Here is a 144,179-nt window from a genome sequence, read left to right on the forward strand (position 1 = left end):
TTTGACCTTTGAAAACAATTGTAGTGCATTTGAACTTTCAATTCTAGGATAAGATTTTTTTCAAAACTTCATAGTAAAAGTGGTACAGTTTTAGCCGTTAAAGGAGTTCCTATGGGAAATTACATTGTCAATATTTACAGAAATGAAACCTATATATGATATTCGTCGGACAAAGCGACATAACTCAGATCTATATTACTTAGCACTGTATGTGTTTAATACAGTAACTATGATTGTTATTTGCTTAAGATATATCAAATAGAAAAAAATATGAAACAAAAATGATAAGTTGGATGTCGATATGCTATTCAAAATATGTATAACTTTTGAATAGTTATTATGTATTTTAGATGCAGAATGCTACGAGTTAATTTCCTTTTGTAATTATTTCTTGTTTAACATTTGAAGAAAATGTAGTTTTACTCCCTAATTAGAAATAGCCGTACAGTTTTATCAATGAGTGAAATCAATGATTGATACCAAAATTTTGCAGTCGGAATCTGGAATTTAAATCTAATTTATGAATAAGTCTTTCGTTATCAAATACATTAACAGGCAGATATGTATATCTAAGAATGTCCTTATATAGAAAATCAACAAAAAGTTTTGCTAGTCTTCTACACTATAGTTTTCACACATTACACATTTTGCAATGGTATCTTCTGATGAGAAAAACTTTATAAGAAAAGACGATTTTATTCTTTAAAACCACTGTATACACATTGGTGCAAAGAATGAAATAATAAAACATAGTATACAAAATAAATTGTGTACATGACAAGATACAACAAATGGAAGTTTTTAACGACCTTGACTGGCTATACAGCCCTTGCACTATGATACCATAGGAATGTTATCATTACTATTTATAAATATCACTGCTGGTGATCTGATGGATAAATCTGTTGTAGAGTTGTCACTGGCTCAGACGTACTTATAAATCCCAGATAGCAAACATGTGTTAGGCCAATATTGGCATTCTGTTGGCAACTATGTTGGGCCAACGTCATTTTGCTCATCGGCCCTCAGTTGGCCCAACATCAGTATGCCAACAAGGTTAACTATTTGCCAACAATCTGCCAACAATGTCAACTATTTGCCAACAGTCTACCAACGTCGTCTAGTTTTAAAATTATGTTGGACCAATGTTGGTCGAACAGCAGTATGCCAACGATGGCTTCAGTCTGTCAAACATGTTTTGCATGCATTTATGTTATGTATTAAGACATATATGTCTCTAGTATATATTGTATATTATATAGGCAGGTCAATCTCGGCCGACATGTGGAGAGTGTGATATTACACTCGTGTCAAATGATCAGCTGAGATCAGTTAATTAACAACTTGCAGAAACTATATTCAAATTTTATTTGTTTTTTTTGGGCTGGTTTTAAATATTTTTTGTTTGTGCATAAAATTATTCAATCATTAAGATAAATACATTTAAATGACTACACAGATTTGAAAATATTAGATAAAGAGAATGAAGAGCACATTTTTTGGTTTGCACTTTGAAATAATATCTAAAAAAGAAATTACAAAATCTGTGGTATAATACGGGGAGATAAGAACTTAATACGTTGGCATATTGTTTGCACAATGTTGGCTCATATTTCAATATTGTCATGAAATATCAATGATATGTTGGTTTTTTTTTTTTTTTTTTTATAAATATAATAAGATCTTCTGACTGAAACTACTGAACCAATTTTATTCGAACTTTATTTGAATGATTCTATGTTATCGTAGAGAATATAGATTGTGTTTGAAGGGCATTGAGGACTTAGTCAAAAATCAAATAATAAAGTCTTCCCAAATAGGACTATTTTAAACCGTCTGTGCCAAGAGCTATAAAATTCTTAGTATTTTGAATAATTCAAAAAAAAGATTATGAAGCCCAGGTGGTCGTGTGGTATAGCGCATCCGTTACAGTGCAGGCGATTTGGTGTCACGATATCTCTGTAGCATGGCTTCGAATCCCGGCGAGGGAAGAACCAAAAATTTGCGAAAGCAAATTTACAGATCTAACATTGTTGGGTTGATGTTTAGACGAGTTGTATATATATATATATATATATATATATGCACACGTATAAACATTGCGATTTTTATCCTACGCAATCATAGGTGTGAACGTAGTTTTCAATTTAGACTCGTTTATATATCTATAATACTAAAATTACGAGGTCCAATTTGTCAGCCGTCATCGGGTAAAAACGACAAATCAAAGAATTCAACTCTATATATAACTAATATAGGACAATGGTGTAGATTAAAAATTACACCACTCCAGACCCTTTTGTTTTCCACATAATTAATATTGCCAATAATTAACAAGTTCCGGGTCTAATCCGATACCGATACCAATAGTTTATTCACCTGTTAGCTATTACCTTATCTGTACGTTCCGCATTTGACAGGCGCACCACCAAACGGTGTATTTAGGATTTTGCTATATACACGGGTCATAATCAAAGGGCTGACACTACTAAATTCAATCATTGTCAAATTGTTCCCTATTGTAGCTTTATTCAGCAATCAGCAAGACTTTCTAAGATAACTAATATAGGACAATGCTGTTGATTGAAAAATACCCCATTCCTGGATAGCCTGGACCTTTTGTTTTCCAAATAATTAATATTTCCAATAATTGATAAGTTCCAGGTCGACGGGTTCAAACAGAAAGATTTGAAAGCAGAGAAAACTGTGTATCTTATAATCGACATGACTTTATCAGATGACAATACCAATTACTAAAATAAGGCTTAGGCATAGTTATATACTTTAATTCAGTCACGGACCTGCGATATCACGGGTGTGTACTTGTATATATATATACAAGAAGTTAATATAATAGAAAAACAAATAGACAAGGGCTAACCAGGAAGACCTGCTACTGAATTTATAACCTTTATAAATTTGCATATATTTTTTAACTTATTTCTATGTGATGTTTGTAATAATTTACAAAATTTAATTATATTTACTCAATAACAATTATCTAAAACAGTTTTCTTGAGTCGTCTAGGGATCTACAAATCAAAAGAAAGTGAAATTATCACCTAATTCTTGACATTGACATACATTACAATATCTCATTTCTCTATCGAAACCTATCCATCTTCCAGTTTCAATTGGTAGGCAATGATTACCAGTTCTAAATCTACAAACTATAACCCTATCTCTATCTGGTAATATATCTAAATATTTTTGGAATTCAAACTTATCCTTATATAATCTATATGATAAACCTTTTCACGAATTACATATATCTGAACGCCAGTTTTGTTGAAATTGGTAAAATAACTTCTGTTTTAAACTAATACTCAGCCATTTTGTGCTAAAGCCAGTTTGTGCTAACCAGATATTACTATAACCACATGTATCAAGAATATATTTTATAAACATAGCCCATTCAGACTTACAATTATTCTGTGAATATTTTAAAAACATAAAGTTATACAAAATGTGTGACAACTTATTTTCTTCGCCGTTGACAATTCTTCACCAATAAATTAATATAGACTACCATGTGATACACACCAAGCTCACCATATACCATAAAGTTTGGAGTTGACTTCTTCAAGTTCAGTAGTAGCTTGCAAAATTTCAAATGTATTCTCTCTATAATATCCATATTACTGAACCCCCAAATTTCACATCCATAAAGTAAAATCGGCTTCACTATCTTATCAAACAAATCAGACTAAAATCCCACCGAAAGATTATGAACTCTCCCCTTCCTAAGTACATCGTACATGGCACGGTATGCCTTAGTAACTTATATCTTTTTAGAACATGCAAACTACATTTGTACCTGTCCTTGAAAAAGTCAATCCCAAATACGGAATTTCTTTGACAACATCTATTTCAATATTATCAACAACAAAAAAATGAGGATTTTGAGATAAACGTCCACCAGAAAAAAAACCAATTTTCGTTTTACTAAAATTTACACTAAGTTTCCAAAGTTTACAATATTCATTATATGTATTAAGTTGAGACTGAAGAGATTAAGCAAATAGAACTGTATCATCTGCATATAATAAAGCAAAAAGTTTAATATAGATATTCATCTCATTCTCAATTTCTTCAGATATACTACTTAGTCCCAAAACATCATGTATTTGTAAAAAAGATTCTTAATCATTCAGATATAAGGAGAATAAGAAAGGAGAGAGATTTTCTCCTTGTCTTACACCAATATTACAAGGACAATAGTCTGATGATTGTTCATTATATACAATTCTTGATTTAACACTATTATATATATTGAATATAACGTTATAAATTTTACCGTTAATTTCGTTTCCAAGCAATTTCCGAAACAATCCATTTCTCCATACACTATCAAATGGTTTTAGCAAAGTCTGTAAAGGCACAATACGTTTTTTTTCTTTTTACTTTTCATTAAACTAAATTACATGTAAATAACAAATAAATTATCTGTAGTACTATATCCACTGCTAAACCCTGACTAATTTTCACAAATAACCTGATTATCATCAGAAAATATGTTTAATCTTTTGTTCATAACAGAGGTAAATAATTTGCCAAAGCAGCTAATAATAGTGATAGGCCTAAAGTTTTTGGAATTCAATTTGTCACCATTGTTTTTATATATTGGTATAATATTTCCCAATAACCAAATCTCGGGAATAATGCCACTGTCAAATAAAATATAAAACAGTTTTACTAATATACTAGATAAAATATGAAATGAATGCTTTAAATACTCATTTATAATAATATCGTCACCAGAGGCTTTATTATTTTTCAGATTTTTAACTGCTTTTTAAATTTCATCTACAGTTATGGGTACATTTAATGACATGTTTAATCTATCCATATCGTTTTGGTTGTTTACATTTTCGCCATCTTCATTTGCGGTACCAGCATTTAATGTTTTAAAATAATCTAACAATATTAGGGCTTTTCTGTTTTTTTCCACTATTCAAAATTTTCCAATATTCTTTTGGGTTAGTGGATTTCAAATTATTTATTTTATTTCTAATTTTTTTCCTATGTTTTCTTATACTTTTATTCATAGTCCGCTTATATTTTAGTTTCGGCCTCCTGAAGTTGAGATCGATTTCTTCTCAATTTTCTGTTGTATGATTTATATTTTTTCCTGGATTCTTTACAATCATCTTCAAACCACGGTTTGGATGCCTTATTTTTGTAAATTTTTATATGAACAGAACAGAGCAGAACTGATATTATGCATTGTAGCTGTCTACATTTCACCAACATGAGCAATAACTCTGAAAACTGAATTTAAAACAGGTAGTTTAACGTTCATGATAACGATTTCAGTGTATTTGTGAATTGACAAATGTGCTGTGTAAAAAATCTAAGCAAAGCAGTCTTTTACCAACGCGTTGTTAAAGAACAACACTTTTTGGCCGGAATGACATTAAACATACTTCGTACCCATCCTAGTGGATGTAATATTAATGATGAATTCTACTAATTTCTGTGATCGTGGTTGTAGGAATTGTAGTAAGCAATTCAAATGTTCACAAAAACATCATTTTTTTTCGTCTTTTGTTTTTTTCGACAAAAGTTCGAATTATAGGCTAGACATTAACACGATTTATTTTGTTGTACGTGCACCCTTACCTAAAAGTGATTGGATATCGATATTTGTATAATTTGCTGTGCCTCGTACTGTTACAAATGTACACACTCTGATTATTACTTTTTTGTACATTATAACCTATGGCTCAAGACCTGCATGCTTGGCTCAGAGGCATTCGTGTCGTGATTATATATCTAGTGTCGTGCTTATATATATAGTTTGTTATTTTTACATCATATTAATACATTTTTAACCATCTTACTTTATTGGATATTTGTGTAATCAACTACTAACAATTCTTGAACCATGACTATCTTAAATTTGAATATTTCTTTTAAAATGATACTACATGTACCTTTGAATTTTTTCTAAAAAGATTTTTGTTTTAAATATTTTAACAGCCTCTAAGTATAGGTTGCACTTTGTAAATACAGCTGTTTCTCAAAACACGCCTCTTTTGGGGAGTAATTGAATATTCATAGAAAATTCATTTTGTTTACATACTGGTTCCCAGTTATGCTCTCTGTGTTCCATATCGCAGACACAGAACTTGGGAATGTTACCAGTAAACAAACACGTGCATATTGTTTACATTGAAATCTGTGGTAACCTTTCATTCGAGGTAGGGGTAGTTAAGAAAATTAGTGTAAGTTTAAACTCTGAGAAGTTCAGGGCATATAACGTTGAAAATATGCCGCACAGCCCTATATTTTGACCTTTGAAAAAAATTGTGGTGCATATGAACTTTCAATTCTAGGATAAGATTTTTTTCAAAACTTCATAGTAAAAGTGGTACAGTTTTAGCCGTAAAAGGAGTTCCTATGGGAAATTGCATTGTCAATATTTACAGAAATGCAACCTATAATTAAATTTTAGATACAAATTTACTTCTCTCCTAATATTCGCACAGTCTATTCAGCTAGACGAGATTGCCGATTCCACAATTGATGGACGGTAAGCAGTTAAGTCAGCAACATTCATAGTTATCCCACTTATGCCGATGTATAATGTTAAATTCACATTTTTCCAAACTTAGTCACCGAGGATGATGGGCATACATATCGAATGCTTCTAGAAATATAGACAACATTGTAATAGATCATATAATGACCGCTCAAAAACCTAATGTTGAAGCAATGATTCTTAAATGTGTACAAAGCTATGCAATTTCCTGCACAAGTTTAGAATTTAAAGCATCCATTCATTTAGAGTGTTGCTGTACCAGAAACTAGATCCATCTACAAACAGACGCAGATCTTAAGAGAGTGTACTACTGATTGATAGTAGTAGTTCATGGTTAGTCCTATTTGTAAATCACAGTCAATTCTGTCTGTAAAGATTATGGCGATATAAACAAAACGAATCTTCCATTGTGTTTTAATATCTTTACTCCAATCTATTCGTTTATTAATATTTATGTTTCAAATTTTGTTTTGAATTAAGCTATCGTACTTTTAAAATGTTTTTGTTTATGTTTTTGATGATGCTGTTTTTATTTTTATTTCTCTTTTCAAATTTTGTTTAACTAATCACTCATATGTGCGTTAAAGCCAGATTCGCTAATTTGAGTTAACTACTTTGGTCTAAAAGCACTGATAACTTCACACAACACATCGTTTAATTGTGTTTACTTATGCAATTTCTATACGAGCACTTTTATTACACAATTTTCATATCAACTTTCTATACAGTATTTTCATTAAACAATAAGGTTTTTTCAGTTATCTACAAGTATACGAGTCGGACCATATAGCCACTCATCAGTATGACGAAGCTTCAAGGCCATACATTGATCTGGTACCTAGAGCGGACGAAATTGCTTTAGGACCATACATTGATCCATTATCATGTCGCTCAGTTAGAGATTATGAAACAGCTGGTAGGCCATACAGTAAACTAGTTCCATATCAGTCATCAAGAGGTTATGACGTCACGTCACCTGAATATTTAGATGTTCAACCGAATACGGACACAAACAGCTCACAGAGTGACCAAATTGAGAAAGTCGACTGATTTATCCTATAATTAAAGAGGACGTACATGTGTAGTCTGTAATATATTATTTTACATGAATATTGATAGCATTGTATATTATTTTTTTTATTTTATCTTTTTCATTGATTTGAGTTTAAGTGAAAAGTATGTTCTATAACAGTGTTTTTATGCAATTCAATCTAAATCAATTCAACGTTTTTGAAACAAACATTGAATATTTACGTAACCCTTTGTTAAAATCTTCTCTGTAGTCACTGATCGATATTTGTGTCATGGGCATGCATATTACTCCTTTTAGATTTATATATAGTTATGCGTTAGTACTTGAATTGCAGTAGGTGAAGTATGTACGGTCGTAGATAGAAAATGTTTTAGAACAGCACAATAATCGTATTAAATTCAATTCAACTTAGAATTCAATGTGGCGGATCTGGAACTGTTTAAAAGGTGGCGTATTTTTTACCAGGCAGTCAAATGTCGAAGCAAATTGTTTACTACAAAAATTTCCCGACTTTTAGATACCTGTATTATGTCTTTATTTTCTATCTTAGAAAGAAGATAAATCAACGAAATAGAAAAAAAAATGAGTTATACGATTCAGGGTTTAGTCGTTCCTGAACCCTTGTGTCTCTCTCTCAAGACTGAATAAAATTTTATAACCATTCATGTCCATGTATATATGTATTCTTGTTAGCTACTGTGCAACTACAAACCCAGCATATAGATACAAAATAATTCTAAAGATCGGTTAGAAAATAAATAATCTCTTTCTACTTGCATTTTGTGAAGAAAATAGCGTTATCCTTTCTCTTTACATTTCTATATTAAGATCTTGTCCTCTCACGTAGTATTTCTCAAAACTTGGTGATTACATGCAAATGATGTATGTTGAACTTATCTACCATATCGGATTTCAAAAGAGTGAAACAGCAGATACAGTCAGTCCCATATCTTGACTTAGAAATTATTGACGAGAATTCGTTGAGAACAAACCTATACGACAAAAGAAATCATGCAACCCTCTAATTCTGAACCTTTTATTCCTATGTTGCAACATTTCAGCAGCGCCTGTATAAGTAAAATTGAGAATGGAAATGGGGAATGTGTCAAAGAGACAACAACCCGACCAAATAAAAAACAACAGCAGAAGGTCACCAACAGGTCTTCAATGTAGCGAGAAATTCCCGCACCCGGAGGCGTCCTTCAGCTGGCCCCTAAACAAATATATACTAGTTCAGTGAAAATGAACGCCATACTAATTTCCAAATTGTACACAAGAAACTAAAATTAAAATAATACAAGACTAACAAAGGCCAGAGGCTCCTGACTTGGGACAGGCGCAAAAATGCGGCGGGGTTAAACATGTTTGTGAGATCTCAACCCTCCCCCTATACCTCTAACCAATGTAGAAAAGTAAACGCATAACAATACGCACATTAAAATTTAGTTCAAGAGAAGTCCGAGTCTGATGTCAGAAGATGTAACCAAAGAAAATAAACAAAATGACAATAATACATAAATAACAACAGACTACTAGCAGTTAACTGACATGCCAGCTCCAGACTTCAATTAAACTGACTGAAAGATTATGATTTCATCATATGAACATCAGGCACAATCCTTCCCGTTAGGGGTTTAGTATCATACCATCATAACATATATGAGAAGAACATAACCCGTGTCATGCCAACAACTGTTTTTAGAATAAATGTGTTTAGTTCCGACGCAAAGACCTTATCAGTGACTCAATATTAACGCCAAAATATGCAATCTTTAATGACTTGACAACAGTATCGTAATTATATCCCTTCTTAATAAGTCTATTCAAAGGTTTTGTAAGTTTCTGAGGTGAATACTGACACCTTTGTGCTTTATAAAGAATATTTCCATAAAAAATTGGATGTGAAATACCTGAACGTATAAGAAGTCTGCATGTTGAGCTATATTTACGAATGATGTTTTTATACCGATGATAAAATTTAGTAAATGTTTTGACTAGTTTGTGATATCGAAAACCCTGGTGTAATAATTTTTCAGTAATACATAAATTTCTCTCGTTAAAATCTAAAACATTGTTACATACACGAGCGAATCGTACAAGTTGAGATATATAAACACCGTAAGATGGTGACAAGGGAACGTCACCATCTAAAAACGGATAATTAATGATAGGAAATGAAAAATCATCCCTTTTATCATAAATTTTAGTATTCAGCTTTCCGTTAGTGATATAGATATCAAGATCGAGGAAAGGGCAGTGGTCATTGTTAGTATTAGCTTTATTTAAAGTAAGTTCAGCAGGATAAATTTCATTAATATACATACTGAAGTCGTCATTATTGAGAGCCAAAATATCATCCAAATATCTAAAAATATTATTAAATTTGTTTATCAGATGTTGTTTTGATGGGTCTTTGCTAATTTTTGTCATAAATTGTAACTCATAACAATACAAAAAGAGGTCCGCAATAAGTGGTGCACAGTTAGTCCCCATTGGAATTCCGATAATCTGACGATATACGGAATCCCCAAAGCGAACAAAAATGTTATCTAGTAAAAATTCAAGGGCATATATAGTATCAAAGCATGTCCAATTAACATAGTTTTTTTGTTTATTGCTACTAAAAAATGACCTAAAAGAGTTTGAACATATATATTCACATTCTGATTTTTTGAATGCCCATTTAATTAGGTGTGTGAATTTTTTCTTAATGAGAATGTGAGGCAATGTGGTATACAGGGTAGAAAAATCAAAACTTTGAACAGATTCAAAATCACCAATATAAGCATGCAATTTATCAAGTACTTCCAACGAGTTCTTGACACTCCAAAAGTAATTTATTCCACTATTTTCGAAGGCCTTATTTGAACAATTTATTATAAGGTTTTTAATTGTACCAAGTGTGCTGGTAAGAAGTATAGACAATTTAGTAGTTGAAGTGTATAGGTTTTTATAAAAACAAAATATATGTTTTGGGTTGTTGTGTGTCTTCTCGTCATCCACTTTGGGTTTTTTTATGCTTGTGTCGGTCTATCTTTGCGTTTTATCGTCTGTTTCAATAATATTGACAGTAATTGGTAGCTCTTTTCAACTTTAAGTTATGTATGTAAATGAAAGGTCTCATGTAAATGTTTATGGATGGATGGCAAGCATAATAAATTAAAAGCTTTTAATGACTTAACGAAATAAAAAACGAAATAAAAAAATATGTATAATATATAATAATAAACAAATGATTTATGCTGACAGAAAAATTTTAGAAGTATTTTTTTTAAATTACTTGATAAAGTCACTTGTAATTGCACTTAGAGTATACTTACCCTAGAATTGATTGTAGGTTCAATTGTCAGTCTGTGTATTTTTCATAAAAATGGAAATGCCAGAAATATAATTGTACAAAAATGTAAATGATAAATGATGAGAAATAAATGTGATAGACATACCAATTCTGATTTATTTTGTCCCAAGTAAGACAATTTGTATTTGCCTTATTCATATAAACTTATTGAGATGTCCAGTGTTGATGTAAGTTCATGATACCGCAACCCTAAAACTTGATAAAACCATAAAGGACAAACAAATGTATCAGGCTTCTAATTATGTACGTCAAAGACAAATCATTGACGCTCGGATACAAATGAGGTACGAGTATGAAGACCATTAAGGACAAAATTACGAAAAAGTTATCGCCAAATACATCTTCACAGTTATCTATTAATGTTATTTGATATCCTTAGTGTATAAATATACCATTCAAACTTTGTCAGTTACTTCATACATTTGACCATATAAAAGACAACCCATGTCAATACAGACGTGCTGACTAATGGGCTGGTGATAACCTCGGAGTAGAGAAGTACACCAGCAGTGGTATTGACCAAGTGGTTGTTAAAAAAGCTCATCAGTGGTACCACATTTTTATTTTGTGTACGCTAGACTCACATTTTGTCAATAACAATTAAAAGATGCACCAAGGACACTTGAAATAATAAAGAACGAAGTCGAGAAGCATTGAGGGCCAAATAAATCGTAAAAGGTTTTGCAAAATACAATAAATTAAGGTAACGGATTTTGTGATATATCGAACAATTCAAAGATTGTAAATAGTTATTTAATAAATATGATCATTTCAATGATAATCCTTGTCAACATGGACGTGCTGACTGGTGGGTTGGTTGTTCAATCAGACAGTAAAGTAAGCATGAATATGTCATAGTGATATGCGGTACTCTAAATCGTTTCTAGCGTAGACGAAAAAAGGTGGAAATTGATATCAAGGATTTTTTTAATGTATTTAATGGCAAAATAATCAGTCTTTTGAATATAACAAAAAAACAAAAACAAGCAGAGACCTATCTTCGCAAAGTAAACTAATACAATGTTTGCGAAATATTTTTTTGTATAATGATTATTAAAATAGGGATCGAAAAACAACATGTTGCCAAAGGATTTTAAAGCATTACTGCCATGCATAATATACTGGTGTTAATTCATTTTCTCTAACAAAATCAATAAAACTTATAAAACACATATTACCCATCGAGTTTATAAATCGAATATACTACAGAAATTACAAGTAAAGGAGTTGCACTGTTATTTTCATTTTTGTCAATTTTTAGACATATAAGTAAAATTGAGAATGGAAATGGGGAATATGGCAAAGAGACATAACCCGACTAAAGAACAGACACCAATCGAAAGCCACCAATTTGTCTTCCACGCAGCGAGAAAATCACGCTTCCAGAGGTGGTCCTCATTAAGCGCCTTTTTGAATAATACGTGTCGGTTAGTGTATAGAAAGGTATATACTATGAAAATAAGAGCGCGGGGCTGTGCCCCAAGCTCTTATTTTCATAGTATATACCTTAGCACATATTAGCACATATTTACAACTTGAGTAATCCTGTAATTAGTCTATTGATATGATTTGGCTGACTAGCTGTAGCTCATTTACATAGTTTTGTAAATCTACTCACTATTATCATTGTAAGATATTGACTTCAGAATGAAAAGATTGTAGTTGCTGGTGTAAGTATGTTTATTGGTATATTTGTATAAAACTGTGTTTTACTATACATGATAAATTTCAAAACATATAGATAGTTTGCAGTGGCAGATCCCAAAAGAGGGTGGTGGAAAACGCTTATTTGGGGGGATGATCAATGCTTTGAATAAGAACATACAGTTGAACCCCTCCCCCTTTATTTTGGGTTGGAACCCCTTTAAAAATGGATGGATCTGCCCTGGTATGTACCCATAGTTAGTCTATTGGATAGTTTACATGCATGAACTATCTGTCACTGGACATTAAGCAATCAATAATCAATCAATTCATGACGAAATAGATCAAATTGCTTTTATTTCCCTTTACAAGGTTTCATGGTTCACTCTATTTGTGTGTAAAAAGTAATTACATGGAAGAAAATATAAATGTTTAAAATTTTAGATGGCATTGTTCTCTAATCAAGTTATAATGAACTACACTGTATATGTGTTACTCTTTATTTAATTGAAAGAAACTTTTAATTGTCAAAAACATTTTTTGATCCAAAGATTGAATAGTGGGATGTTTAAAAATTAATTTGAAAACTAATTACAAACTATTTAGTTTAATTTGGAACACAACATTTTTTTTTTGAAAATAGCCAGTAATAATTTGTATTTCAATATCTTGATTACGATACAATGAAATCTTACCCTTGTGGTCATTCATGCGTAGTTACTTAGTACATGAAAAAGTATGTACTATGAAAGTTAGAAGACAAATTCAAGCAATTTGATTGGACGAAAAGTTGTAAGTATGTGCTAAAGTCACAATCATCATACATTGTCAAACGACTGATAAAGAGAAAGCACGCCCTTGAAAAAATCATAATCAAATCCAATCACGCGTTCTATAATTAATGATACAAAATTTCTAAATGGTTGTGGTCATTTGATATTTGTTCAAATATCAAGTTTGTGATAGTTGAAAGGCTAAAATATCTAACGTGACGGTACCCAAATTGCACCTATTTTGACAGTTTATTCACCTACGTTTTTTTATGATCAAGAAAAAAATTTCCATACTGTGTTTATTTTGTAGCCCTATCCTTCTTTATTGTATAGGTACCCCAATTTGATTTTTAATCCACTTTGAGTCATAAAAAAATGGGTTTGAATCAACCTCCAAACTACCCATGATTCTGTAATGAGGAGTACCCAAATTGCATCCATGCTTAAATTCACATCGTCAAAATTCTTATAACCGAGCTTTTGTTTAATTTTTTCAAATATTTTGAACAATTGGATATTAGTCCATGCTTACTCTTCATATTTTACGAAAAGGATTCTTATAATATATTGTATTTGCTAATTTTAAAAAGATGACGTTTTGATGACGTCGCATGGTGACGTTTTCGTACATTTTGCTTTTTCAGTAAACAGTCCATCTGTTGATAAATACTGTGAACGTTTTGTGTATATCTAAATATGTTTACCTATGTTAAAGGACGTGTATATAGTATCAAATCATAAAAATACAAATTGTTTAGTCTCTAGAAAATCTTGTAAGATTTCCATTGCTATCTTTTCTAAATAGGTGCAATTTGGGTACTCGGTGCAATTTGGGTACCCTTACGTTAACTATTACATGTATACCACAAAGATAAAACTAAATGTTAGAACAAAGGTTTCGTGTCTAAATTAACATGCAATTTAAAATTTAATTTTCCTCGGTAATGATTTACAAAAAAGTATAAATACTAGAATATGATTTATTTCAAACTTCATGCATGTACAACGTCGGTAAAACCAAAACCAGTACAGTAAAGAATACAAGAGTACAGCATGAATGGAACTATGTGTGTGGTGTTTGCCGTCTTGGTAGCATACGTTCACTGTGGGACCCATTATATTCCACCGAAAGGTAATTAAAAGCGGCTTATGCGTTTTTAAAGTGATAATTTATTCATTAATTCAAGTACTCTTACTCGTGTCAGATAAATCGCATGACTGTTCTTGTTTAGACAATAATAGTATTTTTCAATATTGAAAACAAGTTTATTCAAACACATGTGTCAAGTATTTTTTGATTATCCAAAAATTAAAAAAAATAATTGAGAATTTATTTAAATTGATCATAGTTATTTTCTGCTTTATATATGAACACAACTCTCCCACTTAACGATGTCTTCTTTTTCCCTTTTCAAACTACCTTTTCAAACTTGAATTACCACAAACGTTACTTTGACATTGTTACAGATCTTAGAATAAATTATTGTACTTTCAAACATTTCACAATAATTATAGTGATCACCTGTATATGGACTTGGCCAGCGCTCAACATGCAAGTATTAACTAAAATAACTAAAATAGTGGGTATACTTGAGTTACCTAGTACACTGTGTCTAAACCACACCGGCATAATTTGATCGGACTCGATGGTACCTAACATCCGGCACAATGACGGAACATCAATAGACAGAAGAAAGATAGGTTTCTCCTTATTTTCTTATTTTTTTAATGATATCGAAGAATATGTATACACATACAACTATTTTCTATTGTGATATGCAATATTTTCTACAACCGTTCTATATTAACGGAGAAATAAGTCAAAATGCATGTCAAAATGACGAATTGAGTGAACCTTGCCTCGAAATTGTTTAATTTCTCTTTAAATTGTTCACATTGTACGGAAAGAAAGGTACGGGAAGATAGATACTGACACAGAGATTGCAAAACTAGTCATTATAAGCATCTCAATACTTGTATTTATGTGTATGGAACGAAAGAAATGGGTCATGTCAAATTAAAATACACCGGTTTCGTCATTGTTGTTTACTACACAACACCCGGTTTCGTCTTTATATATCACCCGGTTTTTTATATTTTTTTTAAAACCAACAATTTATGAAAAGCAACGTTTACACGGATCTGAACATTGTCTTTCGAAAGAATTTAAATATATATATGTATTATAAAGTAAACTTGGCGTGTTTACATTTATTTACATAGGTAATTATAGTACTACACATTTTCCTAATGAAAGTCGTATCCGTTATTTCACTGATCTTCAAACTAATTTTAAATGGAATATAAAAACTCAATAGCAAACACTGATATCTAATTATTTTTTTAACATTAAGTTAACATCATGATATTTTTTTTTATATAGGTTTTGAGATACATCGCAGTATGTGACCCCCTTTTTTACAAAGAAAACCTAATTAACGCTTAAAAAACAAAATTTAAAACATCACCTTAAAGCATATAGAATTTAAGATTTATATTACTAAGAAGTGTGTAAAGTTTGATGCAATAATGATAAATCATTTTGAGATATGGCGCGACATGTTAAAAAAAACACACTCCTGTTTTACTTACAAAGTTCTGTAACTCAAAAAGATTTAATTTGATTTTCACATAAAGGTTTACAAATCGTTTGACCATTTCAAGAAATAACTTTGTTAAGTTTCATGAAAACTAGATAAACTGTTCTCAAGTTACGGCGCGACATGTTTACGCTGTACAGAAAGATATACGGATAGCTAGACGGACGGACGGACCGAATGACTGATAGATGGAGGAACGGACGGATGGAAGGACGGACGGACAGACGGGTGTTTACAATAATACGTCCTGTCAAAATTGGGACGGGCGTGTAAAAACGCAAAGAAATGAAAAAAAAATCGTAATTAAAGGTCAATAAGTTTTATTAGGATATCGGCCAAGTCGATTTATTTGTATATTTTTCTGCCTTATCATTTTCCTATATAACTTTTATATATATTTGAGAAAAATGTATAGAAATCGATAAAAAGAACTTGATATTCGGCATTTATTATAACAAACATAATCCAACTCACATAATCCGATTTCCCGGGTGTTCCTGTTTTCTCATTTCTTACAATATTTTAATTCGGTATACACTTTATAAGATAAGTGGCGAATCTAGATGACGTATAGGTTGCACGCCCCGACCCCACCTTTGGTTGCCAAAATTATATTAATTCCTGTATTTAACGATTTTGTAAAACAAAAAAATAATCAAAATATTGTTCGACTCGCTACGCTCGGCGGTATGTAAAAGTTGTTCGAAATACGCCCACTTTGAAATTAACTGAATCCGTCTGTCCGTATATATTGTCAAAATATATTGACCAAACGGTCAGTGTACGATCATCATAACACAATGGCGACAGTACAGACTCGGTTTTTGATATACAAAATGATACTAGACTCAAGCTGGCAGCCACTTTTATCGGCCAATCAAGATAGCAGCCACTTTTTTCAAGTAGCCAATTTTGGGGATATGTCTAAAAACCAAAAAACTGAATGAGACTCAAACGTTCCAAAAATCGCTAAATATTAGTTAAATGCTATCTAACACCGGAAATCGACAATTTCACGGCTTGTACTGGTTCTAAAAGCATTTCATTCCGTTTAAAATATGTATGTGAAGCTAGCAGTCCGTTCATTATTTGTTGTTCGATAATTGATATTCAATATCCAATCGACCGCTAGCAGTCGGTTAAATATTCAAATTTAGTTGAAAATCATTAAAAAGCATGAGGGAAGGCTACGCCGGAAATCGTTTTATGACCCCTTCAAGCTGTCGTAATTTTTCGTTGTCCTCGAATATAAACCATTATATAAGTTGCATATTTGTCTTTATTTCATATAGATTTTTATCAATAAATCGACACCAAAGATGTAATTTAATATATTATATAACAAACAAAAACAAAAACCATCACTCCAGAAACATTTAAAAATAAAAATAATAAATATGTATGGAAAGCCAAAAATACAAAAACAGAAATGTATAGTGAAACCTACCGAGGACTGCTTAAATCAGGTTAAACCCAGCCGATTTTGAATCTCTGTGGTGGCTAGACGGGCCCGGATCCCAGAAAAATATTTAAGTGGGGAATAGCCTGGGTCAAGACCTTTAAAATGAGCTAGGTCCGGTTCGGAACTTTGCCGTAGGGATATTCCGAAATGTACCGAGTGTGTGGTTAATAATGAAAATTTGCCATAAGGGCAACTTTGAACCTCTGTGGTGGCTAGACGGGCCCGGATCCCAAAAAAATATTTAAGTGGGGAATAGCCTGGGTCAAGACCTTTAAAATGAGCTAGGTCCGGTTCGGAACTTTGCCGTAGGGATATTCCGAAATGTACCGAGTGTGTGGTTAATAATGAAAATTTGCCATAAGGGCAACTTTGAACCTCTGTGGTGGCTAGACGGGCCCGGATCCCAGAAAAATATTTAAGTGGGGAATAGCCTGGGTCAAGACCTTTAAAATGAGCTAGGTTCGGTTCGGAACTTTGCCGTAGGGATATTCCGAAATGTACCGAGTGTGTGGTTAATAATGAAAATTTGCCATAAGGGCAACTTTGAACCTCTGTGGTGGCTAGACGGGCCCGGATCCCAGAAAAATATTTAAGTGGGGAATAGCCTGGGTCAAGACCTTTAAAATGAGCTAGGTCCGGTTCGGAACTTTGCCGTAGGGATATTCCGAAATGTACCGAGTGTGTGGTTAATAATGAAAATTTGCCATAAGGGCAACTTTGAACCTCTGTGGTGGCTAGACGGGCCCGGATCCCAAAAAAATATTTAAGTGGGGAATAGCCTGGGTCAAGACCTTTAAAATGAGCTAGGTCCGGTTCGGAACTTTGCCGTAGGGATATTCCGAAATGTACCGAGTGTGTGGTTAATAATGAAAATTTGCCATAAGGGCAACTTTGAACCTCTGTGGTGGCTAGACGGGCCCGGATCCCAGAAAAATATTTAAGTGGGGAATAGCCTGGGTCAAGACCTTTAAAATGAGCTAGGTTCGGTTCGGAACTTTGCCGTAGGGATATTCCGAAATGTACCGAGTGTGTGGTTAATAATGAAAATTTGCCATAAGGGCAACTTTGAACCTCTGTGGTGCTTAGACGGGCCCGGATCCCAGAAAAATATTTAAGTGGGGAATAGCCTGGGTCAAGACCTTTAAAATGAGCTAGGTCCGGTTCGGAACTTTGCCGTAGGGATATTCCGAAATGTACCGAGTGTGTGGTTAATAATGAAAATTTGCCATAAGGGCAACTTTGAACCTCTGTGGTGGCTAGACGGGCCCGGATCCCAAAAAAATATTTAAGTGGGGAATAGCCTGGGTCAAGACCTTTAAAATGAGCTAGGTCCGGTTCGGAACTTTGCCGTAGGGATATTCCGAAATGTACCGAGTGTGTGGTTAATAATGAAAATTTGCCATAAGGGCAACTTTGAACCTCTGTGGTGGCTAGACGGGCCCGGATCCCAGAAAAATATTTAAGTGGGGAATAGCCTGGGTCAAGACCTTTAAAATGAGCTAGGTTCGGTTCGGAACTTTGCCGTAGGGATATTCCGAAATGTACCGAGTGTGTGGTTAATAATGAAAATTTGCCATAAGGGCAACTTTGAACCTCTGTGGTGGCTAGACGGGCCCGGATCCCAGAAAAATATTTAAGTGGGGAATAGCCTGGGTCAAGACCTTTAAAATGAGCTAGGTCCGGTTCGGAACTTTGCCGTAGGGATATTCCGAAATGTACCGAGTGTGTGGTTAATAATGAAAATTTGCCATAAGGGCAACTTTGAACCTCTGTGGTGGCTAGACGGGCCCGGATCCCAAAAAAATATTTAAGTGGGGAATAGCCTGGGTCAAGACCTTTAAAATGAGCTAGGTCCGGTTCGGAACTTTGCCGTAGGGATATTCCGAAATGTACCGAGTGTGTGGTTAATAATGAAAATTTGCCATAAGGGCAACTTTGAACCTCTGTGGTGGCTAGACGGGCCCGGATCCCAGAAAAATATTTAAGTGGGGAATAGCCTGGGTCAAGACCTTTAAAATGAGCTAGGTTCGGTTCGGAACTTTGCCGTAGGGATATTCCGAAATGTACCGAGTGTGTGGTTAATAATGAAAATTTGCCATAAGGGCAACTTTGAACCTCTGTGGTGCTTAGACGGGCCCGGATCCCAGAAAAATATTTAAGTGGGGAATAGCCTGGGTCAAGACCTTTAAAATGAGCTAGGTCCGGTTCGGAACTTTGCCGTAGGGATATTCCGAAATGTACCGAGTGTGTGGTTAATAATGAAAATTTGCCATAAGGGCAACTTTGAACCTCTGTGGTGGCTAGACGGGCCCGGATCCCAAAAAAATATTTAAGTGGGGAATAGCCTGGGTCAAGACCTTTAAAATGAGCTAGGTCCGGTTCGGAACTTTGCCGTAGGGATATTCCGAAATGTACCGAGTGTGTGGTTAATAATGAAAATTTGCCATAAGGGCAACTTTGAACCTCTGTGGTGGCTAGACGGGCCCGGATCCCAGTAAAATATTTAAGTGGGGAATAGCCTGGGTCAAGACCTTTAAAATGAGCTAGGTTCGGTTCGGAACTTTGCCGTAGGGATATTCCGAAATGTACCGAATGTGTGTTTGGTATGGGAACAACGTAAATTGGCGACTTGAACCTCTGTGGGGGCTAGACGGGCCCGGATCCCAGAAAAATATTTAAGTGGGGAATAGCCTGGGTCAAGACCTTTGAAATGAGCTAGGTGCAGTTCGGAACTTTGCCGTAGAGATATGCCGAGGAGTACCGAATGTGTAGTAATTATGCATCGGGCCATTATAGACATCCTCGACCATTAATACAGACCTTGGACATATAACAAGGCCATTATAAAAACACATTTCATTAAAACTATAATTCAAAATACGCTTAATATGGGCAACTGTAAACCTCTGTGGTGGCCAGACAGGCACGGATCCCAGAAAAAAATATTTAAGCAGGTAATAGACCGGGTCAATACCTTGATATTGGGATGGGTCTTGATAGAAAATTTTCCGTAGTGATATCCCGTGAAGTACTTAATGTGATGTTGGTAAGGACAGTACTTCTAGGGGAAACATTGGTCAATCATAACAAGAAATGTGTCACGGTCAAATATGCATTACAAACGTTCATCACATCATGGGTTGTTCCAAAGCTATGAACAGATAAAGGTGCTGAACTTTGCAGCAAAGAGGCTGAAGAGTTTCGTCAGAAACACAACATTGAACTGTACTCTGCCGAGAATGAAGAAAAAACAAGTTTCTTTGAATGTTGGATGAGAACAATGAAAATTATCTTTTTTAAATACTTTTGGCTTATTCTACGCGTACAAACATCGATGTGTTGAATAATCTCGTTCATCAGTATAACACCTTCAAACATAGATTCATTAGTATGACTCCTTTTAATGACAGTTAAACTGAACACGAACACAAAGTGTACGGAACTTTTATGGTAATCTTCTTCCATTAAAAAAGGGTAAATTTAAAGTAGTCGATACAGTTTGAAGTACTTTTTAAGAAAAGCGTGTTTAAAAAGGAATACATCCTTAGGTGGACCGAGGAAGTCTTAACTTTGTCCCACGTATAGAACACTCAAACCCAAACGTATCGTACCATGGATTTTAATGAAGTCTACGTAAAAGGGTCCTTTTATGAACCTTAACTTCAGAAAAACGAACCAAGGGTGGTTTGAAATAGATCTTTCTTCAATGGAAAATGTACTTTAAGTCCTTTAATTCTTGTATTTAACAATCAGATTTGCAGTAACAACCTTTTAGCAAGTATAGTCTTTGGCAGTTTGCACAAGATCATAAAGGCTACTTTCCCTATGCGAGCAATATGGTGAAGGCTTAAACATATGGGTTATATCTTTACCAGGTGAAGAACCACCTAGGGTTTTCGATCTCACACCAGCATGTTTCAATAAATCACAGATCATCAGACTCTCTCGATCTTCCTTGTTTTGCTCTTAAGCTTCCATTGACAATGGACGTTCCAAGAGTGCATCAACGTTTTTATGGGTCAAGTTTTTAATCTTATGTACCTAAAGTTTTTGTTGCAGAGTGGTCTTAAAAACTCATCTACCTTTTTCTCAAGTTCTTTAATGGTTGTTATAAAATCTTTCTCTAGTCGTTTTATATCCGTCTCCAATAGGTTACACTGGGATTGTAATGTATTTCTCAATTTCCATAGAATCCAAAATTGTCTGTCATGTGTTGTAGCAGATCTTGATTTCAAGAAATTTACCATTACGTAGGGAGGGAAGGAAGTTTTATGGTCGGGTTGTTGTTTCTTTGACACATTCCCCATTTTCATTCTCAACTTTATTTGCTAGTTGTCGTCCAATGGGTTACATGTCCCATAACGGTAGGATAAAAAGGTTTGGAAAGTAGGATAACCCGCATTAACAAACTTCTCAAATATGAAAAGTTTTAACTGTTCTCTACAATTTACCATTGAGAGTGGCTTTTTTGGAAGTAGAATGTTGTGTACACGTAACACTTATTTTAAGTTTTCGAGCCTCCAAACGGGCGCGAAATTGCAATCATCTTTCAATATCATTCATATTATTTTAACATATGATAAATGTTGTTGTTCCTTATATAACAATATGTTTTAGAGGTTTGATGAATCCAGGCATTGTTACTTCTATCACCATACGTCTCTTAGGTATTCGTTTTCAATTTGAAAATGTCCATGTGCCAGTGTTCTGATTCCATCTTTTAAAATGTAACGTGTGTCATCTTGTGTGTTAGTTTCTTAAGTCATCACGATTTCAAGGTAACTGCGAATGACGTTCATTTTTCTATGTCAACTTTGGTAGGTCATAAAACACGGCTGGTAATGGTTACACGGAATATTCTGTCGATTCACCTGTTTGGTTTTTCCTTAAGCTTTCCTTGTGTTTTAACCATCTTTCATTCGATATTAAAACATCTTGCACGAAGCCCTACACACTCAGCAATCATTAGTTTAAACATATTTATTTATAGTGGATTGGGAAACAAGTTTTGCAACTTATATTAATCCCTTTCCACTTTGCGGGTGCGAGTGCTGCCTTGTAGCGGCATTAGCCTACTCTTTTTCGAAATCTACAAGGGTGTCTTTAACGTGCAAGAGATGTGGCTCTCTCATAACACGGGCCAGCCATTTATCGTCCCCGTCCGACGGACTATCATCGTTTCCCCAAGACCATACTCGCAAATGGTGTCAAGGGAGAGGCGAAAATTGAGTTCCTGAAATTTTCATCCCAAACGGGAATCGAACCAGGAACCTTTGTGTTAGTAGTCCGATGCACTAACCACTACACCACGGCTCTCTTAAATCATTTGACCACCAAATGTATCTTCAAACACACCAATCACTATTTGCTGACGTTATTTGGAATTCAACGATAGGTTGTTCGTACAATAGTTAAGTGTGTCAAACTTGTTTGAATTTGAGATACCATGTCTTTAGAAAGTCGTCAGTTTGAATTTAATAGACTAAATTATCAGTGCCGGTAAACAATAGTCGAACTTTGTTCCCGAAGGTTTCATAATGAATGTCGTACATTAAAATCTTTGAAATGTCTAAGATGCATGCTCCCAAATACACAGGCTTGTCAAATTTGAGTTCGGTTTTCTTCATGTGTACGATTGTTTTTCGGTAGTCACTTATTTTATATTCATCCGTTTGAATATGTGTACCATGGTATTTCCAAACTTTGTTCATCAGTTTGAAAAAAAAAGGTTTTTTTCAGACAGGGTGCGAGTGGTAGTTATGGTTATAAGGTGAATATTCAGGTAAATGCAAATTTCAAGCCTACATGATTGTTTAAATTTGAACACATGATACACTTTTGTTAATACCAACCCATTTGAATAACTCTGTTTCAAATTTCTATCATAAAGAACATACTGTACACATTTGTCGGATTTGAATACGGTACCAACTTATGAAACTTATTAATTTCTGTTTTCATGTGAAAACTATACATCGTTAAGCTTATCGTAAAGGTCGACTGAGTAACCAAATCCCATTCAATTATGTACCCAACCTCATCCTCCTCTTTCCACATGTCAATGACTTCAAAGTCGTCCACTAATTCAAAACCCTTGTTGGCTACGGTTCTGACATGGCCAACACATACTCATAGTTAGTACTACTAGTTAAGTATTCCAAAAAAAGTCATTGGGAAGGTTGTGCAGGGTCGCATACACTCATGTATTTGTTGTTGGCCACCCAATGTCCATGGCTTATTTGAGTAAGTCCCCTCTCGTGTTACTTATTCAAACAGAAGTAACATGTCTGGGTCGTGTAACAATTGTGATCTAACTTAGCTTGTATTTAACGCCGAATCGTAAGCTATCCCTGGTGTGTGTAATAATGAAATACATCAAGGCCCGTAAGCTTTTAAACAAATGACACTAGTTTTCAAATATATCATCCAATCGCACAACGTCTCTTTTCCAGTACACATCACGGTAGTCTTGTAATGTTTGACAATTAAATCTAGTTAACACATGTTTTGCTTGAGCATAGTCAGCCACACTAATGTGTTCATTGTTAAGTCGGTTGTAAAACTGGTCAGCAAATGGTAGTTGTATTGTCTTCTTCTTATGAGGACCCTTCATGAAATCGTAAGGGTACACACTTTGTTTATCATTCATTCATAATGCTCATAAAACAAGACTTCAATACCTTACATTGGTTCAGCTTTAAATGGCTAAATATATGAAATAACATAAACATACACTAATCAATGAATAGAATGTCTTACCCATCAACTTTCTTAGAAAGACTAATGTTCTCTTCATCGGTATTTGGAATGCAGTTCACTTCAAAAACAGTATACCCCAATGCCTTTACGAACAAGTGGACGTCATACATTGTTAAGTTGTGAAATATAATGGAAACATAGGTAAGTAAGTTTAAGTTACATTAATTATCTGTGCTGCATCACGATACTTACGATCAAGTGGTCGCGATCACGCACTTTGCCTTCCCCTAATTCATCATCGTACATGTGACAACGTGAAATCGCTTCAAAACATTGGGGATCTTCTTCAGTCATCACCAGGTCTTTTTATCCATGTACAAGTCTGCAATGTCCTTCATCTCCTCTTCCTTACAAGCCACACATATATAACCATGTCACCCCCTGGGTACACTTTTGTTTCTTTGTATTTTCCACCATCATACCTGACGCGGTAGTAAAAAACCTGAAGGTGTATTTTGTTGGTAAGCATTCGTGTGAGCTTTTGACTTGTCAGGTTGTCATGTGTCTATATGTTATAAGTAACATTAAACGTCACCATAATTAACATAAGGAAATCGCATTTTACTTTTACAGTTGTATATCTTATAAAGGTATCTTCTTCAGGTATCTTGATTTTCACCTCAGCCCTCTAATCCAAATACTAGTACTATGAATTTTCGTCTAAAATGTCTTCTCTCAAACAGTGCTTCTTACACTTTCGATAAAAAATACTTTAACATTGTAGATGACACTTTGGCTCTGAACAAATGTGATAAACTTTTTTTTATCTATCAGTAATGTTGTTTAGTTACATGTCTGCGTGGGTTCTGTCCTTTCCGATGTTCTTTTAAATTTTTCTCGGGTTCTTCATTTTTTCAATCGTTGTTGTTTATTTCAACACCATCATACCCAAACACGTTGATAGAAAAGCTAGTTCAAGTATTTAGCCTTTAAAATTGGTCAATGTGTTTCAAACACATGGGGGAAACTAAACCCTTATGGTTCAACTCATTTTCACGTGTTTTTTTTTATATTGGCGCACTTTGTGTGTACTTTTCTGATTCACCTCTTTATGTGTACTCTTGATAACACAGCTCACGTTAATAATGGCGTTCTTTTGTGCTAGTTTTACTGAAAGGCGAATGTAAGATTTACCCTTTAGGGGTACAATTTATCCATATGAAGGTGTAATTCTACAATATGTCTTAACGGTCACCCCCTTCAATCACGCATGCAATATGCTATACTTTCATAACTTTGCACGTTAGTTAAGTGGCTTAGTTGGTTGATTCAGTAAAAATAACTTCAGTTGACCAAAAAATGGAACAACTCTCACCTGTTACGGGGTTGGTTTTTACCAACTCTACTCGAAGCATCTACTGTACCTTCGATGCCTTCTTCACTTGTGTGCTTCTGACATTTTACTAATCAAGTGTATGCAAAGCACTTCGACTTGCCTAAAAATGGTTCAATGGTCACTGTGGTAAGTTTCTACCATCTTTCGCCTTAATAACAGATTCCTTTGCTATGTCTTGTTGAAGTCGTATTTCCTTAATCTAGATGTATAAGGTATTCCACGTTTTTTTTGCTTGTAGTATAAATTCATTTTTAGGAAACACTTCTGTACGGGTTCACACATGATGCGTTGACATCAATAAGCTTTACCAGCACTTCCTTTGGTTTTCTACTTTATCCTTTTACCCCAAAATGCTTTGCCAAGAGGGTACCCGTTTTAAGAAGTAAACTTATAACCTGTAGGGCATCACTAGCCCTTATGAGACGTTGGGAATGATTTTCTGGTGAGTACCTACTCCGGAAAATATTTGTTCCCTTTATATTATTTTCATGCAAAATGTGACTAGTCTACCCAACTCAAGGTGGTTTTTGAAAAGTTCCTCTTGTACATATTCCTGCAAATATCGAAATGTTTCGAATTGTATTTTTTTAAATGATTGTGCCTTTTTGACTTGGTATTCTGGAAAGTACTCGCTGTCATACCCAATCTAATGCATCATTTTTCTAAAAACTTTGTTTATTTGTTTAACTCAACATACACTTATATATTCTTTACAGAAAAAAAAAATCATTTGTAAATTCTCTTGAAAGGGTTCTATGAAAATATGACTCTGTTTTATTAGCTAGGTATGACATCAGTTTTACTCGGATTTTTTTCATTTTAGGTATTTTTTTATATCCTGTATTAATGCAATAAACTTACAGAACTTAGTGTAAATTAACAGCAGTCAGAATGTAACGTTTAATATTAACCCTGAAGTTTAAAGTAGCATCTCAGCAAACTTCCCATATTAACAACACATTCGGTACTTTTCGGCACATTTCTACGGTAATGTTCCGAACCAGACCTAGCTCATTTCAATGGTATTGACCTGGACTACTCCTTGCTTAAATATTTTTTGGGGATCCGGGCACGTCGGCCATCGTAAGGATTCAAAGGCGTGTTTTAACGTACTTTTCATTTGAACCACACAATCGGTACTTTTCGGCATATACCTACGGCAAAGTTCCGAACTGGACCTAGCTCATTTCAAAGGTATTGCCCCAGCCTATTCCCAACTTAAATAGTTTTCTGGGATCGGGCCCGTCTAGCCACCGCAGAGGTTCAAAGTTGCCTTTATAGCAAATTTTCATTATTAATCACACACTCGGTACATTTCGGCATATATTCCTACGGCAAATGTCCGAACTGGACGTAGCTCATTTCAAAGGCCTTGTACCAGTCTATTCCCCACTTAAATATTTTTCTGGGATTCGAGCCCGTCTGGCCACCACAGAGGTTCAAAGTTGCCCATTTACGTATTTTTCATATCAACTACACATTCGGTACTCTTCGGTATATCCCTACGGCAAAGTTCCGACCCGGACCTAGCTCATTTTAAAGGTATTAACCCAAGCTATTCCCCACTTAAATATTTTTCTGGGATCCGGGCCCGTCTGGCCACCACAGAGGTTCAAAGTTGCCCATTTACGTATTTTTCATATCAACTACACATTCGGTACTCTTCGGTATATCCCTACGGCAAAGTTCCGACCCGGACCTAGCTCATTTTAAAGGTATTAACCCAAGCTATTCCCCACTTAAATATTTTTCTGGGATCCGGGCCCGTCTGGACCCCACAGAGGTTCAAAGTTGCCCATTTACGTATTTTTCATATCAACTACACATTCGGTACTCTTCGGTATATCCCTACGGCAAAGTTCCGAACCGGACCTAGCTCATTTTAAAGGTATTAACCCAAGCTATTCCCCACTTAAATATTTTTCTGGGATCCGGGCCCGTCTGGCCACCACAGAGGTTCAAAGTTGCCCATTTACGTATTTTTCATATCAACTACACATTCGGTACTCTTCGGTATATCCCTACGGCAAAGTTCCGAACCGGACCTAGCTCATTTTAAAGGTATTAACCCAAGCTATTCCCCACTTAAATATTTTTTCTGGGATCCGGGTCCGTCTGGACCCCACAGAGGTTCAAAGTTGCCCATTTACGTATTTTTCATATCAACTACACATTCGGTACTCTTCGGTATATCACTACGGCAAAGTTCCGAACCGGACCTAGCTCATTTTAAAGGTATTAACCCAAGCTATTCCCCACTTAAATATTTTTCTGGGATCCGGGCCCGTCTGGCCACCACAGAGGTTCAAAGTTGCCCATTTACGTATTTTTCATATCAACTACACATTCGGTACTCTTCGGTATATCCCTACGGCAAAGTTCCGAACCGGACCTAGCTCATTTTAAAGGTATTAACCCAAGCTATTCCCCACTTAAATATTTTTCTGGGATCCGGGCCCGTCTGGACCCCACAGAAGTTCAAAGTTGCCCATCTACGTATTTTTCATATCAACTACACATTCGGTACTCTTCGGTATATCACTACGGCAAAGTTCCCAACCGGACCTAGCTCATTTTAAAGGTATTAACCCAAGCTATTCCCCACTTAAATATTTTTCTGGGATCCGGGCCCGTCTGGCCACCACAGAGGTTCAAAGTTGCCCATTTACGTATTTTTCATATCAACTACACATTCGGTACTCTTCGGTATATCCCTACGGCAAAGTTCCGAACCGGACCTAGCTCATTTTAAAGGTATTAACCCAAGCTATTCCCCACTTAAATATTTTTCTGGGATCCGGGCCCGTCTGGACCCCACAGAGGTTCAAAGTTGCCCATTTACGTATTTTTCATATCAACTACACATTCGGTACTCTTCGGTATATCACTACAGCAAAGTTCCGAACCGGACCTAGCTCATTTTAAAGGTATTAACCCAAGCTATTCCCCACTTAAATATTTTTCTGGGATCCGGGCCCGTCTGGCCACCACAGAGGTTCAAAGTTGCCCATTTACGTATTTTTCATATCAACTACACATTCGGTACTCTTCGGTATATCCCTACGGCAAAGTTCCGAACCGGACCTAGCTCATTTTAAAGGTATTAACCCAAGCTATTCCCCACTTAAATATTTTTCTGGGATCCGGGCCCGTCTGGACCCCACAGAGGTTCAAAGTTGCCCATTTACGTATTTTTCATATCAACTACACATTCGGTACTCTTCGGTATATCCCTACGGCAAAGTTCCGAACCGAACCTAGCTCATTTTAAAGGTATTAACCCAAGCTATTCCCCACTTAAATATTTTTCTGGGATCCGGGCCCGTCTGGCCACCACAGAGGTTCAAAGTTGCCTATTTATGTATTTTCAATACCTATAATCCAAGATCCTTATAGTAACGTTAATCTCTACACCCAATTTTATATACTACAGAGTCTATAATATCGTTGCATTTGGTGTATTAAAACACCAGGGGTATAACTGTCATCTGAGCAGTCTCCCGTAGGTTTTCACAGTATATTTATTCTTTTTTTGGCTTTCCATAGATATTTCTTTTTATATTTTGGAATGTTTTTAGAGTGGCCGGCTTTAGTTTTAGTTTTATATATTATATGTTGAATTAAATCTTTGTTGAATCTCTCGTTTTATTGATAAAAATCTTTATTACATAAAGACAAATATGCAACTTATATAAGGGTTTATATTCGAGGACAACGAGAATTTACGACAGCTTGAAGGGGTCATAAAACTATTTGCGACGTAATTTTTCACTCCTGTTAACTATGAAATCATACTTTTGATTTTCAACTAAATTTTGATGTTGAACCGACTGCTAGCAACCGGTTGTATATTGAATATCGAATATCAAATAACAAACCGGCAGCTTACTTCACATACATATTCAAAACGTAATTAAATGCTTTTAGAAGCAGTACAAGCCGCGAAATTGTCGAATTCCGCTGTTAAACTTTATTTAACTAAGATATAGCGATTTTTGGAACGTTTGAGTCTCATGCGGTTTTTTGGTTTTTAGACATATCGTCAAAATTGGCTGCTGGAAAAAAGTGGCTGCTAACTTGATTGGCCGATAAAAGTGGCTGCCAGCTTGAGTCTGGTCAAAATGATAACAAAATAACTATTATTGAATTTTATCGATGACCTGAGACTATGATACTAATTTGTACATAGCAGTATAGTTACAATTAGTGATAAATAAAAAAAAAATTTAATGCATGGTAGTTGTAATCCTACATTCATTTTCTATGTCGATTATGCATGCATATACATTTGTCTTATTATCAACGTTTATCCTTAAGAAGATTTATTTTTAACGATGGTAGAAAAGATTACATACATGGAATGATTATATTACTTATAAAGGTGTCCATTCTTTTGTGCGATAAAATCACATATCAATTGTGTGTTTCGATTTTTAAGACCGTAAACTTTAATTTCAAGTTTAAACATGTTCAACATATTTTTCCATAACTCATAAAGAAAACGCATATTTAGAGAGCTTTAATCTCAATATGCTGTTAAAAAAGTTCGGAATGCAAAGTAAAATTAAATATTTGTGTTCTATAAGAGTAGGAATTTGCTTATTAAGGTAGTTCAGGGGTATAGAAAAAAATCGACAGAATTTTCTTATACTTTGTGAAATTTAACTTTGAAGTATTATAAATAAAAAAATGCAAAAAAAAATGGGGGTCACCGGCCATCTAAGAGATATTTTGACCTCTGAAAATGAGTGCAAATAGGTTATAGGAAATTATAGGGAAAATGGACACAAATACACTTTGATTGAAATTTCAGAGCAAAATAAACGACAAAAGTGGCTATTTTTTTCATACTGTATAGCTTGATGTCTCAATCTTATAAAATTGAAATAAAATTTGGGGGTCACCGGCCATCTAAGAGATTTTTTGACCTCTGAAAATGAGTGCAAATAGGCTAAATATAGGAAAAACAGACATAAAATCTCTTTGATTGAATTTTCAGAGCAAAATAAACGACAGAAGTGGCTCATTTTTTCATACTGTATAGCTTGATGTCTCTGTTTTATAAAATTGAAATAAAATTTGGGGGTCACCAGCCATCCAAGAGTTGTTTGACCTCTGAAAATGAGTGCAAATATGCTAAATATAGGAAAAACAGACATAAAATCTCTTTGATTGAAATTTCAGAGCAAAATAAAGGACAGAAGTGGTTCATTTTTTCATACTGTATAGCTTGATGTCTCTGTTTTATAAAATTGAAATAAAATTTGGGGGTCACCAGCCATCCAAGAGTTTTTTTACCTCTGAAAATGAGTGCAAATATGCTAAATATAGGAAAAACAGACATAAAATCTCTTTGATTGAATTTTCAGAGCAAAATAAATGACAGAAGTGGCTCATTTTTTCATACTGTATAGCTTGATGTCTCTTTTTTTATAAAATTGAAATAAAATTTGGAGGTCACCGGCCATCCAAGAGATTTTTTGACCTCTGAAAATGAGTGCAAATAGGCTAAATATAGGAAAAACAGACATAAAATGTCTTTGATTGAATTTTCAGAGCAAAATAAAGGACAGAAGTGGTTCATTTTTTCATACTGTATAGCTTGATGTCTCTGTTTTATAAAATTGAAATAAAATTTGGGGGTCACCAGCCATCCAAGAGTTTTTTTACCTCTGAAAATGAGTGCAAATATGCTAAATATAGGAAAAACAGACATAAAATCTCTTTGATTGAATTTTCAGAGCAAAATTAATGACAGAAGTGGCTCATTTTTTCATACTGTATAGCTTGATGTCTCTTTTTTTTTTATAAAATTGAAATAAAATTTGGAGGTCACCGGCCATCCAAGAGATTTTTTGACCTCTGAAAATGAGTGCAAATAGGCTAAATATAGGAAAAACAGACATAAAATGTGTTTGATTGAATTTTCAGAGCAAAATAAAGGACAGAAGTGGTTCATTTTTTCATACTGTATAGCTTGATGTCTCTATTTTATAAAATTGAAATAAAATTTGCGGGTCATCTGCCATCCAAGATTTTGTTTAGCAAAATAAATGACAGAAGTTGTTCATTGTTCAAAGAGGGTTGACCTCTGCGGTTGTATAAAGCTGTGTCCTGCGGAGCATCTGGTAATTATTGTGCTTAAACCATATTTGTGACAACATATGAAAACTGTGAGCTGACAGTCTGCTTAGTTTTTATCCATATTCATAAGTCTCAATCTGACTTTCTATCTAAAAGGTTTGTATGTGTCAATATTTGTGTTTCAATACAAAAGGAAGATATGGTATGATAATTGATTGTTTATGAGGCAACTCTCCGCAATAGACAAAATGACACACAAGTTAACAGCTACAGGTCAAAAGCCGTTATCGCATAGTGAGATGTAAAAGGCCCTTCAATGACTAATGAAAAACAATTCAAATGAGAAAACTGAAGGCATATAAATGTACAAAATGATGAACTAAAAAAAATATGTGACACAACAAAAGACAACCACTGTCTGAATTACAGGTTCATGACTTGGGACATGCACATACATAATGAGCCACTTCTGTCACATACATAATGTTGTGAGGTTAATGTTTGAAGCTGACAACCCTTCCCCTTAACCTGGCCATGGGACAGTGGTGTAATTTGGTACAACATAGGGGTTTTATCAATTTGTATTATTCATTTTTGAACTCTAAATCTAGCGAAAAGTAGATTATCACAGATAAATTTGCAGAATGAGTTGTATGAATAGTCAGGACCCTTGTTTTACAAACTTTATGGAGCAAAAAAAATGTGATGAGGTTTGTATGTACATAAAGTCTGTCATAAAATTAAAGGTTTCAGTATATTCACATTTTACAATATTTTTTGTAACTGCTGTATTTCACATGTTATTTTTCTTTTCTACTGTAGGATCGATAGTAAGTGGTTCAAATATACATGTATGCCTCTTGAGACTTAAATTACATGCAATAGAATTCAGCCCCCCCCCCCCCAAAAAAAAGCAAATTTTAATAACTTCAGCTGTAATATGCATTTTTAAATGTAATGTATGTGCTAGGGGCCTAAATTGACCCTGAATTATTTCAAGTGTTTTGGCCTAAGGATTTTTAATACTTAAAGTACTATTAAATTATTACATGTATATTGTAATATACTATGCAATTGGTAATTTCCTTTTTATTTAAAGTACATTTTAAACATATGGGAGGATTCAGAGGCAGCCCTAGGAAAAATTTGGTTAATTATATTGGGAATCACTGGAGCATGACCTGAGTGGGTCCCCTTTAGGGCAGTCAGTGAGCCCCCTCTTATGAAAAATTCTGGATCCGCCACTGGGATTTTTTATACAACAAAAACATTCATGAGGTTTTAAATTGCAGGAAAATATCACCTCTTCATACAAGCCCCTCCTTTTTTTTCATTCATAAACCTACTAAACATGCTAAAAGTCACATACATTTGTACTTATACATTTGTATAATTTTGACTTTTGAATAATTATTAAACATTCTACATATATCAGATACATGTACATCAATTTAGTCTGTAAAAACATTTGTCTATAATATATATCTTATAATTGCCATGAAACTTGGTCCGTAGGCTTTTAATTTAGTTATCTCTGGTCATACAAAGTTGGTTAAGATCAGTTAGTTCCTACTATCCTATTACACTTTAGAAACATCCTTTGATTTTATCTTTATTTACAAAATAAAGACTCGTGTGTGGACATTACCATGCGTTCCACATGAAAATTAATTATATAAACATTTTTGTAAATTTGATTACATATCTTGAAATATTTTTTTCATACACCTTTAATAAATATGCCTTAAAGAGGAAGTATTTTTAAAAGAGTTGAAATTATACTGTAACTTTTGGTCATGAATGGACCACCTAAAAAACCTTAAAAAATGTCTGAAGCCATCATTGAAAAGAAAATGACACCCACTTAGTGCAGGTGTAATTTTTTAAAGTTTGCATTTAATGTCTTTAACATATTAAAGAAATGCACTTCGAAATAACTGTGTAGACCCCTAACAAGATTTTAAATTTAGAAAATATCACTTTATTACAAGACCACTTTTCCTGTTTAGGTAGTAAAAGTTTTGTTTTTCTCTAATGAAGATTCTGTGGGATCAAATATATTATAGGGGGGTAAGGAAAAGTTTTAAAGAATAGAGAATAATGCATGTAATGTTCACAATCAGGGTTTCCCCTGGGTCAATTATTTTTTTCGCCACCTCTTTCGCCAAAACAATATACTTTTCGCCACTTTATGAGTCACAATACATTTGTAAATAAAAGAAAATAGACATACATGTAACAATGAAGAAAATCTGGGTTGTCAAATTATAAGAAGTACAGAAAAATGGGAAAAAATGAATAGAGATAAATGGTATAAAGAATTAGATAGGAATGAAATGAAGGACCCTCAATCCAGACCATTGGTAAGAAAGGTAGTTTTGTGAAATGATTCATTTTTTAAAATAATTTATACGGTCTAGATCCTGCTAACTTGTTTAAACTCGCCACATTATTCATGTATGTGTCTGTCCCATGTCAGGAGCCTGTAATTCAGTGCTTGTCATTTGTTTATGTGTTACATATTTGTTTTTCATTAATTGTTTTATATACAAATAAGGCCGTTGTTCTCTTGTTTGAATTGTTGTACATGTACATCATGTACAATTTACATTGTCAAATCTGGGCCTTTCATTGCTGACTAGTATATATACATGTATGTGGTATGGGCTTTGCTTATTGTTGAAGGCCGTACGGTGACCTATAGCTGTTTATGTAGGTACCGTTTTGGTCTCTTTTCGGATACATTGAAGTTGTCTCATCCAAGCAATCATACCACATCTTTTTTATATAGATGGGTTTAATTTGTTCTAACATGTCTAAATTTTAAGTGTGCATGCTTAACCAAAAATGTTATAACTGGAATCCCGGCAAAATCAACTCCATTCACATTTGAATACTCCAGGTTTACAACAAGAAAATTCTTTTGGCATATGCATGTAATACACCTCATCGCTATTAGCCTACTTGGCCGGCCGACCTGGTCGCTTGACCTTTTGACGCATTCAACAATCACTTTTCCATTGTGACATCAGATATTTTGTTTTATGATGTTAAAATGTACGGGAACCTGTGTGATATCCAGTAATGGTGGACAAATAGCGATAAGGTGTATTACATGTCTTACATGTATATAAACCTTTACTTCCATGAATCATGACCTTTACTCCCAGAAACCTAAATGGTCTGAACCCTATGCAGATGACATATTTCTCAGGTCCACAAATTTCAAATCTATTACATGATAAAAGTACCATGAGCTATGCCTTTGGTTGCATTAATATTGTTTTGTTGTTCGACACGGATATTGTTCTGAAATTATTTACGCTTGCATGATATTTTTCAGTGGTCGTGAATCGCTCTTGAACATTTATATTCAATTCAATAGTACTTACTTGTCAGTTTAAATTTCCCCTTTTTCATGATTTGTTTACATCATCTTTCGCATGTTTGTCGGACCTTTTCTAGTGTAAGACAAGAGTGAAACTGCTTCATAAGCTACCAAAATGAAGATCGTTATCTATAATTTCGATCTGCATTACAGTATTCATGAAAAGCAGTTCACGTGTTCGATAAATGTGAGTTATTCTCTTTTCATTCATCTCCTTCGTCAAAAACATGGCATTTTTTTTTTAGAACGGAAGTCCTATTTCAACAATGACAATTGTAACAATAAATTTTATTAAGTTTTAAAATTGCATTTAAAAGTTATTCAACTCTTTCTCAATGCATTTGAATAAAAAAGATTATTTAAATGATCATATTTTACTGTTACGGAAAATTACGACTATGTACATCACTTACGATATCAATGCGCATTTTTATGCGCAGACGGCGCGAAAATTTAAACCCCCGAACTACCTTAATTATTTGAATCTGAGACTCATATAAATAATATGCCGCTGTCCGGTGAACAAACTTGTTTTCGAACGACCCACAAAACTCCTTTTGAACGCTGAAGTTAAATAATCAATTATAATGTAATGCGATTATGATTTTTTTTTTTTTACCAAACCGGGTTATGCTTTTTGAAATCTATGACGAAACCGGGTTGTATACATTGACGAAACCGGTCAGTTCCATTTTGACATGACCTATTTCTTTCGTTCCATACACAGAGTTACAATTATTGAGATGCTCATAATAACTAAATTTGCAATCTCCGTGTCAATATCTATCTTTCTGTACCTTTCTTTCCGTACAATGTGAACAATTTAACGAGAAATTAAACAATTTCGAGGCAAGGTTCATTCAATTCGTCATTTTGACGTGCATGTTTACTTATTTCTCCATTAATATAGAACGGTTGTAGAAAGTATTGCATATCACAATAGAAAATAGTTGTATATGTATTTATATTCTTCGATATCGGCATAAAAAAAAATAGAAAATAAGGAGAAACCTAGCTTTCTTCTGTCTATTAATGTTCCGTCATTGTGCCGGATGTTAGATACCATCGAGTCCGAACAAATTTTGCCGGTGTGGTTTAGACACAGTGTAGTACAAATGTATGTTTATCATGGGATTAGCCAGCGCTCAGCATGTCACTCGTAGAGAGGTCGAATTTTTATGCAACACATTGTTCTTTGAGTTATGCTTCGCGCTCTTTTAAAAGGCTCACTTTGCTATTACATGTAGGTCCACAACGTTTGCGGTTTCATTCAATACTCTACGAGTTATGTTTATGTGTGATGTATACTACAGTGGCTTGTGACTTTCTCCTTAAGGAATATGGTCAAAGTTATTTAAAGTTGCGGTACTACATCTACACAGTTTTGGATCTACAATTACATGTTTATATGAAGTGTGTGACAATGATATTAAAACCTACATTTTAGTAGCTATGGTTAACAAGAAGAATTTTTGGTCAAGCAGGAATGGGAACTCTTCAAGAGCACAAATGTCATGGGGACATCATTTCCTCTCCGTTTTAGATTGTATCTGATTGCTAAACCTGCGGGTTTTTTAGTGTTGGGTTTTGTTGACAGTTTTTTGTCTGTGAACTTCTTATAACTGAGAGCAGAATAAAAAAGGAAAAAACCAATTTTCCTCTTTTTTCACTCTTAATTCTGACAAGTGCAATTAGAGGCCAAATTCGGACCAGAACGTAATAAATTTATTCTATAACCCATGTATTTGAGAAAAAATCATGAAAAACAAAGCCAATTCTGTTATATTAGTATTTATTTGTTACATTTCAAAATAAATTTATACTGAATTCTACACTTAGCTGTCCATTTTCAGTCAACTCTCTGTAAAGGATACAACATAGAATAAATTTATTCTAAATGCATGGTGCTTACTGTATATGATCATGTATAAAATAAATTTATTATATAGAGCCATAATATCTATTATTAGTTCGAGAAAATCATAGAATAAATTTATTCTTCATTCAATGTCATTTATGATTATGATAATATTTATCTGTATGGTGAGGCTGAGACACAGAATAAATTTATTCTACATTCAATGCGATTTCGGATTATAATAATATATATATATATATATATATATATATATATATATATATATATATATATATATATATATATATATATATATATATATATATATAGAATAAATTTATTTTGAAGTAAAGTTATCTGTATGGTGAGGCTGTGACACAGAATAAATTTATTCTTGTTTCAATGCGATTTCGGATTATAATAAAATATAAATAAATTTATTTTGAAGTAAAGTTATCTGTATGGTGAGGCTGAGACACAGAATAAATTTATTCTACATTCAATACGATTTCGGATTATAAGAATATATAAAATAAATTTATTTTGAAGTAAAGTTATCTGTATGGTGAAGCTGTGACACAGAATAAATTTATTCTAGTTTCAATGCGATTTCGGATTATGATAAAATATAAAATAAATTTATTTTGAAGTAAAGTAATCTGTATGGCTGAGACACAGAATTAATTTATTCTACATTCAATATGAATTTTGTTCTATATAAAAATAATCTTAAAAATATCTCATGATAAAAAATTAAAATAATTTAAAAGAAAATTACATCGGTCTTATTTATTACAGACAAACTGATACAATAAATTGCTTCGCCAAGCGCAGCTGGATACGACCGCAGAGGTCAAATCCTAAACATTTGGGACAAAAATGGACACAATGTTCGTGCATGATACAGGTCGGAATTTGGATTGTAATTAAATACTTGATGCAATATAGGTTTCTGACACAGAATAACGGTAGCCAAAAAACTTAGAATTGGTTATATCATTTGAATTTATATTTAATTTTTGGCTTTTGTGCAATACACTATGCTGTTGCGAATTCCCCCCCCCCCCCCCCCAAAAAAAAAAAAATAAAAATAAATAAATAAATTTACCTTTTTTTATGCTTTTGTGCAATACACTATGCTGTTGCTATTTGAATCCTCACCCCCCCAAAAATATACCCTTGCCCCTCTTTTTTTTTGGCAACATGATATTTGAAATTTTCTTTTTCAATTTCTGAAATCTGTATAATGAGTGAAAATTATCCCCCCCTCCCCCCCCCCCCCAATTTCTGTCCAGTTTATCTTATCACAAATATTCTAGCGGAACAGTTCAGAATGCATGTAAAACAATAGAATTGCGATATGGCCAAAAATCAATTTCCTTATCGTTTCGATTTGTCATGTGATGGCATACAAACAGTTCAAAAATACATCCAAGTCTTTTTTGTTTGCTTATATAATCCTGAAGATTTTTTTTCACACAAGAGACAAGCTTCGATATAATGCAACTGGTACTAATCGTTAAGTAATCTGATCTTTTATTGACATACAGATCTGTAGTTGGAATTATTCATCTTCAAACTCTTCTTAACTTTTCGAACAATTATCTTTGTAAATGTCAACATTTTATCTTCTAATATTCCCAAATACATGTTTCTATTATTCCGTTCAACCAAAGCTATCTGAAAGATCAAATAAAAAATACAGTGCATATATATATATATAAAAAAAAAATTGGAAAATGTGTCTATGGGCTACAAATGCCCCCGCTCGTAAATATACACGTGTCAACTTCCACATTCAGATACATGTACACGATTAAAGTAGTTAAGACTGATTTGTGATTTTAACATTCGGTTGAGGCAAACTAAAGTTAGTGAACGGAAACGAAAAATTCAGCATTTTTTATGTTTATAAATGGCCTTAACTCAAGAAAGGTAGAATTGGTGCCACTCAATTTAAACCTTGATCTGTGTTTTATGGTAATATGCATTGTGTATACGATTTATTACATTTGCTTGAGGCAAACTAAAGTTAGAGAACAGAAGCGAAAAATCCAGCAATTTTTATGTTTATAAATGGGCATAACTCAAGATGGTAAAAGTTATGCCACCCATGCAACATCTTACACTAACCTTGTCAAAAATGAACTGTAACTTGTAAAGTAAGCAAATGTTTCAGAGAGATGTACAAGGACTAAAGGAGCAGCCGGATCTGATCGCCGTATAAATAAGATATGCAAATGATTGTACAACTGCACATCACATATCAGGCCCTCGATCTAAAATTCATAATATATTCCTTTTCATAGAGTAACCGATACATTGCACGCATTCTTAAAATAATGACTTTTAATTCACTAATAACAATTCCGGCCGAACTACAATTGTCAAAATATGAATTATATTAGCACTTTCAAAACCTTTTGCGATGAGATAAGAAAGAACACTTTTTATAAAACAACAATTATGATTCTTAATTTCAGCATTCTAAGATATTTCTTGCAAGCCAGTTAAAAGTTTAATCTTTTAAATTACCTCTGTAGATTTTTCTCAAAATGTATCCTTCACTAATGTTCTCTGTGGTTGTAGTAACTTCTGTCATTTTGTCTGCCTTCTAAACTTTTGTGTTTCTTTATAAATTCCTTTTGATAGAAGTGTCTGGTGACCTATGAAGAACAGCGTATTATATTTTGACTGAAATGGTCATATTATCCATGAAGATGGAGACTTTTTGTCAATTGTTCTGTGTGCCAAACAGATTGCATGAGAGTGTGAGTACAGTTCTTTAGGTACTTGTGAAAATGTTCAAAACTAGTTTTTTACATAAAATAGTCTATTGGTCGTTTATTTGTTTTTCGCAATGGTGTTTTATTGTTTCATAGACTTATGAGTATAAATATCCTTTGGATTCAGTGGCGGAGCCAGTTAGGGTTCCGTGCTTTGAATGCCCCCTTTATTGACGATCAATGGTTTTAAATTGGAACAAATGTTTACAACCCTCTTTTAAAAATGGCTGGTCCCGCCCCTGGGTATCTTTCACTTTTTTCTCAAATAATAGGTACATGTTCCATCTTTCTATGCAACAATTTCATAGCTAGTGTGTCCTAACAGCTGTTCTAAGACTAAGCGTGAAGAAAGTGAACATTTAATTTTTTAAATGTTTAAAGATTACTTCAGCTTTCACCAGTAGTAAATAATAATGAGATTACCAATTAGAAACATTATTACTATCATAATAATTAAAAGATAATAAATAATATTTATCTAATAAATTTACGTTCAAAACTTATGAATTAAAAAGAGAAAACATGTACCCAATCTTTTATATATATTCTTCAATTTAAGCATGGAATCATTTTATTTAAATATACAATTCCTTGCTTTAAGGCATAGTCTTCAGAGTCGGATCCGGGATGTTTAAAAAGGGGGGGGGGGGGGGGTAATTAACAATACAAGAGTGCACACGCTAAAATGTCTCGCCTTCTATACTAATCATTGATATTATGTTGATAGTCCTAAGTATAAAGCTAAGCTTTATTACAACTGTCACATAAACTTAACATTAACCAAGATAACTAAACAAAGACCAATGAACCTTGAAAAAGAGGTCCAGGTCAAATGAACCATGCCAGGCAGACAGGTACAGCTAACAATGCTTGTATACAATATATATAGTTGACACATTACTTATAGTTTAAGAAAAATAGACCAAAACACAAAAACTTAACACTGTGCAATGAACCGTGAAAATGAGGTCACGGTTAAATAAAACCTGCTCGACTGACATAAAGATCATAAAATATTTGCATACACCAAATATAGTTGACCTATGGCATATAGCATTAGATAAAAAGACCAAAACTCAAAAACTTAACTTTGACCACTGAACCAGTAAATGAGGTCAAGGTCACATGACATCTGCCCGCTAGACATGTACACTTAACAATCATTCCATACAACAAATATAGTAGACCTATTGCATATGGTATGAGAAAAACAGACCAAAACACAAAAATTTAACTATAACCACTGAACCATGAAAATGAGGTCAAGGTCAGATGACACCTGCCAGTTGGACATGTACACCTTACAGTCCTTCCATACACCGAATACACTAGCCCTATTGCTTATAGTATCTGAGATATGGACTTGACCACCAAAACTTAACCTTGTTCACTGATCCATGAAATGAGGTCGAGGTCAAGTGAAAACTGTCTGACAGACACGAGGACCTTGCAAGGTACGCCCATATCAAATATAGTTATCCTATTACTTATAATAAGAGAGAATTCAACATTACAAAAAATTTGAACTTTTTTTCAAGTGTTCACTGAACCATGAAAATGAGGTCAAGGACATTGGACATGTGACTGACGGAAACTTCGTAACATGAAGCATCTATATACAAAGTATGAAGCATCCAGGTCTTCCACCTTCTAAAATATAAAGCTTTTAAGAAGTGAGCTAACGCCGCCGCCGTAGACGCCGCTGCCGCCGGATCACTATCCCTATGTCGAGCTTTCTGCAACAAAAGTTGCAGGCTCGACAAAAACTGAGTCTCATCTAGCCCCAAGCATCATGTCAGGCATTGTCATTACTAATGTCTTCTAATCTGAGTAAATTAATTACTAACAACTATTAAATGTCTTCTTATCTGAGAAACAATTTCGACATTTAAACGAAATCTTTTACTTATGATAATGTTGATTCTCCACAAAGTAATATAAATAGAACCATACAAATAGTAAGCAAATTCATGTTTTCAGATACCATCTTCAATATAAAAAAAAATCACACCATGAAAAAATTAACTTGTTATGTGTTCCTCTTCTACTAGCTTCAAAATATACAAAATCAAGAATGTGAAACATACTCTATCTGACCATTGAAGTAATATTTAAATATTACTTCCATGATCTGACATAATCATTTGGTAATTGATGCAATTAGTGTCTCTTGTATGCCTGTCTTGAACATAAAAAACTAAATATAAAATAAACAACTCTCCCAATGCTCAGGTTGGTTGCCATATTATGCAATATAGTTACTAATATAGAAACCAATGGGAAAAACATAGAACTTCTTTTGTCATACAAAACACTGTCAAACATCCAAACATACTATCCACACTGATCTGTGTCCATACTTGTAGTATATTAATTTATCTTAGTGATATAACAAATTGTCAGAGTAGTATAGTCAAATTTAGTTATAGAATGAACATTTAATTTAATTTGCTTCATGATATACCTCTTTCCTTAATGATATGATTATCGTTATCATAGGCAGTTGTAGCGTTCCATAAATGTTATATTCCAAATTGTTCTTGTTTATTATGGAATGATCGATATTCTGATGTATATTTACCAACGTTTTTTTCAACTGATCGGGCGGAGCTTATGTTTTAATTCGCATAAGGACAGTCTATTTGAAGATGTGTGTGATAAGGATGATTGTCGTTATAATTATTATTGAATTCTAATCACTAATCAGTTTCACCAAACGCATATACAAAAGAACTGAGGAACTGAGTGTATGATATGAGACGAATAACTGGACACTTCATTGATGATCTTATCCCAAAACTCCTGTCTATAGATGGACTGGTCTTAAATAAGCGAACTTCTTAAACTCCGCCCAGTCAAGTGAAATAAATCTAGAAATAGTAATATCGTAGAAAAATATGCAAATTGATATTCGCAGATGCAGATCGATCGAGGATTTGAAAAGGGGCATACGCAGAGACTTGTAAAACGTCTAGTATGCATTGAGTATATATGTCGGGGATCTATGAGGGGATCCCAGTATCCTTGACCCCACCCCTAATCCCACCTCTAGTATACTGAGCAAAACTAACCTCCAATTTCTTGAACTGTGATGAATGTTTCATAAACGAAACTGGAAAACTATCCCGTCTATGTTCAACTTGTCTTCCCTCCTTTTAATTTCCACTTGTCTGTCATCTTCATTGCACGTGCATAGAGAGAAATACCAAGTGATCATATCATACAAAATTACAGATCAGTGTCATACGTCTTGTCATTAATTATCTTGTGTTTCCATTTGAAGTCTTCTCGGCATGTGGTAACACTAGGGGCCTACAATCAACGTACGCGTGCATTACATAAAATGATAAGGCTGTTAAGCCGCGTTTGTTATAATAATTAGCAATAATTATTTTAACAACTTCAGATAGATATGCGGCACTTGCTAACATGAATTAAACAAATCGAAGATTGTAAATTATTTGAATCTGTGTCATTTCATAGAGGTTATTAATGTGTGGTCATTTTATATCATTCTAATAAAATGATATGTTAATCAAAAATGGACAACTACAAAAGTATAATGGTCTGGATGGATGGTCCATCGATTTTGTATTCTTTTAATTTTTAAAATATTATTTCTATTCTTTATAATTTTGCTCATTATTCTCTATTTGATCATCCTTTTATTTTCTATTCTTTATATTTTTTTTTGTATATTCTATATGTGTTGTCCTTTATTCTGCGTTTCCCAGTCCCGTGATTCGATATTCTATCAACTCCAACAAGACCCTCAAGTATTATTACCGATAAATAGGCGTTTGAGAATGTGTACCATTTTGTCTTATCCTTTCTTTTATTTGTTTTTAAAGATTTATAAAAAGCTTACCGCACTTCATCCCGGTCTACCCTTATTACAGGTATTCCCCATGGTATGTATTGTTTTAAAATAGATTCTCGTTCCGTGCATGCATGCATGAACTATTTGACACTGCACGTTAAGCAACCAACAATCTGTCAATCAATCGATTTTATAGAAAAGATGTATCATATCTTACATCAAAACAATGTATAAACACCACCCGTTCATCTTTTTCTACAAAATGATAAATGTGCAGATCACACTGCTGACATTACTAGACCACATATATGACACTTCGTCTATACCTGAGGGTGTGGATGGAGGCTTACAGAATAGAGAATAATGAACAAAAAAATAGAAAGAATAGTAAGAGAAAAATGGTTTAAATTTGACCCCATCCTGACCCTCGTACTTGTGAGAACGTATATATAGGTTGAGGCCTTGCCCTCCATGTATTCAAAGTAAAGCATTATTTTGATTATGAAACATTGTGATTAGAAACGGTTGCTTTTTTCCAATCGATCTTCAAACCCTATGCCTTGAGTCTGGGTGCTAAAACCGAAATATCGATTTATTAGTGTTCAACGTAACTTTAAGCACAATATTGTTCATCTCGTGGTCATCAAACTGTAATGGTGGAGAAAGCCGGAATGCCAAGAGAGAATCTAAGATTTTTGTCGTGAAAACTGATAATTATATTCAATCAATATACTAAACCCCTAACGGGAAGAATTTCACTTGAGGCACCCGTCGTATTGGTCATGTTATTACAAACTCGGTAATAATTCGGCGGGTCACATTCCTGAAAAGGGAACGGAATTTTAGTTACGACATAAAGAATCATTACTTAATAAATGATACTAAACCACTAACGGGAATGATTGTGCCTGATATTCATATGATGAAGACATAATCTTTCAATCAGTTTAATTGAAGTCTGGAGCTTGCATGTCAGTTAACTGCTAGTAGTCTGTTGTTATTTGTATATTATTGTCATTTTGTTTATTTTCTTTGTTTACATTTTCTGACATCAGACTCGGACTTCTGTTGACTGAATTTTAATTTGCCTGTTGTTATGCGTTTACTTTTCTACATTGGCTAGAGGTATAGGGGGAGGGTTGAGATCCCATAAACATGTTTAACCCCGCCGTATTTTTGCGCCTGTCCCAAGTCAGGAGCCTCTAGCCTTTGCTAGTCTTGTATTATTTTTAATTTTAGTTTCTTGTGTACAAATTGAAGTTTAGTATGGCGTTCATTATCACTGAACTAGTATATATATTTTTTTGGGGCCAGCTAAAGGACGACTCCGGGTGCGGGAATTTCTCGTTGCATTGAAGACCTGTTGGTGACCTTCTGCTGTTGTTTGTGCTATGGTCGGGTTGTTGTCTTTTTGACACATTCCCCATTTCCATTCTCAACTTTATTTTTTAAGATTGCATTTGAACGCAACTGCCATGTGCGAGGTTTGAACCATCACAACCTCAGGCCCCTAAAAACGAAAAGATCAAGAAACAAAAAATCGCGTGCATGTGTTTTTAAGGTAATATTATATATAATTAATTATATATTGTTTCAACTTATAATCAAAAGTGCATAAATTGTAATAGAAATTTCAACAATTTAAAAATATGTAAAAGAACTTTAAGGCCAAAAAATATATAGGCGAAACAAAAATATGGATATGTTGTTTGGTATCCCATTCTCTTCAAAGCTAATGATAAATCTGTACATTGTACATGCTTCATATCCAGTGGCGGTAACTTGACTAATATACCTCGATTTTTAGTGAGTCGAAGGAGGAAACGGCATCAGTGCGGACAAAGATACTACGGGTGGGGGGGGGGGGGGGGCTTGATTAATTATACAACGAAACCCTCGACTAAATGAGCTTTCATCGTTTTCAGATACAAAAAATTAAGGAGACGATTTTTAAGTTTGCTGAACGTGATGTGGCTAAAATTACGTGCATATTCAGGACTTGAACAAAATAACAATAAATTCAGTAGATAGGTTCGTAATGAAATCTCTTCATTGACTTTGTCTTGTGTAAAAAGCTTTCTTGAAATCCTCGCGGGTTTAATCAACTTTGAAGTACATTTGTAAGTGCTTCGTTCTTTCATAGTTTATATTTTTTTTAGTTAATTCGCCATTTATTATTTTAAAATTTACATATGAAACAATAACCCGGATAAATCATTCCAGAACCATGATAGTGCTTGTATTTTATAAGAGGATAACGAAATTAGAGAATTATATTTATTTAGATTGATAACCATGATGGAGCAAAGTTTTAACCACTTTTTTATGTCCCTTTTTACCATAAGATACTCCGGTCATTATTTATATAAAGAATGATGAGGATGACGATAATAACGATGTCTGATGTCCAGTGGTAGCTTTTACATACATACATACACCCAGAATGACAACATGCTTTATGTTATTTACACGTTTTGTACTATAGACAAACTGCGTCAGATTTTTTGACGCGTTTTTTCAGAAGATACAAATAACTTTGTAAGAAGACATGCCACTCTGCCAAGACACATTATTCTAACTTCAATTGCACCAGTCTTCAAATGCTTTTATTACATATAAACGAATGTTTTCTTAACCTTCATTATTTGTTTGGTAGGAGCAATGTAACATATAATATCATGGAAAAGCCATTTTTTTTACGGAAAGCAGGAACAATAAGCTAATATAAAAAAGATGTGGTATGATTGCCAATGAGACAACTATCTACAAAAGACCAAAATGACACAGACATCAACAACTATAGGTCACCGTACGGCCTTCAACAATGAGCAAAGCCCACACCGCACAGTCAGCTATAATATGCCCCGATAAGACAATGTAAAACAATTCAAACGAGAAAACTAACGGCCTTATTTATGTAAAAAAATGAACGAAAAATATGTAACACATAAACAAACGACAACCACTGAATTACAGGCTCCTGACTTGGGACAGGCACATACATAAATAATGTGGCGGGGTTAAACAGGTTTCTCTCACAAGCAAAAAAACCCTAACTGTAAGTCTACAGTGCAGTATTTCGGACGTCAACACAAAAAAAAAAACAGCATGCAAATATATATATATGGGGGATAAGTATACCATTATTTACACATCAGACAGTACTAATTATATTATAACTTTGGATACACCAAACTAGGTACTTCATATCTGAGTAACAGGCAATATACGCCCTCAATTTTATAAAATTGGTTCATAACTATTTGTATCATTTATATTCATCTGTCAAATGTGTGTGTTCTACAAGGATAAGCAGTCCTTACCCTTTCATTTGATATCTATATAACCAAGGAGGTTATCTAATATAACCTCCTTGATATAACTTACAAAAAATTATTCTGCATATAATAAAGTTTGATTTAAATACGTAAGAACTACTTTGTTTTAAATACGTACTTCTTTCCTTTTTTTGCGTGCCCAAAATGGTGGTGTAACATCTTACGAAGTCTATTCAAATTGTTTTTGCAAACTATTTCGCTCTGGCTGTTGCTAGTGGTCGTCTTACATTTGCAGTGTGGCGAGATCCTTTTTGTTGCATGTTGAAGGTTTAATATGACTTTGAGCAATTAAAGCGCGTTCCTTTGCTTATTTTGTGTACGTGTTTTATAATGTGCTTATATTCATTTTGTGTCACGGATCGATACCCATAATTCTTTTGTTTTTCTATGGAATAAATGTTCCTATACAAAAAAAAAATATTTGTATATTCAAAACTTCGATTTTTTTTAATAACGTAAATAATTTTTAATTTTAAGAACTAAACGAAAAAGATAATTGTAATATAAAATCTTACGATTCTTTCTTCAAACACGATTTGTTATCATATGCTAATTACCCATATCATATTTTAATGACCACATACTGTAGCCATCGTGATCATATAAACCTAATAAATTATAAACATCCGAATGTAATTTTTCGCACGATAGATAATGACAAACAAACGACGGAAATTACATAATAAATTCACAGCGTGTGCATTTGACTCTATCTTAATATATTTGTCAGTACATAGATAACCCGAATAATCCAGTCTTTATATTACGATCACTTCGATCACTCCATGAACCATTTCCTCGAGAAAAGTAGTGGATAGGGGGCGCTGAATTATTCGAGTTAGTACATGGAGGAAAGGTCTGTTTCGAATGTTATTCAAAGATTAGGAGCGACGATTCAATGTCCGTTTGTGTATTGTATTTGTCGTGGTTGAAACGGCACCAGGAACATATCAGGATAGACAACAGAAGTTTGTAAGTATTTATTTTATGTATTTATATATTAACATAGATATTATAAGCCTTTCATGCCTTCTGTTGACAAATTTTCATAACTATGCACTGTTTTAGTAGACCACAGATGTCCTTTTCGAACTAAAAGAACCTCCCTGAAAAAACACACCTCAGTCGAATCTTTCTTCTCAAATGAATGCCCGAATGGTCATCAAATTAATACTTGTTATGGGCAGGCATTTTCGAATAATTTTAAAAACAATGTATTAATTCTAACGGCAAGGAATTTTAAATGGTAAATAATATACATTGTATCTCGAGGGAAATGTACACACTTTAACAACAGTAAATTTTTCAAAAATATTATATAAAATAGTAAAAGTGTAGCATATATATCATGTGTATTAACGATTAAACTCTGGAAGAAATATAGTCCAGCATGAATACAAATTAAAGGGTCCTTTCAGGAAAAAAAATTTTTCAGAAAGGTATCTCTTTCTTCAGAGGTTTATATGAAACGATGATGTCTGTTGTGCAGTGATTTGGGTTTTTTTTTTCGCCTGTATGCGAGACATGGCATGGTAGGTATTGCAACCAAGCAACGGCGGCGACGGTGGTGTACACTATTTGTTTGAAGCATTATATTTTATAAGTTAGACAATCTAAATGCTTCATACCTTATGTTTCGAAATTTCCGTCTGTCATATGTCATTGTCCCGGCAACCTCATTTTCATGGTTCAGTAACTGCTTGATACATTTTGTTTTGTTAAATGAAAAACTCACTTATTATGAGTAATATGATAACTTTGTTTGGTATATGGGTTCCTAGCAACATTTACATGTTCGTCAGCTAGGTACATGTAGGGTTAACCTGACCTCGACCTTATTCCATGGATCAGTTATCAAAAATAAAGTAACTTAAGCAAGACCGTATCTAGATACTATAACTACATTGTAGTAAGTCATCTATATTTGGTGTATGGATTATTGAAATGATTGTAAGGTGTACATATCCACCCGACAGGTTCCGTCTGACCTTGGCCTCAATTTCATGGTTCATTGGCCAATGTATAGTGTTTGTGGTTTGGTCTATTTCCCAGATACTTTAAGCAGTAGGACCACTATATAGGGTGTATCATGTATGGAATCATTGTCAGCTGGAAATGTCCGTCTGACAGGTCTCAATTGACTTCGACTTCATTTTTATGGTTCATTGGACAATTTTTAGTTGTGTCATACATTGTAGTTGTGCATTGATAAAGTTAAGTATACCTGATAATTGTACTAAAGACTTTCAATATGATTTCAATGATAAGTAAGACAAAGACAAGACATTTGCACTCATATTTTGGTAATAAAATGTGTAAAGTGTTGACTAAAGTACATGTACCTAAATTTCAATATATTTTTGTATCAGAGTGCTGAACGCGCATCTTAAACGTTTTGAGAGGAAAATGAATATTTTGTTGAAGGGAGAATGTGTTGGGTACATTACTCACATTTTTACCTGAGGAAGCTGCTGTTCCTTTTGGAACATGTCTTACTTGTTTTCTGGTATGTTAAATGGGATAGATAAAAGTATTGTTAACACCAGTCCTGTGTTTTGTTTAAGACTTAATGAAACCTGATTTTAATTGTTATTTGTGTATTCAGTTCGCTGTCTCCTAGGCATGAACCACTCATCTGTTTTAAGACTCTATGATTGATTGATTGATTGATCATGACTGGCTGAATGTCCAATGGCAAATATTACATGCATATTCAGGAAGTTGGGAATGATACATGCCAATCCTGATAAAAAAAAAAGAAATATGCCTGAAGAAAAACAATAACAGAGTAAGTGTTCCTGCATTTTAAACTTCAAATATTTCTTGTAGAGTGAGAAAACTGTTATGAAACACCAGCAAAAAAGACTAGATTGTTATTCAGTCCTGACTTATTCAGTGTCTCTGAAGATGAAGATTAGGTATGTAATAATGAGGTTTTAATTTGATAGATTGTTGACTTTTAAATTGTAAAAGTTTAATTAGTTACTGTAAGTTAATCCATATATTGTATAAATTAAAATTCAATAATTACTGTTCAAGTGCATAGCATAGCCATCTTTATCTTGCTGTATCCAGAGGCAATAGATATAAGAAGATGTGGTATAGGTGCCAATGAGACAACTCTCCATCCAAGTCACAATTTATAAGAGTAAATCATTATAGGTCAAAGTACGGACTTCAACACAGAGGAAGACTATTATTAATTACAATAAAGAGAGTGAATAATATTATATAAGCAAAATGGACATCATAAGTAAGATTAAAAGAAAGACAGACAATTTCTTTATCAAAGATTATAAATGTTGGTATGGTTACTAAAAATATTTGAAATTGTTTTGAATTTGTCGTTATTTCTTTCAGATCAGGCCTATCCAGAAGCAAGAAAAAAGACAATTTTTAGCACGTGCATCTACAGAGAGAGACATGTTTTAAAAAACAGATACATTTTCAATTTAAGAAAAACCTGTTGAACTTTTACTATTTCTTATATGTTTATTTTACATTTATATATTGATATTTTTTTTTTAAATTGCTGCACAGTATTTCTATTCAGTCCCACATAACAAAATCAGCTGAAGAAATTGATGTTTTCATATTTCAAGGGAGTGTCCTTTTGCATTGTTGATAGCAGATATATGCATTGTCTTAAGTTGGGTTTATAAACAGTCACATCGCAACTTCAAATAAAATACATTTTTATGAATCTTACATGTAAATAGACATGAAAGATAGAAAATTATATAGGAACACATTTTTTTCTGACCTAAATGTATTTTCTAGGTAAAATTATGTGAACATATCAAATATTATCAAAAACACCGCTGGTTTAAAATAAAATTATTCTATGTAGCCTAAACAAATCATACAGATCAGTGTATTTTTTCCTAAACAAATTTTATATATTTTTATAACCAGAATAAATTTATTCTGTGTCTCAACCTTAACATAATTACTGTACTATCAAAATAAATTTATTTTATATATCAAAATACTTTTAATCCACATTGAATGTAGAATAAGTTTATTCTGTGTCTCCACCTTAATATAATAACTGTACTTTCAGAATAAATTTATTTTATATATTATTATACAAGACAAAAATCACATTGAACATAGAATAATTTTATTCTGTGTCTCAACCTCACCATACAGATTACTTTACTTTCAAAATAAATTTATTTTATATATTATTATAATCATAAATCACATTAAATGTAGAATAAATGTATTCTATGATTTTCTAGAACTAATAATAGATATTAAGGCTCTATATAATAAATTTATTTTATAAATGATCATATACATAAAGCACCATGCATTTAGAATAAATTTATTCTATGTTGCATCCTTTACAGAGAGTTGACTAAAAATGGACAGCTAAGTGTAGAATTCAGTATAAATTTATTTTGAAATGTAACAAATAATGTCTAATATAACAGAATTGTCTTTGTTTTTCATGATTTTTTCTCAAATACATGGGTTATAGAATAAATTTATTACGTTCTGGTCCAAATTTAGCCTCTAATTGCACTTGTCAGAAATTAGAGTGAAAAAAGAGGAAAATTGGTTTTTTCCTTTTTTATTCTGCTCTCAGTTTTATATAATATATAGTTCACATCTTTTTCAGTTTTTTCTATGACTGCCAGTGTTTGGATTCATCTTGGTATCTCCGTCCAGTTTTTATAAATATGTTTAATTCCTTCTATTTGTAGACTGTGTTAACAATGGTGCGATCGTCAAAGATGGGGATCAGTTTGATCGTATCGAGAATTGTGAAAGCTGTCATTGCTATAAAGGAGGGATTTCTTGTTATGGGTAAGTGTTCATATACATGTACATGTATATCGTATACATACTTAGCAGTTTGATACGTGTTTTGTAAAGGCTCATATTACAAAACTGTTGGTGTAATTTTTAATTTGTCTTTCGTCTTGCATTTCTACATTACAATAATTGATAAAATAGATCTCACCTCCCGGTGCGGGTATTTCTCGCTACATTGAAGACCTGTTGGTGACCTTCTGCTGTTGTTTTTTCTATGGTCGGGTTGTTGTCTCTTTGACACATTCCCCATTTCCATTCTCAATTTTATCTCATGCGTTTTCTGTTTTTAAAAAGGATTTTAAAGTTCGTTCCGCAGAGAAGCTATACAATGTAGCTTTTAAAAATAGCATGAACAGAAACTACTTGTCGTAAAATGAATATGAAATGATTAAGTCCATTAGCATACGTGGACACCGTAAATTAGAAGAGGCGCTTTTAACATGGATTGTTATTTTTAAGGTAGTTTAACACTTCAAGGTTAATTTAAAAAGTGTTGTCATATCTCGTTTAATTTATAATTATTTGAAATTTTTATATAGTTAAAATGCTACTTCAGACTTTTACCTTGGTGCAGTATCTTAAATATTAATTCATGTCCGCAGTTATTTTTAAATATCGTTTTCAGGTTTGGACAGCATATTGTGGATCACCGATATGATTGCAAAATTGTTAAGGTAGACAACTGCTGGGAGGAAGCAGTCTTAGCCTCAGAAGAAAGTACACCGTGTCCATCCTTTTCTGCTGTACCAATGGGGAGAAAATGATTGGACAGTTAACGTTTCCATTTATGGAGTGATATAATTCATTCATATATGCTTATGGAATTTTGAATCAAAATTAAAATTTTATGTTTTAAAAGTAATGTTATATTTCCTTCCAGGCTAACATAAATAAATGGTCGCGCAATTAAGTAATGTTAATAGAAAACCCGAATCAAATCAGAAAGTAAAAAGTCATATGTTTATGGACATTTTGAATAAATTCCGCGTCTGAAATGTTCATGGTGTACAGAAATCATACGAGGTTCATTTAGGTTCACTTTTATGCATTCACTTTTCCGAGGAGAAAAAAATGATGTTAAAAATTCAACGTGATGATACAGAGAAGTGTGTTCAAATATAACCATAAGAAACAGGTAGCCAGAACATGTACATGCACACTGACTACAATCATCATTTGTAAGACCTTGACATTATAATAACACTTTACTACTGTTAAAGATCATGCACACAGTGATCTGCTTAAGTTAAGTTGTAAGGGTTGTTGACATGATGATGTTTATCTAATCGCCTTCTTTTATGTAATTTTCCCAACATCACTATCGCTAGCTTAAGTAATGACTATCTTCCGTCCTCCCAAATGCTCATGTTACAGTTCAGGGAATCTTGCTTTTTTGTATGAAAATGTTCTATAAGGAAGAACTAGGGTATGTAAATTATTATAATCCGTATTTATATATTGAGGGTTTCTTGAATGCATGCATCTGGCACATAAGAACCCTAAAAAAAATTAGGTATACACGAGAATCTGGATGGAGACGCAGAATATAGAATAATAGATAAGGACAGTAGAGAGTGATGCATTGCTAAAAAATATAGAGAAAAAATATATTTGTTTAAAAATACAGACATTAAACATCCCTTTTCACTATTTAGACCCTCGAAGATGATTGTTAAAACAGTTTTGACATTGATTCCACATCTCCTTATTTTTAGATTAATAGCATAGACAACGATATCTATATAATTATATGCTTTGCAATTTTATTACTGTAGATCACTTTATCGTATTTGAGACTGTAGTCCGATAAACATTGGCCGCCTGTCAACCGCTGAATCTAATACTTCAATAACTATTGTAAAGTGCAAACAAAACAAAATTTCAAGGGAGGGTTCAACTTGATTGAAACAGTAACGGTTTGCGATGTACTCAAATTGGTGACAAATGCTAGAATTTTACGAGCGCACAACTGCAGTTCTCCCCTGAACTTTGGTAGAGAGGAACTCAACGGAATAAAATGAATTAAAACTTAAAATAACCAAACGTAGCTGCATTCGCTCCTTTCTATTTACTTCTTTAGAATGATTTGTAAACAACATATGATTAAGTAATAGAACAAAGGAACCAATTGGATGATGCTGACAAATTAGGGTTTAACTTCTAGTGGCAAATGGCATGTGCATATGAGAACGACAACACGTTGTATGTACCCGTGTTGTATTAGACAGACACTTTCAGTCGGATTTTAGAACGTGCTACTTTGAACAGATACAAAAAATTAAGGCTGACTGAAAACGTAAATAATATAAATTCTTGCATATTCCAGCGACCAATCCATATCACGCTATATTGAAGTGACACACCTTTCAATAAAATGCAAAGAAAGTCAAAATAAAAATGCTCTTACTAGAAGGATACTGTTGCACCGTATTGTCATTTTTTTTACTCAAGTACATCTCATTCTTAACTTTTTCAAAGGGAAATTATAAAGGTAGCAAAACTATTGTCGTGGCTAAATAACTCTTAACTGACACAACCTTAATTGTCCAACCCATTAACAGACTTTATTCCCCTGACATTCACTAAAACGTGGAATTACTCACGTTATATTACAATTATGAAATATTTACTAAAGTATAATGTCAATTTATTTTTTAGAACCAAAGTTCTATTTTGCGTCCTTAAAATGATATCTAAAATTGTTTGTTTCGCCTTTTATTACAAGAAATTGCTATGCGTATAAGCATAAATACCACATACTTGCGCGACGCCTTTTAGTTTTACTGAAACTGGCGCAGACAATGATATGTTTTTACAGGTGGAAAATGTTCTATGATAGATATCATTTTGTCAGACACTTTTCTTTTCTTTTTCTGATTTGATTCTTATAATATGCCAAAAAATCTGTATATTTAACAGAGTTTTGCATTAAATTGCGCTGTACTCTTAACAGACGTTTAACCGACCCGATTAACAGACCAACCGCCCATATAGCCACATACTCAATATAGATTAACCGACCAATCTCTCGGTTAGCCGAGTATCGGCCGTGAAAGTACATTCTTTTACATCTCTATCCCATATCGGGGTTAGGATTGTTCAGCTAGTTTACATGGTTAATCACCTCCGTATTGTGTATGTGCATGTTCTTATGTACGGAAGCGTATTAGCGCCACACATTTTTATTTTTTTTATTTTTCTTCCTATGTTTGCGTTATAACGCAAACCTTTTGCGTTGTAACGCAAACCTTTGCGATATAACGCAAACCTTTGCGTTATAACGCAAACCTTTGCGTTATAACGCAAACCTTTGCGATATAACGCAAACCTTTGCGTTATAACGCAAACATTTGCGATATAACGCAAACCTTTGCGTTATAACGCAAACATTTGTTTTATCTTATTTCTTATTTAAGATTCAAAGGAAACAGTAGTTTTTAATGGAGGAGGCTGGATATAATAAAATTGATCACCTTTGTAGTACTAGTAATTGCAAAGTAAACTGCTTGAATAATTAGATCATATCAATGACTAATAATGAGCAGAATAATATAAGAAGATGTGGTATTAGTGCCAATAAGAAAACTCTCAATCTAAGTCACTATTCGTAAAAGTAAACCATCATAGGCCGAATTACGGTCTCCAACACGGAGCATTGGCTCACACTAAACAACAAACTATAAAGGTCCCCAAAAACGATATCCAAGTTACTACTAGTATATATATTACAAAGAAAATTGAGTAAATTGAGGTTATACCTAAGAAAAAAAATCAACCCTGCTAATATAGCTATAACCGAATATAAATATACTTCCAAAGTAAGCTCTCGTTTGAGAACTGTGTAAAGTAGGTTACATTCAAACAAGCTACCCTTTGGCAATAAATTTATAGAATGAAGATGTTTTATTAATAAAATTATGTTCTCTCTATTCAAATTGCTACCCAAGCATCTTAAAAATACTTCATTATATTGAAATGAAAATTCAATGACTTTCTATCAAAGAATCTTGATCATATTCTGAGTTTTAAAAAAAATGTTTCCTTATTAATAATTCATTTTAAAGCAGAAAGATCATTTTGTCTATTTGACTTGGAGGTTTCACAATTGTATGACATTATTTTTTATCTTTCAATTTTAATATGACTATAAACTATATCTATTTTCTTGTTAAATTATATACTTTTCTGATGCACAAATCAGTCTTAATTTATGTATAATTGCACTTCAATTATTCCATTATTCCTATGCATATTTATTATAATGATTTGGCCTTGTATGTATGTTTCTTTTTTTATCTACTAGTAAATCACATCCGAAATGAATGACAGACGGACATATATACAAAACTTAATGAATAACTGAAATAAAGATGTTTGCGTTATAACGCAAAGGTTTGCGTTATAACGCAAACATAAGAAGAAAAATAAAAAAAAAAAATGTGTGGCGCTAATACGCTTCCGTACTTATGTATGAGTTTCTATTATATATAATTTAGTTGTTAAAGGACTTAGAGTGGCCTACAAGACTTTAGTGCTTACAGTTATGCCATTTCGACTCTAGTTGCCTTATTCCATCACACAACATCATCTTATTTCTATATAAAGGTAAATATTTGTATTGACGCATTAAGTTGTTCGTCTTTCAATATAATTAAAAGGCAGGTTTTAAGATGAAGAAAAGGACGAATCTACGAGGTGCCTAATGCGACTTGAAATTTTTGTAATCAAAATCAATTTTGTGTACACAAAATTCAATTCTGCCGTAACGAAAATAATTTTTGTTTTACAAAACTATGTGATACAGACTTGCATGGGTTATGGGTACTTCAATTTTGTTTTTGAAGTATAATGAAACAAAACTTCATATTCTAGTTTGACCATTAGCCACAACAACAACGTGAACATGATGAAAAAAAAATGTTTTGCAGTAAAATGAGTCTTCAACACAGCGAGAAAATACCGCACCCAGATGTTGGATGACATATTGGAAATTTATAATCATCTATTAGAAAATTCAGTTGTGTCAGCTCACTCGTAGTGTGCTCTGTTCTGATATTGATCACATATAGTTTTTTCTTGAAGAAATTTTCATATTTTTCATCTTAGACCCTTTTATCGCAAACTACACGGCGTGGGTTTTTCTTATTGTTCAAGGCCGTACGGCTGTCTATAATTACTTACATACACTTCATTGTAACTCTCGATGTCTCATTGGTAATCATACAACATCTCCTTATTTCTATATTACATACCCGACTTTCAATTTTATGAAATATTTGCCACTGGACAATTAAACACAACCACCAACAACTAATCTATTTAAACTCATGTAAAATAAGTTGACAGGAATTTGTAATTTTTTGGGGGGGAAAAGGGGGTGTAAATATGAATACGCTCGTCTGGTAAGAGCTGTAAAAAATATATATAAGCATGCACTCTAAAAATTGTGTTTAGAGCCTAAACACATTCCTAAACATATTTGTGAAACCGATTTTTGACATGTTTTAAATCTAAACATGTTTAATATTTTTAAATACTCATTCTCTGTAACCACTTAAACTTTTTCGGCACGCATAGTCACCGATCTTTCTAAAAGTTGGCTGATATGTAGATCCTATTAGACTAGTCAGAAAAATAATGCCAACCGATATTTATATTGGTTGGTAACCATGGTAACAGCGGAGAAAGTACCGATTTTGGAGAAAAATACAATATTTGGTGTAGTGCTGTGAAACCATGCGGCTACATCTATTATAAAGAAACACAAAAACAATTAATTTCATTCTTGTTTTAGTCAAAAATCAAAAAAAGTTATGGGTAATCTACCTAGAAACATGTGAAATTAATTTCTAAAAAATGGTCATCGTGCAGTATTCCTCACAATACGAATTATCTCCCTTTGGTGGGTTACACTAATTACTGGACCAAAATAAAAATGCTAATAACTGTTTTATTTCTCAAAGGTTTTATGTCAAATTTGAATTGTAATAAATTTAGACCATTTAAAACATAAGTATAAGAAAAAATATTTGAAAACTTTTTTAAATATTCATAAAACTTGACCTGACCAACACTGACAATGATAGGACTAAATGAAAATTCTAAGAACTTTTTTCTTTCTTAAAAGATTTATGTTAAACTTGAGATAATAAAAATTTTATCATTTAATATATAAATATAGGAAAAATTATAAAACAATTCCCAAAAAGTGACTTTCTAACGTTGACAATGACCAAACCAATGAAACTTTCTGTGTTAATTCACGGTATATTATTAAAAAAAAAAAAACAGGAAAAATATCTGTTTTTGGGTAAAACACTTGACCTTACCAACGTTGACTGTGTCCTGTTTGTTGTACTTCCAAATACGGTATGGTATGTATATCTTATAGGATTTTCTTAAAATTTATTAAAAAAACCAACAGTAAGATTAAATGGTAAAGTCTTTATCAAATAATGATAAAAACCTTGGGGAAAACAGTTTATGGTTCTGTGACGAGCATGATTGGGTTATCTAAACTTTTTATAATATTGAGTATTATATTGTATTTTACTGTGTTGTAAATTATGTCGTATATTACCGGTTATAATTTGACACGTTTGATCACAAATATAGAGTAACACACACAATGTGTGAAGAAGGCCATAAATACATGTAAGTTGATCAATCCAATATAAGTTTTTCCACGTCCTACTGAAGGCATGCCCGAGCCTTGTGCAGGATATCTTGTTAGTTTAATATTTTCATAACACACAAATAAACATTTTGTGGACTACTTGAGGTATGCCTGACCCCCTTTATGCACAATATCTTGGTAGTTTTGAACGTTTTCATCAAGTAAAAGTAAACATATTCGCGGATTTAACTTGAAGTATGCCAGAGAGGCAGAGCCTTGTGTTAGTTTAAATGTTCCCGAAAGTCGTTAACTATTATGTTTAAATATCATTTGATATTTTCTTTTTATTTATAAATCAATGGTTCTATAAATTTAATGCAATTTGATAGCCTATTACATAAAATTAGGTATAAAGTCATTTTTCCTGATCGTGATAACTGTCAAAATGTAGGTCAGAAAGTCACAGACAAAAATTGACATGTATAATATGTTATAAACATTGAGTCCTGTTTCATAGTAAAAGTTTATTTTTGTTTGTTAAAAGAAAGACAGTATACTTATTTTGAGAAACATCTTTCTGTAATGGGCTTTCAGAGAAAATCAAATTATATGTACATGTTTATAATTCTTTTAACGTTACCCTGTGTAAAGTTATATTGTCAATATCTTTTATTTGCGGCTAAAAATAAATAAAGATAATCGTGATTTTCTCAAATTTCAATAATTCAATACCTATTACTAATGTTAAACTTAAGAGAGTGCTACCTAAGTCAGATCCAGGGGGCCCTGAGGGCCTACCCCCTCTTTTCTTTGGAAACATTTGGTTGCTTACATATGGAATCACTGAAGCATGTATGTAGCGGGCCCTCTCTTGAGGCAGTCAGTGGCACCCCTTATTTGAAAGGAGTAAGTCCGATAAGGACCGATTTTGGCCTCAAATTTCAGGTTCATCTGACGAAAGATTTTGACCACTTTTTAAACACTTAAGTGTCTATTTTATTTGAATCAATTCTTTTCTGTGAAAGATTTTTAACTGATTTAGTCATAAAAAAAGCACTGATTCAGGCTAAAATATGAAAAATCTGTCAAATATGCCGAAAAAATGTCATTTTTTAGATGGGTTTTGTCAAAAATGAAAGTGGCCGCACCCGTGTTCATCCTCAACCTTTATATATGTAATGTATTATCATAAAATACAACTTACATTTCAATATCAAGGATGAACACGAATGCGGCCAATTTCGTTTTACACGAAAACCGTCTATAATTTAACTAAAATGCTAAAATTGTGGAGATTTCAGTAATTAAGCATGACCTAATGGTGCTGGTACCCGATATATGTGCATTGTATTGACAAAAACAGTCCATATTTATATAGCAGAAGCATTTTACTGTCCAGTTAATAACTAAAAGTTTACATTTTAACAATTTTGTAAAACTGCTATATTTTGGGGCCAAAAAGGAGTCTTACTGGACCTACTCCTTTGTCTGGATGTTATACCCCCTGCTGCTCGTCGTAAGACCCGAGGCCACCCGTTGATAGAGTTTCCTTGGGTCCATGTAGGGAAAAGAAACTTTTTGGAAAATCTCGAAAATTCCTCCCCTCCAGAACGGCAAACAAGAAATATGCCAGATGGATAGCAGGGACCATCGGGTCAACGGCTGACTTTACCCACCCTGGATGGTTACGCTATTAGTTTGCTAAAGAACCATTGCGTTGCTTCTTTTATGGGCTCCCTAGTTGACCAGTTGAAACTTCTGTCCTTGTCTAATTGATCCCCATTTTCATAGCAGTGATATTTCAAATATTCCGCCTTTATTCCAGCATAGTACCCCTATTGCAGGATCTTTCTGACTTTTTTTAATTCAACTTCACTACAGCATTTGAATAATTATAGTTTAAGGAACTAACTTGTAAAAACCATTGTCCTTTGACACTGCATTTAATTAAAAAACTTACAGAAGAGAGATTGTGTATGGGAGATTTACTCTATTTTAAAGTGTTTTCCAAGTTTATGCATGTAATTTATTGTTTCTATTGCAACACTATCACTAATCATGCCTGGAATATTATTGATAATTCCCATAAACAAGAAGGCCTGGATAATGTAAACAAAAAAGTATATTTTCATTGATATATATGTATCGAGGATCATTAAAACGAATTTGCAAAAATCAGCACTCATCAATAATTTTGAAAATGGACTGCATGTTCCCTGGCAACGAATTCAATGGCAAATATTGCACAATTGAATATATATAATTTTGTGAATGATTGTATTAAATTTTTTTTAAGAAAGAATAATTGTTTTACTTGTACACTTTTCATGATGATGAAAACATACTGAAATTTGTTCACAATCAGCACTTTTAACCAGATTAGAGAAATTGTGTTTGTTTCCTCCAAGTGGTTACACCATTATGGATATAATATTCTTGCATACTCATTTATATATACACATGTGTGTATACAGTGAAATTAAATAAAAGTTTTAGTTTTCCTACTTTTGTGCAAATTTAAGAAACTGAAACTTTTTTCAAAATTGTTTGAAACTTGTGTATCATTATCAAATTGTTGCAATAGCAACACAGTTAAAACTATAATACCATTATTTATGAATATGTTTAAAATTTAGATGATTACAATAATTTCTACAAATTTGATATTTATTTATTTTTTCTGACTTGCAGAATTAGGTTTTAAAACATTTTTTTTTCAAAAATTTTCAAAATTTTTTTTTTCTGAAAAAATGAAAACTAGGCATTTTGTATCCATGGTAACAAAAAAATGAGATATACTTCCCCATGACTTTTTCACATCATTGATCAGATAAGACTTTGGTTTTTATGAATTGATGGTTGACTCTAACTCAGGTGTCCGCAAATTTTTTTTGTGAGCATTTAAAAATGACCTCAAAAGGGTATTTTTTACCTAATGCAAACCACATAAAAAGGGGGGTGTATGTGATTATGATTGAAAATGAATATGAAAATATCAGTTATTTGATTACATTAATAAAATGCATATATTTAATAAAATCATAAAAAAACATTCTTTCTCTTAATCATTTATCATGAGAAACGATGTTGAAAATAGCCCTTTTGCGCTTAAATTCATAGATATTGAGAAGAGGTAAAACCGGTCATCGGTTGCTATGGCAACCAATGTGCTTAGCAACCAAAATTTTGCCATTTTTTGTTTGTTTCATCAAAACTAGTAAATGTGTGAAGTTTGAAGAAAATCCATGACCATGCGTGCCACACTCCCTATGTAAGAGTTGAAATGGTTACAGAGAACCAGTATTTAAAATGTGCTTACAGCCTAAACGTGTCAAGCTATAACGTGCTTAGATTGTAAACATGTTTAGCTGTAAAGCGTTTAGACTAGAAACATATTTAGCTAAAAAGTGCTTAGGCTGTAAACATGTTTAGTTGTGAAGTGTTGTATCTGGAAACATGTTTAGTTTTGAAGTGTTTTGTCTGGAAACATGTTTAGCTGTGAAGTGTTTTGTCTGGAAACATGTTTAGCTTTGAAGTGTTTTGAATGTAAACATGTTTAGACCATAAAGGGTCGTGAAGAAAGTTACTTCATTATGCCCCAAATAAACTAATATTCCGGAAGACTAGACTGTAAAACGTATGATAGCTTTCAATAAAACAGGTTTTCACAAAAAGAAGCCAAAGCTTCATACTAAGAATCTGGCATTTCCATATCAAATTAATCGTGACCAATACCTTTTCAAACTCAATGAGTTTTTTTCTTTAATTCAATTCACGTCATTCGACTATTGCATTTTTCTATATTTCAAATATTCGTTAAACAGTTTAGAACTTTTAAAATGAAATTTTCATTATACTAATTCTAGCTTTAAAATCAAAATTACAACATATGAAACATTTATATTATCATTTATTTCCAGTTAATCATTGAACACAATCAAACATGAACTCATAAATTCATATCAACGTACATCATGCAAGGCCGTAACTACCCTTGAGGCAAGTGAGGCAATTGCCTCACTAAAATTTCGACACTGATTATTTTTTTTTATACATATTTATGAATATAATAGGTTTTAGCCATTTGTTGGTCTGTCTTAACCTTGATTTCTATAACTTGTCATCATTCCTTATAAACTATTCTTCCTGCATATAACTCAGCATCTCAACGGGTTATGTTTCTCGATAACATTAACTTAGTAACGATAATCATCATGGATCTTTAGTTAAAAACAGGCTCTTGCAGAGAAAGGAAAAGCGATACTGAAGGTAAAGAAGGAATAATTCTAAACTAATTTTTTTTGTGAACAGAGTCTGAGTATTGCATATAACTTCATTAGTACAATCCAAAAACGATAAGTAGACTGACAAATCAAGTACTGGTCTTCGGAAGGTGGCAGTCCTGTCTGCGTATTCATTTCTCCGTTTCACCAACTTTTGACAAATCAAGTACTAGGCATCGCAAGGGGGTAGTCCTGTCTGCGTATTCATTCCACGAACTTTAATCTTTCTCTTTACAGATAAATAAAATATAAATAATATGAAACATGCATGGATTAATTTTTATCCATGTTTCTTTAACCTTAAAAATTGAAAGAATATCCCATACTCCAATTTGATATTATTGAGTAATGGTAGAACACAGGATTTTGTCTTTACTTATTCGGGACTACGGAATTTCATTTGTTTATATTCGGGGTTACGGAATCGAACATCCCAACCCCTAACCCCTAAATTTATAGATTCTGTAACTAAAATACCACCAACTATTTTCAGAAATAATTAGAAATTACGGATCTACATGTAAACGTCAAAAACTCCATTCCAATTTCCCCTGTACCCATATCAGATATACTTACTCTATAGATAGAATCATATACATGTATCTCATCTCATTCTATCCCTAGTTTGTCTACTCTTTGTCAGCAGAAAAGCGAGTTTGATATTTTTGAAACTGCAACTGTATGATGGTGCTTACAGGAAAGCTTAATTACCTTTTGCAAAAAAAACACCCTGTTACTACCGATGCTGCTACCGAATTGCTGATGGAGAAGGAATTGGAAGAAGACATAGATCATTGTGTTGATGATAATATGCTACCCTTAGAAACACAGACTGCCTGAAAACTTGGAAAAGAGCATGCATCAGTGGCGAGAGATTGTGCGGTCTTGCCATGCTCCATGTTCATCGCGATAAGGATATCAGCAGACCAAATTATGATTCTGAAACGATTTGACTGAATCAACAATAGAAAAAACTCTACTGAATCGATGTTTGTTCTATGTTCTGACAGCAGACTCAAATCAGGGATATTTGGATGATTATCTTACATATAAATTTAAATAAAGTTGTTAAATATTTGGTGTTAGTAAAAGTCTTAAAAATATGAAAAATTTATACAAAAAGTGTCCAAATTCAAAACATTATCAAACCTTCTAAAAATGCCTAGAATGCAGGGTTTTGCACCATTCATTTCATACCCTCCAAAAAAAAAATTTCGCCTCGCTTCGCTCGGCTCAATTATTTGGCCTCACTAAAATAACTTGCCTAGTTACGGCCTTGTGACATGTACATAATATTGATCAATCAAAAAAATTTGAAAATGTCCTGTTAGCATCTTTCAAGTCAATAAGAGATTCTCCTTTCTTAGTACCCAAATGCTGGTCTCTGGCCTGAAATATAGAAAAATATTAATAAGCAACTAAGTAGAATTAATCCAAAAATATAAGTATACGAACTACAATACCAAAAAGTAAAAGCATTATTTAAGGATCAAGATAACAACATTAAGAATAAAAACATAAATTTACTGATGAATCAATTAATATTTTTTAATATAAAACTTCTTTTCATGCTTAATATCATGTATTTGATCAAATATATATTGGCATTTTTAAAATCAAATATACACTTCTGATTCTTACCTAGCAACATATTTGCTACTGTTCTTTATCTCCTCTTTTAGCATGTCAAGACAGATGATGATTTCCTTTGCACTTCTCTCATCTAGAATAAAACAATACATATCAATAAAATTATAAGAAAAGCACAACTGCTTATAACTATTGAAAAAAACAAGCATCTTTATATTTATTTTAATAAAATGTTGATTGTGCATCGCGGAAGTGCTTACGAAATCAGAGAACTCGACATGATGCTGGATTTGCGAATGATGCACCTCATCCTGATAAAACTCGACAGAGTCCGCTACCGGCCTTTATGTTCCATTCTAATCTGCCGAGGAGTACCGAACGAAAATTGTCCTCTCAAACCCCTTTCCAAGAACATATATATATATATATATATAACAAGTCTAAAAGAATACAACATCACCAAAAACACAAAAAAACGAACAATATGTTAGATATTTCGGATAACAGATATCCTTCTTCGGTAATTGCACGATGAAAAATGAATCATGTCAATTCAAATTAAGACTCTATCAAAATCTTGATTTATACAATTTAAACGAACGCTGGAACAATTTTAAAATTTTCAAACACACCGCAAAGACTACAAAAATATGCCAAAAATAAAAAAAAGTTATTTACGATGTGAACTGGCACAACTCTAAATTCCCAAAGGTGTTGACAGTTGAGATGTTAAACAACTGCGTTGGAATACAGTTAAATGAAAGTGGCCGCATTCGTGTTCATTCTTGATATTAAAATGAAAGTTGTGTTTAATGATAATACATAACATATTTAAATGTCGTGGATGAACACGGATGCGGCCACTTTGATTTTTGACAAAAACCATATGAAAAGTGACAGTTTTTGGCATATTTGATAGATTTTTTATATTTAAGCTTGAATCGGAGCGTTTTTAATGAGTGAATCAGTTAAAATCTTTCACCAAAAATAATTGAATCAATTGAAATAGACATTTAAGTGTTTAAACAGTGTCCAAAATCTGTCGGCAGATGAACTTGAAATTTGAGGCCAAAACCGGCCCTTACCGGACCTACTCCTTTGTCCATTTTCTTATTTTCAAGGCAGCTAAATTCAAGTGCAATATATACATGGAGCTGCAAAAGTTTCTTATCATTTACATCCGATCTCACCTGGATAGATGCGCGCTTGATAAAACTAGTTGGTCTAGCGAAATATTGCGTTTATTTTCATCATTTTGTAAATATTTTAAACATTCTTATATTTACATACTAAATAGTGTGTTAAAATTACATTGTTACAATCACATTTGTGACAGGACGCAATTATTACCAGACTTACTTAAAGGAAGAATAGACTAAACATATATGAAATATGAAAGAATGTAAAGGTGGTTGATCATAAAGTTTGGAGGTATTCACAGAATATATAGTAGTTACAGCATAAGGTAATGCCTATTGCACACAACAAAGTTTAGCAATGACATATCATACAATTGTTTGACCAAACAATTAATTCATTTGACATAATTAACACAGAGATGCAGTGTCAGAAAATAAAGGCATCTGCACATAACAAAAAGAAAAAATGACAGGACGTAAAGGCAAGGCGACAAAACACATTAAATATTTACACTATAAGACAGTTCCGGCGTTCCATAATAGTACACTGATGCCCCACTCGCACTATCATTTTTCTATGTTCAGTGGACCGTAAAATTGGAGTCGAAACTCTAATTTGGCATCAAAATTAGAAAGATCATATTATAGGGCACATGTGTACTAAGTGTCAGGTTGATTGGACTTCAACTTCATCAAAAACTACCTTAACCAAAAACTTTAACCTGAAGCGACCAAAAACTTTAACACAAAGCGGGACAGACGGACGGACCAACAGACGCACAGAACCAAACACAATTGTGCCCTTATATTCCTGCTGCATTCCTAATTTCTTGTAGACTACCCACTTTAACTGACTCTGCAGTGCCTAACTATTGTATATTTGGTATCGTTTTCTGAATATGAATGGAATACTGGTCACTGGACGTTACACTATCGACAATTAATCACAATATTACATAGATAAACGTCTCATTGACCACAAACAAACAAAAAACAAAAAACAAAAAAAAAACAACAACAAACCTTTTTCTTTGATATCCGCAACTGCAAACGTACGTGTAATAGCAACATAAATAAAAGAGTTATTCAAACGCAACATGAGAATTATTTCCTTTTCATAATACCATGCAATCTGTCATATGTTACATTATGAAATTACCGAAGAAGATATCTATGGTACTACCACATGTACTAAAAAGAGTACATTGTATGTAAAATACTTCATCAAAAAGAATCACACTTTAAATATGTGTTTGATATGTTGCGTATGTTAACCACGATTACATTCATAAGCGAAACTGTTCGAGCACACTGTAAAAATTGTGCTTAGAATTTAAACGTGTTTTAAGACTTATATGCTTAGGAAAGTGTTTAATTTCTAAGCATTAAAACATAAACATGTTTTGGCTCTCAGCACTTTGCAATAAACATGTTGCTGTGCTAAACATGTTTAGATACATCGTCCATATTATGAAGCTAAACGTGTTTAAATTCTAAGCACTTTCAATATTTAGACACTTTCCTAAACACGTTAAGAATTACAATACATTTAGACCGAAGAAGGCATTCATATATCACGTGCTAATTTTTGAGCGGGAAGAAGAAACAAAGAACCCGAAGTCAAAGGCCACGCTGTTTACTTTTGACCATAACTGACCGTAACTTGACTGTTTCAGAAAGGTAAGGAGTATTATCATACTGATTTTTATTTTGTTCTGCCAATTTTAGATGATTATTGACAGTTATAAGCATTATTTACAAGTACACTACCGTATAGTCAATGCGGGAGAAAAAAGGGGGTACCATCCCTCGAAACAAGCTTGTACGAGCTTTAAGTGGTTAAAACAACTTTCTTGTGTAAAGATAAGAGTTGTGTAATGTTCTATCATGCAAGTTAGCACTTATTTTGTATATATATAATGTTCACAGCCATGTATCACCATCATTGATGGCGATCCGATGGATACATCTGTTGTAGAGTTGTCACTGACTCAGACGTACTTATAAATTTAATTATTTTCTGTGACTGTATCTTACATTAATTTGTAGGATCCTTTACTATAGATAATTTAGCTGGTCTGTTACAATAACATCTTCATGCCTTATATATCATGTACTGTAGAACGCCGCTAGATTAAAACTGACGAGGAAAGGTAACACACGGCCAGCGAAAGCTTTATTATTGTGAAGCCCAGGTGGTCGTGTGGTCTAGCGGGACGGCTGCAGTGCAGGCGATTTGGTGTCACGATATCTCAGTAGCATGGGTTCGAATCCCGGCGAGGGAAGAACAAAAAATTTGACAACTCTACATTGTTAGGCAATCTATATATATAACTCGTCTAAACATCAACCCAACAATGTTAGATCTGTAAATTTGCTTTCGCAAATTTTTTGTTCGTTCCTCAATTTGCGAAAGCAAATTTACAGATCTAACATTGTTGGGTTGATGTTTAGACGAGTTGTATATACATTATGTACACAGCCATGTATCACCATCATTGTTGGTGATCCGATGGATAGATCTGTTGTAGAGTTGTCACTGACTCAGACGTACTTATATATATATATATATATATATATATAGATAACTCGTCTAAACATCAACCCAACAATGTTAGATCTGTTAATTTGCTTTCGCAAATTTTTGGTTTTTCCCTCGCCGGGATTCGAACCCATGCTACTGAGATATCGTGACACCAAATCGCCTGCACTGTAGCCGTCCCGCTAGACCACAAGACCACCTGGGATTCACAGAATTAAAGCTTTCGGTGGCCGTGTGTTACCTTTCCTCGTCAGTTTTAATCTAGCGACGTACTACAGTACATGATATATAAGGCAAGGAGATGTTATTGTTACAGATCAGCTCAATAATCTATAGTAAAGGATCCTACAAATTAATGCAAGATACAGTCACAGAAAATAATTATATTTATAAGTACGTCTGAGTCAGTGACACCTCTACAACAGATGTATCCATCGGATCACCAGCAATGATGGTGATACATGGCTGTGTACATAATGTATATACAACTCGTCTAAACATCAACCCAACAATGTTAGATCTGTAAATTTGCTTTCGCAAATTTTTTGTTCTTCCCTCGCCGGGATTCGAACCCATGCTACTGAGATATCGTGACACAAAATCGCCTGCACTGCAGTCGTCCCGCTAGACCACACGACCACCTGGGCTTCATATATATATATATATATATATAGGCGTAAAAAATAATTTTCACATGTGTAGATATATATATATATATACAAGTCTAAATTGAAAACAACGTTCAGACCAAGTAGAAAACAATAAACTTGCGGCAAAGATGGTAAACCACAACATGAGGTGCTTAATTTTTACACCATATCCGGATTTCGACAATTAATGTCTCTTCAGTGATGTTAGGGATAGAAAAATATTTGGAAGGCCATTTTAATTTACCTTAATTTAGAATAGACTCTTGAATTTTAAAGAGTCAAAATAGGATGAACGGATTATATTACATATTTTTTTCGTTCATTTTTTTACATAAATAAGGCCGTTAGTTTTCTCGTTTGAATTGTTTTACATTGTCTCATCGGGGCCTTTTATAGCTGAATATGCGGTATGGGCTTTGCTCATTGTTGAAGGCCGAACGGTGACCTATAGTTGTTAATGTTTGTGTCATTTTGGTTTTTTTGTGGATAGTTGTCTCATTGGCAATTATACCACATCTTCTTTTTATATATAAATAAGAGGGAAAATATAATACAAGCCCAAACGAAAAAATATAAACACGTCTAAATTGAAAACAACGTTCAAACCTATGATTGCGTCGGATAAAAACCGCATGATTTTTATACGTGTGCATGTAACAAATTCGTTGTAGAGGGGTCTAAATACAGCACAAACATCATTTTCCAAAAGATCAAAAAGAGTGCCAAATAGATTTTAACAAACCGAATTTGACTAACAGGTCGCACAAGTGATGTTTTTAACCCTGCTGACTGCCTTTGCCGATTGCCAAAAACAAATTGATCACAAGGTGTAACAAGATGGATCTCTTAATCAATTTAATAACAAGTAGAAAACAACAAACTTGAAGCAAAGATGGTAAACCACAAAATGAGGTGCTAATTTTGTGTTTTGTGAACTGGATACTTTTGTTGATATCATTGATTAAATTTCTAAATTCATTTAATTTCTCTAAACTGGATGTCCACATAATAAACCATTCATCTAAGTAACGTTTCCAATTAACTTGCAGTTGTGGAATTGGAAACCGAACTGTAATTTAGATCGTTCGTACATTTGAGTTTCCCAAATACGCCATCACTAAATTGGCATAAGTTGGGTCAATTTTTGTTCCCATGGCTGTTCCAGATATCTGTCTGTAAGATTCCCGGTTGAAATTTTAAGTAAATATTTTGAAGAATAAATTTTATTACTTCAATAATGAATTTCTTCTTCAGGTACTTCGGATGGAAAATTTTCAAGACAAAATTCAATAGCTTTTAATCCATATTCATTGTGGTATGGTGGTATACAGATTGACTTCATCAAAAGTAACCATGATACTACTAGTATCTTTGTTAACTGTTCGGGGAAGATGGTTCAACATGTCTGAGTCATCTCGAACAAAGCTGGGTATATGTTTAAGTATTGGTTTCAAAAGAATATCTAGGAAATTGCTTAGTCTATGTGTTTCACAAGAAGGACCTGCTACAATTGGTCTCAATTTAAGATCGTTAGAGTGTTGTATATTCACACATACTGACTTTTATATATATATAAAAAAAACGTCTGAATATTATTCAACGATCTTTTCTACGAGTGCACTGGATCGTTACGAGTAACGATACATGTACACAAAAAATAAATTATATAAAGGCCCAAAAAATGTGCAAAACAACACCAATAACAAAACAAGGAAACATTAAATGTAGTTATCTATATTTTTTCGGATATCAGATATCCTTCATCAGTATGATTCTGATGTAAAATGAATCATATCAACATATTCAATTTTAAAAAGCATTTGGGACGATACAAATTGATAATTTATGATAGTGATACATTTGCGAGAGGACAATAGTACTAGTTCGTCAAATGCATCTAATTACTGCTACTATTGTTATCCATTTAAATGAAACATTTCAGAAATCTAACTTCTGTTCTCTTTAAGGTAGTTTGAATTAGAATCGATAGCATTTACTAATATTTTGTCAAAATGTAAATGTCACAAAATTGTTATCAAGACTAAGTTTAAACCTGTTGGAGGTTGGAAAGATTATATACAGAAAACACTTTTGTGCTGATCGATACATGAAACAATCTTTTAGAAATCAATTTTAGAACAAAAATATGAGGAGATAGCTCTCATAATGTGCTTTCAGAAAACGAAAGGAATTTGTTTTTGCTACAATTCAAAATAGATTTGTTTATCGAAGATTCCATTGTAAAATCGAATCTAATATTTCGTGTAAGGGTGAATAAGGTAATCAAACATATCATGTTTAAGTAAAAACATGTCATAGTAATGCGACAAATCACATTATTCTCTTCGTTAAAAGAAAACGCGTTACAAATGATTTGCATCGCCGTGTAAAAATGGCATGTTGCATTAAAGATCTACATCGAGTGTGCTCTGTTATTAATAATTGCATGTTTGGGGCTCTTTTCTTCCTTTCATTACAGTAACTACTGATAAGAAAAAGCACCAATCGTAGTCAGCTCTATAATATCACGCCAATTTTTTTTTTTAATTTTAGGCACATGATGAGTTTTGATAATTATGGTGAGATGAGAAATCAACCACTATAACTGTAATCATTTTATGACTAAAGAGTATACAAGTCAATACAAAAACAACATCTTAAAATACCAATGCGTATAGAATATTTCTGATATCACCAAACATCCCCTCCCTCCCGAAAAATAACTAGCATTGCAAACGTTTCCCCAGGAAAAAAATGTGAAACAATACATGGTGTATGTAAAGACGCCATAATCAAAAAAATCTTCATGCCTTAAATATCATGTACTGTGTTACGACGCTAGATAAAAACTCACGAGGAAAGGTAACACCAACTTTGTAGACAAGAATTGTGATGTATCATGCCATCTGGAGGTGAAATTTTTTCTAACATGATACATTCGTTGGCGTTGCAGTATATACAAATGTACACATTTGTATCCATTGGTGGCCTTTGCCGGTTTTCTGCTAGCGTTCTTTGGTTGGCATGTCGCTTTGACACATTCCCCGTTTCCATTCTCTATTTTATTTGTATTCAAGTCCGGTTGTAATTTGGGTCATCATTCCAAAGGATGCCTGAGTAGTGTTATACTATTAAGTTCACTTCTTTTGGAAACAGTTGAAAACAAAATTTAACGACAAAAGAGATGATTTCAGCTTCCTAATTGTGAACTTCCCTTTTCCATGTAGTGACATTCTAGCAGCGCCTGCATACGTATATTTTCCAGTTGATACCATATTCTGGGCCCTGTGTTTGTTTTGCCCCACCTACGATAGTACAGGGGCATTATGTTTTCTGGTCTGTCCGTCCGTCCGTCCGTTCGTTATTCCGTTCGTCCGTTCGTCCCGCTACATGTGAAAGTTTTTGGTCAAGGTAGTATGAAGCTGAAGTCCAATAAAGCTGAAACTTAGTACACATGTTCCTTATGATTCGATCTTTCTAATTTAAGAGCCAATTTCACGGTCCATTGAACATGGAAAAACATAGTAGTGCGAGTGGGGCATCCGTGTACTTTGGACACATTCTTGTTTATCATGATTTCCTATATAGAGGGTTGCTTCTCAAAAGGAAGCTATTAGACCAAGAGTTCCAAATACGTTTCAAATATCATTTTTTTTGCACGAAAATGTATGAAATAAGATGAAATAAAAGAAACTCAATCTAATATACAGTGTTGTGTTATTCATTTAGAAGTATAATTCGGTTATTCTAGTACTTATACTACTTTATTTTTATTTTTAATATATATATATATGTGTGAATTATTTAAGACATAATAATACAATATCTTGATTAATAAAAGTGTTACATAAAAGTAATGCCATGTTATGATGCGATGCAATGTAATGCACAAAATTACACAACTTGTTACTAAAGTAATGTAGTAAATTACAATTACATGTAATGCAAAAACTGCGCATTACACATTACATGCAATTACTTGGAAATTGTAATGTATTACCATGTATCTATATAGTTTAACTTGAGGTGATATAGTTATTCTGCTTTCAGGAGTTGAGGAAATAAATTTAACTTAGTAAAAGTGTCAAAACAATTTAACCTGCATTGGTTGTTTTTCAATTATCTACCACCATTGTTCAGTAATGCCGATTATCTGGTTAAGTTATATTTATTTTGGAGTTGTCATCTTTTGCGTTCGTGAATTACATTAGTTATTATCTGAATGAAATGTGAGCGATGTAAAATTTGTATCTACGCGAGGTTTTTACGTTTGAATCTTCTTTTGGTTCTTTTACAGAGAGTCGGTGCTAATTCTTGTTCTATTTATTTTACCTCCGATCGATGTGTTAGTGTTTGTACGCTTTGACCATTATTATTTCATCTGGATTTGTTTCTTTTTTCAAATTATCAATTTGTTTCACGATTTTATTTTAATGAGACATTTGTGTAGCTTCTTCTAATTTTTTCACACTTACTAATTATCATTTGTATCCTCTGTTGAAATTTGGTACGATTATGTCCTATTGAAGAACATTTATTGAAAATGAATCTGTTTTCTGACTTGAGACTTCTATATTAAATGAATTTGTTTTTATACTTTTACATTACATGTCTTTATTCTCTGACCTTTTTCTTACTCAAATGTTCTTTTGTTTAATTTTTCATATAAACGACTACTAGTAATTTCCTATTTATAATTCTATTTGATACTACATGTTGCTATATTTTCTTCACTATAATTTACAATTATTAAGTGCATCCTCTAGAGGAACCTTGGATCTTGTTTCTTCTCGACAAACATTCATAGAAAATGCACCTGTTTTCTCGTTTGTATCTATGTTTGGATTTTCGTTTTTGTCTAGTGTTGTGACTTTATTTGCTTCAAACTTTTTTCACCGACGCCTTCCTTCTTTGCCGTTTTGAACTTTTTCGATCCCTTTTCAAGGTAACAACTGCTTTTGCGTCTGTATTTGTATGAGTTGTATCTTCAGGCGGGTTCACTATTTTCGCACTTTCCACAGTTTTATCTTTGTTGTTTTCGTCGTTTAAACTAACGAATGTTTCCATTTCTATAGGTTCTTCGACTACTCCAATGTTTACATTTCTAACGTCATGTGTGTCTTCGTCTCCGCTGTCACATCTTGGATCACAACAGCACAATATAGCAGGAAGATCATGCTTTAACCAGATACACATACATGTATAACAACAATGTTGAGTTTCTGAAGTGTTATTTTCTTTGTTTTTTTCCATAGTATTAATTTCATTGCTTTTATCTGAAGTGTTTTCTTTGTTTTTTTCCATAGTATTAATTTCATTGCTTTTATCTGAACTGTTATCTTTATTTTTTCCCCTATTTATATATTGACTCGTGTGAAGTTTGATATCTTTTTTATGATCTTGGATACTTGTATTTGAATCGGTTTCTACGAATTTCAAGATTAAATGTGGAGCCACAATTACCATAAACATTTCAATAATATTGTTTAAGTTCGATGAGGTATCTAATACATTACTATCTAATAGAATACCCATAGATACAATGAAGAACAAAATTGTTGTAACTGACTTAAATAAAACAAAAAAATATTCTTCCCGAACAGAAAAAGAGTGGTCTATCACATAATGAAAACAGTCTTCTGTTACAAAATATTTCTTACCAGTGCTTGTACTTTCAGTTGGATTTTCTGATTGTGCATTGTTTTGAATATCAAGCTGGTTTTGCCCTCTCATCTCGTCAAAAATTATGCCTAGAATAGTCGTGTATTTATCCATAAATTTCTTCAGAAAAGAGCCTAAGTAACTTGCACATGTGATAACAGCTATCACAATTCTTGTTAGATGGTCATAGTTTGTGATAGCAACAAATACTATATACATAGTTGATCGAACTATAAGAACTATGATGCTTAGTTGGAGATAAAGCAACAGTATGACTGGTACATCTATAAAGATAAGTATGATTATTTTTAACAAAACCAACCGCCAGTTGCAATTTTCCGTTTTCTTTTGTTTCGGTTTCTCTTGTATAAGGTTTGTGCCTTCATCAGCTTCGTCTTGTCTTGCACGTGGTGTGGAACTGCTTATGCAACAATCGTTCCTCTTTGAAGGTTCATTTTCGTGATATTTTGAAGAAAATATTTCTCTAAGACGAAATGTTAGCATAAAGACCATGAGCCAAAGTGTTGGAAATGCACATGTCAATATTATAAAAATACAATTTAAAGGAAAAAATATAATAACACCAATAGCATACTTCAAAACGATTAAAACTGGGTTACTTGTACTGCCTCTTTGGCATATTTGGCAGTTACATGGTTTGCAAAAACAACAACATGATATTGTCGTATTAGTAGACTGGGTCCATATGTGAATCCAGAAATTTTTGGAAAGAATTAAACTTAATCGCTGAATGAATTTTGAATAATATTGTATTTCTTTAAACTCTTTAATGAATTTCTTAATCCTCGTTGCATCATTTGTAATTTGCTCTTGGTTTTCCGTGTTCTTTGGTGCATTATCTTGTTTGGTTTTTCCTCTACAACTGCTTTTTATATTATTGATGACATCGTCAACATCTTCAGTTATAATGCAACTAATGCAAAAAAAATATTTCTCATTGGTTTTCAAACACCAACTGTTCCATTTAAGATATATCAAGAAATCCTGCGATTCTGAAAGACATTTGTACGACAAGAAATTAGCTATACTGATGAACGGTATTATTATCACTGAAACGGCTATTTGCAAGCGATAATCTACTTTTACAAAATGTTTTATTTGTTCTGTCAAATTGAAAATTGGCATTCCCAATTTATAAATGCTATCAAAATCTTTCAATTCCTCGACATCATAAATAACTTCCAAAACCATCGGTAGTAGCGAATAAATAAAAAAAAGAAAACAATAAATACAGTTGAGTCTATGCATCGGGAGAAATTCCGAAATTTCATCATTATCTTTAAATTTTAATTTTGACACGAAGAAATATTTTAATACCCCTCGTCGGTAACCGAACGGCGAATCCCCTTCCAAATAGTCGGTAAATTGCATTCCATCACTTAAATTTCGTTTGATTTGCTTGAGATGCCTTCTTACGGGATTACTTTCAATAAGTTTATTGACGAGGGGATAATACATTGAAATATAAAAACAAATGATTGGAATAAGTAATGTAGCAGACGCATTTGTTTTTTTACTGTATTTCTTATCAACATCGGGAGAATTGCAGAATAAATCATATCCAACCCAGACAGTGGTAATAACAAAAAAAGTTCCTTTCCAATCTTGGTCTTCGAAATGTCGATTGCATAATAAGGATTTGCTTGTGTTCGAAAAAACGTCTGACCACAATCGATTCCTGATCTGAGCAATAGCAGCATCATTTATTAAACAGCAATCGGAGTTTAACGATTCGATATTGAGTCGAATCCTTGATTCGCCAAAATATGTGATATGAAATGAAGCATAGTCGAGATCGATAGGGAGTCCTAGATACCAAAAATTCTTTGTAAGCGTCCACTGCCATTCTTGGAATTGATTCAGCTTTTTCTGATCACCTGGTTTAAGTGTAAAGTTGAGTGTTTGTATGTTCAGATATAAAAGCATTGACTTCTTGAACTCCATGAACTCCTGAAAAGTTTCCTTCGCCGTTTTGAGCGAATTAGAATTGATAACAAAAGTGCAATTTTCTGAGCACAAGGAAGATGGTTGTTTAGGATTTTCTGAATTAGACGCATTTTCACGGATTTGGTTATTTCTGGATCTTATTGTAAATCCCTCTAACAACGATGTTTGGAAAAAGTAAATAAATGTCACAGATAACAGCACCTTCATCTGCAAAATTAGAACGACAATTATGTAGGGTTATACAATAACGGTTAAAATTTCATGCTGAAAGTTAGCAACAATATGTATATATCAAATATGTATAAATATATGATTATGAATTGATAATTTAAGACAGCGGCGAATATTACATGCATATGAAATGGGAGATGGGGTGGGGTCTACAAACTATTGATTCTTTAATTTATTTAAGACTTGTTATGATCTTAATATTTTTGACCCATGTCTCTCTATTTTTTTTAACCCATTATTCTCTATTTTGTTTTTATTTCTGTTGCCTATTTTGCTCTATTCGTTGTTTTAAGGTTTATGACCCCTTCTGTAGCCATTTTTGTACAAATTTTTCAAACTTCAATTGTACATGTATCAAAACTACAGATGTAATGAATAATAGAGATAGGCCAGTTTGTACATATACCAAGGGGAAAATTGATGCAAAGCAATATTATTTATTGTTTCATTGCATTTAATAGAAAAAGAATACTTTGTGGCAAATAAACCAAGATTTTTATAGAAAATCCACAGCCTTTAATACAGAGATTTTTGTTATAAAATTTGAAACATAGATTACTCACTTGCTTTTCTATGATGTGCTAGTGTTTATTTTTTTTTCAAAAAATTCTAATCAACCTGTTAATTCCAAAATACCTCGTGCGGAGTCACTAGAGTCGAGCGCACCCTAAAAGGTGTACTTGATTTGGTCCATATTTTAATTTGTTTTCACCAATAACTACATTAATAAAATCGTTTTAAGGAAATCAATGCTAGCACTGAGTGCATGCAATAATCTTATATCTATCGGTCATGAAATTGCCAAATATGAGGGTACAAGGATAAATGCTGTGGATTTTCTATAAAATTTCCATATGTTTAGCATTGAAATTGAATCAACACAAGGGTACATAATCCTTAATGTACATTATTCATTAGTCTATTTTTCTGTATTTTGATAATCCCATTCAGAACTTTATTTGACGAGAAAACAATTATGAAATATGCATATGAATTCATATTTAAACGATACAATGTGAAAGATTTAATTAAGCGCTAGTTTACAGGTCAACAGTCTTCGCCATGATAACAAAGTATCACTTGCTTAGAAGCACCCTGTATAACCCCAATACAGATGAAACCGGACGTTGACGCGTTCAAATAGAAAACACCGTGTAACACTGAGTTCAGACAGTGAGGAATTAATATTTTTAACGAAAATCCAATATATATTCTTCGGATATTTTGCTCCAATATATTCTTTGCCATAATACTCATTAGTTACTAATTTAAAAAAAGGTTTTTCAAATGTGTGACATTTTTATATACAAATATCAAAAAACGCACGACGATATCAATGATAAAACGTGCTTGGTATTTTTAAATATTCAAAACTTAATGTTTCTCATACCTCATAGTTTTTAAAACATACATTTTTGAAAATTTCATGGTATAAATTAACAAACTTTTTAAGATTGTTTGTTAATGTTGTATCTAGAAACGAAAAAATACACGTTTTAAAGTGTCTTTATTCTCATGTTGTGTACGCTTCGTTGTCGTTACAACTTTTATACTGTACGCTTCGTTGACACAATATTGAGTTTGTCAATGAATTTTGCATGTATTAATTTATGCTTTGGTATGATTATAACCAATATGCATGTAGGAAAATAATAATTTCCCACCATAACATGCAGACAGCAACCAATAATATCCGTTATATTGTCGAAACACTCTTGGAGGAAATTGGTACATGTAAAAAAAAACTTATGTATACGAAAGTGTAAATAGGTAGGAAAATATAATAACTCGAGAGATGCAAATATGGCTAAGCATACAGATACACACGTCCGATTTCTAATTTGATAGCATTTTTGAAAGTTTTTACCATACGACATTTAATGTACGGTTAGGTGGTGGGTTGGGTGCCCGCTAACATGTTTAATCCCGCCATATTCTGTATGTGCCTGTCCAAAGCCAGGAGCGTGTAATTCGATGGTAATGTATATTTTTTTGTTCACTGTTTTGTGCATTAATTGGGCCGGTAGTTTTCTCGTATGAATTGTTTTACATTTGTCATTTCGGTGTGTTTTATAGCTGACTATGCGGTATGGGCTTTGTTCATTGTTGAAGGCCATACGGTGACCTATGGTTGTTCATTTTTGTTTCGTTTGGTCTCTTGCGAAGAATTGTTTCAATACCACATTTTTTTTTATATAGACAGCAATCAAAAACAATCAATGGATTATAGGTTAAGCCTTTTGGCCTGAATCTCAGAGGCAGGTCCTAGGGGTCATAGATTACAATATAGTTACATTAAGGCTAAAGAATATGTGTATACAATAAACATGTAACTGAAAGCCATCAATAGTAATACAGTTACTTTTATGTGAAGATATAAAGATGATGAGATCATTCTTAATTATAACTGGTTTGTCTTTTTCAATTATGTGTTTTTGTTTGTTTGATTTTTAAGGTATAAAGATTATGCTTAATGAAACGTTTCGCAGTTGGTACTGAACAATTTCTGGACCATTTTATTTGTTTATGCGTACGTAATGGCTGATTGTTAGTTGTTTAACGTTCACTTGCAAATATGTCATGCATGTTCAGGATAAGCACAAAGTAGCCACACATACTACATGTAGGTCCTGGAAGGAGGCCCTCCGGAATTACGTTAGTGAAGTTTGGACTGCCACTGGATAAAATGGGGTATATTGAAAAAGGACACAAATGTTGCCTTTCAACAGGTAATTTTTGGACCTATTTTGCAGGGATTTGTACAGTGTAGTTATAGCGTAGTACTCTCTTTACACAAGACATTGGATCGTATGTTCCCATTTGGACTAGAGGTGACTGCGTATTTTTACATCCCACACAACTAAACGGGTGGCCAACTTCGGTCAGGTTTTACTACCAGTCAGAATAAAACCAAACTGACCATATCTAATAGTATATTTCCCAGTCATCCTTTACCAAATTATTTCATGAATAAAAAAAAATTGGCTACAATATAGAAAGTTATGCTGTACCGGTTAATCACTTAACATTATTACAATATATGCACACTTATGAGAACTCATAATACCGTACATCCTCTCGATACTGTTTATTTTTGGCATTGCACAAGTCCATGCGTTTTATTACGTCTTTACCTAAAAGCGTTGGATATATACTGATTAATACTTTAGATACATGATTTACCTCTTAGTTGTAATTCGCTTTGACACAACTATAAGTTACTAAAATTACTCCTTTGTCGATATTGTATATGGTTTTTCTGCCTTGTACCGACATTTTGAGTTGAGCCAATTGCAACTGCACAGGTTTTTTTTATCATGTTGTGCTGTTACACCAGTGTCCCAGGTTAAGAAGAGGGTTGGGGGCTCACGTGTTTAATTCCACCGCATTTGTTTTGTGTCGGTCTAACGTCAGGAGCCTGTAGTACATTGGTTATATAGATCTGTCATTTTTTCTTCTTCTTTAATACATAATTCATAAGTTTTAAAAATATTACCGTTATTTTTATTCGTTTTAAATTTTTTTTATATCGGGGCCTTTTTTAGCCGACTTGATGGTATAGGTTTTCCTCGTTGTTAAATGTTGTACATTGGACTATAATAATTACTTTATACACCCACTTCATTTAAATTTTGGTGGAAAGTTGTCTCACTGGCCACCACATCACATCTACAAAGCCTTATATATAAAAAAATTTTTTTAAATAAAGCATTTGGAAAGCCATCTATGGCATTCGGAAAATTAAGTTCAACGAGTTCCTATGTCTGCTTTCGTCTAGGCGAATTTGGACCAACATCGGCATTTGGAAGAGTCTCAAATTGTGAAAAGTAAGTCATTAAAGTTTTATTGACTGTACTATACTTTTTGAAACTTTATTTCTACTGTAATATATTTATTAACTGTTCATTTCATCTGGAATACCGTTGAAAGTCCCAATTTTCAATAGAAGCATTCCTATCAGATGTCATGCTGGTTAAATATTGCAATTTTGGCTTTGGATGACAGATATTTTAAGTTAAACTACTTTGACTAAGTTAACAGATAAAAATTTACAATAAAATACAGAAAAAGGGTCGCCGACACCATCTCGAATACCTTGACAAGAAAGTGATTTGTGACGGTTTTTGTCAACAAACTGTACAGTGATTATTTTAAAACGCACAACGAACGCGACACATTTGATTGAACAAACAATACAGTAAGAGAAAATGTATTTAGTATGATATTGCGTTTATTCTTCTAAGTTCTAGGGAACATTTGAAGACACGCAGTAATTCAACGTATAGTTATTTATCATTGCTTAAGGTATTAATATGCAAAGGTGTATACACGAAAAGATATTCAGCATTGTTTATCTCATAAAACGTATGAAATTGCACCATGTCTGTGCGTTTTGCATCTAGCAGTTTTATCAAATGTTTTATGCAATATCTAAAACTTACAACAACTGTATAATTGAATAAATAAACTAACATGCACATTGACATATTTATATATACTCAAATAAGTTCTAGAGAGGCATTCGAAATTGTTGTCATACCAAATGTTATCCTAATTATCGCTTCGAACGCGTCAATGTCCGGATTCATTTGTATCGGGGTTATACGGGGTGAGAAGAGAAGCAGTGAATACGAAATTTCTACTCATTGGTTTGATACACCGGGAATTCAAAGTCACGACGTCCAACAGTAGAAACGAGCATATTAACAAGAGATTACTGATGCTGTTGTAGAATTTAGAAAATATACTATTGATTTAATCTCAATACGTTAGTAAATATCATCCTTTATAGTTCAATAGATCGGGATCCATACTTTCCTGGTGTATACATGTATATCTCAAACGTAATAATACATCTAGATTGTTGCTCTACAAGGTGTGAACATTTATTCAATCCGGTGTTAGTGTTTTAACTTTCTTGTCCGAAATCGTTCACTCTTGGTAGAGGGAATTGAGATTCACGCCGCAATATTTTTGATAAGAATGTCAAACCCATTGGGACCAATGGTTGAAAAAAGTTAACATCGTGTAGTGTAAATTACAGAACTTTGATGTGCTGTTAAAAGGTACGTACTCCCATATTTTGTTCTAACATAAAAACAGATACGTTTCTCACAGGCGTGGGTGCAATACTGGGCATGCTTAGATAACCTTATTGCAATATGATTCGCTCTTCGATTTCTCCCATCCAGCAGTTAAATTTTTGCAAAAGTAAGTCGTCTTTTTTGCTGTTTTTGAGGTATAGATATCCAGAATTACCATATCATTTGGTAAGTGGTTGTAAGGCCATATGTCTGTACCCTATGCAAAATTTCTAAATTTGTGGTTATTGAATGTTCGTTCTTTATCCCGGGTGACCTAATTGGTAAATCTATTGCACTAAATGTTGATTTGAGCTCCACTGAATGTTTAGCAAACAGTCAATTACAGAATTACATAAAATGCAACAACTAACTAACAAAAAGTCTGTAGACACAAAAAAACCTGATCTGAGCGTATTCGTAGAATAATAGTTACTAAACGCATGTTCCAAGTATATAACAAATAATACTTGATAACACAAGTACCAGAACCTAAAATATCAATCAGTAAACATCCAATTATTTAGTGACATAAATCTACAATATGAAACATATGAGTATGGCCAGTGTGAGAGTTTATTATCGTGTAGCACACATATTAATTTATTCATTCTTTGGTCATTTTTTTATCGATCACACACTATTTAAAGATCTAGATCTTATCGCCGTGTTAAATTGATACCCTTTTAAAATAAGTATATTTAAAGGATCGATCATTGTACAGGGATCATATCTTAATTAACCAGCTCTATTAACAACATTACCGTTAAAATGAGGATTTGATTTACCGTTTCTATTAACTTTTCTTCTTCATAACTAAACGTCAAATTCAAATACGTAATATATCCAACAAAATCCCTCACTTGATAATTTACCAGTATTACATAGATTACTTTATTTATAATTAAGTCCGTTAGTACAAAAGTGAACGATATATCGTCTCGTTTCTCGTAACTTTTTGTAAAGAGATTCCTGTGAGCAATTGCAATCTTTTACTCTATGAATTCTTGTTAGAATTGTTTTACATTTTGTCATGATATGGCTTTTAATTTTTCGCTTATTTTTGAAGGCCGTATGGTGACCTATATACTTGATTACGTCATTTGAATTCTTGCGGAAAATTGTCTCATTGCAAATTATTTCACATCCCCTCATTTCTATTTCAAAAGATTACAATATGATAGCACCACATTTTTGGTGGGTTCGGTGGTCATGTTGTCATCTACCACTCGCCTGTCAAAACTGAGGTTGAGAGTTCAAACCCCACACGTGGCAGTAACATTCAATTCGAATGTTACATTACTAGCATTGCCAGTGTTAATGTCAATGGTCAGTGGTTTTCTCCGGACACAACCACCAATTAAAGCTGACTGACACGATATAACAATAGTACTGAAAGTGGCGTTCAACACCAGCAATCAATACATCAATCGATCAACTTTTCGAGCAAAGTGTAAGCAACAAGGTCTTGGTATCTTCCGATAAACTTTTTCAGAAAAAGGACGAAGCTCCTTAATACCGAATGAGTTTGGAAATGTATATCCCATATGCAGGTGAAGTTGGTATATTGCTACTAAGACGTGGGAATTGATAATTCAAATTTAAAATCATCTCGTTTGTCATAGATTCTGGTACTGAGATAAACGCTTATGTCAAATTCGAGGAATAAGTCTATAAACATGATAAATGAGGCAGTAACACAAATGATTGTAGTTATCATCTAGGCGTAAAGCGAACAGATGGACAGGGAAATATTTTTAAAATAAAAGAAAGAAAACAAACAGCTAGAAGAACAAGGTATGCACTTAAGGGTCATGATGTACATGGTATAAACGGGCTCAACCATGCAACCTCATACCGAATATATGACATAAAATTATGTAATACCAAGACTAACATATGGTTTAGAAGTTCCACCAAAATCAAATATCGAGGACTTAGAGAAAATCAAATTCGGCTGTCGTTTTATTATCATGAGCCTTGTCAATAGAAGCTAAAAAAAACATCAGATACAACCAACACTTATATACTACATTATATCATGTGACAACAGCAAAATAAAGATGTTATGAATAGACAAATTGCCACTAATTATGACAAGAAAAGTTTATTCAGCAAAATATTTAACATACTAGAGTTATAATATCTGCCTTCTCTCAATTATCTGCAGAAACACATACCAAACAAGAGAGAGAACTGGAAAAAAGAAACTAAGAAAAAAAGTAAATCAATTTTGGAGTACTAAATTACAATCCATTAATAAAACCAGTCTTGTGGACAAAAGTCTGGAATCTAAAAAATCAACCGAGACTTGAGCTAAGACAAGCTATTGTCAAAGCCAAAATGATAACTATGTCATATATATTAACAATCAGACTAACACAAGTTTACAATCGTTATAGCAGAACCGTCATGTCAATTGTGCAATACAGTAACACGAAGATATAGTGCATATGCTAACAGCATGTCCAGTGCTAAGTACTCTAAGGGAGAAATACTTTATGGAGATAAAAAAGGAAACACTAGTTTATATTGGTACAACAAACTGAAACGCATTCTGTGGTAACAAGCTGGAAATAACTCGTTTGATATTGGATTGTAACAATTTCAATGGAATTTTAAATATAAGCAGTGAAGATAGGAAAAAAGAGGTAGAAACTTATTATTCAAATTTCACGTCAAGAGAATTGAAGTTTTAGATGAATTAAACAGCAAAGAATATGTGAAAGTGAATATATAGTGACAGTTATGCTAGTGTTTTGATTTGAAAGCTATTGTCTTCAAGAAAAATGAGAAGCAATGTAAATCGAGAATTATATAATTCGGGAATATTCTCATGAGGTATCACAAATTACCTGTTTACAAGCACGATGGCTTAAATGTACTATTATGATGATAATGTTAAAAGTAATAAGGGTATCATTAATTCAAATATTCAAGTGAAGCAGAAGAAGTTTAAACCATTACCATTTCTTTCATTTATATGATGCCGACATATTTTTATTTCTTTTTCACTTGCATGTATAATTTGGATCTTATGAGTAATTTCCTTAGGATATTAATTTTAACAATATTTGTTTAAATTATAACAACAATAGATGACACATATTTTAAAATATGCACAAAACGATTTTAGTATTTGTAATATAGTTATTTTTCATATAAATATTGATTCAACTTATATTGTTAAAAGTGTATAATGGAAGAGAAATATTTTAGATTATAATCATTGAATACTATTGACTATGACTTACATAACACAAACACACATATGTCAATAATATGAGATTCTAATATTAGAATAAAATAACAAAATAAAAGATACAACTGTAGATATAAATTTTAAAGTCGCATTCATAAAAAAGTAAAAAGCGTCTACAAAGTGTGCTGTACATAGTATTTGGAATACAATACAACACAATTATCTCTACAGAATAACCCTTATACTATATATTATAATATATAATTTTCGAGGTGTTCCTGTTTATAAAATCTAGTATAAAGGACAAGAAGTATAGCATTTACGGGAAACTTATATCTTTGTTTCAGTCTTTTGGAGGTAAAGTATAAATTCTGTTTCGTTTGAGTATAAAATAAAATCTTCAGTAAGAGGCATTTGATAAATATATTATTGTTTCAGATTTAGCCTTTCCTGTTAGGGTTTAATGTTGAATCATTGTACATTCACGAATTCTTATCTACAAATATATAATTCGTCCCTTTACTGATTAGATAGACAAGATGTAGTGTTTGTCCGTACAGAAGCAAATACTAGATACATATTTAATTTAAATGACATTTGTTACTGTACATGTATATGTAAAGATAAAGATTAAATACAACTTGATTTGTTTTAACCAACAAAATATGTAGGTGATTTGCAATTCTTTATCATATTTATACGTGGTATATGTATCGTATACCAGCTAATATTTACAGATTTAGTTATACAAGTCATAAACTAGAACCTTATGTTTTCTGTATCCAATGATTGTTTTCTTCAGGCGCACAAAATCAGGCAAAGCAGACCTTTTATTTGTTTGACATTCAAACGTTTAGATTTGACCGTTTTAAATCCCCGAGAGTATCATCAGCTCAGTAGTTAATGCTGTGGAACTTAAGTGAATTAAAACACGGACCGTGCTTCAACTTTAATAATTTCGATATAATAAAATATTTAAATCATAAAAACAAGACTAAACTTCTGTTAATGCATGCATTTTTTACGAATAAGCTTAGCATATGAAAAGTACAGACTGGGATTGACGCAACTGGTCTATTTACCAATGACTCATACATGTTAGACTAAGCTAAGTTTGCTATTTCAGGGGTCAAACGACGGTTTTCCCCCTACCGACTCCTTTTCCTTGTCTCAGGGCAATGTAAATAACATATTAAGCAATGTCGTCATATTCGTTAAACAAGCACATCTAGCGTTTGAATCAAAGCATTTTGCTAGTATTAAGAAAAACATGTTTAATGATATTATTTGTTATGAAATAAAACGATTTGGGGATAGTTCCTTTTATTTTTAACGTGTATTATATAGTTTCCCATTCTATTTTTTGTACAAACATTTAAGTAATTTTATTAATGATATCTGTATTCATTACTAAATTACATAACAAAAACAAGAATAAAATCCGAATTAGCAACATGAAAGAAAATTTTATATTCTATACTTCAATAATGAAACAGACTTGTATGTGTGTTATGTATACACACATAGTGAAAGAAGTTATAGTTATTATCTGCAACAACATATATCTATAAAGATACTTAAAAACCTAATTTTAATGTTTTTAAAAAATTAATTCATAAATTGAAAACAAACTTTTATTCGAGAAAGCAATCCAAAGTGCAGTAGATTCACGCCAAAAGGACTGACATTTTTATTAAACAAGGACGTATAGTTCAATTAAAAAGTTTCAATAATCAATGGCTGCGTTTTGCCTCACGCGATAGGTTGCAAGGTCGATACGCGACTGGTTTTAAACAAATTCTTGGTCAAAACAGGTAAATCTTGGTTTTTCAACTTATCGTGCGGCAATATGAGTCACATTTGTGTAGCTATACTAAACTGGATTATAACTTTACATTGTATTTATTTCACTTTATTGTTGTTAAGAAACAACGTTACAATTGTGTTAAGTTTGTGTTTCCTAATTTGGCAAGTAGAATGTTTTAGATTTATTTTGACGTATACCCAGTTTTATCTGATTTTGTATAATCCTTTGTACATTAAACAGTATATCTTGACCTATTACACAGTTGGCTTACGTTGGTGCCAATTTGTTTTTTTCTACTTTCCCCCAATGCAGCATATCAATTTAACAAACTATTTACGTTTATTTATTATTTGTGATAAAACATGTTATTGTTAATATAATTAATTTAACATGAAATCTAAGGCCAACTAAATTTGATTAGTAGATTTTCATCCAGATTTTTGAAAAAAATGGGGCGGATGGGAAGATTTAATTTTTTTAATTTCATTTCATATGAAACACTCTTCTGACGTGTTCTTCATATATGTAAGTGTAATAATAAGCTAATATCATGTATATACATGTATAAGGAATCGTACATTTTTTTTTAAATTCTTAAATAAATATCTCTGATTGGCAACCACTGTTCTACATGCAATTGCTGCTTTAGAAACCTTATCATAGTATACAACAACAACGTAGATAAATGCTCTCTTCAGTTGGACTGCCTACACCAAATTTATTTTGCTTTCCAAGCTACCATGTACGGTTTGTAGTCCCAATAAAATGAAGCAAATGCATTAGTGTGCAACACAAGGATTATGAGTACAGTCTGAGAATAAACTGAAAACTCAAACAGTGTTGAAAAAATAGGGTTGGTTCTTATTCAATAAGCAAATATAATATTACAATGTTAAACATAAACTTAACAAAAAGAAGTTGTTTAATGACTCTACTGAGGGTATAGAGACAGAGGGTATTTGCTGTTTGTCAACAAAAAAAGACAGTCATGTGTACACAATATACGCCAAATACGGTCGTAAATCTAACAACTTTGTGCTTGTGTCAATTTCTTTAATCCAGTCATGTTTTTCGTACCGATGTGTTCCATGATTCCAAATTTGCTGACACAAAGTCATTGTTTAAAGACAAAAAATCCACGGTTTTCTAATCATAGAAATTTGTAAAATATCGCGATTTGCGTTCTTGGACCCGCGTATTACTGGTAGCCCGAATATTTTACTTAGCTATGGTATGTTGACCCGTCCCCACTTTTACATCTCCAAATTCAAAATTCTTTAGTTATTGTAACTCATGTAAATGGTAATAATGCTCCAATAAGTTGTTTGTATGTATTTAACATGCTGGAAAAGATGTTTTGAAAATTTTACTTATCCATGTTATTTTGGACCCCCTGCGGTAAACTGAACCCTTTACTATAGACCTCTAATTTAAACAATTCTAGCTTTTCTAACTCATTTACATAGTTATAATACTTCAATAAGTAGTTGGTATGAACTTTACATACTTGAAAAGATGTTTTTACAATTTAACTTAGCTATGGTATTTTGACCCCCTGCGGTATATTGAACCCCCTCTAATAGACCTCTAATTTAACAAATTCTTGCTATTCTAACTCATTTACGTAGTAAAAATACTCCAATAAGTAGTTGGTATGTACTTTACATGCATGAAAAGATGTTTTGAAATTTAATTAGCTATGGTATTCTGACCCCCCTGCCATGTTATGTTGACCCCTCCCCCCTTTTACACCTCCAAATTCAAAATTCTATCTATTGTTACTCATTTCAAATTGTAATAATACTCCAATAAGTTGTTTGTGTGTATTTAACATGCTGGAAAAGATATTTTGACAATTTTACTTAGCCATGGTATTTTGACCCCCCTGCGGTATATTGAAACCCCTACTTTAGACCTTTTATTTAAAAAAAATTCTAACTATTCTAACTTATACCTTTATATAGTAATAATACTTCTGTAAGTAGTTGGTATGTATTTAACATGCTGGAAAAGATATTTTGAACATTTTTCTTAGCAATGGTATTTTGACCCCCTGCGGTATATTGAACCCCCTACTATAGACCTTTTATTTAAAAAATTCAAGCTGTTTTAACTCCTTTATATAGTAATGATACTCCAATACGTAGTATGTATGCATTTTACATGCTTGAAAAGATGTTTTGACAATTACACTTAGCCATGGTATTTTGAGCCCCCTGCGGTAATACTATAGACCTCTAACAACAAATTCTAGCTATTCTTACTCATTAACATAGTAATAATACTTCAACAAGTAGTTGGTATATTCTTTACATGCTTGAAAAGATGTTCTGAAAATTTTATTTAGCTATGGTATTTTGACCCACCTGCCATGGTATGTTGATCCCTCCCCCCTTTTACATCTCCAAATTCAAAACTCCATAGTTTTTGTAACTCATTTAATTGCTTATGATACTCCAATAAATTGTGTGTATGTTTTTAACATGCTGGAAAAGATATTTTGAAAATTTTACTTAGTCATGGTATTTTGACCCCCCCTTTTGCGGTATATCAAACCCCTTACTATAGACCTCTAATTTAAATTTGTTTAGCTATTCTTACTCATTTACATAGTAATACCACTCCAATAAGTAGTTGGTATGTACCTAACATGCTTGAAAAGATGTTTTGAAAATTTTACTTAGCTATGGTATTTTGACCCCCTGCGGTATATTGAACCCCCTCTAAATGCTCTAACAGACCTCTAATTTAACAAATTATATCTATTTTTACTCATTTACATAGTAATTATACTCCAATAAGTTATGTGTATGTATGTAACATGCTGGAATATTGAACCACTACTAGAGACCTTTTATTTAAAAAATTCAAGCTATTTTAAATCCTTTATATAGTAATAATACTCCAATAAGTAGTATGTATGTATTTAACATGCTTTAAAAGATGTTTTGAAAATTACACTTAGCCATGGTATTTTGACCCCCCTGCGGTATATTGAACCCCTACTACAAACCACCAATTAAAACAAATTGTAAACTAGATAATCTGCAATACTATTTATCTAAAACAGGGGGTTCAATATACCACAGGGGGGTTCAAAATATCATATGGGAAAACTTACAACGGGGTCAAAATACCATGCGGTATAATGACCCCGGGGTCATTTTACCGCATGGTATTTTGACCCCGGCTTCACTTTTTAGGGGGTTCAAAATACCATATAACACCGGTAATGGAAATGAACAAATTCCGGAAATCGTAAAATAAAAAAATCGGAGCGGGACGATTTCAAAGGGGCGGGCGGGGATGAAATCTATCAATTAATTTTAATTGGCCTAATAGGATTTTCACAATCCCTGAATTTATTCCATGTTTTGGTGTTGTTATAACGTTTTGCTAATATAACTGGATTCTGTTTTACTCTTATAACTGTACATGTTGATTGAAACAGACATTAAACGCCAATCCAAAAAGATGGTCTTTTCGTTATTTATTAACCAAACTTCTAATTTAGATTATTCAATCAGTTGTTATATTGTACAATATACATGAATAAAGCATATCATATGCTATAGTATCTTCATAGCATAGTAAATTTAGTTAATTCTAAACTTTTTTTTTGTGTGTCATTTTTGTTAAAGTCCAAAAATTCCCCTCACGACGATGTCTTTTCAAACCTTGTGATCAATATGTATGCAGAAAGGGGTAACCGATTTGTATTTGTTGGTATTTTTTTTTCAAAATTTCTAAATATCAGCAATAGTTTCTGATTCAAAAAAGTAAAATTACAAAACCACCAAACTCCGAGGAAAATTCTAAACGGAAAATCCCGAAGCAAATGGCAAAATAAAAAGCTCAAACACATCAAAAGAATGGATAACAACTGTCATATTTCTGACTTAGAACAAGCATTTTCGCATGTAGAAAAAGGTGGATTAAACCTGGTGTTATAGCTAGCTAAACCTCTCATTTGTATGACAGTCGCATAAAATTCCATTTTATTGACAAAAATGTGTGAACAAAACAAACAGAAATTTACACTAGTAATTTTGGGGCCCTTTATAGCTTGTTGTTCGGTGTGAGCTAAGGCTCCGTGTTGAAGGCCGTACTTTAACCTATAATGGTTTACTTTTTAAATTGTTATTTGTATGGAGAGTTGTCTCATTGGCACTCACACCACATCTTCCTATATCTATATAATAGATAAAAATGTCAAAAATAGGGGAACAGCAGTCAACATTGTGGTATAATCTTAATCATTATAAAGCGAACAAATATGTCGACAAAGAATAACACAAAAAAACATACAGACAAAGCACATATAGCCGGTTATGAATAGTCTCAATGAATATAAAGAATAATAGGAATCATCAAGATACTGGACATTACAACATACATGTATCACGTCATTGACATACTACTCCTTAGAAAACTTTAATATACAAACATAGACAGCAACAAACGTAATATGATTCAGATAGCCTTATATGGTACAGAAACAAACATGTAATGAGAACCTCGGCCTTTGCTATTATCAACCTATATCATACGTCAAAATAAAACCAAATCATAGAACAGTTTTCGCAGAGATAATGGGATAATGAACTTGTCTATTACACAGGAGTGATTAAAATTCAAGGTGTAACTCTCCTTTGAAAGATAAAAGTAAACAATTGAACGGTTGTCTTTCGTATATTCTATACATTATACAAGGTCATTATCATGATAATTCAATTTTGTGACAGTAGAGGATTTTTCTTCTTCAAAGAGCCTTTATAAAACATATAACCAATTAACAAATATTTAATTTCAGCCTTATTTTATTTTAAGTTAAAAGGACATCAAATTTCTCTAAATAAAACTTACCTTGTCTTTTTGCGTCTTATTTTTATAATTGATAAATCGTTGAATGAATCTTTTAAATATAGCGTGCAATATGATCTTTAAATGCACAATGTAAATGTTGAATTAGTTTTCCTGTTTGGTAAACTGAAACGTTTCGTCGTATTCGTTTTAGGCTGGTATTGTTTTTGTTTACTAATTGTGACTTTTGATGGTTTATTTGGTATTTTATGTCTCTTTGGTTCTTTGAGTTTCAAAAAATAAGAAATCTTTGTTGTATCCCTACCACTGAAATGCATTTTCAGAAGATAGCATAAAAATACACAAATGGGTTGTATTCTTCAATGAATTGATCCACTCTTGATTATATCATGTATAGCTTAAAAATGCAATCAGCTTGTTATTAATACCAGTATTGTCTGATAATGGGAAAAGTCCGAAAAAAATGAAAAACGAAATTAAAAAGACGATAGGAAGTTAATCTTACATGAGACTAAAAACAATCTATGGGAGCTTGAAATTATATTCATTTTATTAGGAGTTGGTCCAATATGTCGATGGTTGACCTGTCACCTTCGCTTTTGTTTATATATTTGGTATAACATTGGTAAAATCAATCTAAATTCCAGCCGAATGAATCGTTTCTTAAGTATACGGATGAACATAACTTGCCAATAAATATTTGTCTTTTGTCGGCTTTAGTCGGCTGAATCTGTAATGAAAATACTTCACGTCATAAAACCTTTTAAACGAACTATACAATGACACTGTGAGCGTTCATTAGGCGGTTGGGTCCAGAGGTGCCATTTGGACACATGAGCTTTATATAGTGTTGTTTTCATTTTGTATACCATCGTGTTTATATTCAACTAAATATGTACTTTTACGGAAAAATATATCTCACATTGTTTTCCTATACTGTATAACCAATCAGCTAAACAAACTTTTCGCTAGCGTCTTTATGAGATTTATTGTTATGATCGTTTGAATTGTAAAGTCCGTTGTGATGTGTGTATGCAATATATGTTTGTACAGTTTTGGCTGCTTGGTCCCGGCTATTGCCATGTTAACCATTTATAGCCTTCAGGTAGCTCACCTGGTCCAAGCTGTAGATATAACGGAACTAGTAACAACTGTCAAACAAGGGGAAACTTTAATTAGCTTTCAAACTAGTTTTTTTTTAAATGTCTGTATACAGTTGTTTGCAATTCGGTCCGTTGGGTAGCCTAGTCGAGCGTTTGATTTTTCCGGTTTTATAACAATTCCCTTTTTTGAATTTCTCTTGGAGTTATTGCTTATAATTTTTTCTTTATGAAATTTTACAATATGGACAGCTCTGAGATCAAAGCGCTAGTAGGAACATATTAATCCACAAACAGGTCAAATAGGTAGTTACATTCTAATAAATAAAGCTTTATACATAAAATATTCATATCATTGAACCCGTTAATTTGTCTGAAAAAAAGCACATTAGTATTAAAAGAAACTACATTTACAGAATTATAAGCTCTGTCCTTCTACTAAATCAACAATGATATATATTTTTTTCATTTTGATGTGTACTCCTTGACAACCGCATGCTCTAGAATCATTACTTTGAAACAGTTTATTTTTCTTTGAAAGCAACTATTCCTTATGTCAATTTCAGCTACATAATGAACGATTGTTTTCATGTGTCATGATATTGCGTTTAAGGCACTTGACAATTAGTGACAAAGTTTCGTGTTTAAATCTTTAAATTCAAATGACAAATATCAATACCCTATGTTTTAGCTCACATATAGGATAAAGGATATCATAAGGTATTTCCACCTTACGAATTTAAATTTCAGGTGTCAATACTGTGGCTTTCCAAATACTAAATACAACGTTAAGGTATTCGGCCCATAATTAGCCAATATACAACAAGCAAAATAATTTACATTTTTATCAAGGATTTTAAGTAGGGGGGTCTAAGAGTTCTTACTATGAAATAAAAATCTGCAAAATATTTGAGGTTAACAGCAGAGCTGGGTTACATTGCCCCCCCCCCCTTTTTTGTCCTCAAATGACAAATAAGGGGTTTTAATAGGATGTAATTTTAAGAAATCTATATAGTATAATTTACTTATCTATCTTTTAAAAGGAACCTTACATGTAACCTTGTAAAATTAAACATAAAAAATAAATTGTTTTTTTGCTATTCTATTTTTAGAACTGTGTTATTGTTACTAATAATAGAAAAAGGAGAAAAGTCTAAAATTTGTCAATTTTATATCTTCACTAGTTCAAAAGTGAATATTTTAGCAGAGCATTAAAAAATGACATTCAAATTAACTTTACATATTGTTCCATCCTAAAAAAAAATTTTAGAAACTTTTACCAGGCGCGTAGCTGCCTATACGCTAACACGCAGTTGCGTGCACATCGATTCGACATGCAAAAAAAAAATAAATGGCAAAATAAAAATTTATAGATTGAATGTTAAAGGAAACACCTATGTTGTCACTTTTTTAATTGATGAAATATCATTAAATAACGGCATTTGGTTTCAAAATAAAAGTTTCATTGGAGATTATGACAAAATCGGACAGTAACTTGTATCTTTTACTAGATTTGAATTTGTAATACTCAGTCTAAGACATGTAGTTTTTGGAGCACATATTACAGTGCACGGTTCATTAGTTTGGAATGAGATGTACCAATCGGCATTAGAATTATCAGAACCCCTCGATATCGTTGAAAATATGCCGAGGCGATGTGGTCGACAGACTACCAGAGCCAATCACCCTGCAAACACGCCAAAACAGTATTGGAAAGTCTCATTATTTTTTGCGTTCATAGACCATTTGATATGATAAGGGAACTGGAGAGTGGAGTCGCGTCTAGTATTATCAGAAAATCGCACTTTTGCGCTGTATCTGCTCCATCGTGTTGTAAGAAATATAACAAACGAAAAAATCTCAACATTATCTGAGACATACGAAACTGACCTGGCATGTGATTTTGACGAATTCAATTGGGAGGTCGCTCGATGCTGAACACGTACGCTGGTTCATAACATCTCGCGAGTGGTACCAAGGAGATCTATCAGTGTACTAAGTATGTTGAAAACAAATGTACGATCAACAATGAACGACAGTTACTAGCATTACTGCATATTCATCGGGATTTCAGTGTGAATATTGACAATTAAAGTAATACAGAAGTTTGTTTCTGCCTAGACCCGAAGAGCAGATTTTGGACAATTTTGAGTAAATTCTGTATCACAAATATGTGTTGTTTATGTATTACTCTATTCAGAAGATTTCATGATTAATAGTTTTACATTCATAAATTTTTTATAAGTCCTATCTACATATAGCTCCTCTTTTAACAGTCCTATGACCGAAAACTGAAAAAAAAAAACATTTTTCTGCATAAAAGGGGCCCAAAAAATTTTCGCCTCGCTCCGCTCGGCGGTAGTTGCTTGCACATCGTTTCTTTCTAGCTACGCCCCTGTTTACTGTACCAATTTCAAGAAATTTTGATTTAGAATGTCAAGGTCACAGTTGCATTCTCTTTGAAGTAAGACACAAAATCGACTTCTAATGGGCTGTGAAAGAAACTGTAGATATAGGAAGATGTGGTATGAGTGCCAATGAGACAACTCTCCATCCAAGTCACAATTTATAAAAGTAAACCATTATAGGTCAAGGTACGGTCTTCAACACGAATCCATGGCTCACACCGAACGACAAGCTATAAAGGTCCCTAAAAAATTACTAGTGTAAAACCATTCAAAAGGGAAAACCAACGTTCTAATCTATATAAAAAACGAGAAACGAGAAACACTTATAAACCACATCAACAAACGACAACTACTGACCAGTTTATGCTATAATTTGCGTATATCATTGTTGTATCACACATTTGTACAACGCAACTTCATTTCTCAAATCGACTTTGTAATAGCTTGGCGGTGCATGCAATTTTTGCCTTTATTTGACCAATACAATCAAGGCAAAAACAATCCGCGTTGTTGATTTAGTTTGTGTTACTTAGCCTTTAGCTTTTTTGTAGTGTTGTGTAAAATTAAGTTATATGTGTGTCCTTTTTTAATGGAATTTTTATTTTTTTGCAGTGCACACTTTGCGTAATTCGCCAATGTTCACCGTAGTCTTATAGCATATAAGCCCTTAACTAAGCGCAAACCGATAGATCTTTTACGCCTGCGTTTTAAGAAATAATTTGTGACAGCCTGGGGTCTAGTCATAAGAAACCCAATAATTTATTCCTTTTGGAACGCAGTGATACTTAAAGGAAAAAATAAATAATGTGATTAATTGTTATATGATTTGACGCAATTTCCAACAATATTTCTTTTCTTTTATTGTTGTGAAAACGTTTTGTTCTTGCTGTGATTTTTGAACTATTGTACCTTTGATCGTTGATAATGACTTTTCCAACGCTTCATATTAAATTATTACAATGCTATATTTAGCTGTTTTTAATATCTCTTGGTCTTATAAAAACACTATATTTTAGGTTTCATTATTTACTAAGGACTAATTGATGTGATAAACAAACATAAATAGTTGTTATATATCCGTAATTGGGAGCAAATGGATTCTGTTAAATTGAGGAAATGACAAAATCTTCAAAATAATATTCGGCTCAAATAATACATCTTAATACAAATGATTTATGCCACAGGACGACAGTAGATGACAACAGGGAAATGTATACAAGCAATTTATTTCATAGTCATAACTCGACATTAGATTATTATAATTGTAGTCTTCATCCTTCCATCAAAGTTACAATGTATTCAAACGACTACATTTTCGAAATGTTAAAAATCATGCCATCCGTTTCCACATCCGACTAATTGATAATATATTTATGTAATACCTCTCCGGAAACATAAATAAACCTTAAAATTAAATTTGATTGTTTATTCTTTTATTATTTTAAAGTGACACATACCAATATTCGAATGTATTCATTGTTTCAATCTAAAATTGAATGAAATTTGTTCAAATACATGTACTTCATGCATGTCTGCTAAGAATGCGAAATCATATATGGTATATTTCAAGCCGGATCATGACAGAAAAAACGTTTCTTTTAGCTGTAACGTGAAATTGATGGAGAACGAAATAAAAGTTTCCAAGGGCGTGATTGTAACAATAATAGGTAATAACACTTTGTATTGTTGCGTTTGAAATACGCTCAAATACATTATACAAAATATCAATTTATAAATCTTATTGACCTGGAATCATTTGAATTAAATTTATATTTGCACTATCAATAGTTTGAGCTCAAAATTAGAGATTCAAATTTTAAATCTATATTAAAATGGAAGAGTCTTTGAAAACATATTACTATCTCATTATTGAATAAACATTGAAATGTGAAATTTGAAATTTGAAATAAAAAAATTAATGATGAATCCGGCATTCGACATTTGAAAGCAATATCTTCAATATCCAAACATGAAAATTATGTGTTTATGTGATACCATATCTGGTGACATGCCTTTGAATAAATTGCATCTTTAAAAATAATCTACTGTACACAGAGCCAATTACTGACCGTTGCATAACATACTTAATTAATGTCTTAAAGTGTTATTACATCATTAGAGTTGATTTTATAGTATTCATTGAATTATTTGCACTGTACAATCCTGATTTACATTGTAAAAAGACATCCAAGGCCAGCAAGAATGAAGGTCTTACTTATTGTTTCCATATACCCAGTAGATAATTAAATCAAATATCGGTGTGCTCAAATGTTAAATACTCATAAGTTTTTGGCACTTCGATTCTTTTATGGTAGTAGTGTTTGTCAAAACATAGATCATTATAGCTTTATAACACTATTTCGTGGAAATAATAAAAGATTACATAATCAAAAGTATCAAACATTTCAAATAGTATATTACCTGAGATATAATCAGCAACTTCATCAAATAATTTATCTGTATTTCTCAACCTTAGCATATATTATGTTGCTAATGCCAATAGTGACATATTGCAGTGGCTCACTCCTGACACTTATTTTAAAGGAAGTCCCCCAACCTCCGAGACTTTGACTTTAATGACTTTGAAAAAAAGGTCATCACGCATAACTTACACCTTTGTACATGTTGTAGCTCAAAAAGCTTAGCACATCCTCCAACTACCACATATTATACAATGATGTTTATCAACGTGTAAAGATGACCTCAGTTATCTAGTCATCTAAGTGCTCCATCTGCAATGATCAATTAGTCTAGCCTGTCAATCTTAAGTTTGTGAGTTTAAATTCTCTCCTTGGTAGGTGCATGGTACTCAAAAGTCACTGGTTGTCTCTATGTACTCTAGGCTCTTCCAACAAAACAATTACATTATAAATAAAAAGATGTGGTATAATTGACAATGAGACAACACTCCGTCGAAGTCACAATGTATAAAATTAGTCTGATACTTTTGATAACTATATAGGTCAAAGTACGGCCTTCAATACAGAGCCTTGGCTCACAACGAACAGCAAGCTATAAAGGGCCCCAAACTTTATATAGGCAATTTAAAGTTTTAAAGGTGGTGTTAGACAACCATAAATCAACCAACCATCAATGTACACAATCATTGTATATCGTCTTATATGTATAAATGTACAGGTGTCAATTCCATGGAATTTTGTGGGAAATAGCAAATTACAGGTATGTCTCAAAATTCAAATATATACTACTTGTACTACTTTAAGACAAATTTGCGACATTTCCATTGTGATTACTGAGATCCAAATTTGAGATCTTTTGCATGGTTAAAAAAATGCTCAAAATGATCTGAAATTAACAGCATTTCTGTTTCAAAGGATGTTGAACTCATTAAAAAAGAAAAAGATATGATCGAAAAATTTGGTGTAAAAAGTGCTCCTCCCAATGTGTTGTTTCATTTTCATTGTATTTTACTAGGCTTATAAGTTAACTTCGTCATGCGCACGTTCAGTTTACAGTCGAGCTTGAATCAAAACGAGCAGAAGTAGTAACTGTCTGCTAGTTTTGAATATGATAGGGTTGTACATTATTTGCTCTTGGAAGTGTTATGGTGAATTCTGTACTGCATATTAATATAATATTTATGAAGAATCTTCTATGTATCTGTTTTGGAATCATACGTCATGTATTATTCTTAGTTTTTGGCGACTTGGATTTTTTACTGTCGTATTGCTTTCTTGTAATCTTTAGCGGATACATGTTTTCCATCAAATTCTAAGATCGTACAGTTTTATAAACTAATAACTTTCGAGTTCTGAACATGCTGTTTGTCAATGAGTTTAAGGAATGGTCATATTAAGTAATTGTAAGAACACCTGTCTAGTCTTGAAAATTAATCAATGTTCTGTTGATTAATATTGGTGAATAATATCGTTAGATTGCTGTCGAATTGAATATATGACGTGTTTATGTATTTTGTGGTACTTTTGTCCGCTTTTGATTTTAATTTAACATTTATGCACCGGACGTTTATCTTATAGTCTAATAGTATTATGTTATGGGGTATTGTTAAATTGGCTTTTCACTCTATGCCCAGCTACCATTCCAATAAGATTTTAAAAAATTTGAATTCACTAGTTTATTTAAGAGAAAACATCTCTAACACAAAGCTCGTTTTAAAACTCTGGTTATGTAACCAATTATTACAAATGCAAATTTTGTAGAACGATGCAAGTAGACGTATCCCCGTTTAAAGAGTTTTAAAGAAGAATAATGGTACGTTTGGTATTCATTTTTACCATTTTACATTAAAAAGGAGTTGTATTCATAACTAAAACCACATGCATATTATGATTGCTGTATTTAAAGCATGCATGACCTGGCATTTCTCTTCTGATACAAATGCAAACTTTGTTTGCAGAGTATAAACATAAAGGAATACGTCAGCAAATTGTAAATGACCGAATTAGGAGAGGTTTTGATAATACTTCACTTATGATCACGAGGGAAAAGACTGATCGCATCATAAAACGTAGATTTAAATCTTAAAGTTCATTGTTTGTATTTTAAACAGAAATATTTCATAATAATTTTTAAAACGTGATATGACCCATCCACATTTCATGTTCGTCAATGTAATGACACTTGAAATCAATTACAGACAAATGTCACAAGAAAGAAATTACAAATATAGAGTTAAAGAGTTATTGAAATCTTTGTTTGCACATTATCAGTTATGTTTGTAATTTCTACTTGTTACAAAATATATCTTTTAAGTTACACTAAAAAGAGTATTAAGAAAAACCTTCTGTCTCGTCGCCGTTTCTATTATGTCATTATATTGCCTTTATGATGCTCATTATATAAACTTTGTTTGCAGAGTATAAACATAAAGGAATACGTCAGCAAATTGTAAATGACCGAATTAGGAGAGGTTTTGATAATACTTCACTTATGATCACGAGAAAAAAGGCTGATCGCATCAAATAACGTAGATTTAAATCTTAAAGTTCATTGTTTGTGTTTTAAACAGAAATATTTTATATCAATTTTTACAAAGTGATATGACCCACCTAAATATCATGTTCGTTAATGTAATGAAACTTTTTTTCAATTACAGACACATGACACAAGAACAAAATTAGAGTTAAGTAGTTATTGAAATCTTTGCTTGCACATTACCGGTAATATTTGTAATTTTCTACATGTTACAAAATGTATGCTTGTATTTTTCAAGTTACTCAAAAAAGAGAAAAAAAAACTATCACATCTTTTCTATCATTTCATTCATATTGCTTTTCTTATGTTAATGTTTGGTTCGATATCTCCTATATGTTATCAAAACTCATCAAAGAAACTTTACTCATATTTAATACTCCAGACGTGCATTTCGCCTACAGAGAACTCCAAAGTAGCGCCTTCAGTTGGAAGACCAAATCATTAACAACGAATATACTTAATCATTCACGACGATAAATATCAAATCATTAACGACGATAAATACCAAATCATTAACGACGATAGATACCTTATTATAAACGACGATTAAAACCTAATCATTAACGACGATACATACCAAACGACGATAAATACTTAATCATTAACGACAATTAATACCAAATCATTAACGACGATAAAAATCAAATCATTAACGACAATAAATACCAAACAACGATAACTACCTAGTAATTTACGACGATAAATTTCCAAATCATTTACGACGATAAATTTCCAATTCATTCACGACGAAAATACCTACTCATTAACGACGATAAATATCAAATCATTAACGACCATAGATATCTAATTAACGACGATTCAAACATAATCATATACGACGATACATACCAAACGACGATTAATACAAAATCATTTACGACAATAAATACCAAACAACAATAACTACCTTATAATTAACGACTATAAATACCAAATCATTAACGACGATCAATACCAAATCATTATCGACGTAAAAACCAAGTCATTTAAACTTCATGATAAACTTTTTAATTTCTCAGCAGTAATATACCCTCTGCTCACGTGTTGCAGGATCTCAATATTGACGACTCCAAGTCTAAACCTCCTGACTGCACCTGTGCTAGTTCATATATAATCAGACTGGCCATGTTATAACCGGTGACCTAAATAATGTCAATGACTCTTATCTGTGAAATGTGTTATCCATAGGCCCGACGTATCGTGAGCCTAAATCCATCAATTGGAAAACACAACTTCGACATACTGATGGATTCAGTCTAGGATTATGCCAGGCAATGCCAAACTAAGACAAATAGAAAAAGTAGGTCCTGCTTTGTTTCATAAAAACATAATGGCCAACGTAGATACAAGTATCTTGTATTAGGGAGGGGGAAATCCTTCTTTGTAAAAAATCACTCTGATTCTGACAACAAATTTTCTAAAACTGACATTATCAAGATGCTTGATTTTTTGATTGACAAAATATTTGTTTCGTTTTGATGACGTATTTTTCAACAAACAATCGGCATTCCCATGGGAACAAACTATACCCTTCGTCTTGCCGATTTGTTCCTTTATTCATATGAGGCTGACTTCAAACAGGAACTTCTAAGGAACAAAGAAAAGAAGTTAGCAGTATCCTTTAACTTTACTTTCCGCTATGTAGATGATGTTCTCTCACTAAGTAATTCAACATTTGGTGACTATGTTGAACGAATCTATCCCATTGAAGTTGAGATAAAGGATACAACAGATACAATTAATTCTGCCTCATATCTTGACTTACATCCAAAAGTTGACACTGAGTGTCAGTTAAAAAAAAACTTTACGACAAAAGAGATTATTTCAGCTTCCCAATTATGAACTTTCCACTCCATTCCAGCAGCGCCTGCATACGGAGTATATATCTCCAAGTTGATACGATATTCTAGGGCTTGTATTTCCTATCATGATTTCCAAGATAGAGGGTTGCTGCTCACAAGGAGGCTATTAAACCAAGAGGTCAAAGTGGTGAAGTTGATGTCATCCCTTCGTAAGTTTTACGAACGCGATCACGAGTTGGTTGACTGTTATGGAATATCCGTTTCACAGATGATAACGGATATGTACCCAATGTCGTAACTACAATCCCGTACCTTTTCCCGCATGTGACATACCGAATTAGACTTAATAGCGGGTTAGTAATATCATGAGCAACACGACGGGTGCCACATGTGGAGCAGGATCTGCTTACCCTTCCGGAGCACCTGAGCTCAACCCCAGATTTTGGTCGGATTCGTGTTGCTCAGTCTTTAGTTTTCTATGTTGTGTTTTGTGTACTAGTTTGTCTATATTTTCGACATATGAGTTTGAAAGTCCTTCTGGTATCTTTCGCCCCTCTTCATCGTATGGCGTTTGCATATCTCAGTTAACACGTTAATCGCGTTCATTTTAATACTTTACCTCATTAATTTGTTTGTACTTCTTTCACAATAACTGCGCGAACAGAGTAATGAGGAATATTGATTACAATCGACACACAACATAAGTTTCACGGTCACCATTATATAAATAACCTATAGCTGAGAGGGTGATAGAGCTGATTTTTACCCCGAGAAAACATTGTTAACTGAGGCAAAGCCACGGTTGACAATGTATTTTCGTAGGGTAACAATCTGCTCTGCTCTATCACCCTCTTAGATATGTTTCATTTAATTTATTATACTGAATGTTCTGTTATTACTGTTTATTAAAGTTGAAATTCACAGTAATATATTATGTCGTCTTTAATAAATCGAACACTCGATCAAGCGTCTCCGTGAAGGGCAATAGAGTATTTGCCATGGGATAGAGTAACTTATCTCCCCTATATTAACCAATGAAAATCTGGCACTTTGACATGAAGTATAATAACATCAATTGATTGACCGATGAGATGTGTTGGTGACTCAACTGACTAGCGACTTTGTTTTATTGCGATCTCATATCTTCAGACACATATTGTACAAGAAACGTCTTGTGGTCTGTACTTTTTACCGATGGTACCCTATGTCCGAGTATGCCATTTTGATCGACTATTGATTTTGCCTGGCCGGTGATACTTACATAAAAGGAGACGCTTCATAACGTAATAGCTAATAGAGTATAGTATATCATAAAATGCTTTCAAACAAAAGGAAAATTTAATTAAAACTGTCTTGCATTTTGCACGACAGTACGTCTACCTCTCCTTTCACAATGGATAATAATTGCAACAAACCTATTAATGCACTTTCAAATGTAACATAATAAGAACAGACTTTCTCTATGAATACTTGGAACCAGGGAAAATACAACATTAAGACGATCATTCTCAGAATTGTACTTAAATGACGCACTTGATAATTGTTTCGATCAAAATTTAGAACGTTAGCACAGATGACATATTTTCACATTCAATTTAAAATGGAAATCCCGTGTTTCATTAAGTTACATCTTTGTTAAATGTTTCTCAGATTAAGAATAGTGAGGGATATTACAAAATTACACTTATATGCAATTTATGCTCTGTATCGACATTGTATCACCTCCCCCACCTACCCCCACGCCTCCCCCAAAACAAAACAACAAAACAAAGAAATAAACAAACCAATTTAAAAAAATCGCAGTCTTTAAATTTCATTTATCAAAAAAAGACATGCGGTACGATTGCCTATGAGACAACTACCCAAGTGTATTTAATCTCGAACTTTCCAATACCCGCTCTTTAACATGCCTGAGGTACAATGTCAGAGAAACACGTTCTTTTATTAAAACATATGATATTAAATTTATGATGTTAAATTAAAAACAAATATGTTATGTAACATTCCAAATGAAAGCATTTCAGTAACTGTTTCAAATATGATGTTGTTTTTTTTTTATTTCGAACACATATCTAGGATAAGAAGGGTAAGCAGCGCATGCAGTGAATACTGCAAAACACATTTTACGTTTAATTAAAATTGTCTTCATAGTTTCTGAGAAGTCAAAGCACATAAGCAAAAATGAAAGACAAGGAACACAAAAAAATGACAATTACACAATAACACAAAGGTGGGATGTATAAGAACCGAGCCAATCCAAAAGACTATTACCAAAAAATGGACTTCACATTATATTTCCATTAACTGCAAAGGACTGCATATTTATTTTTAGGAGCTCATAACCAGGATCCAGAGGGGAATGGCAAAAATGAGACCCATTAAAACTGATAGAAAATAAAAACGAAAAAAGTACATAGATAATCCTTGAAAACTTAACTCAATATATTATAAAACAAATATTTTAAAGATGATTGGTAGGTTATCATTACATTTAATAACAGAAACGTGTTTCTCGGACATTGTGCCCCAGGCATGTTAAAGAGCGGGTATTGGCAAGTTAAAAAAAAAAGCGAGATTAAACACAAATTGGTAGTTGTCTCATAGGCAATCGTTCCGCATCTCTTTGAATACATTTTGGGAATAATGCAATTTTAACACTGCATTTTTTTTTGTTTTTTTTTTGTTTGTATATGCATATACAGAGTATGAATTGCAAATACGTGTGATTTAGTTATACCCCACGCTATTCTGAATCTGAGAAGGTTATATTAGCTATCTGTTTCATTTAACAAAGATGCAACTTAATATAACATGGAATTTCCATTTTAAATTGAATGTGAAAATATGTTATCTGTGCTAATGTTCTAACTTTTGATCGCAACATGTATCAAGTGCGTCATTAAATACAACATACCTGCAGTTTACATTTACCAAGGACGAGTATATGTTACTTATGGCGTGATTATATACGAAAACATAATATCACTTTACGTATCACCAGCCCAGTAGTCAGTACGTTTGTGCTGACATGAATTATCATTGATATGGTTATTAAATTAACTGTTTACAAATTTTTGAATTTTTGAAATACTAAGGCTTTTGTACCTCAGGCATAGATTACCTTAACTGTATTTGGCAAAACTTTTAGGAATTTTGGTCCTCAATGCTCTTCAACTTCGTACGTTATTTGGCCTTTTAAACTTTTTTGGATTCGAACGTCACTGATGAGTCATTTGTAGACGAAAAGCGCGTCTGGCGTATATACAAAATTTAGTCCTGGTATCTATGATGAGTTTATTTACAGCATTAACAATACAATATATTTATAGTTTTCTATACATGGACAAAAACATAAATTACCATCAAACTTAAGATGTCAAATAATTAACTTTCATAAGTTTAACAAAAGAGGGACGAAAGATACCAAAGGGACAGTCAAACTCATAAATCTAAAACAAACTGACAACGCCATGGCTAAAAATAAAACAGACAAACAGAAAAACAATAGTACACACGACACAACATAGAAAACTAAAGAATAAACAACACGAACCCCACCAAAAACTAGGGGTGATCTCAGGTGCTCCGGAAGGGTAAGCAGATCCTGCTCCACATGTGGCAGATCCTGCTCCACAAAGTACAGTACTGAGAATCGTCTTAAGGTAGCTGTGGTGTCCTCCTCCATCTTGGATTTTGAACTAGCAAATAAAAATCGGTCTCAATCCTTAATGAAATGTTCAAATTTCGAGAGTAGTATGTCATTCATGTGTAAACTTTTTATATTGATATAGAAATTATGTGTTTTATCATATTTTACGGCTGTTTTTTACAACAAAAAAAACAGAATATTTTTTTGTTTTAGTCATTATTGTTCAACTTTGCAACAGAAGGGAGATAACTCAGACAAAGTAACTTTTATGATAGAAAGTGTTGTGAATTTACTTAAATTTATTATGTAGAGAGAAAATGAGTCCGGTGGCCCCATCTTTTTCATTTTCTTATCTGAAAGCATATTATTTGAAACATCTTGTATAATCGATACAAAATCTGACAATTTTGCACAACCTATATTGTGTGATCTATAGTTTTTAATAGTCCGTTTGTATACATGTTGGCGTTTGTTTTTGTAGCAGTTCGGTGTTTCTGTTGTTCCGTTGTTATCCTCTTATAAGTTGTGTTCCCTCTATTTTGGTTTATGACCCGGATTTGTTTCAATAAGATCAATTTATGATTATTAAACAGCGGTATACTACTGTTGCCTTTATGAACTACATTTCGACACAAGTTATTAAAAAGATCAATGGATTTTAATTTAGACCTCCCCTCATCTACCTTAGTGTTGTATTTTTCCTGATTCCAAGTAGTCATAGATATATTATGTTCTTATTATGTTAAATTGAATGTTCCTCTTGTTTGAAAGCATTTTATGTTTAACTCGCAAACAAGTTATTTGAATCAAGAAAAAAAACCACCAGAGGCAGAAGATACGTCGTGTAGGTAACTAGTTATTAAAAAACTTAACATATCATATACCGATTAAAAAAGCACAAAAGCAGGTAACAAGAAAAGACTGATATAATCGCATGAATTTCAAAAAGAACGAGACCGGATGCGTCGACACGGTAAGCATCTCCTGCTATGTAAGTATCACTGGCCAGGCAAATCAATACTAGCTCAAAATGTCGCAATCGGGCATTGGGCACGATCGGGGAAATTGCAGATCATTTGACATTTCTGTTACAATATAAATCTGAAGATATGAGACCACAAAAACATGTTCTAGTGAGTTGAGAAACCGACACATGCGTCGGTCGATAAATTGATGGTGGTGACCGTGAAATTTATGTAGTGTGTCAATTGTAATCAATAATCCTCACAACTCTGTTCGCGCAGTTTGTATGAATGAAGTACGACTCTTTTAATGAGGTAAAGTGTTAAAATGGACGAGATAAACGTAATAACTGATATGTGCAAACACCAAACGAAGAAGCAGAGGGTATGTTAGTGCTGAAAAATTAAAAAGTTTATCATGAAGTTGAAAGTTTGGTTTGCAATGGTCTTCAACGTCGTTGATTATTTTGTCTTCCGACTGATTTGATTTTAGCACTACTTAGGAGTTCTATGTAGAAGGAACGAACGACTGGAGCATTAAATATGAGCATGGTTTCGTTGATGAGTTCTGATAACTTGTAGAAACCAAAATATGAGCATCATATAGGCAATATAATGACATAATAGAAACGGCGACATGACAGAAGGTTTTTTCTTAAGACTTTTTAGTGTAACTTAAAAGATATATTTTGTGACATGTAGAAAATTACAAACCTAACTGATAATGTCCAAACAAAGATTTCAACAACTCTTTAAATCTATATTGTGAATTTCTTTCTTGTGACATTTGTCTTTAATTGATTCCAAGTGCCATTACATTGATGAACATGAAATGTGGATGAGTCATATCACGTTTTAAAAATTATGATGAAATATTTCTGTTTAAAATACAAACAATGAAATTTAAATCTATGTTTTATGATGCGATCAGTCTTTTCTCTCGTGATCATAAGTGAAGTATTATCTAAGCGTCTCATTATTCGGTAATTTACAATTTGTGTAGCATTGCTATTTGAATTTTGTGCAATCCAGTGAAATGTCAGGCTGTACATATATTAGTATATAAAGTAAACATTTATATGGAGCATCACACGGCAACATCTTCTTAATTAATCAAAATTAATAACCAGACCAGTGAATACTAATCTTTGGAGCTGAATTAATCCTTTATGTGAATACTCTGCAAACAAAGTGTACATTTGTTCCAGAAGAGAAATGGCAGGTCCTACATGATTTGAATACGGCAATCACAATATGCAAATGAAACGCATTTGATCTTAGTTACCAAAACAGTTTTTTTTTATATAAAATGGTAAAAATGAAAACCACACGTACCATTATTCTTCGCTCAATAGTCGTCAAACTGAGATTGATCTGTTTGTATATTTCTACCAAAAAATGCATTTGTCATAGTTGGTTACATAAATAGATTAGTCAATAGGGCGCTTTGGTGGAGATGTTTACTCTGAAATACACTTGTTATTCCAACTGTAAAAAATGTATTGCATTGGAGTTGTAGAACAGAATGGAGTGGCAATTTTACATACCCCACACAATATTAATAGTAGACTATCAGATAAACATCCGAAGCTTAAATGTTCAATTAAAACCAAAAGCAGACACAACAACCGCAAAATACATGGTTATTGGAATCGAACCTGTTAGATTCACGCCATTAAAACAGCAATCTAACGATATATATAACCAATATTAATCTAAAAGACATTTGTAAATTTTAAAAACTATACAGATGTCCTTATAATTGCTGTATATGACCATTTCTTTAACTCATTGAAAACCCGAATGTTCATAACTAAAAATATATCAGTTTATAATATGAACGTATGAACTTAGAATTCGATAGGAAAATATGTAGTCGCTGGGGATTTTCCTTCTTTAATTAATTCATCGACCTTTGAAACGAGAATGCTGTTAATTTAAGATCATATGAGCATTTTTACAAACGTAAGAATCCTCAAATTTGGAATCCAGTAATCACAATGGGAGTGTTGCAAATCTGTCTTAATGTAGTAGTACAAGTATTATATATTTAAATTTTGAAGTATACCTGTTATTTGCTATTTTCCATATTTGTCAAATAAAGATATTTTGATTTCCATCACAGGTGACCGGCCCAAAGGGGAATGATTCAGTTAAGTCGAAAAAGGGATTTCCTTATAAATCTTGTATATTGGCATTCGTAAACGATTAAATTTGTCTTTTAGTTTATTTATTATGATATTCGTTTGGTATAGACTTGTATAATTACAATTTTAAGTCTTCACTGGTGCTGATCAACAGTAGTTGATGCCGTCTATGTCAACATCCTGGAACTCACTCTAAAGGGAGCTTATTGGCTTATCATTTTCTGCAAACCTGTTTATGTTAAGTAACTGTTTCATTAACATTATGTATCATACAACATTTGTACAAATATATACTACTTTTTTACATCTTCTTTTCTTCATACTTAATTTTGGCATATTTTTAGATTGAATCTCATTTATATAATTTTTATGTTGATGCTTTTGTTATGCAGTTTGTATGCAACACTTATGATTTTAGAGTAGTAATAATCAAAATTGAAAGTACAAAACTTTAAAACCAAAAGTGCATGTTATATTAATATATAACATCAAATTGCCTATACCTAAATGGTACATTTTAAATTCTGGTCCCGTACTAGCTATCTTTACAATTTAATTTCTTAAGGTTTTTTTTCAATTATATTTCCTTCGTTTTAACATGTATGCATTTACACATAACTATATAAAACAGTGCTATTTACTCTTTTCTATTCGAATAGTTGTTCGGTATGTCTACTTCTCATATGCGAAGCCTACTGATGATGCCCACTGTAAATAATCACATTTCAACCAATGTAAACGGGACGAAACTCATACCCACAAACAGACGCCATTTTATGTATTCATGGCATTCTTGGAATCATTACTCTAAATTCATCTGAAATACTGAAGTATTACAGCAATGCTATGTATGTCTTGCATTCAATTCAAATTTCAAAATATTGGATCACATTTTATTTTGACTTAAATTCTGTAAATTTCAGTTTTGGCCTTCCAAGTCAAATTCAAAGCCTTCTAATGTATTTAATTGCAAATGATCACATCTTCAACATTGTGAATGGGACGAAACTCGCATATCCAAACTAAAGTTAAATTCATTGATTGTATTTCGGTATCATCAAAATGATTCAACGATTTCTAAAGTACTGATTTTATCTTGCATTAAATTCATAAGATTCGAACATTTTTGTGACCATGTTCACGTAATTATAGTAAACGCGCGTTCAATAGCTAACGCGAAAATTGGAGTTAACAATTGAAATATGTGCACGCGGCGTTAACGTGCGTTTACCTCATGTTATGCTTGGTCATCACCCAACTGTAGTTTGATTTTTCATCAGATCAGTTGTGTTAATTTAAGGATAACGCAGAAGTATACGGTCAAAAATTAAGCTTTGAAACAGTGATATATTGCTTATACTACAAGAACTTATATACATATACTTGGTTCAGACAGTTTTGACGATTTTATGTTAATAAAAGCATTCAATTTATTTGTTTACCTCCTACTTGTATTTCTGAAGATTTTTATTACTTCATACCCCACGGAATTAAACAATTTAGTTTGAGTTTGAGTTTTAGTTTATTTTTGAGTGTGAATTCACATTACTATAAGACGTGTCACGGTACTTTTCTATCCCGAATTCATGTATTTGATTTTGATGTTATATTGGTTATTCTCATCGGATGTTATCTAATGCTTAGTCCGTTGCTGTGTGTGTTACATTTTAATGTTGTGTCGTTGTTCTCCCCTAATATGTAATGCGTTTCCCTCAGTTTTAGTTTGTTACCCCGATTTTGTTTTTTTGTCCATAGATTTATGAGTTTTGAACAGCGGTATACTACTGTTGCCTTTATTTACAGTACAATACAGTACATGTATCATTAAATTATATTTATGTTGATAAGATAACTTTAGGTATCAGCAGGCACTGAAAATGGTAACATCCCAGTTGGTCTATTGCCAGGTCGCAAGTGGTAAAAAATTTCGTCTCCTTTAAAACATTACACTTCAGTTTTCCGTTCGGTCTACTCCTGATAACTTTTTATAAATTTTAAACATTACCCTATTTTATAAGTACATGTATAGATTTTTTTCATTAATTCATAAGGTATATTTAAAGGCTGCTTTTTTTTAAGTTCATTAAAATGTGTAATTATAGGGGGAAGGTTGATATCTCATAAAAGTAAAGATGTTTAAGCCGGCAGCATTTTTGCAACAGTCCTAAGTCAGGAAACTCTTGCCTTTGTATGTCTTGTTGTTTTTTTTTTTCATTTTTGGTTCACTTCTTTGTTTCGGAGTGTAGAGTGGCGTCCATTTTTCAGAACTAGTATACATTAGTGTTTCATGGCCTGCTCAAGCAAGCTTCTGGCTGTTGGACTTCTGGCTGTGTAGAAGGCCCTTTGGTGGCCTTGGGCTGTTTTGTGATATTTTATCCCGGTGTGACTTCTTGTTCCTTATTTTTCAATTGTTTTCGCATACCAGAAGCATGAAAAAGGAGTCAAAGACCTAATTTGAATTGCACATCATAAGGAACAATGGGCAGAAATACAAACAAAGACCGAATCAGTCATAATTGGTTCCTACTACCGTCCACCAAATGCAAGCATAGACGCACTGCATAACCTCAAAACATCAGTACAAAATGTGAGTGAAAACAGCAAAGATAAACCTATTATACTTGCAGGAGACTTTAATCTTCCGCATATTGACTGGAACAACAACACAGTCAAAACCGGAAAAGCACAAGTAAAACATCACCAAGAACTACTTGAATTTATTGAAGAGTTTAGTATGGAACAACTACAACTAAAACCAAGCCGGGAAAACAACATCCTTGACCTATTTCTCGAAAACCATCCAAGTCTTGTAAAGTCGTGTAACACACTACCTGGAATATCAGACCACAACATGATTGTTCTTGATACTGACCTAAAACCGCAGTATAATAAACCAAAACCAAGAGAAATATATGTTTATAAGAAAGCAAAATGGGAGGAGATCAAAGCTGACATTATAAAATTTGGCGCTGACATCATCAATAGTAACACCTCTGTTGAAGATAAGTGGACCAACCTTAAAAACGGTATAGAAACAACACTCAACCTTAATGTACCAAGGAAAATAACAAATAAGAGTCATAGTCTACCTTGGCTATCAAACAGCGTAAAAAAGAAAATTAGGAGAAAACACAAACTATTTCAGAAAGCTAAACACACAAGGAACTGTCCTCGGTCCCCTTCTTTTTCTATGTCATATTAATGACTTGCCGCTATGTGTAAAATCACAAGTACGTCTGTTTGCCGACGACTGCTCCTGTATAATACCATTGAGACACCACAGGACCAACTCCAAATACAGAAAGATCTAGATTCACTTGACAACTGGGCAAAGGACTGGGGTATGCGTTTTAATGCCAGTAAATACTATGTCATGTCAATTCACCGAAACAGGTTCCCGCTCACATACAGTTATACACTAAGTAACCACATATTAGAGCAGGTCAATGAAAATCCATACTTATGTGTAATTATTAGCGATAATTTGAAATGGTCATCACACATAAACAAATTCTGCAACAAAGCCAATTCTACACTTGGATTCATCAGACGGAACCTTAAACACTGCAACAAACATTTTAAGGAAACTGCCTACATCTCGCTAGTTCGATCAGTCTTAGATTATTCAGGCACTGTATGGGACCCGTACCTACAAAAAGACATAAATCGCATAGAGAACATACAAAGAAGAGCAGCTAGATTTGTTTTCAAAGACTATAGACGTACTTGTAGTGTCACCTCCATGATGAAAGACCTTGGTTGGAAACCTCTTGTGGAACGAAGACGAGAACAACGACTGGTACTACTGTATAAAATAGTGAACGACCTGGTAGCCATCCCCACTGAACATCACATAGAATTTAATACTAGACCATTCAGAACTTCTAACGTCAAACAAATAAAACTTTTATCAGCAAATACTGACATTTATAAACATTCTTTTTTTCCACAAACTATCATTGATTGGAACTTACTACCAAATGCTGCCGTGAACTGTAAAACTGTGGAAAGTTTTAAGGCAGTTATATCGCGCGACTAGACATCAGTGGCGCACACACATTTCCTGGATAAGTTTTACTCAGTATTTTGAGTTCATTTCCAGTACTATACAGATACAGATACAGACAGAACATTTATTAATTACTTTCAAGTTGAAGTGACTACAACTGCACCCTAAACTACTTTTAAAACTATAACGTTATTAGGAATGGGTTAAAAACAGATATGAAGACGGACAGATACATTTACCATAAATATATTACCCCCTCTTTTTGAGCATACAACTAGCCTCACAAGATGTCACAATTATTTGGACAAGCAAGATTAAAGCACTTAAACTGAAAATTGCAAACCACATTGCGTGACTACACCCAGCCCCTACTATTCACTGCCGTTAGTAAGGGCTGCCTTTGTTGTCCTGTAGATTTTGTCTGTTAACTGTTTCATCTGTCACAGGGGCTTGTTACTGTGCTCTGATACTTATTTTCGGTAATTGCAAGCACCAATAATTCAATTTCAAAACCCCGTTCCCAATTACACAAACGAAATTTATAGGAACACGGGTTCAAAAGCTAAATGCCAGGTGACAGCAGGCTACCTTGGTCTTTTTACGTTGACCTGTCAAGGAATTTAGGAATATTGCTTGAATCAGGTCTATAAATTTAGGAGAAATGAGAATCATTACAGTAACTATGTCCTTAATAACATCAGATTATTAATTACAGCTGTCACTCACCTCCGAAAACATTTTGATTGTTGTATCCATGCTGCTTACATCAATTCGAAAAAGCGAAAGTAGAAAAAAGTTGACCGCAAATTAAAATCGATTTTACATTGGCAAGCATTTCCGGTTTTAATTCAAGTTATCGAATTCAGGACTCTTGTTTTAATTCACATAGTCGAGGTTATCTATTAATATTGAAACAATTCACATTATCGACCACTAATGAATTATCAAAAAAGTAACTATCAGTATCTGCACGGGAGTCACAGTAATTAGATCATCTATCATGGTCGACCGTAAAGTATACTTTACGCCGACTATCTATAATGATCGGCCGATAAACTATCATTATCCCCGGTAAACTGTGAATATCTATTAATGTGGTTCCCGCTTTCCATAGCTAGTCAAATAATTTCTTGTCAATTATCTATAATGTTATGGTCATCAGATAAGTTCATGTTGTGAAGACAAATAAACGAGCGTTTGACTAAATTATTTATCAATATATTATTAATTGATTAACTAAATGTTCTGGCTACTAACTTAAAGGTTTAAAAGGAGTGTCGATAGTTATGATCTGCCTTCAATAATCTCAATTTCCGACTGCCTTAAAATATTTAATTTGAATACAAATTAATCATCTGCTATTATGTGATGAACATATAGAGTTTTTCTTTATCGGTTTTTTACAGTTATATTGTCGTTTTGTCATTTTATAGCTGACTATGCGGTGTGGGTTTTGCTTATAGTTGAAGGTCGTACGGTGACCTATAGTTGTTTGCTTCTATGTCATTTGCATGATTTGGTCTCTGGTGGAGGGTTTTCTCATTGGCTATCATACAACATCTTCTTATTTTCATATTTTTAAATATATACTTGAATTAAATAAAAAAAAATATAAAAACCTTTTACACAAGTTATCTTAATATTGATTATACAAGCGGTGATCAAAGACATCGTTTATTGAAGTAAATCAGGTAAATAAAATCCATTTTATTCAAAATATTAGAGGGTAATACATACAATTAGAGAGTTTTTTCATAGACACATTTTGCAAAGCCATACATATGAATGTCACGATGGTACACTACATGTATATTTTCTTTTCATCAAACAGCCCAACGACACAAACAACCAAACGACAGTTGAACAATTGTACAGTCCATTTTTGTGTATTACTCCATGTGCACTTTTTGTTCCTCATATCAATTTAACATTAGTAAAGTAAGAGAATCTGTAGATAAGTTGTTTTTTATCCAGAATAAAACTTGATAAAGCAAAGTATATATTGACATTTCTGAAAAATAAACAAATGAAAATAAATCATATCAATTTCGTAGCACTAAAAGTACTGCCATACCGATCCATTTTGCGTCTTGTGAAACATCTTCATAGCAATTATGATTCGTAATGTCAGAAATTTTCAATAGATACTTTGCTTTTGTCCAGAGTAATTTTTGTTAAAACAAACTCATATTGACATAAATTCATAGCTTTCGACAGAATATTATATTCAAAGACAAGGAACACACTGTCATCCCGAATGTGTTTACCTCTTGTGAAACAATATTGACATTTCTGAAATACGGATCATCAAAATTCATATGTCTAGCTTAGGACATCACTATTCAAAGTCATCCAGTTTTTGCCAAAATACCTTACTGAAATACCAGTTCCCTTTTCCACCTAGTGATACACTTTCTTCGTAGCATATAAATTTGGAAAAAGTACTTTGACTGAGTCATGTACTAAAAAATACAAATTTATGTTATCCTAGCAATATAAGACTATAAAAAAGAAGATGTGGTATGAGTGCCAATGAGACAACTCTCCATAAGAGACAAAATGACACATAAATTACCAACTATAGGTCACCGTACGGCCTTCAACAAAGACTGCTTATTTAACTGATAGTGACAAATAGTTCAGGCATATTCAGAACAATTTCTAGTGTCAAATGACAAAAGTATTTGTATTTTTCACGGACAAATAAAAAAGTGAATTATATATGTTGTTTTAAATATTCACAAGAAAATATCAGTTTCTTGATATGGTATTTATGGTAATTAACCATGAACAGAGTTTTCTTAGTTTGGAAAAATGCACTACATGTAGCTTTAAAAAATACATTTTTTTAGAGAAACATGTGAATAATAATAATGATTGTTATTATTATCATTCATATTATTTTATTATATGTTGTTCTAATGGTAAACTTCTAAAATTAATCTATAACATAACTCGGATACAAAGTCGGTTCCGAGCCGGTACAGGTGATTACACTAAGACGTACATATTAGAAATCTCAATTTTTTTGATGAATTGGGGTTTTTTTTATAACTTTTTTCTCCAGCATTTATATTATTTCCTTGCAAATATGGCAATTTAAGGTCCTTTGTGCTTTTATTAAACTCCTTTGTGGTCCTTTGTGCTACATTGTGGTTTTGTGCGCTTCCTTGTGCTCGTTTGAGTACAAAGGAGGTCCTTTGTGGTGTCTTAGAGAACCTCATGGGTAATAACTCCCATAAGAAGTCGTGGGGTCGTCATGAACATTTTTGCGTCTTTTTCGAAGAAATTTTGACCTTGCATCATGTTTAAATTTTATAATAGGGTATAATGTTCTTGACCCGTCCGTCAGTCCGTCCGTCAGTCTTGTTCTTGTCATTGCAACTGAAACCAGAATTTATCTAGAATATTCATAGAAAATTAATTATATTTACATACTGGTTCCCAGTTATGCTCTCTGTGTTCCATCTCATAGAGACATAACTTGGGAATGTTACCAGTAAATATACATGTGCATATTGTTTACATTGAAATCTGTGGTAACCCTTCATTCGAGGTAGGGGTAGTTAAGAAAATTAGTGTTAGTTTAAACTCTGAAAAGTTCAGGGCGTATATAAACGTTGAAAATATGCCGCACAGCCTTATATTTTGACCTTTGAAAGCAATTGTAGTACATGTGAACTTTCAAGTCTAGGATAAGATTTTTTTCATAGTAAAAGTGGTACAGTTTTATCCGTAAAAGGAGTTCCTATGGGAAATTATATTGTCATATTTACAGAAATGCAAATGATATTCGTCGGACAAAGCGACATAACTCAGATCTACATTACTTAGCACTGTATGTGTTTAATACAGTAACTATGATTGTTATTTGATTAAGATATATCAAATAGAAAAAAATATGAAACAAAAATTATAAGTTGGATGTCGATATGCTTTTCAAAATATGTATAAAATTTGAATAGTTATAATGTATTTTAGATGCAGAATGCTATGAGTTAATTTCCTTTTGTTATTTCTTGTTTAACATTTGAAGAAAATGTAGTTTTACTCCCTAATTAGAAATAGCCGTACAGTTTTAACAAGGAGTGAAATCAATGATTGATACCAAAATTTTGCAGTCGGAATCTGGAATTTAAATCTAATTTATGAACAAGTCTTTCGTTATTAAATACATTAACAGGCAGATATGTATATCTAAGATTGTCCTTATATCGAAATTCAACATAAAGTTTTGCTAGTCTTCTACACTACAGTTTTCACACATTACACATTTTGCAATGGTATCTTCTGATGAGAAAAACTTTATAAGACAAGACAATTTTATTCTTTAAAACCACTGTATACACATTGGTACAAAGAATGAAATAATAATACATAGTATACAAAATAAATTCTGTACATAACAAGATAGGAATGTTATCATTCTATTTATATATATCACTGCTGGTGATCCGATGGATAAATATGTTGTAGAGTTGTCACTGGCTCAGACGTACTTATAAATATAATCATTTTCTATGACTGTATCTTACATTAATTTGTAGGATCCTTCACTATAGATAATTTAGCTTATCTGTAAGAATAACATCTTCATGCCTTATATATCATATACTACGCTAGATTAAAACTGACGAGGAAAGGTAACACCCGGCAACCGAAAGCTTCATTTTTTATGAAGCCCCGGTGGTCGTGTGGTCTAGCGCACCGGTTACAGTGCAGGCGATTTGGTGTCACGATATCTCAGTAGCATGGCTTCGAATCCCGGCGAGGGAAGAACCAAAAATTTGCGAAAGCAAATTTACAGATTTAACATTGTTGGGTTGATGTTTAGACGAGTTGTATATACATTATGTATACAGCCAAGTATCACCATCACTGCTGATGATCCGATGGATAAATCTGTTGTAGAGTTGTCACTGGCTCAGACGTACTTATAAATATAATTATTTTCTGTGACTGTATCATGTGTATCTTATATTAATTTGTAGGATCCTTTACTATAGATATTTAAGCTGATCTGTAAGAATAACATCTTCATGCCTTATATATCATGTACTGTAGTACGACGCTAGATTAAGACTGACGTGGAAAGGTAACATCCGGCAACCGAAAGCTTCATTTTTATGAAGCCCCGGTGGTCGTGTGGTCTAGCGCACCGGTTACAGTGCAGGCGATTTGGTGACACGATATCTCAGTAGCATGGCTTCGAGTCCCGGCGAGGGAAGAACCAAAAATTTGCTAACATTGTTGGGTTAATGTTTAGACGAGTTGTATTAGATATATATATACTGAATTTATAACCTTTATAAATTTGCATATATTTTTTAACTTATTTCTATTTTTTTGTTTGTAATAATTTACAAAATTTAATTATATTTACTCAATAACAATTATCCAAAAACAGTTTCTGTGTCGTCTAGGGAACGACAAATCAAAAGAAAGTGAAATTCATCACCTAATTCTTGACATTGATTTAAATTACAATATCTCATTTCTCTATCTAAACCTATCCATCTTCCAGTTTCAATTAGTAGGCAATGATTACCAGTTCTAAATCTACAAACTATAACCCTATCTCTATCTGGTAATATATCTAAATATTTTTCGAATTCAAACTTATCCTTATATAATCTATATGATAAACCTTTTGACGAATTACATATATCTGAACGCCAGTTTTGTTGAAATTGGTCAAACAACTTCTGTTTTAAACTATTACTCAGCCATTTTGTGCTAAAGCCAGTTTGTGCTAACCAGATATTACTATTACCACATGTATCAAGAATATATTTTATAACCATAACCCATTCAGATCTAGACTTACAATTATTCTGTGAATATTTCAAAAACATAAAGTTATACAAAATGTGTGACAACTTATTTTCTTTGTCGTTGACAATTCTACACCAATATCCATATTACTGAACCCCAAAATTTCACACCCATAAAGTAAAATCGGCTTCACTATCTTATCGAACAAATCATACTGACATCTCACCGAAAGGTTATGAACTCTCCCCTTCTTAAGTACATCGTACATGGCACGGTATGCCTTAGTAACTTATATCTTTTTAGTACTTGCAAAGCTACCTGTCCTTGAAAAAGTCAATCCCAAATATGGAATTTCTTTGACAACATCTATTTCAATATTATCAAAATAAAAATGAGGATTTTGAGATAAACTTCCACCAGAAATTTTTTTTTTCGTTTTACTAGAATTTACACTAAGTTTCCAAAGTTTACAATATTCATTAAATGTATTAAGTTGAGACCGAAGAGATTCAGCAAATAGAACTGTATCATCTGCATATAATAAAGCAAAAAGTTTTATATAAATATTCGTTTCTTTCTCAATTTCTTCAGATATACTACTTAGTCCCAAAACATCATGTATTTTTAAAAAGATTCCAAATCATTCAGATACATGTATAAGGAGAATAAAAAAGGAGAGAGGTTTTCTCCTTGTCTTACCCCAATATTACAAGGACAATAGTCTGATGATTGTTCATTATATACAATTCTTGATATAATACTACTATATATATTGAATATAACGTTATACATTTTACCGTTACTTTTGTTTTCAAGCAATTTCTGAAACAATTCATTTCTCCATACACTATCAAATGCTTTAGCAAAGTCTATAAAGGCACAATACATTTTTTTTCTTTTACTTTTCAATAAACTAAATAACATGTAAATAACAAATAAATTATCTTGAGTACTAGATCCACTGCTAAACCCTGACTAATTTTCACAAATAATCTGATAATCATCAGAAAATTTGTTTAATCTTTTGTTCATAACAAAGGTAAATAATTTGCCAAAGCAGCTAATAATAGTGATAGGCCTAAAGTTTTTGGGATCCAATTTTTCACCATTGTTTTTATATATTGGTATAATATTTCCAAATAACCAAATCTCGAGAATAATGCCATTGTCAAATATAATATTAAACAGCTTTACTAATATACTAGATAAAATATGAAATGAATGCTTTAAATACTCATTTATAATAATATCGTCACCAGAGGCTTTATTATTTTTCAGATTTTTAACTGCTTTCTCAATTTCATCTACAGTTATGGGTACATTTAATGACATGTTTAATCTATTCGTATCGTTTTTGCTGTTTACATTTTCGCCATCTCCATTTGCGGTACCAGCATTTACTGTTTTAAAATAATCTAACAATATGTTCATAGCCTCATTGGTATATTAGGGCTTTTCTGTTTTTTTCCACTATTTAAAATTTTTCAATATTCTTTTGGGTTAGAGGATTTCAAATTATTTATTTTATTTCTATTTTTTCCTATGTTTTCTCATACTTTTATCCATAGTTCTCTTATATTTTTTCGCTAATGATTTAGTTTCGGCCTCCTGAAGTTGAGATCGATTTCTTCTCAACTTTCTTTTTAATGATTTATTTTTTTCCCTGGCTTCTTTACAATCATCATCAAACCACGGTTTTGATGCCTTCTTATATTTTTGTAAATTTTTATATGAACAGATGGGTCATTTTAAATTATTAAGATGATGATTATCAATTTAAAGTGTTTAACGTCTAGTTGCAAATGACACTTGCAAATCAAATACTGCACTAGACAACAGTCACCCTATACTCGAACTCATCATACTGACGTCGAGTCAAACAGATTTTACACTTACGCCAAAATATCTCGTGCTTGGCCATTTCGGCAGAGATGAAACAAAAACCTCTTTTCGTGTCTTGGGATTGACCCGTCCTGGGATAAAAGTCATAATATCCAATTGTTGTAGCAAACACAACTCCACTAATATCGTCTAATTGGAAAACAAAGACATATGCGTAATAACATGGGAACATAACCAATCTAAAATATAAATGCATTTCCCCTGTCTTTTGACATGAAGTCAAACACTTGCATTTCAAGAATTACCTTTGGATCCAAAGTTTGGAAGAATGAAACACCAATTTGAAAGTAAAAGAATCAAATTCAAAATGTCTGTCTAAAGATTCTAAATTGTTGAACTCCTGAAGAAATATAGCAACCATTTTTAAAATTTAAAATATACATCCTTGATAACAGAAATACGAGAGGACATATAAAGACTGAACAAATGCACAAATATAAAAGTAAAAGCAATGGAAATAAATAATATATAAAACCAAACATATTCAGCGCTTACGATGATTTATATTAGAAACTGTATGACTGATAAATAATTTGTTATACTTAAAGTTTACTAATACTGTTAGGAGTAACTCAATTTGAAATACAGCACCTTCGTAATTTGAAGACGACCCTGGCCTGTGGCTATTGTATCAGTTGCCTTAATCAAACATTATAGTGAAATTGTTATACGAAATCAAATTATTTAAGTTTAAGCTAAAAAGCTGCATCCTTCACCCAATTCAAATATCATATAGGGGTAAACGAAAATGGAAATAATATTCAACATATATAACATGGAAACATGAACGTAAACATAGTATAATAACCATGAAATGTCTTGTTTGATATCTGTAAATTGAATTATCTTACCTCCTATACATTTCTAGGAATGTGATTGGTTAAAAGCGCCCTCGTGAAGACCGTGTATATTTGATATTAGGTTAGTAGGGAGGCGGGGCTTATCTCATACACGGTTAGTAGTGGAGTTACGTCCCTTTATATTCCATATTAGGTAGTAGGTAGACGGGGCTTATTTCATACACAGTTAGTAGTGGTGTTACGTCCCTTTATAAAAAAAAAACAGTAATGAGAAAAAAATCGTAAAGGTTTCAACAGACAAAGAAATTGATGATTAAGATTGAAATAAATTCATAAAACACATTTAAATCTAACAAGTTGTTATTGTTGGTATCTGTTTTTGTAGGATCAATGGAAGAAGTTTCTTAATGCTAACAATATTGAGGACTTGCTCATTTTGATAGGTCTAAATTGCACACGTTAAGATAGTCGGTAAGATAAATTCGTTACATAGTATGCTAGTGACCTAATACGGTATATATGGGGTCAGTAAATTCCATATGGGGATTCGAGCTTCGCTCTCACCCCATATGGAATTTACTGACCCCATATATACCGTATTAGGTCACTAGCACACTATGTAACTAATAATATTAATGAGCATATATGTTTAGTTTTAGGTAAAAACAGTTTCAACACCTTCTGGGTAATGTGTGCCATGATATTATGCATTGTAGCTGTCTGCATTTCACCAACATGAGCAATAACTCTGAAAACTGAAATTAAAACAGGTAGTTTGACGTTCATGATAACGATTTCAGTGTGTTTGTGAATTGACAAATGTGCTGTGTAAAAAATCTAAGCAAAGCAGTCTTTTACCAACGCGTTGTTAAAGAACAACACTTTTTGGCCGGAATGACATTAAACATACTTCGTACCCATCCTAGTGGATGTAATATTAATGATGAATTCTACTAATTTCTGTGATCGTGGTTGTAGGAATTGTAGTAAGCAATTCAAATGTTCACAAAAACATCATTTTTTTTCGTCTTTTGTTTTTTTCGACAAAAGTTCGAATTATAGGCTAGACATTAACACGATTTATTTTGTTGTACGTGCACCCTTACCTAAAAGTGATTGGATATCGATATTTGTATAATTTGCTGTGTCTTGTACTGTTACCCACTCTGATTATTACTTTCTTGTACATTATAACCTATGGCTCAAGACCTGCATGCTTGGCTCAGAGGCATTCGTGTCGTGATTATATATCTAGTGTCGTGCTTATATATCTAGTTTGTTATTTTTACATTATATTAATACATTTTTAACCATCTGACTTTATTGGATATCAGTGTAATCAACTACTAACAATTCTTGAACCATGACTATCTTAAATTTGAATATTTCTTTTAAAATGATACTACATGTACCTTTGAATTTTTTCTTAAAAGATTTTTGTTTTAAATATTTTAACAGCCTCTAAGTATAATTAAATTTTAGATACAAATTTACTTCTCTTCTAATATCCGCACAGTCTATTCAGCTAGACGAGATTGAAGATTCCACAATTGATGGACGGTAAGCAGTTAAGTCAGCAACATTCATAGTTATCCCACTTATGCCGATGTATAATGTTAGTTTCACTTGTTGAGCAGTATCTACATACCCTAATGGGGCACTCACAGTTTATGATGGGGTTCATGTTGCTCAGTCTTTAATTTCTTTATTTTGTTTTGTGTATTATATTGTAAATCTGCTGGTTTTTTTTTTCTTTTTAGCCTCGGCCTTGTCAGATTATTTTCGACTTGTGAGTTTGAAAGTCCATTTGGCATTTCTCGTCTCTTTTTTCCTTAACCAAGTGGTAATGGTTGATTGATTGTTAATGGCTTAATAAATGTTTTACATATTCATGGCGAGTACAAATTAACAATCAATCCAATGGGTGATTTCTCCAAACTTAGTCACCGAGGATGATGGGCATACATGTCGAATGCTTCTAGAAATATAGACAACATTGTAATAGATCATATAATGACCGCTCAAAAACCTAATGTTGAAGCAATGATTCTTAAATGTGTACAAAGCTATGCAATTTCCTGCACAAGTTTAGAATTTAAAGCATCCATTCATTTAGAGTGTTGCTGCACCAGAAACTAGATCCATCTACAAACAGACGCAATTCTTAAGAGAGTGTACTACTGATTGATAGTAGTAGTTCATGGTTTGTCCTATTTGTAAACCACAGTCAATTCTGTCTGTATAGATTATGGCGATATAAACAAAACGAATCTTCCCTTGTGTTTTAATATCTTTACTCCAATCTATTCGTTTATTAATATTTATGTTTCAAATTTCGTTTTGAATTAAGTTATCGTACTTTTAAATGTTTTTGTTGATGTTTTTGATGATGCTGTGTTTATTTTTATTTCTCTTTTCAAGTTTTGTTTAATAAATCACTCATATGTGCGTTAAAGCCAGATTCGCTAATTTGAGTTAACTTCTTTGGTCTAAAAGCACTGATAACTTCACAAAACACATCGTTTAATTGTGTTTCCTTATGCAATTTCTATACGAGCACTTTTATTACACAATTTTCATATCCACTTTCTATACAAGTATTTTCATTAAACAATAAGGTTTTTTCAGTACAAGTATACGAGTCAGACCATATAGCCACTCATCAGTATGACGAAGCTTCAAGGCCATACATTGATCTGGTACTACGTCACTCAACTAGAGCGGACGAAATTGCTTTAGGGCCATACATTGATCCATTTTCATGTCGCTCAGTTAGAGATTATGAAACAGCTGGTAGTCCATACAGTAAACTAGTACCATATCAGTCATCAAGAGGTTATGACATCAAGTCACCTGAATATTTAGATGTTCAACCGAATACGGACACAAACAGCTCACAGAGTGACCAATATGAGAAAGTCGACTGATTTATCCTATAATTAAAAAGGACGTACATGTGTAGTCTGTAATATATTATTTTACATGAGTATTGATAAGCTAAGCATTGTATATTATATATTATATTTTTTGTTTTATCTTTTTCATTGATTTGAGTTTAAGTGAAATTTATGTTCTATAACAGTGTGTTTATGCAATTCAATCTAAATGTGTTTGAAACAAACATTAAATATTTACGTAACCCTTTTTAAAAATCTTTTCTGTAGTCACTGATCGATATTTGTGTCATAGGTATGCATATTACTCCTTTTAGATTTATATAAAGTTATGCGTTAGTACTTGCATTGCAGTAGGTGAAGTATGTACGGTCGTAGATTGAAAATGTTTTAGAACAGCACACTAATCGTATTCAAATTCAATTCAACTAAGAATTCAATGTAGCGGATCTGGAACTGTTTAAAAGGTGGGGTATTTTTTACCAGGCAGTCAAATGTCGAAGCAAATCGTTTGCTACAAAAATGTCCCCACTTTTAGATACCTGTATTATGTCTTTATTTTCTATCTTAGAAAGAAGATAAATCAACGAAATAGAAAAAAAACATGAGTTATACGATTCAGGTTTTAGTCGTTCTTGAACCCTTGTCTCTCTCTCAAGACAGAATAAAATTTCATAACTATTCATGTCCATGTATATATATATGTATTCTTGATAGCTACTGTGCAACTACAAACCCCGCATATAGATACAAAATAATTCTAAAGATCGGTTAGAAAATAAACATTCTTAGTCACGTTCTACTTGCATTTTTTGAAGAAAATAGCGTTATCCTTTGCATTCCTATATTAAGATCTTGTCCTCTCACTTAGTATTTCTCAAAACTTGGTGATTACATGCAAATCATGTATGTTGAACTTATCTATCATATCGGATTTCAAAAAAATGAAACAGCAGATACAGTCAGTCCCATATCTTGAATTAGAAATTATTGACGATAATTCGTTGAGATCAAACCTATACGACAAAAGAAATCATGCAGCCAACTTTCTAATTCTGAACCTTTTATTCCTATGTTGCAACATTTCAGCAGCGCCTGTATAAGTGTATAGGTTTTTATAAAAACAAATTATATGTTGTGGGTTGTTGTGTGTCTTCTACTCATCCACTTTGGGTTTTTTTTAATGTTTGTGTCGGTCTATCTATGCGTTTTATTGTCTGTTTCAATAATATTGACAGTAATTGGTAGCTCTTTTCAACTTTAAGTTATGTATGTAAATGAAAGGTCTCATGTAAATGCTTATGGATGGATTTTGCAAGTATAATACATTAAAAACTTTTAATAATTTAACGAAATAAAAAAAAATTGTATAATATATAATAATAATAAGCAAATGATATATGCTGACAGAAAAATGTTAGAAGTATTTGTTTTATATTACTTGATAAAGTCACTCGTAATTGCACTAATAGTATACTTGATTGTACATGTACTTTCAAGTGTCACTGTGGACATTTTTCACACAATGGATATACCAGAAACATAATTACAATGTAAATGTTACATGCGAAATAAATGTGATAGACATACCAATTCTGATTAATTTTGCCCCAAGTGAGACACATTTCATTTTCCTTTTTCATATAAACATATTAAGATGTCCAGTGTTGATGTTAGTTTAAAATACCGCAACCCTAAAACTTGTTTAAAGAAAAAAGGACAAACAAATGTATCAGGCTTGTAATTGTGTATGTCAAAAGACTATTCATTGACGCTCGGGCAATAATGATTAAAGAACAAATAAAATACGAATATCCCCCCCTCCCAAGGGTGACTGGGGAATAGAAATATGGTCACTTGCTCTTCTCCCGACCGGCAGTAAAACGCTTGCTGAAGTGGGGCGTCCGTTTGGCTGTGCGGGATGTATCAAGTTCGCAGTCACGTCAGGTCAGAATGGGGACGTTAAATCCGATGTCTCGTGTAGAGAGAGTGTCAAGCTCTTTGCACGTTACGAACCCTTGCAACAACTATTTGAGGGGTCCGAAGGTGGCGTTTTGCAAGGTAAAATTCCTGTCCCTATCCAATAAACCCTCATTTCCCAGTGGCAGTCCAAATTTCCCGGACCATCATCCCAGATGGCCTCTATTGTGACACGACCTACCTATTGTATTTATTGGGAACTTGTTCTCGTCCTGAATATGCATGAAATATTTGCCACTGGACGTTAAGCAACCAACAATCAATCAATCAATAAAGTACGAATATGAAGACCATTCAGGACAAAATTCCGAAAAAAAGGTATCGCCAAATACAGCTACATGGTTATCTATTCGTGTTATTTGAATTCCTTAGTGTATAGATATACCATTCAAATGTTGACAGTTACTTGATATATTTGACCATATAAAAGACAACCCATGTCAATACAGACGTGCTGACTAATGGGCTGGTGATAACCTCGGAGTGGACAAGTACACCAGCAGTGGTATTGACCAAGTGGTTGTTAAAAAAATTCAGTGGAACCACATTTTTATTTTGTGCACGCTAGACTCACGTTTTGTCAATAACAATTAAAAGATTCATCAAGGACATTGAAAATAATAATGAACGAATCGAGAAGCATTGAGGGCCAAATAAATCGTAAAAGGTTTTGCCAAATACAATAAGGTAACGGATTTGGTGGTATATCGACAATTCAAAGATTGTAAACACTCAGTTATTTAATAAATATGATCATATCAATGATAATCCTTGTCAACATGGAAGTGCTGACTGGCGGGTTGGTTGTTCAATCAGACAGTAAAGTGAGCATTAATATGTCATAGTGATATGCGGTGCTCTAAATCGTTTCTAGCGTAAATGAAAAAGGTGGAAATTGGTAAAATGGATTTTTTTACTGTATTTAATGGCAAATAAATCAGTCTTTTGAATACACCAAAAATATACCAGACCTATCTTCGCAAAGTAAACAAATGCCATCCTTTGAAATATTTTTTTGTACAATGATTATTAAAATAGGGTTCGAAAAACAACATGTTGCCAAAGGATTTTAAAGCATTACTGCCATGCATAATATACTGGTGTTAATTCATTTTCTCTAACAAAGTCAATAAAACTTATAAAAAACATATTACCCATCAAGTTTATAAATCGAATTTACTACAGAAATTACAAGTAAAGGAGCTGCACTGTTATTTTCATTTTTGTCAATTTTTAGACATATAAGTAAAATTTAGAATGGAAATTGGGAATATATAAAAGAGACATAACCCGACTAAAGAGCAGACACCAATCAAAAGCCACCAATGTGTCTTTAACGCAGCGAGAAAAACACGCTCCCGGAGGAGGTCCTCATTAAGCACCTTATTGAATAATACAGTCACAATCATTATACATTGTCAAACGGCTGATGAAGAGAAGGCATGCCCTTGAAAAAATCATAATTAAATTCAAGCACGCGTCCTATAATTAATGATACAAAATTTCTAAATGGTTGTGGTCATTTGATATTTGTTCAAATGTCAAATTTGTGATAGTTGAAAGGCTAAAATATTTAACTTTTATATCACAAAGATAAAGCTAAATGTTAGAACAAAGGTTTCGTGTCTAAATTAACATGCAATTTAAAATTTAATTTTCCTCGGTGATAATTTACATAAAAGTATAAATACTAGAATATGATTTATTTCAAACTTCATGCATGTACAACGTCAGTAAAACCAAAACCAGTACAGTAAAGACTAGAGGACAGCATGAATGGAACTATGTGTGTGGTGTTTGCCGTCTTGGTAGCATACGTTCACTGTGGGACCCACTCTATTCCACCGAAAGGTATTTAAAAGCGGCTTATGCGTTTTTAAAGTGATAATTTATTCATTAATTCAAGTACGCTTACTCGTGTCAGATAAATCGCATGGCTGTTCCTGTTTAGGCAATAATAGTATTTTTCAATATTGAAAACAAGTTTATTCAAACACATGTGTCAATTATTTTTTGTATTATCCAAAGAATTTATTTAAATTGGTCATAGTTATTTTCTGCTTTTTACATGAACACTACTCTCCCAAATAACGATGTCTTCTTTTTCCCTTTTTAAACTACCTTTTCAAACTTGGATTACCACAAACGTTACTTTGACATTGTACAGATCTTAGAATAAATTATTGTACTTTCAAACATTTCACAATAATTATTGTGATCACCTGTATATGGACTTGGCCACCGCTCAAAATGCAGGCATTAACTAAAATAACTAAAATAGTGGGTATACTTGAGTTACCTATATTTGTCATGGGATGGCCAGCGCTCAACATGTCACTCGTAGAGAGGTCGATTTTTTATGTAACTCATTGTTCTTTGAGTTGTGCTTCGCTCTCTTTTAAAATGCTCACTTTGCTATTACATGTAGGTCCACATCGTTTGCGGTTTCATTCAATACTCTACGCGTTATGTTTCTGTGTGATGTATACTACAGTGGCTTGTGACTTTCTCCTTAAGGAATATGGTCAAAGTTATTTAAAGTTGCGGTACTACATCTACACAGTTTTGAATCTACAATTACATGTATATATAAAGTGAGTGACAATGATATTAAAACCTGCATTTTATTAGCTACGGTTAGCAAGAACAGTTTCTGGTCAAGCAGGAATTGGAACTCTTCAAGAGCACAAAAGTCAAAAGGACATGAGTTCCTCTCCGTGTTAGGTTGTATCTGATTGCTTAATCTGTGTTTTTTTAGTGTAGTGTTTTGTTGACGGTTTTTTTCTGTGTACTTTCTATAGCTCATATCTTTTTCAGTTTTTTCTATGACTGCGAGTGTTAGGGTTTATCTAAGTATATCTGTCCAGTTTTTATGATTATGTTTAATTCCTTCTATTTGTAGACTGTGTTTACAATGGTGCGATCGTAAAGGATGGGGATCAGTTTGATCGTATCGAGAATTGTGAAACCTGTCATTGCTATAAAGGAGGGATTTCTTGTTATGGGTAAGTTTATATCGTATACATACTTACAGCATGATATGTGTTTTGTAAATGCTAATAACACAACTGTTGGTGTTGATTTTTAATTCGTTGATGGTCTCACATGTACATTTTACAACTATCCATTACAGTATTTGAAAATATCGATCTTATGTGTTTTCTGTTTTTAAAAGTGTACTGCAAAAAACATTTTTCGTAGCGAAACTATACAATGTAGCTTAAATGGCATGAACAGTAAATACTAGTCGTAATATGAAAGCCAATAAACTTGAAATTCTAAAATTTTCAATTTATTATTTATAAAAAAGCGTTTTAGACATGGATTGTTATTTTTTAAGCTAATTTAACACTTCAAGGTTAATTTGAAAAGTGTCGAAATATCTGGTACATGTATCAACTACAATCATTTGATTTTTTTTAACAGTTAAATGCTACTACAGACACATGAGACAGTAATCTTCAATTTATACTCATGTCTACAGTTATCGTTAAATATCATTTTCAGGTTTGGACAACATATTGTGGATCACCGATATGATTGTAAAATTGTCAAGGTAGACAACTGTTGGGAGGAAGCAGTCTTAGCCTCAGAAGAAAGTACACCGTGTCCATCCTTTTCTGCTGTACCAATGGGGAGAAAATGATTTGTGCAATATTATCGTTAATATTTGTACATTAAACTTTATGACGAAATTGCTTGATATAACCTTCAGTCTCTGGCTTACAATTGAAATGTAATTTTGAAGTTAGAATTAAAAGTTGATAAAGTTATTTAATTACAATTGATATGAAAATGAGCGTTTTGTTGTATATTTGCATCAGGGATAAACTACATGTTTTAAAAATCATTTTGGAGGGAATTAATGAAAGCCCCACTCAGTTTCAAAATAACAAGCTTTTCATAACACTAGTAAATATATCGATAAGGGGATAACAAAAATAAGGAACCAAAATTTTCTCTTGACTTTTCATAGCTTTGTCACTGACAAGTTTAAATTCTCAAAAACTATTAAAAACTAACAACAATTCTATAAGACTTTTACAGATGGCTTATAATTATTCATATACAAGATCTATAAAAAGAAAAATAGGGGTCAATGGGAATATTGTTTTAAGGCATTCAAATCGATAAAACTAAAGGATTCCGAAAAATCTGACAAAAATTCAAAAACATGACAAGCGAACTACCTTCAGACATTATGTGATAGACAAAACTTTTAAAAAGATGCACCGTAAGAAGACATCACATCGTATCGAGATAATTATGTAAGAAACACGAAGCATTCCGCACATCCGATACGACAAGTATATAGTTAGTACACATTACGATTTTCGTTTTCCTAATAATAAAATAAATCTTTAAAAATTAATGAACACAAAGAATGATAACGATGGAGACGAGGACTGTAACACGTTTGATCAACATGTTTCAAAACTTGTATTTATGCATTCAACTACATGTACAGAGAATCTAGGCATTTCAAAGTCCCAATCTCAATATATTTGTTCAAAGAACAAGTATATCATATCCCGTCTGTTTGATTTGTCCAAGAGAATAGACTTTTTTCTTAAACCGTTTACATGATTGTAGCTACATACATATGCGATTTTGGAATTGGAAACGTTTGTAGTAATCAAAAAGCTTTTTTGCACCATAATGAACGGGTCATAGCAAAACTCGTTAATTTGTATTTGCTGCTTCTTGGCCTAGCCCGCTACATTTAGTGGTATGAAAAAATGAACGGGTTGGAGTTACCCTAGGCTAAGGTGTCCAGATCGAGTGACACATTTCCAAGTAAAGTTAACTATAGCTAGCACGTAAAATATCTGGTTGGCGTTTTGGTCTTTATTCATATTTCATATTCATATTCAGATCATATTCATATTTAATTTACTGGTTCTCGTCTTGAATATGTAGTTTACTTTTGTCACTGGACTTTAAACAATTATTGTCCGTCACAATGCAAACAATTATTAATAACTGACTTTTTAGTATATTCTAATATTTCATTAAAATGATTACAGTATAAACCTAGGCGTAGTGATATGATTGCAGTTGAGATCAGCTAAAGGCCACAAATGGCATTAGTAAAGTCTAAAATTTTGCTTGTCTTTAATGTTATTTTAAAACTTATCATATTTAACATGCAAAACATGACTAGTGAATGCTGACTGCGTTATTGAAAGCAGGGAAATTGATCTTTTGTGATTCAAAAGTCACTGTGACTTTGCAAACAGCACAAACGCACTGTGTCATTGCTTTTGACGGCCGTACGGTAACCTATAGTTGTTAATTTAAATGGAGGACAGAAAGTCACAGTCAGGACAAAAAGTCACAGACAAAATCACGGACAAAAAGTCACATTTCACTCTTTCTGATTATTTTCTTTAAACAAAAAACAAATTTCTACGAAATAATTTTTGCATTTTTCTTCAGTAAACTATTGTATATAAAACAACTTTGTAAACAAAATTTATCCAAAAAATATAAAGAGATGATTAAATGGCTTCATGGTGCCATGAAATATATCCTTTTTATGAATAAAATTAAGTTAAATTAATCTTCATTTTTCAGGTATATTGACATATTTCCTAAACTTTAATATGAATATATGTATCAAAAAGTAAATATTTTCAAGATATTTCTCTTATATATTCAAACAATTGTCAACAAATTATTTGTGACTTTTTGTCCTGTGACTTTTTGTCCTGTGTACCGTTAATTTCTAGGTCATTTTGTCACTTGCAGAGAGTTGTCTCATTGGTAATCATAACATACTTTCTTTTTATATTTTTGTGTTCTTTTTCTCTTGTTCATGTTCTAATTTCATGTCAAGGATGGATACTCCATATCAATTGTTTTCTATTAGATAGTACCAACACAAAACAATTTACTTTATACTTATACGAAATCAATACTGTGGTAGCTTGTGTGGTCTTATGCAGCTGTTCTGATAATTATGGCAATTCATGTTATAAATAGCATCGATCATTGTTTGTCTGTGCTAGATATCACATGAACGTTGAACATAATACGTTCTCAAAACTGGATCACAAATTCCCAGACATTCACACCTTCCTCTTTTACTGTAAAAAGTAAAAACACGTAGGACACGTTCAAGTTTATACAATGATAAAAGTGCCAGTGTTCCTGATTTTCTAGATACTATGGAAAGCCATACGAGACCCCTGACTCTGTGCAAGATTTATACAGTGTAATAAAACAGTATTTGCACGGCCGTGTAAGATTCCTAATAGCTAGTCCAGTGAATGTTTTGCCGACTATGCGAAAGTTTTGGACTACTCGGTGAAAGATATTGAACGATTCTGCGAATGTTTATTTCAATTAAATAGCACATTCGCGGCCGTGTATATAAGATTTATATAAAGTACATTATATCCACTAACTATTTATCATTATATAATACTTCAGACTATCGTCGGCATGGAGACAAACCGGCTAACAGTTTTGAGCTACAATTTTAATAGTGTTATAAGTATGTTTCGATACAGAGGGCGACTTTGAGCTTTGCACGCTGTTATTATAAACAACAGTTACTGTCCGATACAAAATCATTGCTTTAGCAAAATTCATATACAACAAGAACGTGTCTATAGAACACAGATGCCCCACTCACACTATTAATTTCTATGTTCTGTGGACCGTGAAAAGGGGATCAAAACTCTTTTTTTTTTTAGGTTAAGCATTCAAATTCGAAAGATCGTATCATAGGGAAGATGTGTATTAAGTTTCAAGTTGATTGAATTACAACTTCATCATAAACTACCTTGACCAAAAACTTGTTCCTTAAGCGGGAAAGACGGACGGACGAATGAATAGAAGCAATGCCATGATAAATCGAAGAACATAATACCCTAGAATGGGCATAAAACGTTCGTATATAACATGAAGGTATCTCTTAAAAGTGATGTTTATTACAGGTGCAACTAAGTAAAAGTGACAGAAAATGACATATAATCAATTCATTGCCATATTTATCGATTTGGAAAAAAGCACTTTTCAGATGTTAATTTACCAAAATCAAATGAGTAATCGATTATTCATAATATAAAAAAAATTTGAACAAGTGTAAAGGATCGTAATAAAATAACAAAAATATAAACAAATTAAAAAAAAGGAAGAGACTCTGAAGTACATGTAAACTAACCTTTGGCAATATACCTCATATTCTATTGTTTTACAATATCTTTCAGTTATTGAATACTGCAACATAATATATAGCACAAAAGTCATGTACAATGTAACACATTGCAGATTGTCACGTAAAGGTGACATGTGTACTTCTTATGTTGCATTTAAATATCGAAAATTCAGAATACTCCAATCATTGTTCCAGTTTGAAGATTCCAGCAAAAGGTCTGTATAGTCTTTGCACACACTGTTTAAATAAGTTTTATTACAATTTTATAATTTTATTCATAAAAAATCATTGTATACTTATAGATAGTCGTTGGTCATCTCAACGAGATTTATTTTCCCTCTTGAGCCGGTACGATGACCAATGATAATCTTTTTTTCGGTATTTTACCTATGACGACGTTGTCATTTTCGTTTCAATTTCATTAGCAAAGCCATGTGCCCCTTTAGTTTCTAGCGATAATTTTTCTACGTGCAGATCCAATTGGTCATTTGAATGCACTTTACCATGCCATGCCAAGCGAATAATCAACTTAACGAAAAATTTTAAGTTCTTCAAAACAACAAATTAAACCTGAGGCATAATTAATATGTTTAAAATAAATGCAGTATCTTGAAGAGTTGAACTATTTCTAACGGAAATGGTATGATATAATTGATTTAGGTTAAGCAAGCAGCTGGCCAACTAAGAATTAAAAAACATTTTGTGTCACACAGTTGTCCTGGGCACAACGTTTTGATAAAAATGTATAAATTCAAGTTATAATTCTACAGAATGTTACCAATCGTATTAGTTGTGATCTGTTGTTGTGTGTCAGTGATCAGATCAGAAACTTGTTTTGGACAAACCGAAAAATCACTAATATCTACTATACAGTCATCTTTGAAGACTTTGGAAGAAAAGTTGCAAGGTGAGATTACTTTATAATGAAAAATGAAGCTGTTTCTGTAAAAATAAATGGTGCTGTTTTTGTGTTTTTGTCGTTAAAAACAATGCTTCGTCAAATCAATACATTAAATGTAAAAATTTAAGATAAAGTTAACGATTTTTTAAATTTCGTTTTGTTTTAAAATTTGTGTTTTACGCTCTTTAAATTGAACACTAACTGGTAGTGATTTTATTTACTGCTGCTTACAGTTTAGATAGGAAAAGAAACGTTAAGTTTTTGAATAATTTTTATACTAAATGTTTATACATATCATGCAAATTTTTCAAATAGGAAAGTCGGCTTCTAGATGTCCGACAGGATGGGAAAAATACAATAATCATTGCTACTATGTTTCTGCTGATAAAACTAAAAATTGGTATAAATCAGAGGTAACTATTTTATTTCCACTTTTTAACTGAGCGCCAATTGGGTGGTCAAATCTCATATATGTTATATTTTGTTTTTAATGTCCCTTAAAGTCAATTTGACAATATTCATCTTTTTTTTTTATAAAACCAGTGAGAATGGAATAATGCTTTTTATCACATATTTGTTACGAACACGTCGGGTTTTGCATATGCAATAACCTCAAAATATAAAATATCGACATCACCTGCAACGTCCGTCAAACATTATCGGTATAAAAAAAAAATGCAACTGCTTTGAATATCCTTATTTTTAAAATTTTATTCAAATAATTGTTTTGAGATTTTCTGAGCGGATAAGTCAATAAAGTCATATCGTTAATAAGAATAATTTAAATAAATCAAAATAAAGGCTTCTTTTCAGTGTTTTTCTTTTAAATAATTTTGTGATTACAGAGGCAATGCCGAGATATTGGCGGATATCTTGTACAGGTAACAGATTCTGCCGAAGATTCATGGATTGCTAAACTGATTCAAAGTAAGTTGTAAAAAGTCTTAAGTATAAAAAAAATAGTAAATGAAAGAAGAGTACGAAACAATGACTGGATCACCTGATAGAATTAACCTATTGATTTAGAATTGTTCAACAATTTTCACACTTTCAGTTTACAATTGCACGTTATGTAAACAACCACGAGTGTGTCAAGTAAGAAGATAATTGAAAAGTTAAATATTGATAGTTAAAAAGGGTATGTTAACCAACATCGCAGGGGATGACTTGAATTGATTAATAAAATAGAGAAGTTTATCCTGCAATTAGTCAACTTTTGTACAAATTACACTCATAGTTTTTATTTATTTGTACTTGTACAAAGAAAGTTTCATCTTACCCCGCTTCCATGTTGAGTAAACGGTGAAATGGATATTTCTTTTTGAGTAACAGTTCATGTTGGGGTCCTCTTCGCGCGCCGCGTTTAAACTATAATATATGTCGATTTTTATATAATAAAAATAGACACATTGATTTAGATTTTAACTAAATTTTCAAGTGTTGAGAACAAATTTCAAGATAAAAAAAATATCTGTACACTGACTGAAAACATAAAATTTATTTGTTTTAGCTTTAGAAACAGAACGAAAAGCGCGAGGCTCGTATTTACTCTCATCCAGTATTTAAACGATCGCTAATGTGAGGCGTTTGTTTGACTAAAACATAAAAAAGACATCCATTTCTTGCTTGATTGATTATTGGTTGCTTAAGAAGGTGTCAAACACCTTGACAAAAAATAATTTGACTAGTTTAATTTTCATAAAATTTGACAAAAAATTTACTTTGAACTTTTGAAAAAAATATATAAAAATTTCAAAAAATTTGAACCAATCACTTTCTCGGGAAAATTTCACTGGATATATAATGTAGCAGTTTGACAAACACCAATCTTGATTTTTGATCATTACGAAGCTTAATATACAATTTACAATACAACGTGATTAAAACGTTTATATGATTCTAAAGAGTTATTTCCCTGTAATGTTCGGTACCACCTTATTAATATTTATAACATTAACTCGAATAATTCAAGCCCTTTCCGTGTCCGATTTTCTCCCACACGTTATTGTAGCCTTCGTAGATCAGCGGAATATAACGACTGAATTATTCGGGTTACCTTAAAATGGCAAATGTTCCATGGCCGTTTAGCACAATTATTATATGTCAGTAGTTTGAATTGGACGTTAAGTTCGATACTTAATGTACGATGATTGAACGCTCTTTACTCGTAGATGAAATATCGAATAATTTTATTGGGGTTTAAAAGGTGACCCTTTGCATCGCAAACATTCCGCTGAAATTAACCATAACCAAATTTTTACTATCAGGGCACATTTATAGCTTTTTATCCTAGTTCGTTTGCTTAACTTGCTTTTTTATTCTCGTTTTGAATAAAGACAAAATAATTGTTGATGTACGCCAGGCAGGTAACAATTTAAAATTGTTATAATATTATAATATTATGTACCTTTCTTTATATACATATATTATATAAGTCTAGCTTCCCCAAATAATAAAAAAAATGGAAATGAAGTGAAAAATGTAATATATTTAATACTCAACATTATTTAAATGAATTCAGGATATTAATTAATCATGTATATCATTGTCAAATCAGTAGTCACATCTTTTGAAATGTAATTTGTAAATATTTATTCATTTAACATTAAATTATAATAGAAACAGGTCAACATTCAACAAGCTACTGGATGGGGGCAGCAAATGGTAAAGAAGGGAAGTGGAGTTGGGTCAATGACTCATTTAAAGTTCAATATTCAAACTGGGCACCTGGTGAACCTTCGGGAGGCACAAATCAATGCGCGCAAATTTGGTACAGATCTAACTACAAATGGGACGATACACCTTGTAATCGTTTAGGAAAGGGATACATTTGTGAAAGAACTCAAGTAAGTAAAAAACACCTTTTATCACTGCTCTCGTTGATATTCATTCTTGTGTGAAACAATTAAGTGACGTCATCATCATTCATAATAACCAACCATTCGGCAATTCTCGGTAGAATCCGCTACTCTCCTTCTAGATAAGGGTACGGAATCGGCCGAGTTGAGACGAATGAATAACCAACATAATGTCGTCCGATTTTGCTTATTTCACGTTATTCCCGTTCAGACATTATTTTTCAAAAAGATTTTTTAAATCTTTCATGTAAATTTATTAAAATGACCATATAGTTGATATTTATGTCAACACCAAAGTGCTTGCATAAAATGAGTTTCACTAGATTTTTCATAGAAATAACATCACCATTTTGTTCTTGCAAAAACTATTATAACAAGGATTTATAAAGGTTTAAAAAATGGCCTTTTCAACAATATTTGGGGTAGTCATGCCATTTTTTTAATGGCACCACTAAGCTAAAACCAAAGAAATGAACAGTAATTGACAAACGCAAAATCGTGAAAATGCTAAAACCAGAAGTGAAACCATTTCGCGTTTTCGATATCCTCGCGGTTTTTTTTTTTTTGTGTGTTTTTTTATGTTGAAAGACTTGCACAATGATAAGTGATAAAATACAAATGGTTTAGGATCTAAGAAAACCACTGGGACAGCCGTCATTATTTTTTTATGAAAAATAGGTACACTTTGGGTACTGTTAAGTAAAAATGAACTACGTCAATGAGGCCGTTAGTTTTCTCGATTGAATTGTTTAACATTATCATTTCGGGGCCATTTATAGCTGACTATGCGGTATGAGCTTTGGTCGTTGGTGACCATGTAATAAAATAACATGTATCCGTTTTTCTTATAATGTAATATAAGAAATTGTATGTCCTTATGTCAATACTTGTTATTATGAATATAATATATATATAAAGAAAATGGGATGTGGTATGAATTCCAATGGGACAGCTATCTTTCATAGATCAGAGGCCATATTTCAACAACAAGCAAATTTAACATAATATGGTGTTATGGCAGGCTATAAAACGTACGGAAATAACATAACGAATGCGTGACAAAAGGTCTGACTAAAGATAAGTAAGTTTTCAATTATATTACTGAAATGTATAAAATTATCAGTATATAAAAGGATATATGAATTATGTGTTGTTTAATCCATAAATGCATTTAAATAAGCTTAATATACATCATTAAATGATCGATTTTCCACATTACAGGAACCCAACTGTCCTTCCTACTAGAAACAGTTCAAAACGTTGAACCAGACGAAACTAGAAACTAGTCAACACGGATGTTGTCTGAAAATGAAATAAAAATGAGTTATTAAAATGTATTCAGTTGCCTTTTTAATCATGATGACTTTGTGTTTAGTATTAAAAATATTTTGTTGTACATAAACCAGTTACATTTTTGATCTGGGTGATCATTGTGTCCTTCATTTTGTCATAACGTCGGAAATATTTTATGCATAGAAAAATAGGACAGACAAAAGAAAAAATACATAAAAATTAACTGCAATTAACAGAGCACTGCTCAGAAAAACTAAAGCTTCTCAATTTTAAAGAAAACGATTTACCAGCATACATCAAAGGTTACTCTGTTATGTGTTCTTTACTAGTAATATGTTGAGTATGTCATTTAACAATTTAGACTTGTTTGTGAGTCAGAAAGTAGGTCCATTACTTACATGCATCCAGTAATTTTTACATTGAACCAGGTTTCTTAAAGGCAGTTTTGATGATATGTATGATATGACTAAAACAGAAACAGGAATTGAATGCAAATTGAAAAATAAAAAACAATCCATCCGAACAAAAGAGGCCTGATTTTGGTTAACAAAAATAAAGGTTTCAGAAAATAACCAATCTTGCACCGATTAAAAAAAAATACATGGTTTGTAGTTCTTTTCTTTGAAATTTCAGACATGAAACAGCGACTTCCTGTTTAAAATATTCACTTCCGGTGTCAGCTGATAGCTTATTTTCACTGATTCTAGAAATACATGTTCTTCCCTTCAAAATTATAGAGAGGAAGCGAAAGATACCAAAAGGGACATTTAAAACCCATAAGTCGAAAATAAACTCACAACGTAATGGATATATAAAAAAAGACAAACAGACAAACAGCAGTACACTAAACACAACAGAAAAATAAAGACTTAGCATCACGAACCCCAATAAAACAGGGTGCTCTCAGTTGTTCCGGAAGGGTAAGCAAATTCTGCTTCACATAAGATCTCATCGCGTTGTTCATCTTTTTAAAACCCAGTAATAAGTATAATTCGGTAGTCACATTTGGAGAAAAGCGGACGGTGTGATTAAATTAACGATCATTGGAGCATATCCGTTGTCATCTTTGAAACCAATATGTCATAAGTAACGGTAAAACAACGCATGATAACGTCTTTAATACTAAGGGCTATATAACCTTCATCAATTGGAAATTGGAAGAGATATGATTGGTACTTTCGCTGGCATATGTTATGTTTCATTACACTGCATAGAACAAAGATATATTTCCATATACTTTTGCTTCCAATAAAAAGATAATCTGGTATGTCTGGTTAACAAAATGTCGATTACGGCTTAAATGAACGGTTGTCACGCACTGATTCTTAAAATCTATGTTTTTTTTAAAGTATTTTTAATTTAAAAAAAGATGAGAGAAGGCTACATCCGGTTGCACAACGTTCTTTCTTGTGACTCTTTTTATGTCATATGTCGTCCATTTTAATACTGTGCATATATGTTCCAGAATGAAGTTATGTCAAAAACCTAATGTCGATAACTTTTACAGTTTCTATGGAGTTTCGATAACAATTTTAAAAGGAGTAGGTCCGGTAAGGGCCGATTTCGGCCTCAATTTTCAAGTTCATCTAACGAAAGATTTTAGACACTTTCTAAACACTTAAGTGTCTATTTCAATTGATTCAATTAGTTAATTGGGAAGATTTTAACTTAATAAGTCATTTAAAACGCACCGATTCAAGCTTAAATATGAAAAATCTATCAAATATGCCAAAAATCGTCACTTTTTAGATGGTTTTTGTCAAAAATGAAAGTGGCCGCATCCGTGTTCATCCTCAACCTTTATATATATTATCATGTATTATCATCAAATACAACTTACATTTCAAAATTATGAATGAACACGAATGCGGCCACTTTCATTTCAGACGGAAACCGTCTAAAATTTAACTAAAATGCCACAATTGTGAAGATTTCAGTAATTTAGCATGACTTAATGATGCTAGTACCCGATATATGTGCATTGTTTTGTCAAAAACAGCCCATATTTATGTAGCAGAAGCATTCTACTTTGCAATAAATATCTTAACGATTACATTTTCACAATTTTCTAAAACTGCTATATTTTGAGGCCAAAAAGGGGTTTTACTGAACCTACTCCTTTGACCTCTGACCTTGACCTTAATTTCCTGCTTATTGACCAAAAACTTCATATTAACAGCATCTAGGTCTCTATAACTTTATGTTTTTTTTAGTTATCCCCAAATACCACTCATGTCATCTAAACACACAAAAACTCATTAAACAAGAAACCGTGCTGCTTCAGTTTATATTTAACACATCATCCTAAGAAAGTAGCAAACATTTTGGATACAGATATGTATTTATTCAATATGTTTAACGCTTTCTGAGGAGAGACGATACCAAAGAAAAACATACGAGGAGATAACTCTCATACAGAAAAGAAAAGTGTTTGGTTATACATAGTTAGTTGCAAACGCGCAATAACAATTCGATATACTCTACGACTTAGTGTGTTTTAGTTACCCCAAAATATCGCATACAGTTCATGTAGGGCACACAATAATAACTCGTTTAAATTGAACAGACAATCCTAAGAAAGTAATGAACGTTTGCGATATTTGTTACCCTTTCTGAGGAGACACCAAGAATACATTAAAAATAAGGAGATTACTCACATATAAAAGATCATAAAAAAGAAAAGTGATAGATTACATATGCAGAGTTGCAAATGTGCAATAAATTTTCGATACTATTTACCCAATAACAGCATGTGAAATCGAAAAGCAACATTTAAAAAACAAAAGTGGCGGAAGAGAAACAAAATAATTTGAACAAATTGAAAAGGGAAAGAGAACCGGGAAAAAAATATGATTGCAGGAGTTGAAAATAATGAACACGGCCACCAATCCAACTAAGTCATACACAAATGATATGAAAACAAGTGCGTTAAACCAACTTCCGAGTATGCAGCAGAAGTAATAAACAATCAAGAATTGCTATGCATTCACAATTAAAAAAGTTAAGTCACCTATTTAAATCATAAGCTTTACATTTTTAGCTCACCTGGCCCGAAGGGCCAAGTGAGCTTTTCTCACCACTTGGCGTCCGTCGTCCGTCGTCGTCCGTCGTCGTCGTCGTTAACAATTTACATTTTGAACTTCTTCTAGAGAACCACTGAATGGAATGGAACCAAACATGGCATTAATGTTCCTTATGAGGTGCTGACCAAGTGTTGTTACTTTGTAGCCGATCCATCATCCAAGATGGCCACCAGCGGGGGACTTAGTTTAACATAGGACGCTATGGGAAATGCATACAAATGACTTCTTTTAGAGAACCACTGAATGGAATGAAACCAAACATGGCATGAATGTTCCTTATGAGGTGCTGACCAAGTGTTGTTACTTTGTTGCCGATCCATCATCCAAGATGGCCGCCAGCCGGGGACTTAGTTTAACATAGGACCCTATGGGAAATGCATACAAATGACTTCTTTTAGAGAACCATTGAATGGAATAAAACCAAACATAGCATGAATGTTCCTTATGGGATGCTGACCAAGTGTTGTTACTTTGTAGCCGATCCATCATCCAAGATGGCCGTCAGCGGGGGACTTAGTTTAACATAGGACCCTATGGGAAATGCATACAAATGACTTCTTTTAGAGAACCACTGAATGGAATGAAACCAAACATGGCATGAATGTTCCTTATGAGGTGCTGACCAAGTGTTGTTACTTTGTTGCTGATCCATCATCAAAGATGGCCACCAGCCGGGGACTTAGTTTAACATAGGACCCTATGGGAAATGCATACAAATGACTTCTTTTAGAGAACCATTGAATGGAATAAAACCAAACATAGCATGAATGTTCCTTATGGGATGCTGACCAAGTGTTGTTACTTTGTAGCCGATCCATCATCCAAGATGGCCGTCAGCGGGGGACTTAGTTTAACATAGGACCCTATGGGAAATGCATACAAATGACTTCTTTTAGAGAACCACTGAATGGAATAAAACCAAACATAGCATGAATGTTCCTTATGGGGTGCTGACCAAGTGTTGTTACTTTGTAGCCGATCCATCATCCAAGATGGCCGCCAGTGGGGGACTTAGTTTAACATAGGACCCTATGGGAAATGCATACAAATGACCTCTTCTAGAGAACCACTAAATGGAATTAAACCAAACATAGCATGAATGTTCCTTATGTAGTGCTGACCAAATGTTGTTACTTTGTAGCTGATCCATTATCCAAGATGGCCGCCAGCGGGGGACTTAGTTTAACATAGGACCCTATTGGAAATGCATACAAATCACTTCTTCTAGTGAACCACTGAATGGAATGAAACCAAACATGGCATGAATGTTCCTTATGTGGTGCTGACCAAGTGTTGTTACTTTGTAGCCGATCCATCATCCAAGATGGCCGCCAACGTGGGACTTAGTTTAACATAGGACCCTATGGGAAATGCATACAAATGACTTCTTTTAGAGAACCACTGAATGGAATGAAATCAAACATGGCATGAATGTTCCTAATGTGGTGCTGACCAAGTGTTGTTACTTTGTAGCCGATCCATTATCCAAGATTGCCGCCAGCGGGGGACTTAGTTTAACATAGGACCCTATGGGAAATGCATACAAATGACTTCTTTTAGAGAACCACTGAATGGAATAAAACCAAACATGGCATGAATGTTCCTTATGAGGTGCTGACCAAGTGTTGTTACTTTGTAGCCGATCCGTCATCCAAGATGGCCGCCAGTGGGGGACTTTTGAATGAAATTAAACATGTTCCTTTCCTTATAAATGAGGTTGTGTTGTCACTTTTAGCCAAATTTTATATTTTTTTATATGATTTCAAAAACCCAAGTAGAATCAGGTGAGCGATACAGGCTCTTGAGAGCCTCTAGTTTTTAAAACCGAGAATGTCATTCGACCCTTTATTTTGTTTTCCTTCATGTGTTATCACAACTTTGTTGTACATTGAGTAGTATTTTTACTAAAGCTTTTCTCACTGTATAAACGATACAATCTGCACGAAATTCTTACCGACATCTTATGTTATTTGTTAAACTAATGCGGCGAGGTTAAACTTGTTTTGTGAGATCTCAACCCTCTCCTATAAAACTTGCCAATGTAAAATAAACAAACAAACTGCAAAACTACATGTTACTAGTTTTATTTTTCCACAAAATATTCCTTAATTGATACCGATACTTATCGACTTAAATATAAGCCGACGTATTTTACACATTAGATTACAAAAAAAAAAAAAAATGTCGCGAAATCGCGGTACAAATTGGTTTGTGTAGAAACAAAGAGTTTTTATTTGGCGGGCTTTACGTACACTGAGCATTGGCGAAAGCCTATAAGACACGGATCATTAACGATGTTTAAATTGGGATATTTTCTATAAAATATGGCTTTTTCTGTTGAAAAAAAAGATTGTTTTAAAGACAAATTTAGGCAGTACAAAACACTACATTTATACGTCATATCACACATATTTCCTTTGTATGGTTTCAGAGGAGTTCCAAATCAATCAAACGGTCTATTTCTTTATTAGTAAAGATAATGGAAATAATTAAATGAGAAAAGAACACTTGTCGTTTTTTGTTTTTTATAGTAAATCGTCAATCTATTAAAACTTAGATAAGAGGATTTGCTATAGCAAGGAAATATGATAGAAAAGGGTTAAAGAATGTATTCGTGAAAAAAAACCCGCAGCATTTTTTGTTTTGTTTTTATTATTTAGAATACATGTAATAGCAACATTCTCGTGTTTAGTTTTCTGGTTTTTTTATATTATGACAGTTTCATATTACGGTAGTACTGTATAAAATGTGTTAATCACGATATCATCAGCATTGTTTTTGAAGAATAACCGATATTTACCTATTATAAGTTAAATAGATTTGTGTAAATAATTATCTAGTAAAATAACTCAGATTTCAATTTGATCAATAATTGACATTATATCTTCTAAAAATGCTATCTGAGTATTCTTGTTTTATTTTGACAGTTGTAGATATAGGAAGATGTGGTATGAGTACCAATGTGACAACTCTCAATCCGAGTCACAATTTATCGAAGTAATTAACCATTAAAGGTCAAGGAACGGTCTTCAAATCGGAGCCTTGGCTCTCACCGAACAGTAAGCTATAAAGGGACCCCAAAACACTATTGTCAAACTCTTCAAACGGGAAACCAACGGTCTATAAAAAAAAAACGAGAAATTTAGTTCATTATTTCTGCAATCCATCTCGGTCGCTTAATAAATAAAGAATTTATTCTCCACTCATGTTTTTAATAGACAAGCAATCAACAATAAATCAATCAATCATTGTTTTAGTTTTCCTCCTTGGTTTCCTAACGTCGAGTTGCAAATA

General features: G+C 32.8%; 3 protein-coding genes and 3 long non-coding RNA genes across 6 annotated transcripts; 4 read left to right on the forward strand and 2 right to left on the reverse strand.

Annotated features, from left to right (window-relative positions):
* Positions 1-14,323: 14,323 nt before the first annotated feature.
* Positions 14,324-52,459, forward strand: LOC143078208 (uncharacterized). The gene is made up of 3 exons (XM_076253138.1): positions 14,324-14,484; positions 51,496-51,598; positions 52,233-52,459. The coding sequence occupies exons 1-3, from the start codon at positions 14,406-14,408 to the stop codon at positions 52,369-52,371; spliced, it is 321 nt and encodes a 106-aa protein (XP_076109253.1). The 5' UTR covers positions 14,324-14,405; the 3' UTR covers positions 52,372-52,459.
* On the reverse strand, positions 38,118-42,857 carry LOC143078207 (uncharacterized). The gene is made up of 3 exons (XR_012979108.1): positions 42,697-42,857; positions 39,375-39,505; positions 38,118-38,519 (listed from the first exon to the last, which is right to left on the reverse strand). It is a non-coding gene; the product is annotated as an uncharacterized LOC143078207 (long non-coding RNA).
* LOC143079917 (uncharacterized) lies at positions 47,537-50,715 on the forward strand. The gene is made up of 3 exons (XR_012979537.1): positions 47,537-47,755; positions 49,613-49,701; positions 50,144-50,715. It is a non-coding gene; the product is annotated as an uncharacterized LOC143079917 (long non-coding RNA).
* Positions 52,460-62,151: 9,692 nt separating the features above from the next.
* Positions 62,152-91,293, reverse strand: LOC143079918 (uncharacterized). The gene is made up of 4 exons (XM_076255547.1): positions 91,244-91,293; positions 74,088-76,263; positions 64,148-64,229; positions 62,152-63,895 (listed from the first exon to the last, which is right to left on the reverse strand). Exons 2-4 carry the CDS (start codon positions 76,261-76,263, stop codon positions 63,844-63,846), a joined length of 2,310 nt encoding a protein of 769 aa, XP_076111662.1. The 5' UTR covers positions 91,244-91,293; the 3' UTR covers positions 62,152-63,843.
* A 35,991-nt stretch (positions 91,294-127,284) lies between these two features.
* Positions 127,285-129,381, forward strand: LOC143078210 (uncharacterized). Its single transcript, XR_012979110.1, has 3 exons — positions 127,285-127,436; positions 128,488-128,590; positions 129,093-129,381. It is a non-coding gene; the product is annotated as an uncharacterized LOC143078210 (long non-coding RNA).
* A 431-nt stretch (positions 129,382-129,812) lies between these two features.
* On the forward strand, positions 129,813-137,795 carry LOC143078623 (perlucin-like protein). Its single transcript, XM_076253474.1, has 6 exons — positions 129,813-129,853; positions 133,521-133,657; positions 133,967-134,064; positions 134,497-134,578; positions 136,271-136,497; positions 137,731-137,795. The coding sequence occupies exons 1-6, from the start codon at positions 129,813-129,815 to the stop codon at positions 137,752-137,754; spliced, it is 609 nt and encodes a 202-aa protein (XP_076109589.1). The 3' UTR covers positions 137,755-137,795.
* The last annotated feature ends 6,384 nt before the right edge of the window (positions 137,796-144,179 follow it).

This window comes from Mytilus galloprovincialis, chromosome 6 (genome assembly GCF_965363235.1).
Source record: "Mytilus galloprovincialis chromosome 6, xbMytGall1.hap1.1, whole genome shotgun sequence".
NCBI lineage: Eukaryota > Metazoa > Mollusca > Bivalvia > Mytilida > Mytilidae > Mytilus > Mytilus galloprovincialis.

What these genes read in the sequence shown, in the direction of transcription:
- LOC143078623 (XM_076253474.1), top strand. Translation starts at nt 129,813, where the DNA reads ATGCACCGTAAGAAGACATCACATCGTATCGAGATAATTAT. An exon ending in TTTGGAAGAAAAGTTGCAAG is followed by an intron (nt 133,658 to 133,966) that starts GTGAGATTACTT and finishes TTTTTCAAATAG; the next exon opens with GAAAGTCGGCTTCTAGATGT. An exon ending in AAAATTGGTATAAATCAGAG is followed by an intron (nt 134,065 to 134,496) that starts GTAACTATTTTA and finishes TTGTGATTACAG; the next exon opens with AGGCAATGCCGAGATATTGG.
- LOC143079918 (XM_076255547.1), bottom strand. Translation starts at nt 76,263, where the DNA reads ATGAAGGTGCTGTTATCTGTGACATTTATTTACTTTTTCCAAACATCG. An exon ending in AACTGAAAGTACAAGCACTG is followed by an intron (nt 64,230 to 74,087) that starts GTAAGAAATATT and finishes GTTTTATTCTAG; the next exon opens with ATGAGAGAAGTGCAAAGGAA. An exon ending in AGTAGCAAATATGTTGCTAG is followed by an intron (nt 63,896 to 64,147) that starts GTAAGAATCAGA and finishes TCTATATTTCAG; the next exon opens with GCCAGAGACCAGCATTTGGG.
- LOC143078208 (XM_076253138.1), top strand. Translation starts at nt 14,406, where the DNA reads ATGAATGGAACTATGTGTGTGGTGTTTGCCGTCTTGGTAGCATACGTT. An exon ending in CCATTATATTCCACCGAAAG is followed by an intron (nt 14,485 to 51,495) that starts GTAATTAAAAGC and finishes TTCTATTTGTAG; the next exon opens with ACTGTGTTAACAATGGTGCG. An exon ending in GGAGGGATTTCTTGTTATGG is followed by an intron (nt 51,599 to 52,232) that starts GTAAGTGTTCAT and finishes TATCGTTTTCAG; the next exon opens with GTTTGGACAGCATATTGTGG.